The sequence below is a fragment of the Aquarana catesbeiana genome, linkage group LG11 (assembly GCF_042186555.1).
Source record: "Aquarana catesbeiana isolate 2022-GZ linkage group LG11, ASM4218655v1, whole genome shotgun sequence".
Lineage (NCBI taxonomy): Eukaryota > Metazoa > Chordata > Amphibia > Anura > Ranidae > Aquarana > Aquarana catesbeiana.
In genome coordinates this window covers 117,351,883-117,496,061 of record NC_133334.1, presented here as the reverse complement: position 1 = coordinate 117,496,061, position 144,179 = coordinate 117,351,883, and the positions used below count along the sequence as shown (strand labels likewise).

The window sequence follows — 144,179 nt, the reverse complement described above, 5'->3', positions numbered from 1 at the left end:
AACCCCTCTCTCGATATCTCACTCAAAAGGCCCCACTACATGGAATCAAAATAGGCACACAAGAACTTTGCACATCACTTTTTGCAGATGACATCCTTATTTTTTCCACAAACCCCTCCTGTGACATGTCCACCATTAAAACAATCTTTGAGGAATTTAGGCTCTGCTTGGGTCTCCGCATAAACTACAGCAAGAGTGAAATCCTCCCCATAGGCACTTTATCTGTTCCTCCCTGGGCTCATCACTCACCCTTCTCAGTAGCCAACTCCCACATAACATATCTAGGTATTAAGATAGGGAAACTGCCTTCATCTATTTACCACCTCAATTATCCCCACTGATAAAAAAATTACTCAAGAATTAGGTAACTACATGGATCTGCCTCTTTCGCTCCTGGGAAGATGTCACCTAGTAAAGATGGTCAGTTTTGCTCATTTATTATACCCTCTCCAAACGATCCCTTTGCTTCTGAAACACAAAGATACCTCCACCCTAAACAAAGCCATCTCCAAATTTCTATGGCACAACAAACGACCACGTATAGCCTATTTCTTCCCAGGCGCGAAGGAGGAATTAGTCTCCCAAATGTTAGAGCCTATAACCTTTCTTGCCTTTTGAGGATAGGTCTGGACTGGATATCGCAACTCTCTCGCTACTCCAATTATTCCCTGGAATCTTCAATGGTCCACCCCTACTCCTTGGTGGCCCTCCTTCACTGCAGGTGGAAATCTACTCCCCTACCCCTACAACACAATCTTCTCAGAGACACAGCCATAGCTTGGAGGGTAGTAAGAAAGGCACTAAAACTATCACCTTTTATGTCCAGGCATCTCCCGATTCAAGGAAACCCTAGCTTCTCACCGGGACTGGAATACAAGCACTTTTCTATATGGCAACAAAAAGGCCTAACAAATTTTTCCACCCTGTGCAATATGGAAACAGGTCGCCCTCTTAACTTCTCTGCCATCGCAGAAACCTTCTCCCTCCCTCAATCCCATGCTTTACATTACGCGCAATGCGTCAGTTTCATGAGGGTCACCTGCTACTACAAGGTGACTCTTATAAAATCTCAGACATATACAAACCGTTCAGCTGATCCCCAACGAGGTTTGAAGAGAAACTCAACTAAAGATACTACACCGCGCTTACATACCCTTTCTCTCAGATAAGAAGGTCAAAGGCGCAGCCAGCTGCCCCATATGTCGTCAGCCAAAACCTTCCCTTTCCCACCGGTTTTGGGCATGCCCCTCTATCTCCATCTTCTGGAATCAGGTCATCTCTTACATCTTCGATATAATGCTGTTAAAATTACCTAAAGACCCGCTTCTCCTCATCTTCGGATACTGGTACGACCGACTGTTACCGTGGTCCCCAAACACCCATCCTTGCTACAAAGACTGGGCCTTGATCAGTCTCTTATTAGTCAGAAGATTAATTCTGAAAAACTGGACCTCTTCTCACCGTCCACAGATCTCGCAACTTAAACGTGAGCTTCTGAATTTCACAAGGACAAACTTAACACCGACTTCAGACAAGAAAAATCCAACGCACGTTTCTACTCCAGATGGTGGGCTTTCATGCAATCGACCCTGTCACATGAGGAACTGTAAAATTTTGAAAATTTCTCATTCTCCTACTATGAGTCTCACACTATCACTCCAGAAAAAGCGGACACTTCTGACTTGAACCCCTCATATGTGGATCCAGAGGACTCAAACGTCATCCAACATACCCACCCTCTCCCACCTCCGTCTACTTCAACCAATTCTGTTTTGCATGAGTGCATACAACACGTGCCTGCATCCTAGCCCTAGAGGCTTTTCTTCTTAGATTTTATCTCTCTCTTCTCTGTGGACTACGTATTAGTGTTTGCCCCCCCCCCCCCTCCCCTTCTCTCCTCTTTCCCCCTTTTTGTTTGTACCACCAGTAGCTCCCTAGGGACCCTCAATATTGATCCATCCAGTTATGTCGACATGGTAATTGTATTTGAGACACCTGTTATTTCTACCCTAGTTACTTGTTTTCATCCATGTTTGTAAGTACCTAGACTACTGGCTTATACATAGTGTTTTGAGAAAATTGTATACCCACTATTGGGATTCCATGTAATGCCTTTTCTTTCAATAAAATCTATTGAAAAAAAAAAGTGGGGTATGCCTGTACAGTATACACAGAAGATAAAAATCAAAGGAGTACTATACAAGTACTGGGAACAAGCCAAGATATGCACATCATCAATGGGCTCCCATGACTATCCATAGGACATTACTATGACAAAAATGGAAGAAAAAAGACAAGGAAGAATCATATTCTCATTCAAATCTAGCACTTTACGTGACAAAACCCTGCACTGCATAATGTTTACTTTATCATAAAAAAACACCTTCCTAGTACAGGAAATTAAAATTTTAATCACTGTGGGAGAAGCTTAAAACAGCAACTGTGCCAAAAAAAAGAAAAGAAACAAAATGCCATTGTTACAGAATTACAGAATCCTGAAAGATTTTGTGTTATAAATAAACAGATTAAAATATAAAATAAACAGGAACAGTAAACAATTTCACTATGCTAACATTCTCACTATGCACTTCTTGATTTTATTAAACCCTTAATCACAATTTTAAGCAAGATCCAACTATATATATATATATATATATATATATATATATATATATATACAGTATCTCACAAAAGTGAGTACACCCCTCACATTTTTGTAAATATTTTATTATATCTTTTTATGTGACAGCACTGAAGAAATGATACTTTGCTACAATGTAAATTAGTGAGTGTACAGCTTGTATAACAGTGTAAATTTGCTGTCCCCTCAAAATAACTCATCGCACAGCCATTAATGTCTAAACCGGTGGCAACAAAAGTGAGTACACCTCTAAGTGAAAATTCCAAATTGAGCCCAGTGTGTCAATATTTTGTGTGGCCACCATTATTTTCCAGCACTGGCTTAACCCTCTTGGGCATGGAGTTCACCAGAGCTTCACAGGTTGCCACTGGAGTCCTCTTCCACTTCTCCATGACGACATCAAGGAGCTGGTGGATGTTAGAGACCTTGCGCTCCTCCACCTTCTGTTTGAGGATGCCCCACAGATGCTCAATAGGGTTTAGGTCTGGAGACATCCTTGGCTTGTCCATCACCTTTACCCTTAGCTTCTTTAGCAAGGCAGTGGTCATCTTGGAGGTGTGTTTGGAGTCGTTATCATGCTGGAATACTGCCCTGCGGCCATCTTTGAAGGGAGGGGATCATGCTCTGATTCAGTATGTCACAGTACATGTTGGCATTCATGGTTCCCTCAATGAACTGTAGCTCCCCAGTGCCGGCAGCACTCATGCAGCCCTAGAACAGGACACTCCCACCACCATGCTTGACTGTAGGCAAGACACACTTGTCTTTGTACTCCTCACCTGATTGCCACCACACACGCTTGACACCATCTGAACCAAGTAAGTTTATCTTGGGCTCATCAGACCACAGGACATGGTTCCAGTAATCCATGTCCTTAGTCTGCTCCTCTTCAGCAAACTGTTTGCGGGCTTTCTTGTGCATCATCTTTAGAAGAGGTTTCCTTCTGTAATGACAGCCATGCAGAACAATTTGATGCAGTGTGCGGTATAACGTTTGAGTACTGACAGGCAAATCTCCCACCCCTTCAACCCCTGCAGTAATGCTGGCAGCATCCTTTTGTCTATTTCCCAATGACAACCTCTGGATGTGCTGCTGAGCACATGCACTCAACGTCTTTGGTCGACCATGGCGAGGCCTGTTCTGAGTGGAACCTGTCCTATAAAACCGCTGTATGGTCTTGGCCACCGTGCTGCAGCTCAGTTTCAGGGTCTTGGCAACTTCTCATAGCCTAGGCCATCTTTACATCTTTATGTAGAGCAACAATTCTTTTTTTCAGATCCTCAGAGATTTCTTTGCCATGAGGTGCCATGTTGAACTTCCAGTGACCAGTATGAGAGAGTGAGAGCTATAACACCAAATTTAACACACCTGCCCCCCATTCACACCTGAGACTTTGTAACACTAATGCCCCATACACACGGTCGGAATTTCCGACAGAAAAAGTCCGATGGGAGCTTTTCATCGTATATTTCGACCGTGTGTATGCCCCATTGGACTTTTTACGTTGAAAATTCAGACAGACTTAGATAGAGAACATGTTCCATATTTTTCCGAGGGAACAAATTCCTATCGGGAAAACCACTCGTCTGTATGCTGTTCGGACGTAATAAAAATGACGCATGCTCTGAAGCAAGTACGAGACTTCGTACGTGTTGTACGTCACCGCGTTCTTGACGGTCAGAATTTGGTGTGACCGTGTGTATGCAAGACAGCTTGAGCGGAATTCTGTCGGAAAAACCTTCGGAGTTTATTCCGACGGCAAAACCGGTTGCGTGTACAGGGCATTACGAGTCACATGACGCCGGGGAGGGAAAATGGCTAATTGGCTAACATCCCCCTGATGAAGACACGTGACCCTGTGTCAAACACGTGTAGGGGAGGGGCCAGGACGGAGCACGGAGCCTTTCACTCCACTGAGATGCAATGCACAGCTTATCCCTCCTGACAGGCAAACTTTGAGGCAAACTTTGGAGACTGTTATCAGATTGGTGTACTCACGCACCTTACAAGTGCGAGTACCCTAATGTGGGGAGCTTTTATACTAATAAACAGTTATAAACGATATCACACTATCCAGTTTTTCTTTTCCTTTATTCCTAACTGTGGAGTTGCTGCTGAAAACTGTGTATCTGGATTCCATCACTGAGCCGTGGGATGGCTCATAAGCGTGTTTAGACTCAGTCTCACAGCTGAGTCGCACGCTCTGAGGTGAGCGGCTGTCCCCGGGGAGTCACTGGATGGCACTTGAGCATGGAATTCTGAGCACTAAGCACTAAGATTAATGCACGCACGTTGGATTTTTTATGAACTGTTTTTATGGACTTTATGTGCATTTTTTTCATAAATTGGACTTTAATAACCACGTATCACATCTTGGATTTGATATTCACACTCATTGTGTGGCACTTGGCACTTTGTTGTATTTTTGCACTTATCACTGCATTATATATTTTTTACACAGTAAATTTCAGATTATATAAATAATTTTTCATTCATTATATATACAATTAGTAGTTTAGTCATCGCTACTCTCATTCTAATGGTATGCAGCTAGTATATTATTTACACATTGCACCTAAAAATCACTTGTTTTTTTATAAATATTCTTTGTGCCTTGCTGTGTCTGGATAAGCTGCTTATGCGGTATTTTCAGTATACCTCATATGCATTAATTATCTCCAGATTGATATTTTCACCTTAGCACAGCGTATCTTTTGTATACAGGGAAAATGGCTAATTGGGCCCAATTTGGACATTTTCAAATAGGGGTGTACTCACTTTTGTTGCCAGTGGTTTAGACATTAATGGCTGTGTGCTGAGTTATTTTGAGGGAACAGCAAATTTACACTGTTATATAAGCTGTACACTCACTACTTTACATTGTAGCAAAGTGTCATTTCTTTAGTGTTGTCACATAAAAATATATAATAAAATATTTACAAAAATGTGAGGGGTGTACTCACTTTTGTGAGATACTGTATATATAGTACTTTACCAAGTCCCCTAGACATAAATGAGAAGGTAACCTTGCAGTAAAGGTTCAGTCCCAATGCATAGGGCGATTTTTAGGTTTCCTAGAATATAGCCGTAGGAAAACTAAGCTTCCTTAAAAAGAAAATGGAAATACACTGTGAAGGCCCTGTAAGCGTTTCTGGCTGCTTTATGCATGAAAGAAAGTGCAAAGCAGATAATGGTCATTTTAAAGAACTGGTTGCAAGATCAGTTTGTGCTAGGATTATGAAGTGTAGGGCAAAAGGCTGTAAAGCAGAGTTGTTACTCCAAAATGTTCTCCATGGAAATCCAGGATCTGACATTACCAGTGGAAAGAGAAGAGGAAATGATGAAGGTGGTATCTATCCAGCAAAGTGAAGCAGTAATGTCTTCAGTCAATTCTCTGGTGGCATTAAGGAGCATTGCCTCTCCACTCAAGGAAGCAACAGTAGACATACCAGCTGAGCAGGAGATAAAAAGAAAATCTGAGAAACTCTCCAGTTGTTATAAGCATATTAATTCAGGCCTCATTTAAAAATGTCCAGCAAAAGACTTCTTTCCATGGCACTTTCTTCAGTGAAAAAAACATTCAATTACAGCTTCTTCATTAGCTGTAATTAACTGTAATCACAAGGGACATATGGCATATGTGTGCCCATCCAGTACATAGCTGAAATATCCAGTTTGGGCATTACCATGGATTGGTGGGAGACGGCCTGATAATCAGGTGTCAGGTACATTATTAGTAAATAGACTTCATGTCAGACACATGATCACTAGTAAGCATCATAACATTGGGTCCTCAGAGCCTTCAACACTAAGGGCACTTTCACACTGGGACTATTTTTAGCGGTGCTTTACTGTCGTTTTAGCTGCGCTTTTCGGCTGCTAGCGGGGCACTTTTAACCCCCACTAGCGGCCGATGAAGGGGTTAATAGCGCCAGCAAAGTGCCGCTACCATAGAGCTTTGAAGGCGCTTCGGCGGAGCTGCCCATTGGTTCCAATGGGCAAGGGCGCTTTAGGAGTGGTGTATACACCGCTCCTAAAGCGTCCCAAAGATACTGCTTGCAGGACTTTTTTTAATGTCCTGCAAGCGCACCGCCCCAGTATGAAAGCACTCGGGTTTTCACGCTAGAGTGACAGGAGAGGCGCTTTACAGGCGCTATTTTTAGCACTAAATCACTTGTAAAGGGCCTCAGTATGAAAGTAGCCTTAAAAAGACGATGATGGGTGATATCCATATCCACTAACAACCTCTCTCTTTCACACTGAGAGGTAATTAGACTTTTTACAGGGTTAATTACAGCTTCATAGTTGGGGGGGAAAGAAAATCACCACTGTACCCAAAATATATCAGAGATAGTGGTGACCTGTTGCATATGGTATGGAGATGTCCAAAGTTATTTAGACATTGGCAATATGTTATCTCTACTATTTCACATGTCTTTCAGTTTCCTTTAGCGAATGACCCCATTGTTTGTTTAATGGGTGCCTTGGAGGTAGATGCACTTACGCCACATAGTCACACAGCAATACTGCGCCTATTATATATAGCCCGCAAGTTGATAGCTAGATGTTGGATATCTCCTCAGGTCCTGAGTGGAAAACAATGGGTGGAAACAGTCAACACGTTAATACGTGAAAAACTCACCTATCGACATAGAAATGTGGTTAAAATGTTTTATTCAATGTGACAGCCTTGGCTGGATATTCCTAGCCTGGCCCCACATCAGCTGGTGAAAGATAGGCTATTACAAATGTGAATCCGTTGAAGAGTGAGACAAAACTGAAAAATGTATGAGTGCATACTCATGCATTAGATATGTTCAGACCATGGTAATTAGGTTCAGTTTCTGTGTTTTCTCTCTGTTTTTCATTTATTATATGATATCTGCGGAAATCCGTTTACTGATCTAGTAACCACTGTAAGTGGGACGTAGCTGGAATGTGAAGTGCAATTTCGAGGTGTATGTATCATTACATTTATAATTGAATGACGGTAATTCCGCGCTTGGGAGGAAAGAGATAAGAGAGGACTGCTGCCCCCCTAAAAATGAAAGTCACCTAGGTGAAATCCAATATGCAAAAATGTTTTAAACAGGGGAATTGGCGCTGTCCGGCTATATGTGCATAAATGGTGATTCGTACAAGTGCAAAAAAACGAACAAACGTGTAAAAAAATTTTAAATAATTTAAATAAAACTATTATTAAAATGTGTGTGTACCCAATGTGTTGCAGGGGCTGGGGTATATCAAAGTGCAAACAATACACCCAGCAGGAGTAATGTAATAAAGTGCAACGTGCTCCTAAAATATATGTGTATGTGCCAATATCTCAATATATGCCAAATATCTGAATGTGTATAGGGGAATGTGCCCAAGGGTTGAGAAAGGGTAAAAAAACAGGGAATCCAGAATACAAATAGTTATGGCAATCAAAACAGTTTAGGCAATAAAAACACACAGTTTTAAAAATAAAAATAAGAATAATAAATAATCCCCAGCATATGTACATAAAAAATCAGAATAATGAAAGGTGAAAACAAATGTGTATAGAAAAAACAAAGAATTAAAGTGTCCGAAATCAAAGTCCTAAAGTGTATCCTTCTGGTGAAGAAAAACGTGGTCTCAGCATTAACTGATGATGTCCCCGTCCTTTACTGCACCCCCACTCGTGCTTACACTCACCGGACTGCCTAACCCCTGCAGGGGTAAAAGGCATGTGTAGAAAATCCTGCGATGGCGAATCCAGGAAGCAATCCTCCGTCCGGGGGTATTTTATCCTTCTCTTAGTACTAGGCTCAAGAATTATTTAATTTAGATGATAGTATTGGAAAAGAAGATGGTTGGTGGCAGAATTGTAATGGAGAAAACTCTACATATTGCGCGCCTTTAAGCACTTCTTCAAGAGCTTGCAATCTGAATACACTGTCATGCGACCCTCCATGGTGCCTTTTCAGCCATAAGGACCAGTAATTGTTCTCTGCTGTTTCTCTAAACCAGTCCTAATACAATCCTTTGTGACTTCAGATCACTTTAGAACTTTCTGTGGAGTAAGGTGTCAACAGCTGATGACAATTACTGGTCCTTATGGCTGAAAAGGCACCCACCGTGGAGGGTCGCATGACAGTGTATTCAGATTGCAAGCTCTTGAAGAAGTGCTTAAAGGCGCGCAATTTGTAGAGTTTTCTCCATTACAATTCTGCCACCAACCATCTTCTTTTCTAATACTATCATCTAAATTGAATAATTCTTGAGCCTAGTACTAAGAGAAGGATAAAATACCCCCGGACGGAGGATTGCTTCCTGGATTCGCCATCGCAGGATTTTCTACACATGCCTTTTACCCCTGCAGGGGTTAGGCAGTCCGGTGAGTGTAAGCACGAGTGGGGGTGCAGTAAAGGACGGGGACATCATCAGTTAATGCTGAGACCACGTTTTTCTTCACCAGAAGGATACACTTTAGGACTTTGATTTCGGACACTTTAATTCTTTGTTTTTTCTATACACATTTGTTTTCACCTTTCATTATTCGGATTTTTTATGCACATATGCTGGGGATTTATTTATTATTCTTATTTTTATTTTTAAAACTGTGTGTTTTTATTGCCTAAACTGTTTTGATTGCCATAACTATTTGTATTCTGGATTCCCTGTTTTTTTACCCTTTCTCAACCCTTGGGCACATTCCCCTATACACATTCAGATATTTGGCATATATTGAGATATTGGCACATACACATATATTTTAGGAGCACGTTGCACTTTATTACATTACTCCTGCTGGGTGTATTGTTTGCACTTTGATATACCCCAGCCCCTGCAACACATTGGGTACACGCACATTTTTAATAATAGTTTTATTTAAATTACTTTAAATTTTTTTACACGTTTGTTCGTTTTTTTGCACTTGTACGAATCACCATTTATGCACATATAGCCGGACAGCGCCAATTCCCCTGTTTAAAACATTATTACATTTATAATTATTTTCCTTGATGTACTGCATAATGCTGGTACGTTTCTGTGTTTTATCTACATCATCTCATCATACACTGTCGTAATTTGTTGCATATGTACTTAAAGCTGAGTTCCGCTGAATTGTTTTTTTTTTTAAAGTGAGCAGCTACAAATACTGCAGCTGCTGACTTTTAAAATATGAACACTTACCTGTCCAGGGCGCCTGTGATGTCGGCACCCGAAGCCGATCTGTCCCTCGGCTCTTGGGTGGAGGCCCTGCCATCTTTGGTAAGGGAATCAGAAAGTGAAGCCTTGCAGCTTCACAGCCTGGTTCCCTACTGCGCATGCGCGAGTCGTACTCATCCCTGCTGTCTTCTGGGACCTGTGTGTCTCTCAGAAGGCAGCGGGGGGTCAGAGGAGGCGCTGGACATGGCGTAGATATCCGCGGATACTGCGGCTATCTATGCCCAGAAGTGGGAGCAAATACCTGGATTAGACAGGTATCTGCTCCCCCCCGCCCCCTGAAAGGTGCCAAATGTGACACTGGAGGGGGGAGAATTCTGAAAAGTGGAAGTTTCATTTTTGGGTGGAACTCCGCTTTAAAATGTTTGTAGATTAGTGGTTTATCTCAATAAACTTTTTTTTTGATCCAAAAAAAAGGGGTAATTAGACTACGTGTTTTATGATTATCATTATGTCCTCTAAAAATGCGAAGTAGGGATGTCAGACTCAAGGAGTATGGTCCTGGTAAACTACTAGCACACTTCAGGTGGGAAATGAGCAATACAAGCCTGGCAACAAATTTTGTTATGCAGCCAAAGGCAGACTCTTCACTAGTTCAAACATATCCACCTGTATTTGATCAGTTTTTTTTATGGTACATTCACATTGATGATATATGAAGATGAAAAATCCCAGTGTGGCAATAGAAACTCTGGGTGGTACCATAAAAGCAGAACTGTAGTTTGTCTATTTCCTAAAGGATCCTCTGTATAAGGTGCATGACAAAGAATGCCTCTTGACCTATAGTCCTCTTACATTGTCTTGTCTACTTCCATCCATTGTCATTCCACCGCTCTGTGATCTCCAGTTCCATCCATACATTTGTCTCCTGCTATGAGCTGCAGGCAGTCATTTTGGGAGGGGCATCAATTTTATTGGAGACCAGTCCTGCAAAATTTGGCCAGCCATCTTGACTAAGGATTCTATAAATGGTCGGATCCTGCATCATCCGTTGTGCCTGCATCGTGGGAGTAAGTTAGGGACAGAGCCCCTGCTGGATAGGGAGAGAAAAAAAACAGCATTAAGGAGAGGTACCTGATGAGGGGGGAAAGAGTAGGTAGCTTCCCGGAACAGAAATATCTGTAGGGACTTTGCGGATCTCAGTGTTACTCCTATTTAATTTATTCATAAACAACCAGGAGGATGGGATAAACAGCTCAATCCCTGTATTTGCATACGATACTAAGCTATGCAGAGCAATAACTTCTCCGCAGGATCTGGAAACCTTGCAAGAAGATCTGAACAAATTAATGGGGTGGACAACTACATGGCAAATGAGGTTTAATGTAGAAAAATGTAAAATAATGCATTTGGGTGGCAAAAATATGATTGCAATCTACTCACTGGGGGGAGAAGCTCTGGAGGAATCTAGGATGGAAAAGGACCTGGGGGTCATAGTAGATGATTGGCATGCAATGCCAAGCTGCTGCAACAGAATATTGGCATGCATTAAAAAGGGGATTAACTCCAGAGATAAAATGATAATTCTCCCGCTCTACAAGACTCTGGTCCAGCTGCACCTGGAGTATGCCGTCTAGTTCTAGGCAGCAGTCCTCAGGAAGGATGTACTGGAACTGGAGAGAGTCCAGAGAAGGGCAACAAAGCTAATAAAGGGTCCGAAAGGATATTAGTTATGAGGAAAGGTTACGAGCACTGAACTTATTCTCTCTGGAGAAGAGACGCTTGAGAGGGGATTTGATTTCAATGTACAAATACCGTACTGGTGACCCCACAATAGGTATACAACTTTTCAGCAAAAAGGAATTTAATAAGACATTCACTAAAATTAGAAGAAAAGAGGTTTAACCTTAAACTGCGTAGAGGGTTCTTTACTGTAAGAGCGGTAAGGATGTGGAATTCTCTTCCACAGGCAGTGGTTTCAGGGGGGAGCATCGATAATTTAAAAAAACTATTAGATAAGTACCTGAACAACCACAACATACAGGGATATACAATGTAATACTGACATAAAATCACACACATGGGTTGGACTTGATGGACTTGTGTCTTTTTTCAACCTCACCTACTATGTAACTGTGTAACTCAGTAACTCTTCTGGCATCCTGTAACCTGTTAGTGTTTCATAACACTGCTGGAAATCTGCTTTTTGTATGAACATTACTTTATTTATCTGAAGAACTGTATACTCTACAACATACATAGTACCATTGCTATAACTGCCTTGTTTCTGCGTATTCAATTTCTACATCATTTAGCTAGTGTTCAAGTAAATCCTTGTGGGGATTCCTCTCAATCTTCGGGTACACTGATTAGGCCCCCCTACATACTTTCTTTCCCTCTGTGATATTTTTCCTTCTCTTTATCCTCACCTGGTCTCCTCTCATGTCATTCTCCTCTACTTCCATTCTTGCCTTTCTTCATTCTCATCTATCTCAGTTTATGCATGCTCTTGTTCCCTCTATGAACATTTTCTTCCACTTGCATCCTGGACTTATCAATTATATAACAAACACGTACAAAAAAAAGAATATTACACAAAATGACTGCTCTGCAGAAAACACACACACAACATTACTCCACACATGAATGGGCACACATCTGCTAGTGTGTTTTAAGGGAGTATTTATTTTCTTCAAATATTCCTCTACATGCAACTGCTCAAATGCGTGTTCAATATTTTGTAGCTTAGATTTACATTCAAAGATCCAGAGATTCTCCCTTTGTGATGTGTGAGCAGAAGGTAGCAATATTTTTTGCTATTATGGCCTTCTGCTTAGTGCTCACAAATCACGTATACAAGCAGCACACTATTAGCAGATGTAGAAAAAAAAAGTCTTTCAGGCTTATCAATCAAACTCTTCATAAAAAGTATATCTTTCAAAAGACTTGCCACTATTTGAGTATAAAATCGCTGATTGTTCCTGTGCCCTCTTATATGTGATTAATAAATGGAGCTACAGTGGGAACAGAAAGTATTCAGACCCCCTTCAATTTTTCACTCTTTGTTATATTGCAGCCATTTGCTAAAATCATTTAAGTTCATTTTTTTCCTCATTAATGTACACACAGCACCCCATATTGACAGAAAAACACAGAATTGTTGACATTTTTGCAGATTTAAAAAAGAAAGAAAAACTGAAATATCACATGGTCCTAAGTATTCAGACCCTTTGCTGTGACACTCATATATTTAACTCAGGTGCTGTCCATTTCTTCTGATCATCCTTGAGATGGTTCTACACCTTCATTTGAGTCCAGCTGTGTTTGATTATACTGATTGGACTTGATTAGGAAAGCCACACACCTGTCTATATAAGACCTTACAGATCACAGTGCATGTCAGAGCAAATGAGAATCATGAGGTCAAACAAAAAGCCAGAAGAGCTCAGAGACAGAATTGTGGCAAGGCACGGATCTGGCCAAGGTTACAAAAAAAATTCTGCTGCACTTAAGGTTCCTAAGAGCACAGTGGCCTCCATAATCCTTAAATGGAAAACGTTTAGGACGACCAGAACCCTTCCTAGAGCTGGCCGTCTAGCCAAACTGAGCTATCGGGGGAGAAGAGCCTTGGTGAGAGAGGTAAAGAAGAACCCAAAGATCACTGTGGCTGAGCTCCAGAGATGCAGTCGGGAGATGGGAGAAAGTTGTAGAAAGTCAACCATCACTGCAGCCCTCCACCATTTGGGGCTTTTTGGCAGAGTGGCCCGGAAGCCTCTCCTCAGTGCAAGACACATGATAGCCCGCATGGAGTTTTCTAAAAAACACCTGAAGGACTCCAAGATGGCGAGATATAAGATTCTTTGATCTGATGAGACCAAGATAGAACTTTTTGGCCTTAATTCTAAGCGGTATGTGTGGAGAAAACCAGGCACTGCTCATCACCTGTCCAATACAGTCCCAACAGTGAAGCATGGTGGTGGCAGCATCATGTGGTGGGGGTGTTTTCAGCTGCAGGGACAGGACGACTGGTTGCATTTGAGTGAAAGATGATTGCGGCCAAGCACAGGGATATCCTGGACGAAAACCTTCTCCAGAGTGCTCAGGACCTCAGACTGGGCCGAAGGTTTACCTTCCAACAAGACAATGACCGTAAGCACACAGCTAAAATAAAGAAGGAGTGGCTTCACAACAACTCCATGACTGTTCTTCAATGGCCCAGCCAGAGCCCTGACTTAAACCCAATTGAGCATCTCTGGAGAGACCTAAAAATGGCTGTCCACCAACGTTTACCATCCAACCTGACAGAACTGGAGAGGATCTGCAAGGCAGAATGGCAGAGGATCCCCAAATCCAGGTGTGAAAAACTTGCATCTTTCCCAAAAAGACTCATGGCTGTATTAGAGCAAAAGGGTGCTTCTACTAAATACTGAGCAAAGGGTCTGAATACTTAGGACCATGTGATATTTCAGTTTTTCTTTTTTAATAAATCTGCAAAAATGTCAACAATTCTGTGTTTTTCTGTCAATATGGGGTGCTGTGTGTACATTAATGAGGAAAAAAATGAATTTAAATGATTTTAGCAAATGGCTGCAATATAACAAAGACTGAAAAATTTAAGGGGGTCTGAATACTTTCCGTCCCCACTGTATACTCCATCTTTCCTTCTTTCTTTTCCATTAACCAAAACGGATATGTCTACATCACAAATTTCCTCCTACGGTTTCTTACTCACTTTTCGTTACATTTTATTTCTCAGAAATTCATTCTAAAATTGTAATACCAGTACAAACATTAGTTATTTCGGACAATCCAACTACGCTTACTTGAAACATTTCCTTTTATGTTGTGATTGCTGCCTGTCTACTGGCCATCTATTTCCATAACTTCCTATGGTACTTTGCTGTCTGCAAGCAGTGATTCCTGTACTGACTCCACCTCCTGAAATTCCTCCTTTCGGCACCTCTGTAGTTCAGAAGGCAGGCTCTGTGATCTGTGTGACACAGTAGTGCCTACTCACAGGGCATAGTGAATACATGACACAGAATTCCAGGAAGTAAATGTGTGGGAATCGTCACAAAGTGAGTTTACAAACTTCAAGATCATTCAGATTATAACGAGTAGACTAGAAATAATTGAAATACAATGTGGAAATTAATACAAAACAGTATCACAGACAGTACTTAGTACTAGCATCAATATACAGTATTCTACCTGGAAGCAGACAGTCTGATTTCCAGACTGGCCACTAATTTCAATGCATTGATGTTACATTCATTTTACCACCGAGCAATAGTATGAAGTCTATAAAATAAAAATGGGATGATGCCATTGGAGCCTTCACATTATGTTTTTAAAAATATGTATATTCCTTTTACTTTAGTACAAATGCTGGGATAGTGCCAAATGTACTTATTACAAAAAATACCTATTTACTTTTTTTTTTTTTAGTTTTCAATAGTTTTTATTCAAGTTTTCAATAATACAAAGTATAGATCATGGCATTGAATTTAACAGTCCATAGTTTTTGTATACTGAGTAACATGCGTTGCAATCACGGATAGTCCACCATTTCGTCAGCTGAGGCCGGATGATAATTTCTTTGTTATCTTACTTTATACATTTTAAATCCCGGTTGAGATGTTCCTAAACCTGTTATGTGGCCGAACACCCGTGTTGGGCTTCTCACTATAGGCTGTTCCCTTAAAACAATTTTATGATGTGGGCTACTATTTACTTATTTTTAGATAATATTATCCCAGATTGTGGATCATGAGATACGGTGCCTTGAAAAAGTATTCATATTCCTTGTTACAATCAAAAACGTAAATGTATTTTATTGGGATTTTATGTGATAGACCAACACAAAGCGGCACATAATTGTGAAGTGGAAGGAAAATGATAAATGGTTTTCAAAATGTTTTAGAAATAAGTATGTGGCGTGCATATGTACACTTTGTAGAACCACTTTTTGCTGTAATTACAGCTGCAAGTCTTTTTGGGTATGTCTCTACCAGCTTTGCACATCTACAGAATGAAATTTTTCCACATTCTTCTTTGCAAAATAGCTCTGTCAGATTGTATGGAGAGCATCTGTGAACAGCAATTTTCAACTCTTGCCACAGATTCTTAACTGGATTTAGGTCTGGACTTTGACTGGACCATTCTAACATGAATATGGTATGATTAATCCATACCAGTGTAGGGGTTGTTGTCCTGCTGGAAAATGAACCTTCGCCCCAGTCCCAAGTCTTTTGCAGACTCTTAACAGGTTTTCTTCTAAGATTGTACAACATTTGGCTCCTTCCATCTTCCCATCCAGGCAGGCCAGTCAGAGGGTGAGTGAGTGGGGGTCGGCAGGTGAGTGAGCGGGCGAGTCGGCGGGGGAGTGAGTGGGGGTCGGCAGGTGAGTGAGCGGGCAGGCGGGACAGTCAACGGTTGAGTGGGCAGGCGGGCCGGTCGGCAGGTGAGCGGAGGTGCTGGCCAGTTAGTGAGCCAGCGGGCGGGGGAGCAGAGAGATGACATCTTTCACCGCTCGCTCTGCATCACTGCAGTTCCGCCCTCACCATGCAGTCACGGGCAGCAGAGAGATTACATCATCTCTCTGCTGCCTTTCTTCACTCTGGCAAGTTACAATCTGCACCTTGTAACAGGCAAGTGACAATCAGCAACCTATGGCAAGTGACAATCAGCAATGTGTGGCAGGTGATGTGGCAAGTGACAATCAGTAACGAGTGGCAGGTGACATGGCAAGTGACAATCCACAACTTGTGTCAAGTAACAATCCACAACATGTGGCAGGTGACGTGGCAAGTGACAATCCGCAACGTGTGGCAAGTGACAAGCCACATTTGGTGGCAGGTGACGTGGCAAGTGACAATCCACAACTTGTGGCAAGTGACAATCCGCAACATGTGGCAGGTGACGTGGCAAGTGACAATCCGCAACATGTGGCAGGTGACATGGCAAGCGACAATCAGCAATGTGTGGCAAGTGACAATCCACAACTTGTGGCAGGTGACATGGCAAGTGACAATCAGTAACGTGTGGCAAGTGACAATCCGCATCTGGTGGCAGGTGATGTGACAAGTGACAATCCGCATCTGGTGGCAGGTAAGTGGTAAATGACAATCCGCATCTGGTGGCAGGCAAGTGACAATCCTCAACTTGTGGCAGGGAGGTGGCAAGTGACAATCCGCATCTGAAGGCAGGTCGACGTGGAAAGTGACACACTCGGGGCTCCCACTGATTCTGCATTATGGTGAGTTGAACCATTTCATTTTATATTACAATGTAATAATAGAAATAATACGTTTCAATCATCCTGACACCATACCAACCATGGTGCAGTAATGATGAAAGCGCCATTGCCCTGATAAATTGCCTGGAAAAAAATGTATTTTCTGGCAGTGCCCCTCCTGAGACTAGACTCTGGATCCGCTCCTGTGCAGTGTTAGTTTTCCACCACGCAGAGCGTTTTGCTTTGAGGCCAAAAAATTAAATTTTGGTCTCATCTGACCAGAGCATCTTCTTCCATATATTTGCTGTGTCCTCCACATGGCTTCATGCAAACTGCAAATGGGACTTCTTATGGCTTTCTTTCTACAATGGCTTTCTTCTTGCCACTCTTTCATAAAGGCCAGATTTGTGGAGTGCATGACTAATAGTTGTCCTGTGGACAGATTCTCCCACCTGAGCTATGGATCTCTGCAGCTCCTCCAGAGTTACCATGGGCCTCTTTGCCGCTTCTCTGATCAGTTTAGGTGGACGGTCATGTCTTGGTAGGTTTGCAGTTGTGCCATATTCTTTCCATTTTCAGATGATGGATTGAACAGTGCTCTGTGAGATGTTCAAAGCTTGGGATATTTTTTTCTAACCTAACCCTGCTTGAAACGTCTCCAAAAAGTATTCCTGATTTGTCTGGTGTGTTCCTTGGCCTTCATAATGCTGTTTGTAACCTCTGAGGGCTTCATAGAACAGCTGTATTTATACTGTGAATAAATTACACACAGGTGGACTCTATTTACCAATTAGGTGACTTCTGAAGGCAATTGGTTCCACTAGATTCTAGTTATGTGTATTAGAGTAAAGGGGGCTGAATAAAAATGCCACACTTTCCCCATATTTATTTGTAAAAAAAATCATCATCAATCATTTATCATTTTCATTCCACTTCACAATTATGTGCCACTTTGTGTTGGTCTAGCACATAAAATCCCAATAAAATACATTCACATTTTTGATTGTAACATGACAAAATGCGGAAAAGTTCAAGGGGTATGAATACTTTTTTGAAGGCACTGTAACTGATTGTATGCTTAATTTTTAGCAGTTTTTAAAAGTGAAGTTTGGAAATTTTTTTAGAAATCATACTTACCTAGGCGGATGCAGCATCAGTCCAATGCTGCATTTGTCCCCTGCAGACTCTAAAACTGAGAACTGAGCGATCAAACACCACTGATCACTCAGTTCCCAGTACTCCATGAGCAGACAGCTGGTGACTGTTAGTCACCTTCTCTCTGCCGTGCCCCCACACACTCACTGGAGCGCTGGGCTGTGGAGGCAGCGGCTCGCTGAGAGGCTGAGCCAGGTGTCGGTCCAGGCTCCTGGGTGGATCTCGACTATATGGTCACAATATTTCCCCAGCCTGGACCAGCTCTCTGAAAATGGTTTACAGGAGTGCAGAACAAACTGCACTCCTGTGATTCACAGGAGAAGTACAGCCAAATGTGTTTTGGCTGTACTTCTCCTGTAAGCTTTGTTTTACTGACCGTTTCTCACCATGTAAGTCAACAAACAATTAAATATGTTGCTCTCTATACTTATATCAGAGGTCCTTGTGATGATAAATTTATACCCTGATCCCAGATCTCTGTATGAATTAAAACAATTAAATTATGGAACAATAAACTCATAAAGATTTAAAAGGTGCATTGTTTCAAATGTTAAATTATTGTTATATGATGAGCCTTTTGCAAACATTTGTATGAAAAAAAACATATGTACACACTAACGACAACGTTTATTTTTGTATCCTTTTGGTCTGCTAAAAACACCATTTGAAATAGTTGTGTTACATCTTTCTAATAAGTACAAGCTTTAGTATCTGTTGATCCCTCCAGAAATCTTGTGAGTTGATAACATCCTGTGATCCCTGCCTCTGCTTACTGTTATCAGTCATTGTTCTCAAGTGAACTACAGACCACCTTCTCTCTTCTGTCATAGAGAAGAGAGTGTGTTATGTAGTCATAACAAACTCTCTGTCCTAGGTTGCAAGGCTGCTTCTCTATAGATGCAGTATAGCGATTGGACCATGCCGCCCCCATCCCAGTACAGGAAGTGTATTACTAACAGGATCACCAAGTGATAGTAAAGAGAAAAAAAATTAAAAAGGAAAACTAATACCGCCACCATATCTAAGGGCTAATAAGCTTCAATTTACTACATTTATTATATTTTTATTATTTGGTTTAGATACACTTTAACCTTCTGTCTCACGTATCGAGCAAAGTAAAGGACTAAGATATTTAAAGGATTATAAAATACATCTGCTAAATGGATAAACAATGTCCAGTACTTTCCACTTAAGTATGGTAGCCCTAAAATATCCCCTTTCGTTACGACTGATTTAGAGAAATAGTGGCTTGAGCAGCTTCTTAAATCCAGAGATTTGCCAAGGATTTTCTCTTGGCCACTTCCTTCCCTTATTAAGTAATATAGATAAATCCACTGTGATTAAATTTTCATTTTGGGATTTATAACTAGAAACTCAATAAAAAATAAATATATAAAAGCAGAATACAGCATTTATTTCATAATAAAGTAAATCTACAGCAAATTAAAACAGTGACCTGTTTTCCTGTAATTTAATAATGCTGGGTTTAACATATTTAAAAAGGCCATATATCAATATAGTAGGCAGGTTAGGCTCTTGTAAGCACTGGACCTCACAGTTTCCCTACCATGTTTAGTGTTGTCCAAGTCTCTGCGTTTAAATTCTTTCCTATGTGTCTGAAAGAAGATTCCAGCACTGCAAAGAAATCACAGCAAAAACAGTCAGGTCGGTCATGTTTAAAGCAGAAGTTATTCCCCCAAAAAATAAATAAATAAATTGGTGAACTGTGTATGTGGGTAATAACTGTAGTTTGCCAACTTCTGTTCTACTCTGGAAGGGATCTAGAAAACCTTATCTGCTCTACGTAAATGCAGGTATAGACTGCAAAGCAAAAGGCATGATGCTCAAGTTACTTCAGGGGAAGTAAATAGAAGCATTCCATTCACAGACCAAAGTAGCTTAGGTATGCCTATTCCCACCCCTGGAGATGCCTTCATGTGTGCTTAAAATGCACCTGTGTATGTGCACCTATTGTGAGACAATAGTGAAGTCTAAGGCCCCTTTCACACTGGGGCGGGGGCAGCGTTGGCTGTAAGCACCGCTATTATTAGCAGCGCTTTACTGTCGTTTTAGCGGCGGTATGTGGCCGAGAAAGGGTTAAAAACCACCGCAAAGCTCCTCTGCAGAGGCGCTTTGCCAGTGGTATAGCCGTGCTGCCCCACTGATTTCAATGGGCAGGAGCGGTGTATACACCGCTCCTTCACCGCTCCTTCACCGCTCCGAAGATGCTGCTAGCAGGACTGCTAGCACACCGTTCCAGTGTCTGTTTCGAGTCGATTTGTAGGCGCTATTTTTAGCGCAATAGCGACTGCAAACCGCCCCAGTGTGAAAGGGGTCTAGGAAATTTCAAACTGTGTGGGGAGAATGAGGGAGTCATGCCACTCTCCCTTTTCCAAAATGTCCAAGTCTGTAACAAAATCATTCAGATTTAAATTTCATGTCTGTGCTAAGCATTCATGGGACGTGACAACTCTGATGACATAAAGCCCAGCTTAACCGCTTTCCGACCAACCGCCGCAGTTATACTGCGGCAGGTTGGCTCCCCTGCGCGAACCGTCATAGCTATACGTCGGCTCACGGGGTCGGGATAGCAGGAGCGTGCCCGCTGCACAGCGGGGGTGCCGATGTTTGTGGCCAACAGTCGCGATGTCCGCCAGCCACGAGCGATCGTGAGCAGGAGACACAGAACAGGGACGAGTGTGTGTAAACACACACTTCCCTGTTCTGACAGGAGTGACAGATCGTGTGTTCCTATTAGCTAGGAACCACGATCCGTCACTTCCTCTAGTCAGTCCCCTCCGCCTTCAGTTAGAATCACCTCCCAGGGAACACAGTTAACCCCTTGATCACCCCCTAGTGTTAACCCCTTCACTGCCAGTGACATTTTTACAGTAATCAATGCATTTTTATAGCATTGATCGCTGTATTAATGCTAATGGTCCCAAAAATGTGTCAAACTTGTCCGATGTGTCCGCCATAATGTCGTAATCACGATAAAAATCGCGGATCGTCACCATTACTAGTAAAAAAAATAATAATAATAAAAATGCTATAAATCTATCCCCTATTTTGTAGACGATATAACTTTTGCGCAAACCAATGTACGCTTATTGCGATTTTTTTTACCAAAAATATGTAGAAGAATACATATCGGCCTAAACTGAGAAAAAATTAGCTTTTTTTAAAAAAAAAATGGGGATATTTATTATAGCAAAAAGTACAAAATATTGTGTTTGTTTTTTTCAAAATTGTCGCTCTTTTTTTGTTTATAGCGCAAAAAATAAAAACCGCAGAGGCAATCAAATACCACCAAAAGAAAGCTCTATTTGTAGGAAAAAAAGGACATCAATTTTGTTTGGGTACAAAATCACATGACTGCACAATTGTCAGTTAAAGCGACGCAGTGCCATATTGCAAAAAGTGCTCTGGTCAGGAAGGGGGTAAATTCTTCCGGGGCTGAAGTGGTTAAGAGACATTTGATATAACACAGACCAATTAAGAAAAATATGCAGAGATGTTGTAAAACTTTCACTAGCAGGGTCTGCAACAGACTCCAAACGAGGCCTGGTGTAAATGACCTGGCATAAATCGGCTTCTAAGCAATACACATCCGCAGGGCTGATTTTTGAACTAAAACTGAACTTTCATACCTCTCAAGCTTTCAATTCTGGTTCACATATGATAACTTCCCTGGCGATGCAGTTACATTGAAAAAAGTGGTTACACTAATGTATTGGAAGAGGTCAAGATCCAGACATGCACCGATCAGTGATGTCACTTTAAGGGGGCAGGAGTTGGTCGGAGCGGGCAGAGCTTTCTTTTTTTGGGGGGGTACGGCGGTGGCGGTGGCGGCAGCGTCTGGATTGATGATGGATCTACATCAGGAGTATTGTTTTTTTTTATTTTTAGTAAAAATGAATTGTTTGAGTGTTTTTATTTCTTTTTGACACTTTTTTGGTGAATGGGTAGGGGTACACCATACTCATTCACATGGGGGGGTGGGATCTGGGGGCCCCCTTGTTGAGGGGGACTTCCAGATTTCGATAAACCCCTGCCCACAGACCCCCACTACCACAGCTCAGGGTTGTCGGTTAGAGGCCCTTGTCCCCATCAACATGGGGTCAAGGTGCTTTGGCATGGCGGGGAGCCCCCACCCCTTTTCTGACCTGCCGGGCTGCATGCTCAGATAAGGGTCTGGTATGGATTGGGGGGGCCACACAATTTTCTTTTTTTAATTTTAGCGTGGGGTTCCCCTTAAAATCCCAAAAGGCCTGGTATGGATTGGGGGGACCCCCATGCCATTTTTTTAAAACATATTTGTATTGTCAGCCATGTTATTGTATTGCCGGAAATGTAATTGTCATATTTTTTTTCCTTTATAAATGTCAGCTTTACTGCAGTAGGTTCTATAGATGGTACAGATGTGCCACTTTACAGGCAGACTAAGGGGACCCCCCAGGCACTATATTTAAAGGAATTTTTCATTTTTATTGTTTCACTTTAAGCATCATTAAAATCACTGCTCCTTTAAAACGATCTTTTTTAAAAAGTTTATTTTACATTGGTACATGTTCCCCAGGGAAGTACCCGGGCCCCCATACCCTTTTTATGGCCTTCAAAATGGGGATTTTGATTTTTAAAATTCAGGTCCCATAGAGTTCAATGTGGTTCGCGGTTTGTGCCTGAACTTTTGCAATGTTCTGGCGAGAACCGAACTGGGGGAGTGTATATGTATAATAATGTCTATAGTGTTAATATAAATGTATAATGTAAAACAAAACATATCAGTCAAAACAAAACCAACATTCCTAATTTAAACAACTTGTATCCAAATGAAGTCTAGCAATTATGTAACAAAATAAAATCATTCAACGGTTCTCCAAAACTGCTTATCTTCTACTTTGTATCTTCACACCACCACTTCAGAAAATGCAAGCAAAACTGTGCACACAGCACCTGTGTAAAACTCACCAGAACATGTATGAGCTTACTGCATATTCCAGTTAAAAAGCGCTTTATTGTTCATAATCCTTTCCTATCCCAGTCTTATCCCAGTTTTATCCTTCAACGATAAACCCAACCTCAGATCATCTCATAAAATGTAAGAAAATATGGCTCAACATGGTGGTTTAGCATTAAAACCAATTTATCAAAATAAAAAAAAACTCTCCTATGCGCTCACATCATTTGGTGCACGTACGTGCACCATTGAAAGGTGATGTAGGAATCTGGTCTTCAAGTTGACTGGTATACGCTTAGAGAATAGGCCAGAAACGTGTCTACTTCACTTAAATAGAAGAGATCCCTTATGATCCACTTACTGGATGCAGCAAAAATCTGCATCCCTCAAAAATGGAAATGCCCAGATCCCCCCAACGGTGAGTAAGTGGATCGCTGTGGTGTATGAAATTGCCTAAATGGAACTTTTAATAGCAGCTATGAGGTGGAAAGAAGAGCGGTACCATAAAACATGGTATTATTGGCACGATTTCTAATACTGCAGTGACTACATCACCGGTGTGTCCTCTTCACTTCGTTAGCAAATTCAGCCAGAGATCAAACATAGAGATGTTATAATGGATGGTGTGGGGTTGTGGCGTGCTGGCCTCTCCTCCGGAGTCTGGCTGTACTACCACCCTCAGCTGTCAGCTAATTGCTAGCTCCTATCTCTCCACAGTGACTCACCTGTTGATGATATCATGCTCATCAGTCCTGCCTACTTAAGCCGTCCAGTCCAAATGATCTCTGCCTTTGCCTTGGTCGCATCTCTAGAGACGCTTTGCTATGTTCCTGTTAAAGACTTGCTTGGTTGACATTCCTTCAGGCTCCAGATCCTGCTTGCTGTTTTACTACGCTGTTCTCTGGCTCACTGACGTTTTGGCTTGTCTGACTATCCGTTCCGGTTCCTGAACTCTGGCTATGTTTTGACTACGGTTACTCTGTTTACCTTTTTTTATTATTATTAAACAAGTGTGATTTAACTGTACTTCTGTCTCAGTCTGATTCATTGTTTCTGACAGTAGGCGAAGGCCATGAATTCAGAAGTTGCAGTCAATCCACTTGTTGGTAATATTTTTTCCAGATTGGATGAGCAGGATCACCGCATGGATCAGTTTGCCATGGCATTACGAACGCCTCGAGTATTACCTCCATAAGAGGTATGTCTGGTTCCGCTCTGCTTCCCCAGCGATTTGGGGGCGATCCAGTCCAATGCAGGGGTTTTCTCAACCAGGTTGAGATATACTTTGAGATGCTGCCCCAGGTGTTTCCCACGGACAGAGGCAAAGTAGGTTTCGTGATATCTTTGCTTTCTGAGAGAGCCTTGGCCTGGGCCTGTCTCCTCTATGGGAGACACAAAAACCCGTTGTCTTGAGTTACCCTGAGTTTGTGGCTTCTTTTAAAAGGGTACTTGACTTTCCCGCATGCTCCGCTTCTGCTGCCAAGTGCCTCATGTCCATCAAACAGACTACGAGAACTGTTGCCAATTACGTCACTGTATTTTGTTCTCTGGCAGCAGAGGTTGCATGGAACAATGAGGCCCTCGTGGCTGCTTTTTCTCATGGTCTCTCAGACACCAAGGATGAGATAGCAGCCCGAGATATACCCACTGAGCTGGAAAAGTTGATCACGTTTGCCATCCTCATTGACTCCAGACTCAGAGAAAGACTCTCTTTATAGGAGCGCTTGCAGAAGCCTCCTGTATGTTTGTCTCCGAGCTTTGCAGTCCCACCGGTGCCTCCCTCACCTCCCATGCCTCCTGGTACTGAGTCGGTCAGTGAAGATGAACCCATGCACTTGGGCTTCACGCTTCTCTCTGTGGATGAGAGAACCTTTAGCAGGAGGGAGAGATTGTGCCTTTATTGTGGCCAGGCAGGTCACTTTTTGAAGTCTTGTCCTACCCATCCAGGGAACACCCGAACCTTGAGGTACTGTCACAGACAGACCTTAGGTGGCGTTGTTTCGTCCCCAGTTATCCTGAAGGATAAGCCCCTGGTTTTGATTACCCTTTCTTGGGCTGAGTCATCCATCAAGATACAGGCTCTAATCGACTCTGGGGCTGCAGGCCTGTTCATTGATGCTGCCTTTGTAATGACGCACTTGATTCTGCTACAGCTGCATGACACTCCACTTGCCATTGAGGCTCTTGACAGGAGACCTCTACAGCCTGCCCATGTGACTCATGAGACTGTTCCGTTGTCCATGGCCGTAGGGGCTTTTCACCATGAGATAATCCAATTCCAAGTTATTTCCTCACCTAAGTTTCCGCTGGTTATTGGTTATCCTTGGTTACAAAAGCACAACCCCTCTTTTGATTGGCTCCGTGCTGAGGTTCTCTCCTGGTCACCACGACGCAGTAAGGCATGTTTCCAGAAGGTAGCCAAGGTCATGTGCACCTCTTCAATCTCCTCCCTGCCGGAGGAGTCAAGCGATTTTAGCGATGTCTTTTGACAAAGGTCAAGCCAGTAGTTTACCTCCACACCAGTCGTATGATTGCGCAATTGACCTTCAACCTGGTGCCATACCCCCTCATGGCCAGGTTTATCCTTGTTGTTCTTGGAGGATAAGGCCATGGAGGAGTATGTTGCAGACACACTTTCTCAAGGTTTCATAAACAAATCCTCGTCTCCTGCTGGTGCTGGTTTCTTCTTTGTGAAGAAGAAGAATGGCGAACTGAGACCTTGTATTGATTATAGAGATCTCAATCGTTTCACAATTAGGAATGCCTATCCGATTCCGTTGATTACGGAGTCATTTGACCGCCTCAAGGGAGCAACGGTTTTCACAAAGCCTAATTTGAGAGGGGCATATAATCTTGTGAGGATTAAGGAGGGCGACGAGTGGAAAACTACATTTAATACCAGAAAAGGCGATTATGAGTACCTCGTAATGCCTTTTGGCCTTTGTAATGCCCCGGCAGTTTTCCAGGAATTTATTAACGATGTTCTCTGAGATTTGTTACAGTTATGCGTGGTGGTTTATCTCGATATCCTGGAGTTGGCGCCCTTCTGTCTCAACGTCCTACCTCTGAGAGCGCTATGTTAGCGATCATTTTAGCCCTGAAAGAATGGAGACATTTCCTCAAAAGGTACCACTGTGCTGGTTCTCATTCTTACTGACCATAAGAATCTCACATTCTTGTCTGAAGCTAAACACCTCTCTCTCGGAAGGGCGCGATGGGCTCTTTTCTTGTCTAGTTTCAATTACATTGTCTCATTTTTACCGGTACTAGGAATGTAAGGGCTGACGCTTTGTCACAACTAGGGATGAGCTTCGTGTTCGAGCCAAACCTATGTTCGACTCGAACATCGGCTGTTCGGTCGTTCATCGAATTCCGAACGTTATGGGCCGTTCGGCGCCAAATTCGTGTGGCGCGTCACGGCCCATAATTCACTGCAGCATCGCAGTGCATTGCTGGCTGATGATTGGCCAAGCATGCACTATGACCCGCATGTTTGGCCAATCACAGCGTCGTCGGTAGAGAGAGCTGTAATTGGCCAAAGCCAGGGTGGCTTTGGCCAATTATGGCTCAGGGGGTTTAGAACACGCCCCACACTATATAAGGCCGCCTACACGGCGGCCCTGTGTAGTGTGTGTTCCGGCGTTGAGATACATAGATAGACAGAGAGACAGTGTCATTTCATTTGAGTTAGCTAGATTAGGCAGGACAATCAGTGAGTTAGCTGCACTTACAGTGTATTGTGTATATATATGCATCCCATATATGCATCCCATTGCATATATATATATATATATATATATATATATATATATATATATACTGTATTCAGTTTAGCTAGATCCGTTCCTGTTATCTTCCTACTGACAGGCAGGCTTGTCTTGTTACAGTATTTACAGCTATCTGAAGAAAATTGCTGGTTTTCTTTTGATCCTATTAGTACCACAGTCAGGCAGCTAGACTATTTACAGTTAGTGTAGTGCGTCCTGCTCACAGTGTTCAGCTAAAACTACAAGTTAGTGTAGTGAGACCTCTGCACAGTGTTTAGCTAAAGCTACAAGTTAGTGTAGTACGTACTGCTCACAGTGTTCAGCTAAAACTACAAGTTAGTGTAGTGAGACCTCTGCACAGTGTTCATCTAAAGCTACAAGTTAGTGTAGTGCGTCCTGCTCACAGTGTTCAGCTAAAACTACAAGTTAGTGTAGTGAGACCTCTGCACAGTGTTCATCTAAAGCTACAAGTTAGTGTAGTGCGTCCTGCTCACAGTGTTCAGCTAAAACTACAAGTTAGTGTGGTGCGTCCTCCTCACAGTGTTCAGCTAAACCTGCAAGTTATTTTTTTGCGAGCTCTGCACAGTGTTCATCTAAAGCTACAAGTTAGTGTAGTGCGTCCTGCTCACAGTGTTCAGCTAAAACTACAAGTTAGTGTAGTGAGACCTCTGCACAGTGTTCATCTAAAGCTACAAGTTAGTGTAGTGCGTCCTGCTCACAGTGTTCAGCTAAAACTACAAGTTAGTGTGGTGCGTCCTCCTCACAGTGTTCAGCTAAACCTACAAGTTATTTTTTTGCGAGCTCTGCACAGTGTTCATCTAAAGCTACAAGTTAGTGTAGTGCATCCTGCTCACAGTGTTCAGCTAAAACTACAAGTTAGTGTAGTGAGACCTCTGCACAGTGTTCATCTAAAGCTACAAGTTAGTGTAGTGCGTCCTGCTCACAGTATTCAGCTAAAACTACAAGTTAGTGTAGTGAGACCTCTGCACCGTGTTCATCTAAAGCTACAAGTTAGTGTAGTGCGTCCTGCTCACAGTGTTCAGCTAAAACTACAAGTTAGTGTAGTGAGACCTCTGCACAGTGTTCATCTAAAGCTACAAGTTAGTGTAGTGCGTCCTGCTCACAGTGTTCAGCTAAAACTACAAGTTAGTGTAGTGAGACCTCTGCACCGTGTTCATCTAAAGCTACAAGTTAGTGTAGTGCGTCCTGCTCACAGTGTTCAGCTAAAACTACAAGTTAGTGTGGTGCGTCCTCCTCACAGTGTTCAGCTAAACCTACAAGTTATTTTTTTGCGAGCTCTGCACAGTGTTCATCTAAAGCTACAAGTTAGTGTAGTGCGTCCTTCTCATAGTGTTCAGCTAAAACTACAAGTTAGTGTAGTGAGACCTCTGCACAGTGTTCATCTAAAACTACAAGTTAGTGTAGTACGTTCTGCTCACAGTGTTCAGCTAAAACTACAAATTAGTGTAGTGAGACCTCTGCACCGTGTTCATCTAAAGCTACAAGTTAGTGTAGTGCGTCCTGCTCACAGTGTTCAGCTAAAACTAAAAGTTAGTGTGGTGCGTCCTCCTCACAGTGTTCAGCTAAACCTACAAGTTATTTTTTTGCAAGCTCTGCACAGTGTTCATCTAAAGCTACAAGTTAGTGTAGTGCGTCCTGCTCACAGTGTTCAGCTAAAACTACAAGTTAGTGTAGTGAGACCTCTGCACAGTGTTCATCTAAAGCTACAAGTTAGTGTAGTGCGTCCTGCTCACAGTGTTCAGCTAAAACTACAAGTTAGTGTGGTGCGTCCTCCTCACAGTGTTCAGCTAAACCTACAAGTTATTTTTTTGCGAGCTCTGCACAGTGTTCAGCTAAAGCTACCTGTAGAAGGTTGGTGGTGTTTTCCTGATCCTATCACTACCGCAGGCAGCTAAATAAGCTGCAAGTTATTTTTTTGCGAGCTCTGCACAGTGTTCAGCTATAGCTACCTGTAGAAGGTTGGTGGTGTTTTCCTGATCCTATCACTACCGCAGGCAGCTAAATAAGCTGCAAGTTATTTTTTGGCGAGCTCTGCACAGTGTTCACCTAAAGCTACCTGTAGAAGGTTGGTGGTGTTTTCCTGATCCCATCACTACCGCAGGCAGCTAAAAAAGCTACAAGTTCGTTTTTTGCGAGCTCTGCACAGTGTTCAGCTAAAGCTACCTGTAGAAGGTTGGTGGTGTTCTCATACTACAGGCAGGCAGTTGATTTTGCTAGCTGCAGTATCAGTACATATATATATATATATATATCCCAGCTTAGTGCAGCTACAGGCCATTAGTATGTCTGGAAGGCCAAGAAGGAGAGGCAGACAGTCACAAGCCAATAAAAGAGGGCAAGCAGGCTCTGTGTCTAGTGCTGGTCGTGGGGACGGTGCATCCTCATCAGCACGTGGCCGTGGGACACACTTGGCCTTTTTTCCGGCAGCTGGCCATGTTGAGCCGCAACATGCGGAAGACTTGGTCGAGTGGATGACCAAGCCGTCCTCATCCTCCTCATCCTCTCTCACCCATGCTCAGGGTACTTTGTCTGGCAAAGCAGCGGCTTCTTCCCTCGGCTCAATGTTATCAGTGACTCCTTCCCTAGCCCCACCATGTCCTCCTGAGGAGTCCCTCGAACTGTTTGACCACAGTGTTGGGTACATGCTCCAGGAGGATGCCCAGCGTTTGGAAGACTCTGATGATGATACTGAGCTCGATGAAGGCAGTAACGTGAGCACGGACAGAGGGGATGCCCAAGAAGGACAGCAATCTGGCAGTCATGCTCCCTCTGCTGCAGCAAACTGCCAGGTTTGCTCCAGTGATGAGGAGGGAGGGGATGATGAGGTCACTGACTCAACGTGGGTGCCTGATAGGAGAGAGGTGGAGGAGGAGGCGGCACATCACCAACGAGGCAGGATGCCCTCCAGGGGCCAGCCTAAGGGCAGCACACTGACTGCATCACACCCCAAAGCTCCACATGTGCAGGGCGCTGCAGTCTCTGCACGTTATTCAAAAAGTTCTTTGGTGTGGGCCTTTTTTGAGACGTGTGCATCAGATCGCACCGCTGCTATTTGCAACATATGTCTCAAGCGTATCTCGCGTGGCCAAAACATCTCCCGCTTGGGTACCACATGCTTGACCAGACATATGTTGACCTGCCATGCAGTTCGTTGGCAAGCGTATCTAAAAGACCCACACCAAAGAGCAAAGAGGACCTCTCCTTGCTCCTCATCAGCTGAGATCTCCAACCCCACTATACCTTCAGTCCTGTCTGAGACCTGCACTGAGAGGAATGAAGGTGTAGAATTAGGTGTGTCACAGCCAAGTACTTGTGGGCAATCTGCTTTTGGTACACCGACGTCAGATTGTACCAGGCAAATTTCCCTGCCCCAGCTGCTGCACCGCCGAAAGAATTTGCTCCCAGCCATCCACATGCCCAGCGGTTGAATGCTAGCTTGGCAAAATTGCTAGCACTTCAACTGCTGCCTTTTCAGTTGGTAGACTCTGCCCCCTTCCGTGAGTTTGTGGAATGTGCAGTTCCTCAGTGGCAGGTACCCAAACGCCACTTTTTCTCACGGAAGGCGATTCCGGCTCTCTACCGGCATGTGGAAGGCAATGTCCATGCCTCGCTGGACAGGGCGGTCAGCGGTAAGGTTCATATTACCGCTGACTCATGGTCCAGCAGGCATGGACAGGGACGTTACCTAAGTTTCACGGTGCATTGGGTGACTCTGCTGGCAGCTGGGAAGGATGCAGGACAAGGTGCAGTAGTGTTGGAGGTTGTTCCGTCACCACGCCTCCAAAATGCCACTACTAATGATTGTGACACACCTTTCTCCTCCACCCCCTCCTCTTCTTCTTCCTCCATGGCCTCTTCCTGTGCTTTGTCCTCGGAACCAGCGGTGCTCCGTAGCCGTTCAAGGGGCTACGCAAGTACGCAGGCCAAAAGATGCCATGCGGTGCTTGAGCTGGTGTGCTTGGGGGACAGGAGCCACACTGGGGCAGAGGTTCTGTCAGCTCTGCAGGGGCAGGTTCAGAGGTGGTTGACGTCATGCCAACTTAAGGCAGGAATGGTGGTTTGCGACAATGGCACCAACCTCCTCTCTGCCCTCCGACAGGGGCAAATGACCCATGTGCCCTGTTTGGCTCACATCCTTAACTTGGTGGTGCAGCGGTTCTTGGGCAGGTACCCGGGCTTACAGGATGTCCTGAGGCAGGCCAGGAAAGTCTGTGTGCATTTCCGCCGGTCATATAATGCCAGTGCTCGGCTGGCGGACCTCCAAAAGGAGTTTAACCTGCCCAAGAACCTCCTAATCTGTGACATGCCCACCAGGTGGAACTCAACGTTGGCCATGCTGCAGCGGCTGCACACGCAGCAGAGGGCCATTAATGAGTACCTGTGCGACTATGGCACCAGGACAGAGTCAGGGTAGCTTGTTTTTTTTCCCCACGCCAGTGGGCCATGATCAGGGGTGCATGCACTGTCCTGTCACCATTTGAGGAGGCCACGAGGATGGTGAGCATTGACAGTGCATGCATCAGTGACACTGTCCCCCTTGTCCACCTGTTGGAGCACACGCTGCGTGGAATAATGGACAGGGCACTTGAGGCAGAACAGAGGCAGGAAGAGGAGGACTTCCTTAGCTCTCAAGGCCCCCTTTATCCAGACAGTGTTCCTGCGTGCCCACCGATCACACAGGAAGAGGAGGAGGAGGAGGAGGAAGATTGTGTCAGTATGGAGGTGGAGCCTGGCACTCAGCATCAGCAGCAGTCTTTAAGGGATCAGTCCCAAGAAACACATGGACTTGTACGTGGCTGGGAGGAGGTGGCTGCGGACCATGTTGTCCTTAGTGACCCAGAGGACTCCGGACCGAATGCCTCAGCAAACCTACGCTGCATGGCCTCCCTGATCCTGCAAAGCCTGCGTAAGGCATCAAGGAGAAGGACCAATACTGGCTGGCAACCCTCCTTGATCCACGTTACAAGGGTAAGGTTGCGGACCTTATCTTGCCATCGCAGAGGGAGCAGAGGATGAAACATCTTCGGGAGGCCTTGCAGAAAGGTCTGTGCAACGCGTTCCCAGAGACTGGGAGGTTACAAACACCTGTTTCTGGACAACGTGTTGCTGAGGCTTCTGTCAGTCAAAGAAGGAGCAGTGGAGAAGGTGGCCGCCTGACCGATGCGTTCAGACAATTTTTTGGTCCGCAGCCCCAAGGTATGATCGGTTCCAGCAACCATCGCCAGCGTCTGTTTTACATGGTGCAGGAATACCTAGGGGCAAGATCTGACTTGGACACCTTTCCCACCGAAAATCCTCTGGGTTACTGGGTCTTGAGGATGGATCACTGGCCAGAGCTTGCAATTGAACTACTGGCCTGTCCTGCATCCAGCGTTCTTTCGGAACGCACATTCAGTGCTGCTGGAGGCTTTGTAACCGATCACAGGGTGCGTCTGTCCACCGACTCGGTCAATCGACTGACCTTCATAAAAATGAATCAGTCTTGGATCACCACCAGCTACCAAGCACCTGATGCTGATGTAACCGAATAATTTTTTTTTGAAATCTCAGATCCCTTCAAAGACTGCCTATGCTGATGCTGAGTGACTATCCTGAGTAATTACCCTCTTCCTCCTCAATGATCATGCTGATAGCTTGTAAGAGCATTTTTGGTTCTGGGCGCCACCACCAGTGCCTAAGGCCCAATTTTTCAGCCCCAGTTTAACAGGGGTGTGTAATTACAATTTTTGATGCAATACTATGCAGCAGGGCTCGTTTCTGCGTTCCAACTAGAGTATCTGTGAGGGGTTGCAGTGTTGTGGCACCAGCACCAGTGCCTAAGGCCTAATTTTTCAGCCCCTGTTTAACAGGGGCATGTAATTACAATTTTTGATGCAATACTTTGCAGCGGGGCTCGTTTCTGCGTTCCAACTAGAGTATCTGTGAGGGGTTGCAGTGTTGTGTCACCAGCACCAGTGCCTAAGGTCTAATTTTTCAGCCCCTGTTCAACAGGGGCATGTAATTACAATTCTTGATCTAATATTTCACAGCAGGGCCCTGTGAGGGCTTACAGTGTTGTGGCCACAACAACACCTAAGGCCCAAATTTCTGCTGAGTATATAGGGCAGGCCCCTACTTTCAAACATCTAACTTACAAACGACTCCTACTTGCAAACGGAAGTAGACAACAGGAAGTGAGATGAAATCTACCCCTAGGAAGGGAAATTCTCTCCTGTAAGAGTTAATATGGGAAAAATATTTCTCCTTTCCACTGATGCTTTCCAATCCTTGTTCCACAAAAAACCCCAAATTTTCAAAAAACATTTGTCATTGGGACAAAAAGTGAGGTGAAATCTTCTGAAGAGGAGGACAGACAGCAAAACAAATGTCACAGGGGTGATAACCCTTCCCTATGTTTTCCAAAAAGCTTAAAAAAGATTTTTTGGCTGGAGCTAAACACGTTAAAAATGTACCCGTTCAAAATTACAAACAGATTCTACTTAACAACAAACCTACAGTCCCTGTCTTGTTTGCACCGCCTGTATACTGCTGTTCAGAGTATATAGGGCCTGGTGGCCCCACACCTTTCCTTATTTTAATTTGGGTGCGGGGTTCCCCTTAATATCCATACAAGACCCAAAGGGCCTGGTAATGGACTGGGGGGTACCCATGCCGTTTGTCTCACTGATTTTCATCCATATTGCCAGGACCCGACATTACATTAAAGCCGCAAGCAGTTTTAAATGACTTTTTTTCCTTTAAAAATGACATTTTGTGCAAGGACTGTTCTAAGCACAGGAAACACGCGCCACTTTACAGGCATACTATAGACACCCCCCAGGTACGATATTTAAAGGAATATTTCACTTTTTTTTTTTTTACTTTAAGCATCATTAAAATCACTGCTCCCGAAAAAACGGACGTTTTTAAAAGTTTTTTTGCATTGATACATGTCCCCTGGGGCAGGACCCGGGTCCCCAAACCCTTTTTAGGACAATAACATGTAAATTAGCCTTTAAAATGAGCACTTTTGATTTCGAACGTTTGAGTCCCATAGACGTCAATGGGGTTCTAACGTTTGTGCAAATTTTCGGTCCGTTCGCAGGTTCTGGTGCGAACCGAACTAGGGGGTGTTCGGCTCATCCCTAGTCACGACAATTTTCCTCCACTTCCAAGATGGAGTCGGTTCTGAATGCTGTGATTCCTCCTGATCGTATTGTGGCATACGGTTCGCACCAGTCTCACTTCTCCTTTGGGTGACAAAATTGTTGCTGCTCAGGTCCATGCTCCTCCTGAGAAACCTTGTGACCGCTGCTTTGTCCCAGAGAGTCTCCATACTGCCGTGCTCTAGACTTACCATTCTCCCAAGGCTACTGGCCACCCTGGGAGGAATCAACTCTTTTGGGCCATTTCCTAACAATTCTGGTGGCCTAGTCTACGTGCTGATGTAACCGCCTTTATAGCTGCCTGTTCTGTGTGTGTAAGACTCCACGACACCTTCCAGTGGGCCTCCTACAACCCATACCCAATGGAGAGAGGCCCTGGACCCACCTGTCTATGGATTTCATTGTAGAGTTACCCAACTCCCAGGGCAACACTGTTATCATTATGGTGGTTGACCGGTTCTCAAAGATGTGTCATTGTATTCCACTTAAAAAGTTGCCCACTTCTAAGGAACTGGCTTCCATTTTTGCTCAGGAAATCTTTCACTTACATGGGCTACCCAAAGTGATTGTCTCGGACAGGGGTAGTCAGTTTGTGTCCCCGCTCTGGCGAGCCTTTTGTGTACAGTTGGGAATTCGGCTTGCTTTCTCCTCTGCGTATCACCTGCAGTCTAATGGGGCTGCAGAACGAGCCAATCAGTCCTTGGAGCAATTCCTATGTTGCTATATTTCTGACCATTATGGTCAGACCTCTTACCGTGGGTGGAGTTCGCTCACAATAGTGCCTTGAATTCTGCTTCCCAATTGTCCCTGCTTATGGTGAACTATGGTTTTCAACCTTCTATGTTGCCTGACTCATTTGTTCCACAGAGTATTCCTGTGTTAGAGGAACATCTCCATGGTTTTCGTTCCACTTGGGCACAAGTCCAGGAGGCTTTGTGACATGCTAATGATAGGTACAGACTCCATGCTGACCGCAGACGCCTGCCTGCGCCTTCCTACCATGTTGGGGACAGGGTCTGGCTGTCATCTCGCAACCTCCGACTTCGTGTTCCCTCTCTGAAGTTCGCACCTCAGTTTATTGGGCCTTTCCATATTCTTCGCAGGATTAACTCAGTGGCTTACGCATTAGACCTTCCTTCTAATATGCGTATCTCAAATGTATTTCATGTCTCCTTATTAAAACCTTTGATCTGCAACCGCTTTACCACCTTGGTGCCTCATCCTCACAATGTGCCATGAGGAGTATGAAGTACAGTCCATTGTTGACTCCTGAAGGTTCCATGGGAGCATACAGTACCTTGTGCATTGGAAAGGGTACGGTCTGGAGGAACGCTCTTGGGTCTCATCCTTGCACGTACATGCCCCTGTCTTCCTCTGTGATTTCCATGATGGGGAGGGGTCAATGAGGAGGGGGTACTGTTAGGGCTGGGCTCAGCCCTTCCTTCTCTGAGCTGGCTGCTCAGCTGTCGGCTAATTGCCAGCTCTTATCTCTCCACAGTGTCTCAACTGTTGATGATATCCTGCTCATCAGTCCTGCCTACTTAAGCCATACAATCCAGATGATCTCTGCCTTCGCCTTGGTCACATTTCTAGAGATGCTCTCCTGTGTTCCTGTTAAAGACTTGCTTGGCTGGCATTCCTTCTGGCTCCAGATCTGCTTGCTGTTCTACTACGCTGTTCTCTGGCTCCCTGACGTTTTGGCTTGTCTGACTATCCATTCCGGTTCCTGATCTCTGGCTCTGTTTTGACTACATTTACTCTGTTTTTTTATTTTATTTTTATTATTATTAAACAAGTGTGATTTGACTGTACTTCTGTCTCAGTCTGATTCATGGTTTCTGACAACAACTAACTTTTACACTTACATAGCAGGACACACTACTACTTGTGTGTCAGTTGGCAGTAGCCTGCTAGCACCTTGGACAACTATCATAGTGCTACCATGTTAACCTTTGCTGAATTTCCCTTTTTTGTTCTAGTCATTTCCATTTGTTATGACTTTGTTTTGAGAACACTGAAAAAGTACACAAGTAAGACTCTGCATAGGCAGTAACTTACTTTCATATTTTCACGGCATACATCAGTGATAGGATTTTGTATTACAGGAGTCTACCTTTGGTTCACCAGTCACCCTCCTATTACATACCAAATAAGCTTTATCTGTATTTACTATTATGTACCTTCCATATGCTGATTCATCCTACTCTGTAAGCAGTGTGATAACTGCTGTACCTCTGATATATAATATTACTTACTTTCTTTAAGATTTATTGTCTTGCTATAGTATGCAAGAAACATTTAACTTAAAAAAAAAAAAAAAAAAAAACCTGTGATGTGTATTCGATTCAGTGCTCTCTCTGGCAGTCATATGCCACTCAGTCCCCAGTCCCTGGGGATACACTAGTCCATGATGAATTTTCAGGTATATACTTAGGCTCCTTCCAACATGTTTCGTCACATGGGACTTTATCCTGGGGTGAGTGGTTGAGAGATGTGGCTCATGGCTGTAAGAGAGAGTGCTTCAGCAGGTTATATCGGATATACATTACGTTTCACTGGTGCAGGCTTGAACACCAGAAGATGTATGTGCATCAGAGGGTGTTTATGTATTCTTAATAAATTGGTTTTAGAGTTATGCCACCATGTGGAGCTATATTATCTTACATTACATGAGATGTTCTGAGGTTGTTTGTGGTTGGATAAAAATGGATTAGGAAAAAAAGGAATACTTTATGAAAGTGCTTTTTGACCTGAACCTGCAGTAACGTCATACATGTTCTGGAGAGTTTTAATTGATTACAGTTTGGTTTGCAGCTCTGACATGGTTAGTGTGAAGATACAAAGTACTAAGAAGATAAAAACAGATTCTGAGATTTGTTTTTTTTTATATGTTTAAGACTTAAAGGAGAAGTAGAGATGGGCCGAACACCCCCTGGTTCCCTTTGCACTAGAACAGCCGAACATTACAAAAAGTTTGGACCTGAACACCAAACCCCCATTGAAGTCTATAGGACCAGAACTTGAAAAATCAAAAGTCCCAATTTTGAAGGATTATATGCAAGTTATTGGCCATAAAAAGGGTATGGGGGCCCAGGTACTGCCCTGGGGGACATGTATCAATGCAAAAAGAATGTTTAAAAACAATTGTGATTTTAATGATGCTTAACCACTTCAGCCCCGGAAGATTTGGCTGCTCAATGACCAGAGCACCTTTTACAATTTGGCACTGCACTGATTTAACTGGTAATTGCGAGGTCATGCAAAGCTGTACCCAAACGAAATTTGAGGCCTTTTTTCCCACAGAGCTTTCTTTTGATGGTATTTGATTACCTCTGCGTTTTTTATTTTTTGCGATATAAACAGAAAAAGACAGAAAATTTGGAAGTAAAATGATATTTTCTACTTTTTGTTATAAAAAAAATCTATTAAACTCAATTTTAGTGATACATTTAGGCCAAAATGTATTCAGCCACATGTCTTCGGTAAAAAAAATGTCAATAAGCGTACATTTATTGGTTTGCTCAAAAGTTATAGCGTCTACAAACTAGGGAACATGTTCTGGAATTTATGCAGCTTTTAGTTTATGACTGCCTATCTAATTTCTTGAAGTTCTAAAATGACAGGCCAGTACAACCCCCCACCCCCCAAATGACCACATTTTGGAAAGTAGACACCCCAAGGAAATTGCTGAGAGGCATGTTGAGCCCATTGAATATTTTATCTTTTTGTCACAAGTTATTGAAAAATGACAAAAAATAAAATAAAAATTACACAAAGTTGTCAGTAAATGATATATTGCTCACACATGCCATGGTTATATGTGGAATTACACCCCAAAATACATTCTGCTGCTTCTCCTGAGTACGGGGATACTCGAAGGCCATAAAATGCCAAGATAGCACAAACCCACACCCTCCACCCCCCCCCCCCCCCCCCCCAAATGACCCCATTTTGGAAAGTAGACACCCCAAGCTTTTTTTTTTTTTTTTTTTTTTCTTTGCACAAAGTTGTCACTAAATGATATATTGCTCAAACATGCCATGGGCATATGTGAAATTACACCTCAAAACACATTCTGCTGCTTCTCCTGAGAACGGGGATACTACATGTGTGAGACTTTTTGGGAGCCTAGCCGTGTACAGGACCCCGAAAATTAATCCCCGCCTTCAGGCTTTCTAAGGGTGTAAAATGGTGATTTCACTTCCTCACTACCTATCACAGTTTCGGAGGTCATGAAATGTCAAGACAGCACAAAACCCCCCCAAATGACCCTATTTTGGAAAGAAGACACTTCAAGCTATTTTCTGAGAGGCATGTTGAGTCCATGAATATTTTATATTTCGCCACAAGTTTTGTGAATATTGTTTTGTTTTTGTTTTTTTACACACAGTTGTCACTAAATGATATATTGTTCAAACATGGCATGAGTATATGTGGAATTACACCCCAAAATACATTCTGCTGCTTCTCCTGAGTATGGGGATACCACATGTGTGGGACTTTTTGGCAGTCTAATCGCGTACAGGACCCCGAAAACCAATCACCGCCTTCAGGCTTTCTAAGGGCATAAATTTTTGATTTCACTCCTCACTGCCTGTCACAGTTTCGGAGGCCATGAAATGCCCAGATAGCACAACCCCCCCCCCCCCTTCCAAATGACCCCATTTTGGAAAGTAGACGCCCAAGCAATTTGCTGAGATGCATGTTGAGTATTTTGCAGATCTCGCTTTTTGTCACAAAGTTATGAAAATTGAAAAAAGAAAAAAATCTATTTTTCTTTTCTTTCTTCATTTTCAAAATCAAATGAGAGCTGCAAAATACTCACCATGCCTCTTAGCAAATACCTTGGGGTGTCTACTTTCCAAAATGGGGTCATTTGGGGGGGTTTGTCCTATCTGGACATTTCAGGGCCTCCGTAACTGTGATAGGTAGTGAGGAGTAAAATCACAATTTTACGCCTTTAGAAAGCCTGAAGGCGGTGCTTGGTTTTTGGGGTCCTGTACGCGGCTAGGCTCCCAAAAAGTCTCACACATGTGGTATCCCCATACTTAGGAGAAGCAGCAGAAAGTGGTTTGGGGTGAAATTCCACATATGCCCATGGCATGTTTGAGCAATATATCATTCAATGACAACTTTGTGCAAAAAAAAGTTTGGAGTTTTCCCGAAATTTACGTATCGTGGGAGCAAACGCTGTTGCTGTCAGAATAAACCCATGCTGCTTTTTAATTTTTTATGTGTTTTTTGGTTTTTGCTCTCTTATATAAACTGTAAAGGTTGTAGCGTCTACAAAATAGGGGGCAGTTTTATGGCATTTTTATTATTAATTTGCTCCAGCACTATTGTTATTCAATGTATAATTGTGTATCTCTCTCCCCTTTTTTTTACTAAACATCTTATGATTCAATTAATTAGAAGAATGTATTTTCTCTTAGATGTATAAGATTTATTTATTTATTTCAGGTACTTATATAGCGCCATCAATTTACGCAGCGCTTTACATATACATTGTACATTCACATCAGTCCCTACCCTCAAGGAGCTTACAATCTAAGGTCCCTAACTCACATTCATACATACATACTAGGGACAATTTAGACAGGATCCAATTAACCTACCAGCATGTCTTTGGAGTGTGGGAGGAAACCGGTCAATCCCTCCTGAGCAAACTTTTTTGCGAAACATGTAGAGGATTATACATTGGACCTACATCTTTGGAGGCCCCACTATTGTGTGGGGTTCCCTTTGTTCAAAGTCTATATTACTTTGCCTTTGTACGCAACCATATTTTGGGGTGAAATTCCACATATGCCCATGGCATGTTTGAGCAATATATCATTTAGTGACAACTTTGTGCAAAAAAAAGTTTGGAATTTTCCCGAAACTTGTGGCAAAATATAAAATATTCCATGGACTCAACATGCCTATCAGCAAATAGCTTGGGGTGACTACTTTCCAAAAAGGGGTAATTTGGGGGTGGGGGTTGAACTGTTCTGGCATTTTATGCACAACATTAGAAGCTTAAGTCACGTCACCCTCTCTTCTAACCACTTGAAGACAAAGCCCTTTCTGACACTTTTTGTTTACATGAAAAAATATTATTTTTTTGCTAGAAAATGATTTTGAACCCCCAAACATTATGTATTTTGTTAAAGCAAAAGGCCCTACAGATTAAAATGGTGGGTATTGCAATTTTTTTCACACAGTATTTGCGCAGCAAATGCACTAAAACACATTATATTGGCCAAATGTTTGATTAAATAAAAAAGATGATCGTATGCCAAGTACATGGATACCAAAAACGACATTGCTTTAAAATTGCGCACAAACGTGCAGTGGCAACAAACTACATACATTTTCGAAAGCCTTTACAATCCTTTACAGGTTACCACTTTAGATTTAGAGAGGAAGTCTACTGCTAAAATGACTGCCCTCGATCTGACCTTCACAGTGGTACCTCACATGCATGGTGCAATTGCGGTTTACATATGACACCAGACCGACACTTGCGTTCGCCTTTGCGCGTGAGCATGGGGGGACAGGGGTGCTTTTTTATTTTCATTATTTATTTTGCTTTTTTATTTTATTTTTAAACTGTTCCTTTCATTTTTTTAAATCATTTTTATTGTTATCTCATGTAAATATCCCCTATGATAGCAATAGGTAGTGACAGGTACTCTTTTTTGAAAAAAATGGGGTCTATTAGACCCTAGATCTCCTCTGCCCTCAAAGCATCTGACCACACCAAGATCGGTGTGATAAAATGCTTTCCCAATTTCCCACTGGCGCTGTTTATATCCAGCGAAACTTAAGTCATGAAATGCTCTTAGCTTTCGTTTTCTTAGGCCATAAAGATGATTGGAGCCATTCTGGTCTACGATCAGCGCTATGGTCAGCTGGCGGAACCACTGGCTGCATTCTCGGGTTCCATGTTGGAACAGGAGAGTCAGAGAAAATCATGGAAGACGGGGGGGGGGGCATTCCCTCCCACTGCTTGTAAAAGCAGTCTAGAGGCTAATTAGCAGCTAGGATTGCTTTTACATGACAACCGACCGCTTGCTGAAAAGAATACCAAGATGATACCTAAACCTGCAGGCATCATTCTGGTATAACCACTCATACCAGTACGTTGCTGGTCCTTAATGGGCATATAATGTAATGTAATGTTCTTTTTTCTGCATGAAAAAAAGAGATTGATTGGTGGGTAAGCCCATTAGAATACCGCCCTTCATCCACCCACTTCTAATGATGGGCATACATGCACCATTTTTTCTTTTAACTGTGGTGGTGAAATCACCTCCTACAGCACTGGAGTCGCTGATTTACGTATCGTGAGAGCAAACGCTGTTGCTGTCAAGATGGATAAATCAGTGCTGCAGCTAAATGGCGTACCTGAAAAGCAAACAATGGCAACGATAAAAAATTAACTCAATAAAACAACTTGGTTTTTTTAACGCAATCTGTGCCTAAAAAATATATGCCGAATCATGGTGGCAATCTACCCCTAATGTTAGGAGCAAATCGCTCCTCCACCCCTACCCCCATGCTTCGGCATATATCTTTTTTTTTAAACTATGGTGGTGAAATCACCTCCTACAGCGCTGGAGTCATGGCTTTACGTATCATGGGAGCAAACGCTGTTGCTGTCAGAATAAACCCATGCTGCTTTTTTATTTTTTATGTGTTTTTTGGTTTTTGCTCTCTTATATAAACTGTAAAGGTTATAGCGTCTACAAAATAGGGGACAGTTTTATGGCATTTTTATTATTAATTTTTTTTACTAGTAATGGCGGCGATCTGCAATTTTATATCGGAACTGCGACATTATGGCAGACACATCGGACACTTTTGACACATTTTTGGGACCATTGGCATTTATACAGCGATCAGTGCTATAAAAACACACTGATTACTGTAAAAATGTCACTGGCAGGGAAGGGGTTAACCACTAGGGGGCGATCAAGGGGTTAATTGTGTTCCCTCTCTGTGTTCTAACTGAAGGGGGGAGGGGACTGTCTAGGGGAGATGACAGATCGCTGTTCATACTGTGTATGAACAGACGATCAGTCTCTTCTCCTCTCAGAGCTTTGTATAGCACATAAGCATTCAGCAGAGCCAACTGAAATAAATATACAGACACTTTTTTGTAGCAGCGCCTGGCCTTACGGGCAAATAGGTACGGCGCCAACAACTGATCGTTGAGGTCCACCCCTCCCAGGTTAAGTTTGTATTCATGGAAACAGAGGGGTTTCTCCACAACACCAGTCGCCGTAGGAATTTGGACAGTCGTATCTGCGTGAAAGGAGGACAGAACGAAAACATTCCGTGTATCCCTCCACTTCACTGCTAACAAATTAATTACATTTCAAACAGGCTCTCCTGTTTGATACTGTTTGATAGACAAGTGGCCAGAAAACTTAATCAGGGACTCATCAACGCAGACAACTTGATCGGGAGTAAACATGGCTGCAAACTTTTGGTTGAAGTGGTTTACGAGGGGCCAAATTTTGTGGAGCCGATCATATCCAGGGTCACCCCGAGGATGTCAGAGTTCATTGTCATTGAAATGCATGAACCGCAAGATCTGCTCATATCGTGTCAAGGTCATGAAGGGAGAGAACACGGGCATATGGTGAATTGGGTCAGTGGACAAATATGATTGCAACTCACTTTTTTTAACTATGCCCATGAGGAGGGATAGGCCCAGGAAGGTCTTAAATTTGGAGAGCTTAATAGGTCTCCAATCTCTGGCAAGGGCCAACTGGGGATTAGCGGCGATGAATTGACCAGCATACAAATTGCTTTGGTTCACAACAGATCTATAGAGATCTTCCGTGAAAAACAGCGAATAAAAATGAAGTGACGTAAAATCGACTGTTTCCACCTAAATTCCGGGTTGGCCAGTGAAGGGGGGAAGTACGGATGCTTCAGAAGTGGTGGGCTCCCAATTCAGATTGGCAAATGCAGCAGGAAGGGCACTATGGGCTCAACGAGCCTGTCTTTCTCTTCTTGCTGGCTGCGGGACACTAGCTGTGCTAGCCACCTTACAAGCTTGAATTGCACTTATGGGACTCGCCACGTCACCAAGCGTTACTGCATGGATGTACGACCAGGATGTACTAGGCCACTGGTGCTTGCCAGTTCACCAGAATGAGCGGCACTAGTACTGGCTGTCTGCTCCATATGAGAACCCTGCGGTTCTTGCACCTCAACAGCAGAACGGGGTCGGGTACGCCTGACCTTGGCAGAGACCAGTACTCCGTCATCGGTTATCTGTCAGGGTGCTGCTGCTGTCTACTGGTTTGTATTCTGAGCAAGAATCGGACAGATGGGTGACTTCCTCTTCACTCTCATCTGTCAGGTTCAGAAATGTGTAGGCCTCTTCACTACTGTACCTTCGATTGGACATTTTGGCCTCTAAATTTACTGGTACACTAGAGACTCACAGGAAAAAAAGAGCACCTGACTGTCAGCGACTCTTCAAACGCTACCAAAAAAACTGTTAGGCTACATGCCCATGGATGTTTTAAAAAAACGAGCTGCAAAGCTAGTACCGACGCCAGGAAAAAAGCGGCATTAAAAAAACGTTTTTTTTTTCGCGTTTTGCATTGGCGTCAACACCCATTTAACCACTCTAGCTTTCAGCCGCGTTTCTCTGTGTCTATTCAAAATCAATGGTTCCCTATGGGAGCCCATTGATTTGAATAGAAGTCGGATCAAGATGATCCAACTTGCGGTGTGGCTTGTGTGCTGAGAATCTTGAAGGGGAACCCAGACAAAATTTTGCGAGACGTTCCCCCCAAGATCCATACCAGACTCTTATCCAGGAACACAGCCTGGCAGGTCAGGAAAGGGGGGGTACGAGCGAGCACCCCCCCCTTCCTGGACCATACCAGGCCACATGCCCTCATCATGGGGGGTGGGTGCTAAAAGAGCAGAAGCTAGCGGAGAAGGATCAGAGAAGAGCCGGAAAGGGGAGAAGACCCAGCAAAAGAGCAGAAGATAGCGGAGAAGGACCAGAGAGGGGAGAAGACCCAGCAAAAGAACAGAAGATAGCCGAGAAGACCTGGAGAAGAGCCAGAGCTGATTTAATAAAATACTTTAAAAATCTGTGTAGTGTGTTTATTTTTGACACTTTTTTTATTTAGGTGAACGGGTAGGGGTACAATGTACCCCATACTCATTCACCTAGAGTGGGGGGCCCCTTGTTAAAGGGGGCTTCCAGATCACGATAAGTCCCCACCCACAGACCATGACAACCACCGGGCAAGGGTTGTTTGCAAGAGGCCCTTGTCCTCATCAACAAAGGTGCTTTGGGGTGGGGGGTGCAGGGGCCCCCTTCTGCCCCAAAGCACCCACCCCCCATGTTGAGGGCATGTGGTCTGGTATGGTCCAGGGAGGGGTTGGCCCTTTTCCTGACCTGCCAGGCCGCATGCTTGGATAAGGGTCTGGTATGGATCTTGGGGGCAACCTCTGCAAAAAACTCTCAAAAAAGTGGCTGTAAACGTCCGTGGGCATGAGGCCTTAGCATTCGCAGGGATCATGCCTGGCTCCGCGAATGTTGCAGTTGTGTTTTGTAAGCGACAGTGATCGATTGATACTGCACTTGGGTGGGCTGGGCTGTGCAGAGGGGCTGAACGCAGGTATCTGGGGTGATCCTGCTAACGCTGCATTTTTGGGAACCCTAAACTATTGGGGACGCAAATATAGTTCTAAGATCAAAGATATCGATACGTTCAGACACTATACTACTAGGGGAGGTGTATGGTGCGTGCGTGTTAGCGCTACTGCCACTAATCTGACGCTGCCTGGGGCGACGCAGACCCTAACTGATATTACCCATTGGGTGATCAGGGGGTTAAACCTATATTTAGGTAATATACAGCGGGTGCCCTGATGCTATGAAAAAATAACTAACCAGAGTCGCCCGTGACACTAATACGGTGATCACTGGTGACAGGGAGTGATCAAGGGGTTAAACCTTTATTACGGGGAGTCCCTACACCTATCTGGGCCTACTACTAAGTACCCTAACACTGATTATTGTCACAAATGACACCAGTACAGTGACAGTACACCAGAAAGAAAAATATGAACACTGCACTGGGTAACACAGTGACAGGAAGTAAAGTGGTTAAATTGGGGGGTGACAAGTGTGCCTATGTGTACTGTGTCAGTGTAGTGTTGGTGCAACTTACTCTGAGATGTCTTTTCTCCTCTCTCTGGAACGAGTTCCACGAGGAGAGATGACATCACTTCCCCTGCCTGTGTTTACACTTACACAGGTAGGGGAAGGATTTAATTTGCCAGAACCGATCACCAGGTCCCGGCCAGAAATCATTGGCCTGGGCCTGGAGACTAATCGGTTCCGAAGTGAATCCAATCGTCGTGCGCATCTGACGTAAGCCAACGTCGCTTCGCCCAACCAAGCCAACCTGCCGCAGTACAACTGTGGCGGCTGGTTCGGAACTGGTTAAAGTGAAACAATTAAAATGAAAAATTCCTTTAAAGGCCAAGTTTTTTTTTCTTCTAAATTCCACCTTCCCTATGCATCAATATAGCATTCACATACTTTTTTTTGCAAAAATATCAAAGCTTTCCATAAAATCTACAGCCACGTACCTTACTGTCCTCCATCCATGATTCCAAACATATCTATTGCTTCTGTCTTACGTCCGTACAGACTGTAGGTCATGACACAGGAAGGAGTTGACCAGCTGATCTAATCATGTACTCACCCACTTCCAGCTGCACGTTTTTTTTTATGAAATGCAATCAATCAGTGATCACCCTTCTCACTAAATACATAATATATAATCAAATTGCAGTGTATGGCCATCTTTATACAAGTACATAGAAGGGAGTGGACAGAAACACTCAGTTGTCAAGCCCCGTTCAAATCTCTGTATAGCGGGAACTCTTTTTTTTTTGCGAAGTGGGGAGGTGTTTGGGAGCATTTTTACTCATCACACATAGCAGCCCACCCAACTGGCCCAAAGAAGCTTCAGAACATTTTTTTTTTAGAGCGGAGCTTGGTGCGTTTTTACTGCGATTTTTGGTGCAGCACATTTCTGAAATGCAAGGAAATGCACAGATGTGAATGGAGCCTCATTGTATGCGTTAACGCACCAATTTCACTTTCAGGACCCAATCACAACTAGCATACGTTTGGAATCATGAATGGAGGACAGTAAGGGACATGTCTGTAGATGTTATGGAAAGCTTTGATATTTTTGCAAAAAAACTACATGAATGCTATATTGGTACATAGGGGAGCTGGAATTTAAGGGAAAAAAAAGGTGAACTTAGCCTTTTAATATAGTGCCTGGGGGGGGGGGGGGGGTCCCCTTAGTCTACCTGTAAAGTGGCACATCGGTACAGTGTATAGAAACTGCTGCAGCAAAACTGACTAAAGAAAAAAAAATGCATTTAAATGTACTTCACGGCTGCAAGCTATTATCAGCACCCGGCAATACAAACATTTTTTTAAAAATACGGCATGGGGTCCCCCCCCCCAGTACATACCAGGACCTTTGGGACTGGTATGGATTTTAAGAGTAACCCCACACCAAATAAATAAATAAATAAAACCACATTGGTCCCCCCCCAAAATCCATACCAGACACTTATCCGAGCATGCAGCCCAGCAGGGCAGAAAAAGGGGGGGCAGGCAAGCTCCCCCCCCTCCTGAACAATATCAGGCCACATGCCCTCAACATGGGGAGTACTTTGGGGCAGGGGGCTCTGCCACCCCACGGTACTCTGTCCCCATGTTGATGGGGACAAAGGCCTCTTCCCGACAACCCCCGGGCTGTGGGCAGGGGGCTTATTGGAATCTAGAAACCCCCCAGGTCTCACCCCCCATGTGAATAAGTATAAAGTACATAGTATCCCCCAAAAAATGTTAAAAAGAAATAAAAACACAGTTTTTGACAATTCCTTTATTTCAAAATAAAAAAAGTCCCCCAATGTAGATCCATCGTCAATCGCGACGTCGACACCGCCGGACCCAAAAAAAGAAAAAGAAACTCCGTCTGCAAAGAAGGCTAACCGCCTACTGCATGCTCAGCCATTTGACAGTTCTTATATAGATAAGGGGTGGAGCCACCTGGCAGCACCGCCCCTTGTGACATTACCGACCCAGCATGCACCTTGTTAAAGGGGGCTTCTAGATTCCAAAAAGCCCCCTGCCCGCCACCATTAGGGTTGTTGGGAAGAGGCCCTTGTCCATATCAACAAAGCACCCCCCCATGTTGAGGGCATGTGGCCTGGTATGGTTCAGGAAGGGTTGTTCGCTTGTCCTCCCCCCTCCCCTTCCTAGCCTGCTGGGCTGTATGCTCGGATAAAGTCCTGGTATGAATTGGGGAGGGACCCCCACGTGGGTTTTTTATTAACATTTTTTTTATTGCCGGCAATTTAAATGTCAATTTTTTTTCCTCTTTAGTAATGTCAGTTTTGCTGCAGCAGGTTCTATACAGTGCCTTGTAAAAGTGTTCATACCCCTTAAAATTTTCCACATTTGGTCATGTTACAACCAAAAACGTAAATGTATTTTTTGGGGATTTTGTGTGATAGACCAACACAAAGTGTCGCATAGTTGTGAAGTGGAAGGAGAATAAATAGCTTTCAAATTTTTTTTACAAATAAATATCAGAAAAGTGTGGCGTGCATTTGTATTCAGCCCTCTTTACTTTGGTTCCACTAGATTTTAGTTAGGGGTATCAATTGCCTTCAGGAGTCACCTAATTAGTAAATAAAGTCCCCCTGTGTGTAATTTAATCTCTGTATAAATACAGCTGTTCTGTAACGCCATCAGAGGTTTGTTAGAGAACCTTAGTGAACAAACAGCATCTTGAAGGCCAAGGAACACACCGGATATGTCAAGAATAAAGTTGTGGAGAAGTTTAAAGCAGGGTTAGGTTATAATAAAAATATCCCAAGCTATGAACATCTCACGGAGCACTGTTACATCCATCATCCAAAAATGGAGAGTATGGCACAACTGCAAACCTACCAAGCCATGGCCGTCCACCTGAACTGACAGGCCGGGCAAGGAGAGCATTAATCAGAGAAGCAGCCAAGAGGCCTGTGGTAACTCTGGAGGAGCTGCAGAGATCTACAGCTCAGGTGAGAGAATCTGTCCACAGGACAACTATTGGTCATGCACTTCACAAATCTGGCCTTTGTGGAAGAGTGGCAAGAAGAAAGCCATTGTTAAAAGAAAGCCATAAGAAGTCTTGTTTGCAAGAAACCATGTAGGGGACATAGCAAACATGTGGAATAAGGCGCTCTGGTCAGAGGAGATCAAAATTGAACCTTTTGGCTTAAAAGCAAAACACTATGTGTGACGGAAAACTAACACTGCACATCAACCTGAACACATCATCCCGAGGTGAAACATGGTTGTGGCAGCATCATGTTCTGGGGATGCTTTGTTTCAGCAGGGACAGGGAAGCTGCTCAGAGTTGATGGGAAGATAGATGGAGCCAAATACAGGGCAATCTTAGAAGAAAACCTGTTAAGAGTCTGCAAAAGACTTAAGACTGGGGCGGAAGGCTTACCTTCCATCAGGACAACAACCCAAAACATACAGCGAGAGCTACAATGGAATGGTTTAGATCAATGCATATTCATGTGTTAGAATGGCCCAGTCAAAGTCCAGACCTAAATCCAATTGCGAATCTGTGGCAAAAATTGCTGTTCACAGATGCTCTCCTTCCAATCTGACAGAGCTTGAGCTATTTTGCAAAGAAGTGGCAAAAATGTCACTCTCTAGATAGAGACATCCCCAAAAAGACTTACAGCTGTAATTGCAGCGAAAGGGTGTTCTATAAAGTATTGACTCAGGGGGGCTGAATACAAATGTACGCCACACTTTTCACATATTTATTTGTAAAACATTTTGAAAACAACGTATTTTCCTTCCATTTCATGTTGGTCTATCACATAAAATCCCAATAACATACATCTACATGTTTGGTTGTAACAAAATGTGGAAAAATGCAAGGGGTATGAATAATTTAAGGCACTGTACATGGTACATAAAAAAAAAAAAAAAAAAAACGGCGTGGGGTCCTCCCGAAAATCCATACCAGACCCTTACCCGAGCATATAGCCTGGAAAGCTAGAAAAGGGCGGGGGGACGAGCAAGCGACCTCTCTTCTGAACCATACCAGGCCACATGTCCTCAACATATTGGGGAGTGCTTTGGGGCGGGAGGGCTCTGCCCTCCCACCCCAAAGCACCTTGTAGCCATGTTGATGAGGACTAGGACCTCTTCCCGACAACCCTGGGTGGTGGTTATGGGGGTCTGCTGGCAGGGGGCTTATCGGAATCTTGATGACACCGGTGCCAGACCAAAAAGAAGAAACGCTCCACCCACAATGAAGGCTGACCGCCTACTGCAGGCTCTGCCCTTTGACAGTTCTTATATAGGTAAGCGGCGGAGCTGCCTGGCGACATCACCTGGTGGCAGGACCCCCTTGTGACATCACCAACCCAGCATGCATCGGTTGGTGATGTCACAGGGGGGCGGTGCCACCAGGTGACATCGGCAAGTGGCCCTGACCCTTACCTATATAAGAACTATCAAACAGCGGAGCAGACAGATGGCGGTTGGCCTTCATTGCGGGAGGAGCATTTTATTTTTTCGGGTTGAACTTTCGGCGTGGCAGCGGGCATTGCAATTGATGATGGATAGATATTGGGGACATTGTTTTTTTTATTTTTAATAAAGCAATTGTCAAAAACGTTTTTTCTTATTGACACTTTTTTTGGTGAATGAGTAGGGGTACAAATGTACCCCATACTCATTCACATAGGGGTAGGGCTTGGAACTCGGAGCCCCCTTATAAAATGGGGGATTCCAGATTCCGATAAGCCCACTTCCTGCAGACCCCCATGATCTCAGCCCAGGAATGTCGGGAAGAGGTCTTTGACCCCATTAACACGGGGACAAGATGCTTTAGGGGGGAGGCGGAGCCCCCCCAAGCCCCTCCCCCCATGTTAAGAGCATGTGGCCTGGTATGGTTCAGGAGGGGGGTCCTCAATCATCCCCCCTTTCCTAGACTGCCAGGCTACATGTTCAGGTGAGGATCCGGTATAGATTTTGGGGGGACCCCACGCTGCATTTTTTTTTTTTTTTTTTTTTTTTTTTGGTGTGGGGCTCCCTTTTAAAATCTATACCAGACCCGAAGGGTCAAATTCTGGTGTTCACCGAATGAGCAAATAGGCAATGTTTAGGCCGAACCATTCGCCCAACTTTAAGGAGAAGTAAAAGGTTTTTTTTTGCCATACTTCTGTGGGTCATTTTTTTGTAGTTCATATTCCTGAACTTCTCTTTTAATTAGTATACAAGTTATAGTTTTTTATAAATATTAATAGTAAGACTATACAGCTTGTTACACATTAAAAATATTTTTTTTCACTCAATATTTGTGAAATCATCATTGCCATAATTTTTTTTTACTTCTTTGTAGTAGGTGCACTTACAAGTAGGTGCATAGCTGATTGAGCATATGCAAATAGAACAAGAAATTATGGGAATGGCGCAGTATTTTGGATTCATTTTTACAGAATGGCTAAAAGATGTAATTTCTGCTACAGTGGGCAATATCAACTTTTGATGCCGAAATGTATACTTTTTTCCATGGCAAACAATTACATCTATGTATATTTTCGCTGAAAAAAATGATCGAAAAGACAAAGTTTTATTGTATATCACCTTTATCTGAAGAGTAGGTTTTCTATTATCCATTTCCAGTCCAGGCCAATTCTGAAAAACCCTCATTACATGTGCAAAACATTTTTTGCTAGAAAACCCCCAAAAATATATATATTTTTTTTAAGCAGAGGCCCAGAGAATAAAATGGTGGGTGTTGCATATTTTTATGTCACATAGTATTTGCACAGAAGTTTTTTTGATGGTAATTTTTTGGGGGAAAAATATACTTTAATGAATTTTAATACACAAAGAAACAATACCCAATTTTTTGGTAAAAATAGAAGATGTTATGCCAAGTAAATAGATACCAAACCTGACAAGCTTTATAATTGCATCTGTACATAGAATAGTGCAAAATTACAGTACCTAAAAATCCCCATAGGTGACTTTAAAATCCTTTACAGGTATCCAGTTAAGGGTTACACAGAACTATTACTCTTATGTTCACAATAATACCTTGTGTAGTGTTATCACCTCCTACATATGCCTTTCCTGGCCGGTAATGGCCAACAAAGCCAAAGCTGGAAGTGACTAAATCATTGTCGCTTCTGGTTTCTGACGTCACACAGTGACTTAAGTCACTGTTAAGTTAAGTGCTTAAGTGAGCGTGGTAAAGGCGGTGGCGGTTGGGACCCCTTCCACTGCCTGTAAAAGTGATCCAGTAGCTCTTTAGCTGCTCAGATTACTTTTACCAGTTTTGGAATCGTCGGCTGAAAACACGGATACCTCAAACGCTGACCGAGATATCACCTTGTCGCTGGCGGGAAGCGGTTAAATTGAGAATGGGCACAGCTCTGGATTGAGGGCCAAAGAATCATTGTATAATAGTAAGATAACTGTTCCTCAAATGCTGCGGAGCACCAGAAACACAGCCTAAACACATTTCAGATCTGTGGGGAAAAAAAATGCAGAATACTGTGTTGGCCTTAATGCGAGACTCATCTATTAGTAAAGATAGTGAGTAAATGAAAAAGTAACCTGAAAAAGAAAAGCCATCAACTGTACAAGTTAAGCAAATATGAGGTGTAACAACAAATATCTTAACTTACTAAATACCTTTATATGTAATAATATAAATATAGAAAGCTTGAATCTTTTCTCATACTAAAAATCTTTGCAACCATTACCTATTAGGCAGTAAAAGGCTACTGGCTGTGCTTTCAAGATTGCCACTCAAACATAAAACATGTACACAAAGCTTTAACACAGAAATACTGCCCTGAAGCTGAGGCCCCTTTTTTTATATAAATGTAGCATTTTTATTTAGTGTTCAGAATGAAATGCAACAAAAAGTAAAATTACAGTATTTTCACAATAGATTCCCTTTCATTCCATGGCAATATTTGATGATTCTACTGTTCACTATGACACAAAGCACTTGTGCTAAAAGCCATCTCTTTTGGTGAACGCATGATGAAGTAACATTTGCCAACTAATTTAGTAAGATACAGCAAGGTAGAACAGGTAGGTATTGATGCCTAGCATTTCATGTGTTCTAGATAAGAAAGGAATCTGAGTACTAAAACCAACCATTATCCACTTCATTATCCTAAACCATACTGTATGTTATGATATGTAATCACAGAATTAAGGCCCAAATTACTCTTCTGCTTTAAGGGTCTATGCACACTGGCCTTAAAAAAAAACACCAGTTCCTTTTAGCAGAAAAATGTTCATATAGAGCATTTTTGTACACTTGGGTGTTTTTTTTTCTGCCAGAAAACTCTCAAAAGCGCAATCCAGAAGGTTTTTTTCTGCCTTCAAACACTGGGCTTAAATCATGCCTCTAAACCAGTGTTTTCCCAACCTTTTTCAGTCACGGCACCCTTTAGAATTCTGCAGGGTACACCAGTCTGAGGGCTCGTTCACACCAGGTTCGTCCGACCGCACTTTTTGTGCGTGTTCCCCTGTGCATCTTATTTTCTTTTTTTATGGGTTGCCCTATTTGCATGAAAAGAAAAAAAAAAAAAAAAAAAATCACATTGTACCAAAACCTGGAGTTTACAAGCCCTAAAGTGTGGTTTGTGAGGCAGAGTTTGTAAATTCTCTCCCCCCATAACCATTCTAGTAGCCCAACCTCCGTCTCCTAGCCCAAATTCCCCCTCTTAACACAAAATATGTTCTTCCTTCCTCTACAAATGCCCCCTCCTAACACAAAAGCTTTCATCCCACCACATCCCTCTCATAACTAAAGGAGTAGTGACACCAGCAAAGGAGAGAGCAGGTAGAAGCTGTCTCCTCCCTCAGCATAGGGAGGAGAGGGGATGACAACCAAACCACATACAGTCTGATCTGTGTGGGCTCTGCACATTTGACAGCTGCGTTGCAAATCTATTCTGGAGTGGATGAGTCTCTCATCTCTGAGGTGCCTCCACTTATTTGGATTTATGAGTCAGAAAGGATATTTTAGATGGCTCCAAGAGTAGGCAGCGTTTCTCTCTCCAGTATACACAGAGAGGAGCAAGCACAGCCCGGACCCCCTTTTTGTCGCTATCTATACTCCCATCAGCAATACAGAAAGCTATGCAGAGCGCCCAACCTGTCCTTAGCAACGATTATGTCATTGGTTGGCAGGACTCAGGCAGGTGGCCCGGACTGCATTCTGTATTGCCAGGTGGGAGTATAATTCGTGGCAGAGAGGAGGAAATAACTAGGAGGGGGAGGTCTGGGCTGTGCTCTCTCCTCTCTGTATAGGTTAGCACAGTGCAAGTTTTTTGTCCTTTTGCCGTGGAACCCTGCTTGAGAAACACTGCTCTAAACATTCTGATGTGCATGGACACATAGGAAAACACTGAGCTGCTTCTACAGGCAAGACTCCTGTAGAAGTGGTGTTTAAGCCCAGTGTGCATTGACCCTAAAAAGTATGTGCAATATAGCAAGAAAAATTATTTTTACTGAGAGAGTAAATGTACTATATACATCAATTTTTTTATTCCCTTAAAAGCGGTTCATAAAATGCAATGCATTTTTTATGCAACTTTGATGTTTTTCTATGCATTTTAACATGACCAAAATGCACAACATTTGCACTTTAAGAGTTATCTGTAAATGTTCCTAAAGTTCTTAAAAAGCAGAAGTGTGAGAGGGGTCTTCAGGCTGCTTAACCACACCCCTGTTGGGTCAGTATGTAAAAAAAATATATATATGTATAGTCTAGAAAAATAATGAATATCATCACATCTTCCAATGCTGACAGGATTAAAAACAAAAATCTGCAGATTTTTCAGACCCCAGAGAAGCAGCAAGTTTGGTTTTGTGAGGGGAAGTCTTTGGGAGGAGGCTAACAGCTTTATTATTGATCAACCTGCAGCAGAAAATTACATACAGCTATTTTCTCATGCTATACACACCAGTTTACCCTGAGAAGGAAGGAAAGGATGGTTAAAAACACTCTATGGAGGATATAAGCAATGCTAGTAAAATGATCATTTATTGTATTTGTTGGTCTATTCTAAGACTGGTTCTGTGTAAAGTATGTGCCAAGCTTTTACATCCACATCCAGCTACACTAGAGCTGAAATAAAGAGCTGTAAGCTACTGAAAAAGCTTGGTACATGGCACTCTTACACTACCTGAAGGGAGATCAAAGTAAAAGGCACAGAAGGTTCACCAAAATGTCATGGAGGTAGTGGCAGCAATACTGAAGAATCTTTACAGTGAATACTAAATAGAATCAGCAAAAGACCGCACATTTTATCTTCTCTTCGGTGTTCACTCTGACAATCATCTCTTTCACTGACGTTTTAGGTTAAAGAACTGAAGACATCCCTATACAGGTTGCCTAGACAATGGTTAATGAGCTTAGCAATTTTTAAGGACCATGATAAAAATGTTTATATAGAATTTCTGCCATACAAGAGATCAAAAGGTCCATTAATAAAGACAATGTGATATTAAAAGTGATTAGGATACTAAATCTTTACATGTTTTTAATGAATAAGAACTGCCAAATAACACATTGTTCATGCGTATGTGTGTATGTTCACGCATACGGGATAAAGAATAAAAGGGAAAAAACCCTCCCCCATAAGGTGTTCAGTAATCAATTCCATGGGGTCTTCTCTGCAGCCTGCGCTTTGTATTGATATTTATGGATCTGTCAGGAGTTTTGGTTCTGGTAAATAGAAGCCTTGTCCTTTAGCAGATCGAGACACAAATGACAACTCCAGCTTCCTAAAAGAACAGAGAAAAAAATCTTTAAAATATTTCTGACAATATAAAAAACACAAAGATAGCACACCATTAAGAATATACAATAAAAAAAATCATGCTTTCTGAATGCTTTTATCTTCTAGGTATCTTGACACCACCCATCCTCTATGTTCCGTGACTATGTTACAAAGTAAAATTTTCCACATTAAAAACAATCTATATTGGCCAGACGGTTCTCGTGTATTATTTGAGCTTATAATTATATTTAAGTTATTTATTAAATATAAACATGAAAAATAATATATTGGTTGTTCATTTAAAGAAAAAATCCTGCCATGATTGGAAAAACAGAAAAATTGCATATACTCACCCTCAGGAGGCTCAGCCATTGGTGGAGAGAGGCAATACATATGGTATCCACGGTCACAATCATCACAGAATAGCAACTGATCCTATTGAAAAGCAAAAAAACAAAAAAAACAAAAAAAAAAAAAAAAACTTGGTACAGAACATGTCTGAGGCAACATGAAATGCCAAGATGAACAGCCATAAAGTGGTAACTAAGTGATGCTCTTTAAGTGCAATAACCCATGTCATCCAGTCAAACTCTACCTTGTAATCCTATGAGTTTAGCAGAGTGAATCCTGATTGGTTACTATGGGTTTCTGCATTTATTAATCAGCATTCCTGTATTTAGAGGTGTTGTTGTTTGCTTAAATGCTTACATTAGGATTACTGTCTTCCTAGGAAAATATGGTCTGTTGGGCAGCTCTTTAAATATAAAGTTAGGGGTTCTCTCCCTCTCCTTACTTAACATGTTTTCCCAAGCTGAAAAAACTTCACAACATGTGGTTACAGTGTCACAGAGGCTAGTGACAACTCATAGCCTGCCATTGTTTCATCTCTTGAAAAAGCTAACTGCCTGCCTGGACTTGATACTAACGCTCTGGTTTTAATATTTAGAGACAGAGACTCAGAAAAAGTATGCAGATCAGTACCCCCTTCACTTGCTGCAGGCTTATTTAAAAATACTTAAGTCCTGAATTCAGCAACAGCCAGGAAACCAGTGTTTTCAAAATGTTAGTATTTGCAACTTATGGATTTTCTTCAGTACAGGTTTCCTTTATATTCAATGTTAAACATTTACTTACATCATTCTCAGATGTCCCACAGATGTTGCAGCATTTACACTCAATGCACTGCCAGCGGTAAGTCTTCACAGCAGCCATCATCACTGCAGTAAACTGCAAACAGGAAGGATGTCCTACGATCGCAAGAGAAACGGGGCTCAGACTATTCCAAATGATTGCAGACAGCTTTATTATGGTGTCACACTTTTAAAATGAAGTACACTATGATGTGGTCATATTACCAGATCTGGACTACATGTGATAAAATGAAATATGGTAATATACCTTGAAAAATTATGTAGGGATAGGTGTAATTTATTTTTAATAGGCGAGATTGTTCAGAACAGCAAAAGCTGAATTGGCATATTTTACTACCCTTTTTCAGGGTTTGGTGATCACAAAAGAAAACTAGATATACCAGTGGACTTGTATTATAGGATAGCCAGATTACTTGTTTTCTGTATAACATAGTCCATAAAACATAAATATAAACTGCTGCAGTCATTAAAAATAACCTGTTCTTTTTAAAATATGCGACTCTTCATTTTGATGCAAAGTATGTTTTACAACAATGAAACAAATGAACAGTGTTAAAAGCTCTTTCCACAGAAACAAAATGACATTTAAGGACACCCCTTCCAAATATGTCTGTTCTACATCAGTTTTTCTTTCAAATCCCTAATCCCTCCTAGCAATACCATCTGCTCCCTGCTATCCAGTTGAACTCTGATTACCATTACGTATACTTTTTCTTTGGCAAAATCCCTGCTCCCTCACCTCAATAATGACCTACAGGTTCCATATTTGATGGACAAATAAGTACAGTATCACCCAAAGTAAGTAGCTGCAGCAGTTGGAACACCAAACCTGAATGACTGTTTGTTTTGGGCTAGTAACTTCCAAGTAAAATAAGGTACAAATATTGGACCCGGTGCCAACACCTTCAATAACAATTCCTGTTAGCTTCCCTTTCTTCTTGGTTTCCAATTTTACTACTGATCAGGCACTACTTCTCCCAATGGCTGAAGGAGACAAATGTCATGTACAGCTGACAAAAGGGAAATCATGTACAACTTTACAATTTCAACTATGTAAATAAATAGCTCAAAAAAAAAACAAAAAACAAAAAACAAAAACAAAAAAAAAAAACAAACAACTGATAAATATTTCAAAAGGAAAAGGTTCTTTAATGGCAATACCTCAAAACTATTACCATGTGGATAGTTTCTTTGCTTATGAAATTTAGGCACTATTTCACCACAAACATGCAGGCCAATTAAAAAAAAATAAAATACAACAACCCTAGGCCAGCACTGGTTTCAGTTAAACCTGACACTTTCTGTAATAAGTAAATGTAGGGACACTAAAGGGCAGTAAAGACTGATCCATCTTTAGATATCTACTATCAATTAGGTGTACCCTTGACTAAATCCTTGTGTGGGTTTGTAAAACGTGGGCGACCCACAGACAAATTTAATCAAACAGTAAACAGGAGATGAATGAACGACAGGACAATCTGACCAGATTCAAAGTGTTCTGAACGCAGCAATTTCCATTGCATAAGTGGATCAATGCTGTATTCCATGTTGTCTGAAGAAACTGTTGTTACATGTTCTACAAATGAGTCACTAATTTGGCATTGTCATGTGGATGGTGTTAATGGAATAAGCCATAGTGATCTCTACATAGAAACCAAGTCTACCCCAGAAGTAGTATATTCTCCTTAGGTGTCAAGTCTTGTGAAGTGCACAAATATTCAAGTTTTGCTGCTTGTTAAAGCTGAACTTCAGCAATTATCTGTATTGCATACTTACATAGCTCCAGTCCAGTTTTGCACAATGTATATATGCATTACTCATACTAGAAGAGTGTAAGGGCAGCAACGTCAATCTCCACCTCGCCCAGTCAGAGAACACCTTGTATTCATTGAAAAAATACAAGGTATTCTATGTATGATGGTGGTGCCAATTGATTGACCCCCCTCTGGTCAGTGGGCTAACAAATCCTGAGCAGGACCCAAAAGATTGCAGCTATTTGCTGTAGTAGTGCCGACTACTACATCACTTTCCAGCTTTCCCAGAAGTCCATCAGATATGGATAATGCATACTTACATCATGTAAGCATGCATTATGCATAAATATGCAATCATGTACATCATGTAAGTAAGCACAAGTATGCAATGCAAATATAACCTGGAGTGCAGCTTTAACTCAAATTTTACATAAAACTGGATAACCATTTAAATATAATCAGCTTGTCTAACTGCAATCGTTAATTTTAAGAAACTAGGCCTGTTTCTTCATTAAAACACAATGCCATTATAGAATAATAGCCCATACATATGTAAAAAAGAGTGTGGCATTATTCTGAGAAATCAGAACATAAAACACCATCTGCAATTAAGCACTGCAGACCCAAGAAGTTGGTCACACAATCTGATTGTACAGTCTCTTTACAACCTTCTTAAAAGGTAAACTATAATGATTTTGTTGTGTTATTTCAGTTATTTTACTTTTTTTTTTTATACCATTTTATAGTTTTAAACTTTTTATTGTACAGGATAAAAGGTTTCCATAAGTACTGTGGGTAATCTAAAGAGATAGGAAAGCGGAACAGCATGCTTTGCAGTTATATTTGTCTGATAAAAATCTCTAGGATAGGTATGAGTGGTTGCTTTGAAGATTGTGTTCTGTAAAAAATGGGCTTCTTAGAACAACTGAAAAGTAGTCAATTGAATGATGTGAAAAGATGACTAGAGCTCAATCTGTTGGCTGAACATAAGATTACACAACAGCATGCAGCATTTTATATTTATCCAGTTACAAAAATGAACTGCACAATTTTTAGTCTAGACCACAAAGGAAAATCAAACCCATCAGTCCCTTTGAAATTTACCGTATTAACAATGTATTATATTGATATCCAAAATAAGGGACGTCCTTGCTCTAACCCAGTAGCTGGTAAATCTGTTACAGATTGTACAGTGTGAAGAGTGTGTGGCCAGCTTTATACCTAACCCACTTACCTGCTGCTAGGTCACAAACAGGAAAAAAAAAAAAAAAAAATTCAACAGATTTACCACCTTTTTTTTTTTACCATCATGGGATTATTAGTAATTAAGTTGTGTTCGATGTGCTGGCTTGTGGCACTTTGACTAAACTTCCTGCCCCCCTGCTCATCCTCACCTGTCTTCAATCCAGCGAGATGTCAGTGGTGCAACAGCTGCTTTTCAAATCTTCTGTGCTGGGCCCATGCAAGTGAACCAGCATCTGAAATTGCTTCTTATGAAATGTCCAATCTTCACTGAAACACAAAGTATGAGCTCTCCAAAGGACTGATCAGAGAGTGTGGCATACGTGTGGGCCAAGCACAGACTTTGGCGAGCCGCTGTGCGGGGCCACTGAGGCTGTACAGTCAATATTATGCTGAATTAGGGGACAGGAGTAAAAAACTGGTGGGTTGTAAACGATAATGTAGCAGAATTCTCAAATTACATGCAAAACCACATACCTAGCTTATGTCTAAAAGAGCTATTTACTTACAAATCCATAAACCGGCTGTCTCCATTTACAAAACATATCAACCAATGATCTATGGGTCTCTACTGGGTGGTTCAAGATCATGTTTCTTTATACGGCATTATCCAGAAGCTGTTCTACCTGGATCATGGCTGTAGCTGCAGCCATGATCCAGGTAGCAAAATTTTCTGTTGGCGATTTGCTTTTGTGTAAAAGTGATCTGCATGGCTCTAGAGTCACCCAATCACTAATAGGAGTGGAAGGGAGGGGCCCCCATCTCATCACCACCCCAGTGCCTATCCCTGGCTCTTCTGTTCCACCAGGAAGCCTGGGACCAATGAGGTCTGTCGCATTGGAGGAACTTCCGTTCCCCAATCTGTTCTGTGTCCTGAAAAACTGGAAGAGACAAGGAATCCATCACTTCTGGTTTACTAGCCATTACCAGCTAGTAAAGCAGCCGATCAACCAGTCTTTGGAGGGTCCAAAAGAACCCAGAACTCTCGATAAAGAGTAACTAAGTGAACGAGTTGAATAATAAAAAAAATAAATAAAAGGAAGCAGGGTAAAAAAATTAATTGAAATGAAATTAAAAAAAATGTAAAAAAAGCGCAAGCGCATCAGCCACCCCGTGCTCACGCGCAAATAGGTCCTGAATGCATCTGTAAATGATGGTCACACCTTACGTGAGGTATCTCAGTGAACAAAGCGAGAGCAATAATTGTAGCACCAGACCTCCTGTTCAACTGTAAACTAGTAACCTATAAATGCTTTTATTCATTCAGTATGGATAATTTAATTTACCGTAGTTTGTTGCTATTTCTTGGGTGTGTGCAATTTTAAAGCATGGCATGTTGGTTATCTATTTACTCAGCGTAACATTTTATAGTGTACCAGAAAAATTGGGTAATATATTTGCGTTTGGTAAAGCACTGCACAAATATTGTGTGACGTAACAAAGTGCAACAGCCACCATTTTATTCTCCATGGCCTTCGCTTTCAGAAAATATATGTTTGGGGGTTCTATGTAATTTTCTAGCAAAAAAAAAGAAAATTTCGATTTTTTACATCTTTGTAAGAAATGTCAGGATTTGCCAAAACGTCAAGTGGTTAAATAATAAATTTCATAGCCTTCCAATTCACGTTATAACTTCCCATTCTAGCTGAAAAGCAATGATAATGCTTTTTGTTTACAAGCATTCTATAACTCCAAGCAGCCCATGACAAAGAGACACCTCAAAGAAGACTGTAGCAAAATTCAATAATGTACCTTTACAAAAGGTATTTTAACCACTTCAGCCCCAATCCAATTCTGACACTTCTCACATATATGTACAAATCTACATTTGTTTTGCTAGACGATTACTTAGAACCCCCAAAGATTATTATTTTTTTTTTTTTTTAAGCAGAGGCCCTAGAGAATAAAATAGTGGGTGTTTAACTTTTTTATATCACAGTATTTGCACAGCATTTTTTTGGGAAAAACAAACTTTAGTGAATTATAATGCACAAAAACACAATATAAAATACCCAATTGTTTGGTAAAATATAAAAGATGATGTTACACTGAGTAAATAGATACCCAACATATCACACTCACAAACTGCACCTACTGATCAGTTTAGAGTTTTAAAGGGGGTCTGATGCTTGAGTTATTGCTCTCACTAGAACGTTCATGGTGATACCTCACGTGTGTGGGGCAATCAAAAAAAAAATTTTTTTAATTAATTTGAATTGTTTTTTTTCAGCACTTTTATTGCTATCACATGGGATGAACAGCATTCATTGTGATAGCATGAGCAGTGACAGGTCCTCTTTATGGGAGAGATCTGTGGTCTATTGGTCCCCAGATCTCACCTCTCCCATCCAAAGCATCATATCGAATCAAGATCAGTTTGTTCTGATGCTTGTACAAGCCGGTAATGGTTTGTTTACAGGACACCGAAACCGGATGTGACCAAAATCCTCGCCATTTCCAATTTCTGATGTCACACAGTGGGATGAATGACTCAGAAGAGCCCAGTAAGGCAGCAGTGGAGGGGGGACCCCCTTCCGCTGCCTGTAAAAGTAATCTAGTGGCTATTCAGACTCCTGGACTACTTTTACCAGCTTCAGAATCACAGGCCGAAAAAATGATCCTTCAGTCATCTCTGCAGCAGCAATCCCCCCAAACATTTAATAAAGTATGGTAAGTGGTGTGTTGCTGCTTAGTAAATCATTCAGAATTGTTCCACGTAATTTTATGCATCTCAGCCTACATAACCATGTAAACCCTGGTCCTAGGAAGTAACATACAGGTCATGTTTTCCACTTTCAGTAGAAGCAAATCCTTGTTTATTAATAATGGCTGATAATATGCACATTTTACACTTAATTCTGGGAAGAGAACATGAGTATTGCTGTTAAAAAGCACTGAACTGGCTCTCATTCATTATATGGCTTAATTAACTTTCCTGCTATAAGCAATGCAAATGCATTTGAAATGTGAAATGTAAAATATTCTCTACATTTAAACACTTATCATATGTATTGTGTATTTTTTTTTTTAGGGGCCAAGCTGTTGGAAATTCTGGGTTAATTTCTAATATATGCTATCGCTATCAACATTTGTTTGCATAGTCAGATTACTGTTGCTGAATTTCTCACCTTGCAAGCATTTGGTGATTAGAAATAATAGTTTTACATGTTTATATCATTTTATTGCACCACAAAATATTAAAATGTATAAATAACCATCTCCTGTACAATGATCAACTGTCTCTAACAAAATTAGGTGAACGCTAAAAAGGTAAGGGGCACGCACAATGCTCAGCGTCTTAGACAATCTGTTAATAACTTAAACTGCAGACAGTCTACACCACCCATTCTTCTTGGGCAGCAGGCAGTTGCTGCACAATGGAATTCTCACAGCTGAAGATGCTCATTGTATCACCCTCCTTTTTCCCCTGCCTCTCATACCAGAGCGACCGCAGTCTGAGCAAGACACCAGCTCTTCCGGCTGGCTTGTCTTCTTGTTGATCTTTGAATCTCCGAGGCAAAAGTCACAGTAATTGTTGGGTAATGCTAGACCATCTGGACCCTTTTTAGCTAAATGGGGGAAAAAAAAGAGAAGAAAAAAAATGGCATTAGATGGATATGCAGCTTTAGAAAGTAGTAACCGGGCACAGATTACAAGACCTAAAAATGTTATGCAAATAAGAACCCACAAACTGTGATCATTGGATTAGGGTGTGAATTGCTACTCTTGCAAAAAGCATTTCTCACATTCCTCTGCCTGTAAATCTGTCTAGCCTTTGAGTGTTCAAATATGAATATGACCCAGTGGGCAGGCAGAAAACTATGCAGAGAATCATAGTGGTTAGGAGTAGAATAAACGCACAGAAGCGACTCTTCTAACTTGAGCTTGGTTAGGATATACATTAGTCAACTTAACAATTTGCAGTTTTAACTACACAGAATTACAAACATTTTAAGTGCTTACATGAAGCAATTTTCCTTGCAATGTACCCCTGAACTTGCTCTAGTCAATCCTCTAGGACAGACCCCTCCCCCTTGTTGAATGTCTCTAGCCTTTTCTTTTCTGGGAGCATCCAATTACTCTCCCCTCCCCAGCAGCCAGTGGAGAAATGAAAAGGGATACTATGAAGTGTCACCTGAGTGACAGCTCTGAGTCTGATGGATGGCACTGCTGTCATACAAGGTAGAGATACCCTGCAGTCATGGGGCTTCTGGACTTTCATTCAAGTAACATTTTAACAGGTAAATAACATGTCTAAATACACTGATCAGCTATAACGTTATGATTACCCACCCAATATTGAGCAGGTCTCCCTTATGCCACCAACAGCCCTGACCTTTCCAGCAACGGATGCCACTAGACCTCTGAAGGTATACTGTGGTATCTGGCACCAAGCCATTAGTGGCAGATCCTTTAGGTCCTGTAAGTTGTAAGGTAGGGCCCCCATGGATAACACATCACATTTACTTGATTGGATTGAGATCTGGAGCATTTGGAGGCAAAGTCAACACGGCAAACTTGTTCTTGTGTTCCTCAAACCGTTTTTGAACTATTTCTGCAATGTGGCAGAGTGCATTATCTTGCTGAAAGAGGCCACTGCCATTAGGGAATACCGTTATCATAAAGGGGTATACTTGGTCACCAACAATGTTTAGGTAGGTGGTACGTGTCAAAGTTAAAGTCACATGAATGGCAGGACCCAAGGCTTCCCATTAAATCATTGCCCAAAAAAAGAACACTGCCCCTGTCAGTTTGCTTTCTTCCCATACCACATCTCTTTCCTGGGTAGATGACGCACATGCACCCTGCCATCCACATGATTTAAAAGAAAAGGAGATTCATCAGACCAGGCTACCTTCTTCCATTGCTCCATAGCTCAGTTCTAAAATGCCCAGTGTAGGTGCTTTTGTCTCTGGACATGAGCCAGTATGGGCACCCTGACCGGTCTGCGGCCACGTAGCCCCATACACAACAAACTGCAATACCCATTTTTTCTGCTTTCAACACTTCAGGGACAGGTTTACTTGCTGCCCAATACATCCCACCAACTTTTCAGATGCCATCGTAAAGAGAACATTATTTATGAAACCGGTTAGTCATCAAAGTTAGGACTGATAGGTGTTATGTGCATGCAAATATAATCTTATGGTCACAGGTTCATCTGGTGACAGGGCGATTTTAACCTTTTTACTGCCTCCGATGTATGTCAAATGTCAGTGGTAGCAGGATTTTTTTTATTCTCTTCTTCACACACTCTTGCACGGTGGGTATTATTATTATACAGGATTTATATAGTACCAACAGTTTACGCAGCGCTTTAAATTATAAAAGGGAGACAATACAGTTATAATACAACAAAATACAAGAGCATTAAGAGGGCCCTTCTCAGAAGAGCTTACAATCTAATAGGGTGGGGAAGGTGGTACAAGAGGTTGTAACTGTGCGGAATGAGCTGATGGAAGTGGTAAAAGATTAGTTGGAGACGTGATAGGTATTCCTGAAGAGATGAGTTTTCAGGGATCGCCTGAAGGTAGCAAGAGCAGGGGATAGCCGGATAGGTTGAGGTAACGAGTTCCAGAGGATGAGAGAAGCTTTGGAAAAATACTGGAGATGAGCATAGGAGGAGGAGATGAGAGAGTTTGAGAGAAGGGAGGTCTTGAGAAGAGCGGAGAGGACGATTTGGGTGATATTTGAGGCAAGATTGGCGATGTAGCTCGGGGCAGAGTTGTGAATGGCTTTGTATGTTGTGGTTAGGATTTTGAATTAAATTCGCTGGGTGATCGGGAGCCAGTGTAGGGATTGGAGGAGAGGGTTGGCAGACACTGAGCGATTGGTAAGGTGTATAAGTCTGGCAGCAGCATTCATGATAGACTGAAGAGGTAGGCCAACGAGAAGGGAGTTGCAATAGTCAAGGCGAGAGATAACAAGGGAGTGAATGAGGAGCTTGGTGGTTTTATTTGTTAAAAAGGGGTGAAGTTTAGAGATGTTACAGAGGTGAATTCTACAAGCATTTGACAACAATTGGACTTGAGGCTGAAAGGAGAAGTCAGAGTCTAGGATTACACCTAGTACCCTGGCGTGAGGGGAGGAACTAATAGTTGCATTGTTGATTTTGATGGAAAAGTCATGGAAGGGGGCACGGGCGGGGGGGATAATAATAGCTCAGTTTTAGAGAGATTTAGTTTAAGGAAGTGGTGCAACATCTATGCTGATATGTCAGTTAGTAATGTGAGAGGAGACTGAAGGAGTGAGGTGAGAAGCAGACAGACAGATTTGGATGTCATCGGAGTATAAGTGGTATTGGAAGCCGTGTGTAGTTATCAAGTGACCAGGGGGAAGAGGTGTAGATAGAGAAGAGAAGGGGTCCAAGAACAGAGCCTTGGGGGATCCCCACAGAAAGGGGCAATGGAGGGGGCGTGGCCTGGACATGGCGGTGTAGGGTCGTGTTCTCGGAGCTCCGAGCTTCCCCTGTTTTCCCCGACACACAGCCGACAACTACTGCCTTCTACAATGGCATGAGCACGGGACGACGGTACAGAACCCGATCCTCTGCCCGTATTGCCCGTCCTCGTAGCTCACAGGGCGATATCCAGCTGTATTTCCAGCAACCCCACCGAGGCTCCCCAGGCGCCACGCGTTCCAAGCCGCAACACACAGACCATGCCGGACAATGAGATGCCTCCTACCTCCTCCTGATCAAACCCGCTTTCAGGGACACCGGCGCTCTTCCACCCTGAACCGACAGAGGTGGCTGATCTGACCCCGGAGGGAGCTATAAATAGAGTGGATGACGATATCCAGGCGCTGCTGCAAGCTCTGCCTACGAGACAGGACATTGAGGCCCTGATACTTCGGGTGGAAGAGACATACCACCGGGTCATCCAGGGGGTGAAGACAGACATCACCGCGCTTACAGAAAGAGTGGACACAGGAGAGGCGGCGGTATCCTCCTTGGAGTGCCGAGTGGTGGCCCTGGAACGAGCCCGTGTCTCCCACCCAACACAGCGGTGGACCTCCACCTCTACTTAGAGGACCTGGAAGACAGAAGTCGCAGGAACAATTTGTGGCTGCGGGGCCTTCCAGAGGCGACAGGTACAGCGGACCTCCCGGCGCCGGTAGGTGCCATATTCCAGGCAATCCTGAAATCTGCCCCAGCTTACTGTTGAAATAGACAGGGTACATAGAGCCCTGGGGCCCAGATCTAACGATCCAGAGAGACCCAGGGATGTCATATGCCGCCTCCACAGTTACCCACAGGAGTCGATCCTTAGAGCGGCATGGAAGGCTGGTGAGACAGACTTTGACGGTGCCCCCATCAAGCTCTTATCCGACTTGTCCCTGGCAACGCTTCAGCGATGGGCCTGCCTACTTCCAGTTCTGGATTTGGCGAAAGACCGAGGCTGTACCTACAGATGGGGCTACCCACTGGTGGGGACGTTTGAGAGCATCAGCAACGTTCACACTTCGTACCCCTGTTCGTTTTCCTAGACACAGATCCTATACAGTTCCTGAACTGGCTTATGATCATCTCTCGCATGGGGCCTCCAGCTCATCAGCAGAGGCCCCGGCGGGGATCCCAAGGCCTTTCTGGTGACCGTCGACGGGAGTCTTGACTGAGGATCACACTGCTCCAGCCAATGTGAGGTATGCGACACCGGGACTGCTGGCGGACGTTCATAGCAGTCCCCGCCATCTACACTTAGCAGGAGAACTATTTTTATTTTTACTGCCTGCAATGGGAGTAACCCCCCGCCTTGGATCGCTCAAGATGGCGCTGAAACATAACTAAGCTGTGTTTGCCAAATGCAATACCTGCACACTGCCCGCCATGAGGACTTTGTGCCTTAATTCTTCCCTGCTGTAGCAGACCATCCCAAGATTTTCCATCAGATTTCTCCCCAAGGTCTTTGAGCCTTAATGTTTTTTCTACAGACTGCCTGTATGGAACTTTTGAATTATTCCTCCCAAGGTGTTTTGACCTTGTGTGTCGGTCCCACTCCCTGGTGCCTCTTCCCCGACACTCACCATCTCATATTCTATTTGAAAAGCATTCCCTGGAGATTACTCCAGATGTCTAATGTTTAACTGGGTTTTTTAAGCTGCCCTACTGCAGGCTATCTCAGGAGTGAGGGGTCTACCATCAGTTTATGTGTTTAAAAGTTCAGATCTCCAGGGGTGTCTGCCCATTGGTTTAACGGTTAAATTTGTGTGGGGACTATGTTTTCATAGCTCAGCTGGTTTGCCTCCCCGGGTCTTCTACGTTTCAGAGACTGGAGGAGGCAAACAACCAGACGATACTTGAGAGGGGCAACGGGTGACTCCCTGATCCCTTTAGGGTGTTGGGACTCCCTGGCCAGAAGGTGGATACCTATGGTCTGCTACCATTACAGCATTTACAGAGGCAGACATCTGAGACTGGCAGGATACATTTCACTGTAGCCTATACCGTACAAATGCCTGCTAATGTCTTCTTGCTGTTCCCCATACTTTACCATCCTCAAGCCATATTGATATTAATATTAATGTTATGTTGTAGTTATACATGTTGATTTATATGTTTCAGAAGTTTCGGCTCAAATGTATACATTACTTTTAGTAGTCGGGGTGGACAGGGACGTACGGGGCTCCACCTCCGGTGGCGTCTATCCACTCTTCCACATAGGACTGCGCTCATACCCCAGTTCCTTCACTGGTGAGCGTTATAGCAATAATTTGCTCCTACTCTTAGGGTATTAACACGTGTCTTTTCTTTACTCTCTTCTCTACTGCTTGCTTTTCCTACCTACTCTACTTTTATACTCCACTCCTTCCCATGGAGGTTCTGAATGCGATTTCGCTCAACGCTAGGGGCCTTAATACCCCAAAGAGGCAGATGCTCCTTCAAGACTTGCATCGCCTTAAATCAGATGTGGCCTTCATTCAGGAGACACATTTTAGAGACGACAAATTACCCTTACTTAAGAACCAGTCATTTCCGACAGTTTATCATGCTGTCAACCTGACGGCTAAGTCAAGGGGGGTTTCTATTCTCCTCAATGGTTGATTCTGGAGGTTGTTTTTTGTTCCTAAAGGGCATGATTGGCGGCGTCAAGGTCACACTGGCAAATCTTTATGCCCCTAACGATCAAGACATCTGAGTAGGACGTTGACTAGACTGTCTGACTTCACTGAAGGTCATTTGATTTTGGGGGGGGGGGGGGGGGGGCTGAATATATTCCCTTGATTCCAGCCGAGACACTTCCTCTGGTTTGTCCTCACTACCCCTCAGCTCAGTTCCCGCAAGCATGTTACCCAATCCCTACACAGAAGTCAATTAACGTATGGCGCCTCCTCCACCCTACAGAGAGATATCTCCTTCTATTCCACTCCCCATAAAGCCTACTCGCGCATTGACTACTTTTTAGTCCCCCATACCCAGTTACATGTGGGAAGTACCTCCTCCATAGGCTCCATCACTTGGTCGGACCATGCTCTGGTATTCATGACCTATGCCCTGAACGACTCCATGACCGACAAGACCAAACATTAAAGACTGAATGAAAGCCTTCTACAAGACAAAGATGTGCTTGCAGACATCATAAGGGAACTTGACTGTTATTTCAAAACACAACGATACCCCAGACTGTGACCCCGGCATCATTTGGGAAGCACACAAAGCGGTTATTCGCGGAGTGCTCATCTAGCACGGAGCTAGGCTCAAACGGAAACATACCGAACTGCTCACGACATTACTGGACAACCTAAAAGCCCTAGAGACCCGTCATAAAAGGACACCATCGCCGTCATTGGAGAAGGACCTCTTCATGGAACGCACACAAATAACAGATGTGTTACAATTCAAGGCCAAATCAACCTTACGTCATCACAAATGCCTCAACTATCGACAGAAGATAGGGGCATCCTAGAAGATCCCATTACCATAGAGGGAGGCCAGAAGGCTGTAGGAACCTCCAAACAAGGTAAAGCACCTGACCCAGGTAGTTTCACTGCACAATACTATAAGACCTTATTACCATCCCTCACCCCATACATGGTCAAGCTGTTCAATGCGCTAGTCTCTTCTGCAACATTTGTGACCGACACCCTACTAGCCCACATCTCGGCGATCCCTAAGGAGGGGAAAAACCTGGCTTCCTGTCGGAGTTACCGGCCGATCTCTTTGCTTAATCTGGATCTCAAATTTTTTACCAAAATTCTAGTAAACAGGATCCAACATCTTATCCCAAACCTCATACATCTAGATCAAGTAGTCTTTGTTACTACCACAAAATTGACGCAATTGTGTATTCCTCAATACTGATGCAGAGAAGGCCTTTGAGAGGGTGAAATGGAATTTTATGCTATCAGTTATGTTATCTGATGCTATCAGTTTATATTATCAGTTCTACGGTACACGGGCTTCGGCACCAAAATGCTCCAATGGATTTCCATGATTTACTCCCGACCGTCAGCTCAAGTTAGGGCCAACAGAGTTCTATAGGACCCTTTCAAAATCACCAATGGGATGCGACAGGGTTGTCCACTGTCGCCCCTCCTCTTCGCCCTGTCATTGGAACCGTTTCTCTCCACCGTCCGGCTCAACCTGGACATCACGGGCATTAAGATAGGCGACACTCAAAACAAAATCTCGGCCTATGCCGATGATATGTTATTGTTTCTCACAAACCCCCAGATTTCACTAACTTGCTGAAAGTTTGAGAGATATGGAAGCCCTTTCCTTTCCAATGGTTTTTATTGAAATCAAGTTTTGACAGATAACAGGGGTTTACATTGATACAGGTTTTGTGTCAACATTAATGCAACATTAGTGGGTCTCAAATTAGCACAAATGGATCATTATATAATTGTACTAAAACAAAAAGGTACTAACCCGTCCACTCCTGTCTATAAACAAACTAATGGCTCATGAGATTGCCCAGCACATACCATCGATAGAGCTGTTCACTGTATACCTAACGATAGTATTAATAACCTTTATAACATGTCAAGGCAATTCTGGTGTAATCCCAGAAGGCTTTGCATAAATAAAAAAAAAAAAAGTAATAGGGGAGGAGGGGAAGATAGTACAGTGAAATTCCCCATAGAGGGATTGGCCTGTGGTGGAATTATAATTCCCAACTCAGAGTTACAACAGAAAGCCTAGGTATTAAGTATGTGCTGGGCTTGATATGGAGCTCTTTCTAAGCTCCAAATTAACTTCTCCAAGTCCGAAACAATGGGGGTTAACCTCCCGCAAACGACTCTGGCTCATCTTCAGAGCAAACTTTAAATTGAAATGGAACCACAAAGCACTGACGTACTTAGGGAACACTGATCCCCTTCAATGTAGGCAGAATTTTCAAACTAAACTTTCCCCCGTTACTGAAAAGAGTCAAATTGCTGCTAGATAAATGGACCGCTGGATTGCATTCTTGGTTTGGCTGCAGCAACATTCTTAAAATGACTATCCTCCCCAAGTTTCTCTATCTCCTGCAGGCTTTGCCAAATCCATATCCTGTCTACATTGTTCAAGCAGGTCCAAACAGTAATCTTTGATTTTACATGGGCTCACAAACGTCCGCGACTGCAACGTAGCCAACTCTTGTTGCCCAAATGATACGGGGACTAGCAGTATCGGACATACGCAAGTACTATCAAGCGATACATCTAAGTAGGCTAATCGACTGGAACAGACACGCAGACCTAAAACTCTGGGTTGGTATTGAACAAGCCCAGTCCACTGTTCCTCTTAGTAGAGCACCTTGGTGTTTTGCCTTGCTCTGATAGGCCATACTGCAAGACTTTGTTCAACTCTGCTGACGCTTACTCCCATTTCGCCACCTTTATTCCCTATACTAGGGAATCCCTGTTTCCCACCAGAATTTCATGATGCTGCCTTCCGGAACCTAAACAACTTGGGCCTTGCACAAACCTCCCGATTCATACTTGCGGGGGCTTGGCTGACTATCTCGGCGTTAACCGACCCGACGGGTGACTTCCGCTTGGGATTTTGGAGCGCTCTCCAACTTGCTCACTTCTTCTAATTCTCCCGCCCCCAGGACACTTCGACAGGGCCCTCATAACTTTTGAAGAATTCTGTGTGGACTCGGGGGGATGCCCCAAACGCTTTCTGCCAACTATTGCTGATCACTCCTGCGGAACCCCATTCTTTGAGTTGCTTACGTGACTGGGAACAGGATCTAGGTAAAACATTCAGTGTACCGCAATGACAGCACATCCTTCACGTACAGATCCTCTGTATGAGAATACAGGAAACCAACTGTAAAACGCTCACCAGGTGGTATAGAACGCCGGTGAGACTGCATAAAATATTTCCCAAAACTACTGATCAATGCTGGAGATGTCACGGAGATAAGGGCACCATCCTCCATATTTTTTGGTCCTGCCCCAAACTAGAACACTTTTGGAAGGAGATTGGACATATTGCCTAAAAATTCACAGAAAGACCTATACCGAATGACCCGGCCTTCTTCCTTCTCCAAGCCTCCAATATCCCTGGGAAAGTATACAAAAAAATCCATCATACGCCCCCTCCTTGACGCCGCCGAAGCGTGCATTCCTCTTCGGTGGAAGTCCCCACAACCCCCGACAATAGGGATGTGGATGCATAAAATCAAAGAGGTGAGCAGACTGGAAGACTTCGTTCTTTCATCCCGGAACCAACAGGAGCGCTTCTCTAAGACCTGGGCACTATGGAATACTTTTATTTTTTCTGATGAGGGGAGAGCCCTCCTTGACTCTGACCCAACTGATTGAAGTCGCTCTGCCCACATGGGCCCTACTGGCTTCCTCTGGTGGCCCCCTGCGTTGTGCGAGTTCGCACGCGGCTCACCTTTGCATACACAAACCCCCCCTTTTCCATTTCCTCTTCCTACCCTTCTCCCCGCTTTCTTCCAACTCTCCTCTTTCTCTTTTCTTCTTACTTTGTTCTTCATTTCCTTTCTTTCTCTGTTTTTGGACCGTTGTTTACTAACTCCAAATTGTTTTTCTAAATGTTTAAAACTTAAAAACTGATCTGGACTGGTCCAAGACCCTATGTTTTGCAAAATGGACTAGCATTACGGTAATGATTCATCCAGAATGGACCCGGTTTAAAGTGACTACCAATTGTTTCCATGCGGAAACCAAGAGGGACAACCCAGGGTACAGCTTGACATACCGTGAATCAGACTTGTAGTGTGACATTTCCTGTAGCTTCTACTTGATGTAAGATATTATGCAACATACTGTATATCCAAGTGTTTGGCCTTGAACCATGTCCTTTGACTAAATAAAAATTAAAAAGAGAGAAGGAGACAGAGTTGTAGGAGACACTGAAGAAGTGCTGTGATAGATAGATAGGTAGAGAACCAGGATAGAGCAGAATCTCGGATGCCAAGGGAATGTAGTTTATTGAGAAGGGGCGGGTGGTCAACAGTATCAATGGCCACAGAGAAGTCAAGTAGTAGGAGTATGGAGTACTGGCTGTTGGTTTTAGCCGTTAGTAAATCGTTAGTTTTAGTAAGGCAGTTTCTGTGGAGTGCTGTGAGCGAAAGCCAGACTGCAAGGGGTCAAGAAGGTTATTTTCACTGAGGTAGGAGCTAAGACGGTTGTAGACTAAGCATTCTAGAAGTTTAGAGGTGAATGGGAGCAATGAGATGGGTCTTAAGTTGTTCGGGTTGGTGGGATCCAGTGAGGGCTTCACATGTTCCATTTGCTGATCTCCCCCAGCTGCAAGGAATGTGGAAGTGACATGTTTAATGTCACTTTTGGTTTTAGGTATCACTTTCCTGGCTGCTGTAGCCAGGGAAGAAGCTAATGAAGTGAGATCAATTGTAGGACAGATGAGACATCAGGGGTCTAAAAGACAATGTGATAAAACAAAAAGGTACACCCAAGCCCTCAAAACCCACATGCACGCATATACAAAATAAACACATGCGTCGGGGACACCGATGACCAAAAACCCTGATTGTGCTATTTATGTTCAATATCCATCATCGACGATCAACTCTATATGGATGACCTGTAGTGGCTGTTAAAGCATCACCTATGGAAAATTTGGGCTGCTGAAGTCTGTCACTGAGTCACAGGCATGTGCAGTTTTAAGGCGTGACATATTAGGTATTTACTCGGTGCAACCCATTTATATTTTACCAAAAATTGGGTAATATGTTGTGTTTGCATGCCCTAAAATTAGAAATGTGGGCTTACTTGTCATATTCAAGTACAGTACAGGGCACAGGCTTCATATTCAAAGACCCTAGGTTATAAGTGGTGACTGATTTTGAGGGCAAGCTACCAGTAAATTCTCCCCCCCCCCCCCCCCCCCCCTCTATTACACTGAGGCAGTTTTCAGGCACTTTACAGGTGGCATTTTTAGCGCTAAACCTGAAAACTGCCTCAGTGTAAAAGGGGTCTAAATCTCACAGTACAGGACACAAGCTTGATATTCTTACACACAGGGCTGTCCCCACGCAATGAATAAGAAGGGTGAGCAACAACAAGGCAAACAGAACTGTGCCATCAGGCCCAACAATAACAAAGGTCAACACACTCACAAACCTTGTGGCTGAAAGTTGCATCTGCAGAAGAGTGGACATCCACCTGGCAGAACTTTGAAAAGGAATGAACAGAAAACCAACTAGTGACCCTACCAAGCTGGGCAAAATTGGCTTAACGTTGGGATGCCCAGGAAACTCTTACTGATCTAGTAGAGCGAGCACACCTTAGTGCAGGAGATGCTTTGTCATTTTGGGGCAGTGGTTGACAACTTTCTTGAAATGGGGGCCTCAAGTGCAGCCCTACACATCAAAGGGCCATATATAAAATTCAGTGAGTATTCACTGTCAGACAGCAGACACAAAACAGGATATAGGCAAGGACTATGGGAATGATACAAGAGATCATCAGAGACTGTGGACATGCTAAGAGTGGTTAGACTGCGGACATACTGCCGTTCAAGAGACTGTAAACATGCTATAGCATTTGTTGGAGAGTTGTTGAAAACCTATTACATGAGACTTCTAGAAATCATTGCTTTAACAGAGCAGTATGGAAACACAGATTAGTGTCTGCAGGGACACAGAGAGCCGCAAGTTCAAAAAGGCCACGTTGCGCACCAGGGGTTTAGGGAGTAAGCTTTTGAGATAAGATGACTTACTTACCTAGCAATGGTGGATCTTGAAACAGGATGTCCTATGTCAGGTCTTGAGGGTGGGGTATTAGGGGAGTCCATCTTCCTGACAGAAGCTGTAGCTTTGAAGTAGATTGATGGCTCTGACCACATTCAGACAAAGCAATTTTCTTTTGATGCTTTGAAGCAAAGAGAACTTTGTCCATGTGAAGAATGAGTAAAGGCTCCTTACAAGAGAGTCGCTAACTCAAAAATGTGTTTGATAGACATGATGGCCAACAAGGCCTTGCAAGAGAGATCATTCAAGAGGAGTTCCCCAATGGGTTAAAAAGGGTGGTTCCTGCACAGCAGCGAACCAAATTTGAAGTCCAACGGAAGCGCAGGGTTCTGTAGGGATGGTTTGATTTAAGAAACAATTTGAATAAAAAGGTCTTTACAAAGGAAAACAAAGCCAGAGGTTTTTGGAAAAGAATGGACAAGGCTGAAACCCGCCCCTTAACCACACAGCTCCGGAAGGTTTTACCCCTTCCTGACCAGGCCTTTTGCGATACAGCACTGCGTTGCTTCAACTGAAAAGTGATGTCCTGTTTTTCCCCACAAATAGAGCTTTCTTTTGGTAGTATTTGATCACCTCTGTGGTTTTTATTTTTTGTGTGCTATAAACAAAAAAAAAAAAAACAAAAAACAAAGTATTTTTTACATTCTGCTATAAAACATACCCAATAAAAATTTTTAAAAATCTAATTTTTTCATCAATTTAGGCCATGTATACTGGTACATATTTTGGTAAAAAAAATCCCAATAAGTGTATATTGATTGGTTTGAGCAAAAGTTATAGCGTCTACAAAACTATGGGATATTTTTATCCCATTTTTTTATTGTTTTTACTATTCATGGCGGCATTTGGCAATTTTTAGCGGGACTGCCACATTGCGGCAGACAAATCTGACACTAAGGGCACTTTACCACCGACGCCCCTGCGCCTCAGTGCGAAAGCACCGCTAGTTTTAGCTGCGTTTTACCGTCGTTTTAGAGGTGCTTTTTGACCGCTAGCGGGGCGCTTTTAACCCCTGCTAGCGGCCGAATAAAGGGTTAAAATCACCTGAATAGCGCCACTGCAGCAGCACTTTGCAGGCGCTTCGGTGGTGCTGCCCATTGATTTTAATGGGCAGGGGTGCTATAGAAGCGGTGTTTGCACCGCACCTAAAGCGCCTCAAAGATGCTGCTTGCAGGCCTTTTTTTTTAACTTCCCGCAAGTGCACTGCTCCAGTGTGAAAGCCCTCGGGCTTTCGCGCTGGGGTGACAGGAGAGGCGCTATTTTTAGCGCTATAGCACCTGTAAAGCGCCTCAGTGTGAAAGTAGCCCAAGTGCCACTTTTTGGGAACCAGTGACACTAATACAGTCATCAGTGCTAAAAAAAAAAAAAAAAAAAAAAAAAAAAAAAAAAAAAAAAGAGCACTGTTACTATATAAATGACACTGGCAGCGAAGGGGTTAACACCAGGGGCAATCAAGGGGTTAAGGGTGCTCCTAGGGAATGCTTTCTAACTGTGGGGGGGAGTGTATGCACTGGATGAAAAGAGATCCGTGTTTCTGCTTACCAGAAACACAAGAGCTCTCTTTTAGTGCTAGTTCACACCAGACAGTTCCGTGCGCTTTTTTTCTGCACAAAATGCATGCACAGTGTTTTCCATGTATTCCAATGGCTCTAGTTCACACCATGCAGTCAGTTTACAGTCAGTTTCTGCACTGGAAACTGACCGGAAACTGACTGCATGGTGTGAACTAGAGCCATTGGAAAACACTGTGCATGCATTTTTGGTGCAGAAAAAAAGCGCACGGAACTGCATCTGGTGTGAACTGGCCCTTACTCCTTGAAAGAACAACAGTCTGCCTTGTTTACATAGGCAGCCTGCCATTCAGCCTTACCCTCTGGACGATCAGTGGGTCCCAGCGACCATCGCCGATTGGCTCCAGTTGTGTCCAATCACAGCGGGAGTGGCACTTGGGCCCCAGATCGCTTGCACAAATTCACATACAGGTACATGATTTTGCGCAGCCGGGCCGCCCTGTCGCAGTATATATATGTGGTAGGCGTTCCGGAAGCGGTTAAAGGGTACTAAAGGGCCAAGATCTGGTTCCAATTGAAGGAAAGCCAAGGCAAAGGATTTCCAGATATGATAGTAGATCTTTCTGGAAGTGACTTTCCTTTCTCTGTCCCTCAAGACCTGGGCTTCAGCAGCCATGCAATGAGAATCACTGGTTTCTTCTGTTGCTCTATCTTACGGAGCAATAAAGGCAGGATTTTCACTGGAGGAAAGTTATAAATTAGCCTGAAGTAAATCCAGGAAAGTGAGTGAAGGGAGTCTTAGCCACAGAGGTGACTGTTAAACTTGGAGACCAAGATGTCCACATCTGGAGTGCCCCAACCCTGACAAATCAGGCTGAAGATGTTGGTGTGAAGGGACTACTCCCATTACTTCAGAAGGTGATGACTGAAGTTATCCACCTTCCAATTGTCCACTTCTGGAATGTGGACAGCAGAGAGATCGGTGGACAGTGTTTCCCCATCCATGAGATGATCTGGCAGGTTTCCTTCAAGGCTGCATGACTCCTGGTACTCCCCTGGCAATTATTGTAGGCGACAGCTGCAAAATCGACTAACTGAACCCTAAATCGGGTGCTGCTGAAGAAGAGGGGTCAAGTGAAGCACAGCTATATGTCTGAGTTCCACGACAGAGCAAAATCTTTACCTAAATTTTGCTGTGGTTCCCTTGCACCTGGTTTCTGCCATTGCTATCAGTGAGGATATTTGAAATATAGGACTCACGAAGTAGCATGCAAGAAATGGAGTAAGCGTGTGCGAGGAGGAGTACACCGCAACCCAGGTGGTGACTGTAAAAGAAACTAGTTTAAATATAACTGAAGACAAAATATATATTTTTTTATTCTGCATAGAGTGGAGAGGGATTAGAACATTTGTCAGTTTTTATTGCTGCTTGTGTCTTCGTTATGGAGATTCACCCTATTTGTCCTGTTTACCATTATCACCAACTGCAAAAGGGAAGACAGGTTCTATGCTCATGTGCCCACATCCAATATTCTATAGACTCAACAAAATATGTGTAGCAAAGGACTTTAGGGCACGTTCATAAGATGTGCAAATACCAGATTCACAAAAATAAAAAATTGATTTTAGACAAGATAAAAAAAAAAAAACCTGCATATGCCAATGTCTATATATTAACACACAGACTTTACATATCCATGGTACATCCTTCTTACTGAAAGACAGAGAGGTCCACATGAGAAACACTTCAAATGCTTTTCTTCTTCAGTAGCACATGTGGACAAGATCACAGCCATGGTCTCCATAGTATACAGCGGAACCTCCTAAGATCCACAGCTACCCAAGAGAGAGCACAAGGGATGGCAAATATTACCACCAAAATCAGACAGGGAGTCCCACTTGTGAATGCCAAACGTGAAGTATAAAAAGGGGCATAAATCAATGTATATGAGGCTTCAGTCGTGTATACGTAGAGTCCATGGGTTTTCAATCAGAAGAGACACATATCCTGCATGCCAGACAACATCCACTATTATCATCAAAAGTGAAAATAAATCCCAAATTTGGATTGTAAACAGAACAGAAAGAGAGGGGAAATCATCCAATGGTGACACTAGTACTGTCACCATGGTTTCCCTAATTTTCTTGCAACTTCCCGAGAGGTGTTATAACCCTCCAGTATTCTATCTAAAAAATAAAAAAAAAAGTTTTGTCTTTAGTTCCAATTTAGGAGTGAGCTCTGTAATTAATAGGAGGGCCCATCACCTAAGGTCACTAGCAAAAAAAAATAACAGAGCTCCCAGAGTTGGGTAAAATTACTGGGGTGTCAACCAGGGGGCGTGTCCTTAAAAGCTTTGCCAGTGTCCAATCACCTGAAGCTACCAGCCTAAAACCTAAGGTCTATGAATATCAAGTTTGTGTCCTGTACTGTACAATTAAAATATTAACGTTCATGTATTTATTACTGAAGTTCTGCACTTGATAAACTGTTGTGCCAATACTGCATGACATAAAATTTAAAATATTGCCATTTTATTCTCCAGGGTCTCTGCTCTCAGGTTGTTTTGGGAGGTTTTAGGTCATTTCAGACCTAAAATTATTTTTTAAGCATGCAAAAAAATTCAAAAATTGCTCTGGACATGAAAGGGTTAAATGCAACTGGCGCACACATTTTTCTGTATACCTGGTTCCTTCATACCCAGCACTGCCACACCTAAAACTGGAAGGGAAAAAAAATATATGACAGCACTAGGAGCCAATCAGGCCCTACTAGAGTGCTAATAAGTGAAAAGTAAGAAAAGAAAAGTTAAGTGGAGGGAGGACTTCCTCAGTGTGCATCAGCCCTTTGTTTAATCAACATGCAGGGTCATTGACCATGCTGTGTTATGAAAATAATGTGGAAAAAAAAAATCTAATAAGGTCACTTGAATATGCTGTCTGACGGGGGGGGGGGGGGGGGGGGGGCGGTCGATCCCAAAATTAGCTGAATATAATAAATCTTTTGGAAAATAAAAAAGATGGGAAATGGAAAAGATGTCCAAACTCCCAGGGAGAAAGGGGTCACGCCACCCTAGTGTAGCAAAAGGTGGGCTTACCAGAAGCTTTTGACATAGGGGGAGCTAGGACGTACGACACACGAAATACCATGCATGCGCGGCCCTTTTGGGATATGGTAACGGAAGTTGGACTTTCATTTTAGTGCCACAGACATGCTTGATTGCTGCCTATGTTTAGAAGTGTAATACTTTTTCAATAAATGCTTTGAATGTTAATATGGGACTTCACTATGATCAGCTTCTTTGTTCCATCTTCATGTGTATGACGGGGGAGACTGCCAGGCTGGTCTAAATACCATGTATTTGGACAAACAATAATATTAAGAGGCTCCTTTTAAGGAATGAGTGACCAGGATTGGAGAAGGTTAACGGATGATTATTTCTGCCAAGGTGTGTTTTGACCACCTTATTGGGGTCAAAAGCTTCTGGTAAACCGCTCATTTGCTACACTAGGGTAGCGTGACCCCTTTCTCTTTGGGAGTTTGGACATCTTTTGCATTTCCCTTCTCTGGTGACACCTCTGCATCCATTTATAAACTATTTTTTTCCCCCTTTGGAGTCCATTCCATCTGCAACCACTCTTCATAGTTTTTGTGATAAGGACTATTACTGTTACATGTATTATTTAGTTCATACTTTATGCACAAGCACTTTAATGGATCCATCAATGCTGCTGCTTCGCCTGCCCATCGATGCAGCCTGCCCATGCCCACCAATGCAGCCTGCCCATGCCCACCAATGCAGCCTGCCCATGCCCACCAATGCAGCCTGCCTGTGCAGGGGAAGAGAGGAGAGGAAGAGGATTGCAGGCCGGATGATCAGAGCGCTGAGGAACATCACTGGAACAGCTTTCATTTCAAATGCTGTGTGTTTCCACCGCTCGTTGTCACATACAGCCCCGCCTCCTGGCCGGGGAACTTTGATACACGTCCCCGAACTGGACGGGTGATCTGTACATCAAAGTTCCAGGACCAGGAGGCGTGGTTGTATGTGACAGCGAGTGCAGGGAACACACAGCAATTGAAATGAAAGCTGTTACAGTGATGTTCCTTGCGCTCGGATCATCTGGCCGGCTCTCTTCCCCTCCGCGATCACTGGGAATAGGACTCCCATTCAATCCTCCTGCTCACCCCCCCCCCCCCCCCCCGCCCCAGGCAGCCCATCCTCGCCAGCCCTCATTTTCCACTTGCAGAATGCAAGTGGAAAATTTGAGGGCTGTCTTATGATACATAATTGGTCCAATTTTTTGCGCAAGCACTTTTATGGATTCCTTTGTCATTTGTTTCTGAGGGCATGTTTTTATTATATTTAATATTTTTTTGGTGCAGTCACACCGCTATTGAATCATTGTTAGACATCTCATGATGTATTGATTTAAAAGGTACACATCAGAAATGTATACATGAATAATCAAGCATACTTTCAAGATAACAAAACAATATGTTTGGATGAGTAGCAGTGCAGACAAACAACAAAAGTATATAAACAAATGACTTGAGATCAAAACTTACACTTCTGCTCCTCAGTTCTATGCATAATAGGGGTAGGTGGCTGGGAATCCTCCTTGTCCTCTGCTCCTGCACCCTCTTCATCAACCAAATGAGAATGTGCATAGTGATAGCTCAAACCAGGCCTGTTCTTGTATCTCTTTCCACAGACTGAGAGGGGAAAAAAGGAAGTAAAGTAAAAGAGAACGCAAAAAAAGAGTAAAACTGGTCAAAGACAACATTTAGAGCACATTAATAAAGCAAACAGGCAATGAAAAAGCTGAAACGCTAACAAAACATTTCTAATCATTTCAGCTAAAGAGGGGTTAACACGAAGTAGCAAAGCCTGGATGGGACTGGGAATGAGAGTGAGAGTGAGAATCACAGATTGCAAGCTTTTAACATATTAAAATCAATCCTTATGTATACTATACATTACTAAGAACAGACCACCCAGTGTGCACCTTAGCCATTACCGCTCATTTTTTCTTAGCTGGAAACTATAATTACACCCAAACAGATCAAAAATAGTAACTTAGTATATTCTATTTTCTTTAGGCTGTGAAGGACAACAATCACCTTTATTGTAAGCAATAAAGAATTGTTTTATGGCAGTAATTTCATTGCTGGGAGATTGTTAAGTGCCAGGCATATCAGGCATTAATGGGGATCTTCTCCCCATGCCCGCTGTCACAATTTGAAAACAGCGCAGCTTTGTGAGGCTCCGCCCACACAACCGCATTATTCACTCAGTTTCCTGAGTGAAAAGTACCACTTGTCATTCGCAATGAACTACGAGGACACTGGTGAGTGTCCTTGTAGTTCATTGATCTTCCTGCTCTTGTTTAACTGCCTGCCCCTATCAGAGAAGACAGCTATCCTGAGAGTCTGCAAAAGCCTGGCATTGCATCTGCAATCTGTTGATCGAGGGTGCAATGCTCTGCAGGCTCCTTGGGGGAAAAAAATGCACTTTTTTCTTAACTGTGCAATTTTTTTTTTTAAAAAAGGTAAACAGCCTTTAATGTGTAAAAATGCTAGAACTACAAACCAGATTACTAAAAGCTAAAACACCAAATTATGCATTTAGAATGAGAGAATTCTAAATGCCTTGCAGACTTCACAAGTAAGTCTACTTTCCAAAGAGTGCTTCAACTCTTTACATGCTACAAATATGGCAAATCGAGTCACAGTGGGTGGCTGGACATGCTGGCTCAAACCAAAAACTCCAATTTTTTTCCTTTTACATTACTTCATACATACACATGCATACCTGGGAGCACCAAGTTTGTATATTTATATCCACAGAGGCAAACGTGTGCCTTGAAACCAATTGAACCAGCTTTTTTAATGGCATAATAAACAGAGCTTTGACCAAAATTCATCAACATAGTGAGAAATGTCAAGCTTTTTCTTTGCTGATCAGAGATAGGAGGATAATCGCTTGATCCATGAAAAAAACAGTGAGGTCTATGACCATCTATAAACAGATCTTGGTCACTAATTAATTTAAAACTACTTAATTTAGAATAGAACTCCTGTGCTGGGAAAAAAAGTGATCTATATGACAAAAACAATTGTGTAGCATTACTATAACTCTGGCTTTTGATAATAAAGAATCTTTCACGCTAATGTCCTTTATATTTTTCTCTGGAGTCCGAGGCTACATAGGACTATAAGCCAACTTTTTTCTTTTCGTTTATTATTGACACCTTTGGTATTCTTTAGATTTTCTTTTTTTATACATTTATTTTCTAGATGCATCTGATGCTCAATTACAAACACTCCATAGCTTGACATTCAACCTGTAAACTTTGTTAACCTCTAAGTGGTTTCTTTTTCCATGTGTGTGACTCACAAGAAATTTACTCTGGGGATTGCTTTAGAAGTAAAACAAATAAGTTACTGGGGCAAGGACATGTTTGTGGAGGATGCCCGACAGGCAAGGGCAGATAAATGTGGAAAACAGAATAAGTAACACTGTAGATTTAAACTAAATACTATATACTGTAAATATAAAAACACACTATAAGGGCTCTTTCACACTGATCCATTTTGATGTGTTTGAAGTGGAAGAAAAATGCATGAAAAATATAACCCTTTAAAGTCTATGGAACACTTCACACCAGTGCGCCACGAGTGCAGTGTGTTTTTCAAAGTCCCACATGCTACATCTTTGGTGCACTTTCAAAAATGCACCAAGAACTGATCTCCCAATGATTTTAATAGAAAAAGCACCAAACTGCTGTTTTTTTTTTGGTGCTTTTTTTGAGTCACATGTCCACGTTTTTACAGCTGCATGATTGGAGTCAGGAGTCCAGAAAAACGCACACAAAAAAAAAACAAAAAAAAAAAAAACACATAAGCACTTTTACCGTGTTTTTTTTTTTCAGTGGAGCAGTGTGAAAGCAACCCTTAAGGCCCCTTTCACACTTATACAACTTCAAAGTCGCGCGATGTTACCGCAATTTCACGGCCGCGATTTGGAAGCAGTGCTACTTTGTACGACTTTGCCACATTTGCTGAAAAATCGGCGTGGGGGTCCCCCCAAAATCCATACCAGACCCTTATCCGAGCACGCAGCCCGGCCGATCAAGAACGGGGGTGGGGACGAGCGAGCGCCCCCCCCCCCCCCCCCCCCCTGGACCGTATGCCCTCAACATGGGGGGGTGGGTGCTTTGGGGCATGGGGGCGCCCTGCGGACCCCCCCACCCCAAGGCACCTTGTCCCCATGTTGATGAGGACAAGGGCCTCTTCCCGACAACCCTGGCCGTTGGTTGTCGGGGTCTGCGGGTGGGGGGCTTATCGGAATCCGGGAGCCCCCTTTAATAAGGGGGCCCCCAGATCCCGGCCCCCCACCCTATGTGAACGAGTATGGGGTACATGGTACCCCTACCCATTCACCTAGGGAAAAAAGTGTCAATAAGAAACAGAGTACACAGGTTTTAAAGTAATTTATTAGGCAGCTCCGGGGTCTTCTTCCGACTTTGGGGGTCTCTCCGGCGTCTTCTCCCAGTGTCCGCATCTTCTGCCGGCTCCACCGCTATCTTATGCCGCTCTTTTGTCAGCGGTGGCTCGGACTTCTGGATAGTCTTCTTCCCTCTTCTCTTCCAGAGATGTTGACACAACGCTCTCTCCAGCTGCACTGGTCTCTGAACGCTCCGCAACGGACTTATATAGGCGGTGACCCCGCCCCCTTATGCCGTCACAGTCCCTGGGCATGCTGGGACCTCATAAGGGGGCGGGGTCAACGCCTATATAAGTCCATTGCGGAGCGTTCAGAGACCATTCCAGCTGGAGAGAGCGTCGTGTCAACATCTCTGGAAGAAAAGAGGAAGGCAGAAGTCCGGGCCACCGCTAGCAATTGAGCTGCAGAAGATAGCGGAGGAGCCGGCAGAAGATCAGGACACCGGGAGGAGACGCCGGAGAGACCCCCGAAGTCGGAAGAGGACCCCCGAAGTCGGAAGAAGACCCGGAGCTGCCTAATAAATTACTTTAAAAACCTGTGTACTGTTTTTTTTAATTGACACCTTTTTCCCTAGGTGAATGGGTAGGGGTACCATGTACCCCATACTCACATAGGGTGGGGGGCCCCCTTATTAAAGGGGGCTCCGGGATTCAGATAAGCCCCCCGCCCGCAGACCCCGACAACCAACGGCCAGGGTTGTTGTCCTCATCAACACGGGGACAAGTTGCTTTGGGGTGGGGGGGCCCCGCAGGGTGCCCCCCATGCCCCAAAGCACCCACCCCTCATGTTGAGGGCATGCAGCCTGGTACGGTCCGGGGGGGGGGGGGCACTCACTCGTCCCCACCCCCATTCCTGACCGGCTGGGCTGCGTGCTCGGATAAGGGTCTGGTATGGATTTTGGGGGGGACCCCACGCCGATTTTTTGGCGTAGGGGGTTCCCCTTTGATCCATACCAGACCTAAGGGCCTGGTATGCTCCTGGGGGGAACCCACGCCGTTTTTTTCATTTAAAACTTGGCGCGGCGTTCCCCCTCAGGATTCATACCAGACAGCTGTCAGCCCTGCCTGTCGCTCATCGCGAAAGGAAAAAAAGTTTTCCTTTCCCGATCAGCGAGCCAGGCTTGTGCTTACAAAGTCGTACCAAAATCGTGTCTATATTATTCAGGCACGATTTGCATGCTACTTGAGGGTTTAACATTGAGGTCTATGGAGTACAACTCGCATAGAAGTTGGACCAAAGTAGTGCAGGGACTACTTTCAAGTCGGTACGACTTAAAGTTGTGCCAATATGAATGGTAGTCATTGAAAATCATGGAGAATGACTTGTCATACGATTTTGCAGTACAAAATTGTGGGACAAGTCGTATAAGTGTGAAAGGGGCCTGACAAAGGTTGTTTTCAAAATAACAGTTATTTTGAAAACATATAAAAAGCAACAGAAGTACTAGGAAAAAAGTAAGCATTATGGTTTAAAAACACTAAAGTGCAGAAATTCATTACTGTACATTTGAACATAACATACATGGGACTTGATGCTTTGATGCAAAAGGGTTACTTTACTGTATTGTGTAATTCTATTTCCTGAAAATAGGAGGTTTGAACCATTAAAATCTTTGTAAAGTCCATTGAGGGACACAGGATTCCATGATATACTGTCAGGCTTTATTGTTTCCTATTAAATATTGGACACTGGCACAAGAAGTCATATACTGTTGGGACATCCAAAAGCCATTACACTGAAAGGTGGGCAACACTAAAGAAAATGCTAACAGGCCTACAGAAAAAACTGGGGACTACCTGCACCACAAAGCCACCTGAAGGACCTTATGCCAAAAGCTGGCAATTAGATGAGGCCTAAACTTCAAGAGAGCAAGTTTTTCCTGAAAGAAGCAGTGGCTGCGAGATAAACCCTCAAAGCCTGAGCTACATCCTGGCAATGTAGGGAGATCTTTCTATTGAACTGGTTCCAGACAGAGGGACAGAAGAATGATGTCCTAAAAGTTCTGGACCTCGACACTACCTTACCCGCACGCAAGACCAGAAAAGAAAAAGAGAATAAGGTTCTAAGCTCAGACACTATCCTTGCAAAGGTGATAGAATCAAGAAAAGCAACCTTGTGAAGTGTGGAAAGGGGAATATCCCTAACAGGTTCAAAGTGTGGTTTCTGAAGTGCAGAGAGTTCCAAAATCAGATCCCACTACACGCAAGACACCCCAAGCAATCTCTGAAATAAGATAAGAGTAGAGACCTGACTCTTAACAGTGCTGAGGGCCAAATCCTGATCCAGAACCATTTGTTAAAAAAAAAACAAAAAAAACAAAGATTTGCCTTGGTGGAAATTCACTCACCTTACACCAAAGTATGCTTTCCATGTGTGATGATCAACTTTGCAGGAAGTAGACTTTCTAGCTCTTAGCAGCGTAGAAAAAAAATTATTCAAAAAATGCCTCTATCCCTCAGAATCTATACTTCAACAGTCTTGCTGTTAAAGCCAACAACCATGAAGCAGAATGGTAAATAGATCCATGAGATAGAAGATCTTGTCGATCTAGAAGAGCCCATCCGTGGAGCATCTGCTGGGAGTTTTATCCATTAGGAGTACCAGACACATCTGGAACTTTGAGGATCACTGAAATGCCTTCCTTGATCCTGCAAAGCAAATGTGGAAGGAGTTTTAAGGTGAGGAAAGGCACAGATAAGTGTACACTGATCCCACTGAGTCACCAGAGCATCCACTAGATCAGGGATATGCAATTAGCGGACCTCTAGCTGTTGCAGAACTACAAGTCCCATGAGGCATAGCAAGACTCTGACAGCCACAAGCATGACACCCAGAGGCAGAGGCATGATAGGACTTGTAGTTTTGCAACAGCTGGAGGTCCGCTAATTGCATACCCCTGCACTAGACGATCCCTGTAGCTAGAGACAAACCTGTGCAGTTTGTTAAACTTGGAGGCAAGGAGGTCCACATGTGGTGTCCCCTACCTGTGAGACAGGTCTGAACACCTTGAAGTACAGAGACCAGTTCTACAAGTGCCAATTGCCACACATTTGGGATGTAAATAGCTGACAGATTGATAACAAGGTTCCAGGACAGGATATGCTCTAGCCCTCTTTGCCATGGTGAGACTTCTCCCATCCTTGTTGATGGTTGATATATGCCACTACTGTGGCATTGTCCAACTAAATTCAGCTAGTATGACCCTCCAGCTGGGAGGTCCAGAGCTGCAGGCAAAAACAAAAATTGACTCAAGTTCCAGGATGTTGATCAGGAGACAAGATTTCTCCAAAGTTCCCTGCATTGGCAAGGGGCCCTGGATTCTTCCTTGGCCCAATAGGCTGATTTTCATAATGAGAATCTTCCAAAATATACGAAGAAAAAAAAACAAAAAAACACTGGCATGAGCTGTGTCTAGAACTAAACCTAGGTATTCCAAGTGATGAGTCTGTTCCAGCATAGATTTCTGAAGAATCAGGATGCACACAAACCTCTGCAAGGTCAGGGCTATATTGCCCATCAGAAACTATTCAGTTTTCTCAGCAGACGTTCGTCTAGCTATACCACAACAGGAGTGTAAGACCTGGTGGATTCAATGCAGAATTTCTGGGCCTGAATGGCGACTTTCAGGGCTGAAGATCCAAGATAAGGCGGATGCCCCTGTTCAGCTTGGAGACTGCCAATTGGTGCACTGACATTGGCAGGTTGAAAGCAATGAATAAGGGAGAGGGCTAACAGCAAAACACTAGCTTGTTGCCCCTGGAAACTACCTCCTGCTCCCAAGCATCTCAGACCCCACCCCCCAAATGAGAAAGTGGGGGCACACCCTAGTGTCGAAAACAAATTAACTGAGGGCTTTGGAGGCCTTGGAATTACAAGGTTTATGGGCATACGGGTGCTGGACATGGGTCTGGAATTGGAGATTGAGGAGTAATGAAAAGGACTTCTCTTAACCTTCAGTGAAGGGTGATTCTTCCCAGATTGAGCCTTAGGATTCTTTGGCTGAGGAAAATGGAGTACTCTTGCCATCTGCTGCATCCTTGATGAGAGCATCCAAGGCAGACTCAACGAGGTACTATCCCTCAAAGGCTATGTGAAACAAGTGCTTTTTTAATATCGGCTCAACGTTCCAACACTTCAGTTAGGGAACATGAGAAAGGACTCTGTCTAACACTCAAATGGGAAATAGATGAGAGACCTGCAACCACCTTGTCCATGCTGTAGCTCAAACCTGCAGGCATGAGTGTTTAATGTTCTTTGACCAAAGGATCAATTGCCATGGTAATCAAGTCCCTTCTAATAACCTTAGACCAGTCAGGATTTGGATATCGAGGTCACAGCTAAAACCAATTGCAGTGCAAGACCTGCCGGGGAGAACAGAGCTCTAGAATGGACCTCTAGTAGTTGTTGATGGGGTCCTTAAAGACAGGTGCATCCTCCACTGGGATGGTAGACAGGATACTGCTAAATCCATAGGAGGTGCAGCCCACTTTTAAAAAAAGTCCCCCTGAAACAGTAAAGGATGCTTGGGAGGTACAAACATCTTGTCACTACATTTTAAGTCTTTATTAAAGACGACTGAACAGCAGGTTAACTAGAAAGATTTTAGCAGTCTTAGGAGCTATAAAGAATCCTAGCCTGGGGACTGCACTATTGGTGGCTACAGGCTGATCCTCAAGTTTTAAAGTGGTGTGTATTATACATAATCTGAGTTTAGAGTGATGGCAGAACATTGTAACTTCTCAAAAGGCAGGTTCACCCCATCAAGGACTGGAGAGATTCAGCATAATAAAACTGAGGGATGCTGAGAGTGGGAGTGGTTGTTCTTGGCTGGCCTACATTTTTTTTCCCCAGTGTCCAATTCTCCAGTAGGCAGCAGTGTAACTAGAGAGTAAATGACTTCCTGTGTCCCAAAATGGATACGAAAAAGAAACACTAAATTTCCCAAGTTATTATGATGCACCATGATACTTTACAAAAAAGCCTGCAGCATAAAATACAAAGTGATTTTCACACTATTAGCAGAGCTGTTCTAAATGAAGACATTTGATGGCTTTGTTAGGATTTATCCTCTCTGAACATTTCTGAAAAGCTTTTGACAAATGTTTTACTCCTTGAAAAGGTGCTTAAAGTTATTATGGCTCTGTAAAAGTAGCACAAAAGGGAGAATGGCACAATTACTAAAAAAAAATCTGACTAATGAATAAAACAAACCAATGTTTAAAGTGGACCTAGCATGAGGTTTATTTTTTCATGCTAAATGATGCAGAACACTTAGTTACTTATTAGCTCTTGCTGAGATCACAGTACTCCTCGACAATACCTTCAGATACTTTTATCAGAAGGACAGACTTTCTAGGCATCATCCAGTGTCAGCATCTGCTTCCTGGACTGAGATGCTGCTTTTTAATGATAAAATGCAACTTTATAGGAAAACTGTAATGTTGCTGTATATTGTGACATGTCACGAATTGATTCATACAGAATTGTAAACTAGCTTCAAGGTCCACTTTAAGATGGAATATGCCATTTTATCATGTGATGTAGCATTCACAAGATATAACTGAAAGCTACCATCAAATGACATGATCCTACTACACACACAGTAACCATGTGCATATTATACAGAACCAGTGCGCCAGGCAAGAAGGAGATTAATATATTAATTAAATGGGGGCATGATGGACAGATGGCACAAGTTTACAGACACCACATTAATGGCCGCTGGCATGGTTGAAAGAAGACAAAACATGCTAAGCTTCAGCGCCAGGAACACGGGCAAAGTTGGGAAAATGGCAAACTAGTGCCACAAGCGAGCAAGTTCAACTACCTCTTTCGGAGAATTTCGAAGTTTGCTTTAGTTTGTAACTGTCTGAAACGAAGAAAGAAAGAAATAGAGACAGAAGTGAGTAGACTACCTAAACAAAGAGCAGTGAGAGCAAGTGCAGCAAAAAGATGTTTGACTGTAGAAAGTCCACCAAGGAGTTTTAAAGGGAAGCTGCATTCCAAAACTAATGAAGACGAGGGAGCACCAAGGATACAAGGGTGCAACAAGAGCAGGAGCTTAACTCAAACCACCTTCCAAGAAACTCCTTTAGGTATATTAGAATTATCCAAATGATTGTGAAGCAATAACACATATGCAAGCACATTTTTATAAAACCAAACACTCGGCACTTACACATTTTGTGGACACTAGTTTTTATAATTGGGTATACAGGGATACAAAAGTTAGGTAGAGTAAATTATTTAAATAAAATACAAAAAAAGGAAGTAGATAAGGTGAAGTGGTAAAGCAATACTGAAATACCATGCACACTATACAATGAAGAATTTTAGAAATGCATAGCTAGACAGCAGCACAGCCGTTAATAGCTCACAAGACTGCCAGGAAAACAAGTACTTTTGGCTCTTAGCAGATAACACAACAGTCTTTCGTTGGTATATTAAACAGATCGGGGGGAGCCAAATTAATTGTTAGGGTTAACATACACTTAAGTATAGCTAAAGCCAAAACTTTTGAGTTTTTTTTTGTATTTTTATTATTTTCAAAAGAATAGGGAGTGGTAAAAAGTCTATTAGGTTTTTTTTTCCTTTATGCCATCTTTATCCCAATTGGGGAGATTAATAAAGTAATATGCCCACTTAGTCTTCACTGAACACATGTACTCATTGGAAGATTTCCTCTCTATTCCCATTGTTATGACAACTCAAAGTCTTAAAGAGGAACTCCAGGATCCTGCTGCCTTTGCATTTCCAGATCCTTCACCCTAGGCTCTATTAATCACTAAAAAGTGTTAATAAAAATTACTCACTTTATATGCAACAGCCAATTTTCTGTCATTTTCTGTTATGTCATCATGTCCCTCAGAACTCTGTTACTTCTGGGCCCCCCCGGAAGGAGGACTTTCTGATGTCTGAACGTCACATCCATGCAGGGAAACCGCACTACATTTCCCGCAATGCCTAGGGAAATGGAGGTTGCAGGTGTGTAGGTGTGGGTGTGGGTGTGGGTGTGTGTGTGTGTGTGTGTGTGTGTGTGTCAGGCCTGTCATTGGAAGATGCATCAGCAGTAGGCAGTTCAGATCACTTCAGCGAGCAGGGCTGCAGTCACATCCCCGCTTGCTAAAACAGAACTACAGAGGGAAAGTTACAAGATTGGTGGCTGGGACAATAAAGGACATAGCAGTCACCGGTCTTACAAAGCGGAATCACAGGGAATGAAGCCTGTGATTCAAAAACAATGCACATTCATTTTCTCTTCGCTTAAAGACTCAGGAAAGAAATGAAGTACATATCTGCTTAAGGTAGGAAAGCACGAGCAATAACAGGTAAAAAAGTTTCTGCCTGAAGCTGAGCTTTAAATGTACCTGATCCTTCAGTCTTGGCAATTTTGGTCACTAGGAGTAAAAAAAAAAAAATAAAAAAAAAAAAAAAAAAGAAGACTAAAATTTCCCTAACTGGGACACAGACAACAATAAAGACCTGACGGGGATCCCCTCACCACACTGTACAAACTAAAAAAAAAAAAAAAAAAAAAAAAGTATTGGCTTTAGATACACTCATTCCTAAATGCTAATTCTTAAGCGCAGTAACCAACAATCAGAGATTGTCTTGCACTGACCTGACTAACAAAGTACATTTTATTTCTGCTCTTTAGAATTAGCACTTAAAAACCCAAATTACTAAGACTATACGTTTACCTTTTTTAAGAAATTAGCAGTACCGAACAGTACACAAAAAATTACAATACATTTGTTCTTTACATTTAGCCCTCCCAATCAAAACATGCTCCTCATAGTCTTTACTTAATTATTTTACTCATCTTTACAATAAGGGTACCACCGCAGATACTAGGACATTAAACTCTTGCAACATTTCCAATACCTTCACTAGCATTTGCTCTGCTCTCTACTAAAAGACTACAGCAGTGACCACCCATGAATGTTCCTGCATTTGGCAATTGCGTTATTAAACTAAATACATATTCATTCTGAAATCTTGAGTGGAAGCTTCCAGCTCTCTTGGGGACTGCTGCAACAAAACCTTTGAACCCCAGTTCACAGCTCTACCCATCAACTAAAATGAGGCCTAGAAAATGTCACTGTTCTTACTGGATACTCCATGTATTATAAATGCAGAAAACACAGAAGCAGAACTGATTGGGTAATGACTACAAATACCTCTGACTGTCAAGATTGTTTTTTTTTCCCTTTTCATTTAATGATTGTGGTTCCTCTTTTAGCAACTTCCTTTTTACATACCTTGGACAATGCCTTGGACAACCGTGGACCATGCCTGCAGAATGTGTGTAGGTATGGCCAACCTGTAGTCCTTACCAGGGGCAACATGTGACAGAGTGAAAAAGTAGCATCAGAGTTAAAAGACAGCTGTCATGCCATGACACAAAGTGCCTGAATAATAGCCTTCATTGAAGAATCACAAGGCATTATTTTGATAAACTATGCCCATTTAACAAATAACTTTTAAAATTACATAAATATGTTAAAGTTTATATAAGATTTTAATAAGTGGGCTTAGATCTACTTTAACATTTATAGACCTTTGTCTGTGTCAAGATAAATGTGGCCAAAACAATTTTTTGAATGCAAAACATGATCAAGAGAGCATCAAAGCTGGAAACAAAATACCACAAACTGGTAGAAAAACAAATGTTTATCTTTATCTATAGTTTTCAAGAGTGTTAGACTGATGCCACTTCAAGGTGATCATGCAATTTGTTCCTTATAAAGAAACTGTAAAGTGAATAAGCTTATCCAACTTCTTGATCTGACAGATTTGTGACAGTTTGCCCCACAGCCAACAGGCTGGAAAATTAGGAAGCCATATGGCTTTGGACAGATAAGCAGTCCTGAATAGCTGAAAAACCTGAAAAAGTTAATAAAAACTGGTTACACTGGCACAAAACTGACAGATCTATATGGAGGAAGAAGCTTGTATTATGAATAGCCATGTCTGCCACCATAAGGTGTTCTTCAAAAGAACGTACTACAATGTACACCCATGCAAGTGGCGTGTTTGCTCGCACGAAAATGCACAGATGTTTGTGCATCCCCGTGCAGGCAGGCCAATGCATGTCAAATGGCACACTGCAGAGACACAGCTGTGGCTCTCACTTTGACAGCCGTGCGCATGCTCACGGTCTGTATTTAGGGCCATGCACCCACATGGCTGTCAAACTGAAAGCAGTGGCTGTGTCTGTGCAGCCGCTATATCCCAACTTACATGAATGGACCTTCCTGCATGGGGGTGCATAAACATCTGTGCCTCCCCATGTGAGCAAACATGGCACTTGCATGGGTGTTACACTGTATTATGTCCTTTTTAAACAAGGCTGTATGGTGCTATACTAATCCTGCATCCCCCCTCTACTTTTGAAAGAGAAAGTTGAATAAAATACAAAAAAAAAAAAACAGCATAAAAAAGGGAACAACAACAAAATAAATAGGTGAACAAACCACACCTTTTCTAAACAAACATTGCAGCTAACTATACTCCACTCCAGTAGGGCCATCAAGGATAAGGGTCATACCCATCTATAAATTTATGTGGGTTGAGAAACAAAGATTTTATTATATTGCTAGCATTCTCATTTTACAAATGCCAATATTTAGTAGGAGACTATTTAGTAACTTAGATTCCAAAAAACAAATGGTTATGAGAAAATGACATATAAATGCTTATTTATGTTTGGCAATTTGCAGCCTCCTTACGGTTCAATGTGACAGATTTTCATACAGCTGCATGCTATAGCACAGATGGTGCCCTGAGTTTCGCAGCTGTTATATGTATCTCATTGGTTTCTGGATGTTTGGGCACAGATAGCAGTTCCTATTTCACACTGTAAGCCTCTGCCACACAACAGAGGTGTGCATATAATACAAAGCAATTGTGAGAAGCAAAGTATTAAACTAAAATCTCCAAAATTCCATGTACAACACAATGTACCAAATATCATATAGCAGCGATATTAAATGGATAGAACAATATCATACCATGTTGTTAGCTTTTGCATCCACAATAACTAGCCGCAAAATGAGTAAAACATTTCCCTAGTAACAAGGCCATTTTTAGATTCATTCAGAGGTAAAAAAAAAAAAAAAAAAACAAGGCGATAATTTGGGCAGCTACATTCATAAATTTCCCCTTAGCACTGCTATAGAATAACTTGCCCCTGACCTTTTTCTAATTGTGAGTCTGTTTTCAGTGAAATGTTCATTTTGAGAAAAATCTTATCTCCAGTGCTAATTTTCTTGCAGACCTGTGCAAAGCTGCCCCAGTTTACAGTCATGATTACAAGCCTAGTGGTTGCAACTAAACATAACTATCAAATAGTATGTTAACTGACAGACAGCCTGTTTAAATGTGTCCCTAATTTGCTTGATGAATGTCCCCCATTGTATGCTGAAGTGCGGCAAAATACTGCCAGTATCACGCATCTACAGGGGGCATTGGGTGGCAATGGCAATCCAACTGATGAGATCATTGCCCAATAGTGGCTAGATCAAGTGACTCATCTCGTGTCTATGTTCCACTTAAATTGATAGTATAATGGTCCGAATTATTTCCACAACTTTTGTCCACTAAATATTACATGCATGAGGCTGTATTCACTTACTGCAATGCAGAGCAGCTAGAGCGATTCACCGCTCTGTGTTACTGGCTGCGGTAGGGGGAGCGTGATGTGCGAATTAGCGCATCACACAGCTCCCTTTTTAACCACTTAAGGACCGCCTAACGCCGATTTACGTCGGCAAGGCGGCACGGGCAGGCAAAATCACGTACATGTACGTGATTTGCCTCTCGCGGGTGGGGGGTCCGATCGGACCCCCCCCCGGTGCCCGAAGCGGTCCCGTTCTGTTCCCCGGCGATCCGAGATGAGGGGGAGGCCATCCGTTCGTGGCCCCCCCCTCGCGATCGCCGCCGGCCAATGGGAACACTCCTTTGCTGCTGTATGCTAAACAGCAGCAAAGGAAATGATGTCATCTCCCCTCGGCTCGGTATTTTCCGTTCCAGCGCCGAGGGGAGAAGACATCAATGTGAGTGCACAACACACTACACACACAGTAGAACATGCCAGGCATACAAAACACCCCGATCCCCCCCCCCGATCGCCCCCCGATCCCCCCCCAATCACCCCCCCCCCCCCCCTGTCACAAACTGACACCAGCAGGTTTTTTTTTTTTTTTTTTTTTTTTTTTTCTGATTACTGCATAGTGTCAGTTTGTGACAGTTGCAGTGTTGGGACAGTGAGTACTACCCCCCTTTAGGTCTAGGGTACCCCCCTAACCCCCCCTAATAAAGTTTTAACCCCTTGATCACCCCCTGTCACCAGTGTTGCTAAGCGATCATTTTTCTGATCGCTGTATTAGTGTCGCTGGTGACGCTAGTTAGTGAGGTAAATATTTAGGTTCGCCGTCAGCGTTTTATAGTGACAGGGACCCCCATATACTACCTAATAAATGTTTTAACCCCTTGATTGCCCCCTAGTTAACCCTTTCACCACTGATCACCGTATAACCGTTACGGGTGACGCAGGTTAGTTCGTTTATTTTTTATAGTGTCAGGGCACCCGCCGTTTATTACCTAATAAAGGTTTAGCCCCCTGATCGCCCGGCGGTGATATGCGTCGCCCCAGGCAGCGTCAGATTAGCGCCAGTACCGCTAACACCCACGCACGCAGCATGCGCCTCCCTTAGTGGTATAGTATCTGATCGGATCAATATCTGATCTGATCAGATCTATACTAGCGTCCCCAGCAGTTTAGGGTTCCCAAAAACACAGTGTTAGCGGGATCAGCCCAGATACCCGCTAGCACCTGCGTTTTGCCCCTCCGCCCAGCCCACCCAAGTGCAGTATCGATCGATCACTGTCACTTACAAAACACTAAACGCATAACTGCAGCGTTCGCAGAGTCAGGCCTGATCCCTGCGATCGCTAACAGTTTTTTTGGTAGCATTTTGGTGAACTGGCAAGCAAGCACCAGGCAGCGTCAGGTTAGCGCCAGTACCGCTAACACCCACGCACGCACCGTACACCTCCCTTAGTGGTATAGTATCTGATCGGATCAATATCTGATCCGATCAGATCTATACTAGCGTCCCCAGCAGTTTAGGGTTCCCAAAAACGCAGTGTTAGCGGGATCAGCCCAGATACCTGCTAGCACCTGCGTTGTGCCCCTCCGCCCGGCCCAGCCCACCCAAGTGCAGTATCGATCGATCACTGACACTTACAAGGCACTAAACGCATAACTGCAGCGTTCGCAGAGTCAGGCCTGATCCCTGCGATCGCTAACAGTTTTTTTGGTAGCATTTTGGTGAACTAGCAAGCACCGGCCCCAGGCAGCGTCAGGTTAGCTCCAGTACCGCTAACACCCACGCACGCAGCATACGCCTCCTTTAGTGGTATAGTATCTGAACGGATCAATATCTGATCCGATCAGATCAGATCTATACTAGCGTCCCCAGCAGTTTAGGGTTCCCAAAAACGCAGTGTTAGCGGGATCAACCCAGATACCTGCTAGCACCTGCGTTTTGCCCCTCCGCCCGGCCCAGTCCAGCCCACCCAAGTGCAGTATCGATCGATCACTGTCACTTACAAAACACTAAACGCATAACTGCAGCGTTCGCAGAGTCAGGCCTGATCCCTGCGATCGCTAACAGTTTTTTTGGAAGCTTTTTATTGAACTGGCAAGCACCAGCGGCCTAGTACACCCCGGTCGTAGTCAAACCAGCACTGCAGTAACACTTGGTGACGTGGCGAGTCCCATAAGTGCAGTTCAAGCTAGTGAGGTGGCAAGCACAAGTAGTGTCCCGCTGCCACCAAAGAGACAAACACAGGCCCGTCGTGCCCATAGTGCCCTTCCTGCTGCATTCGCCAATCCTAATTGGGAACCCACCACTTCTGCAGCGCCCGTACTTCCCCCATTCACATCCCCCAACGAAATGCAGTCGGCTGCATGAGAGGCATTTTTATGTGCTCCCGAGTACCCCTACCCAACGAACCCCCCCCAAAAAGATGTTGTGTCTGCAGCAAACGCGGATATAGGCGTGACACCCGCTATTATTGTCCCTTCTGTCCTGACAATCCTGGTCTTTGCATTGGTGAATGTTTTGAACGCTACCATACACTAGTTGAGTATTAGCGTAGGGTACAGCATTGCACAGACTAGGCACACTTTCACAGGGTCTCCCAAGATGCCATCGCATTTTGAGAGACCCGAACCTGGAACCGGTTACAGTTATAAAAGTTAGTTACAAAAAAAGTGTAAAAAAAAAAAAAATATATATAAAATAAAAAAAAATAGTTGTCGTTTTATTGTTCTCTCTCTCTATTCTCTCTCTCTATTGTTCTGCTCTTTTTTTACTGTATTCTATTCTGCAGTGTTTTATTGTTATTGTTATTGTTATTATGTTTTATCATGTTTGTTTTTCAGGTATGTAATTATTTATACTTTATTGTTTACTGTGCTTTATTGTTAACCATTTTTTTGTCTTCAGGTACGCCATTCACAACTTTGAGTGGTTATACCAGAATGATGCCTGCAGGTTTAGGTATCATCTTGGTATCATTCTTTTCAGCCAGCGGTCGGCTTTCATGTAAAAGCAATCCTAGCGGCTAATTAGCCTCTAGACTGCCTTTACAAGCCGTGGGAGGGAATGCCCCCCCCCCCCACCGTCTTCCGTGTTTTTCTCTGGCTCTCCTGTCTCAACAGGGAACCTGAGAATGCAGCCGGTGATTCAGCCAGCTGACCATAGAGCTGATCAGAGACAAGAGTGGCTCCAAACATCTCTATGGCCTAAGAAACCGGAAGCTACGAGCATTTTATGACTTAGATTTCGCCGGATGTAAATAGCGCCATTGGGAAATTGGGGAAGCATTTTATCACACCGATCTTGGTGTGGTCAGATGCTTTGAGGGCAGAGGAGAGATCTAGGGTCTAATAGACCCCAATTTTTTCAAAAAAGAGTACCTGTCACTACCTATTGCTATCATAGGGGATATTTACATTCCCCGAGATAACAATAAAAATGATTTAAAAAAAAAAAAAATGAAAGGAACAGTTTAAAAATAAGATAAAAAAGCAAAAAAATAATAAAGAAAAAAAAAAAAAAAAAAAAAAGCACCCCTGTCGCCCCCTGCTCTTGCGCTAAGGCGAACGCAAGCGGCGGTCTGTCGTCAAACGTAAACAGCAATTGCACCATGCATGTGAGGTATCGCCGCGAAGGTCAGATCGAGGGCAGTAATTTTTGCAGTAGACCTCCTCTGTAGATCTAAAGTGGTAACCTGTAAAGGCTTTTAAAGGCTTTTAAAAATGTATTTATTTTGTTGCCACTGCACGTTTGTGCGCAATTGTAAAGCATGTCATGTTTGGTATCCATGTACTCGGTCTAAGATCATCTTTTTTACTTCATCAAACATTTGGGCAATATAGTGTGTTTTAGTGCATTAAAATTTAAAAAAGTGTGTTTTTTCCCCAAAAAATGCGTTTGAAAAATCGCTGCGCAAATACTGTGTGAAAAAAAAAAATGAGACACCCACCATTTTAATCTGTAGGGCATTTGCTTTAAAAAAATATATAATGTTTGGGGGTTCAAAGTAATTTTCTTGCAAAAAAAAAAAAACTTTTTCATGTAAAAAATAAGTGTCAGAAAGGGCTTTGTCTTCAAGTGGTTAGAAGAGTGGGTGATGTGTGACATACGCTTCTAAATGTTGTGCATAAAATGCCAGGACAGTTCAAAACCCCCCCAAATGACCCCATTTTGGAAAGTAGACACCCCAAGCTATTTGCTGAGAGGCATGTCGAGTCCATGGAATATTTTATATTGCGACACAAGTTGCGGGAAAGAGACAAATTTTTTTTTTTTTTTTTTTTTTTTTGCACAAAGTTGTCACTAAATGATATATTGCTCAAACATGCCATGGGAATATGTGAAATTACACCCCAAAATACATTCTGCTGCTTCTCCTGAGTACGGGGATACCACATGTGTGAGACTTTTTGGGAGCCTAGCCGTGTACGGGACCCCGAAAACCAAGCACCGCCTTCAGGCTTTCTAAGGGGCGTGAATTTTTGATTTCACTCTTCACTGCCTATCACAGTTTCGGAGGCCATGGAATGCCCAGGTGGCACAAAACCCCCCCAAATGACCCCATTTTGGAAAGTAGACACCCCAAGCTATTTGCTGAGAGGTATAGTGAGTATTTTGCAGACCTCACTTTTTGTCACAAAGTTTTGAAATTTGAAAAAAGAAAAAAAAAAAAAGTTTTTTCTTGTCTTTCTTCATTTTCAAAAACAAATGAGAGCTGCAAAATACTCACCATGCCTCTCAGCAAATAGCTTGGGGTGTCTACTTTCCAAAATGGGGTCATTTGGGGGGGGTTTGTGCCACCTGGGCATTCCATGGCCTCCGAAACGGTGTTAGGCAGTGAAGAGTAAAATCAAAAATTCACGCCCTTAAAAACGCTGAAGGCGGTGATTGGTTTTCGGGGCCCCGTACGCGGCTAGGCTCCCAAAAAGTCCCACACATGTGGTATCCCCATACTCAGGAGAAGCAGCTAAATGTATTTTGGGGTGCAATTCCACATAGGCCCATGGCCTGTGTGAGCAATATATCATTTAGTGACAACTTTGTGCAAAAAAAAAAAAAAAAAAAAAAAAAAGTGTCACTTTCCCGCAACTTGTGTCAAAATATAAAATATTCCATGGACTCAATATGCCTCTCAGCAAATAGCTTGGGGTGTCTACTTTCCAAAATGGGGTCATTTGGGGGGGGGTTGTGCCACCTGGGCATTCCATGGCCTCCGAAACTGTGATAGGCAGTGAAGAGTGAAATCAAAAAGTTACACCCTTAGAAATCCTGAAGGCGGTGATTGGTTTTCGGGGTCCCATACGCGGCTAGGCTCCCAAAAAGTCCCACACATGTGGTATCCCCGTACTCAGGAGAAGTAGCTGAATATATTTTGGGGTGCAATTCCACATAGGCCCATGGCCTGTGTGAGCAATATATCATTTAGTGACAACTTTTTGTAAATATTTTTTTTTTTTTTTTTTTTTGTCATTATTCAATCACTTGGGACAAAAAAAATAAATATTCAATGGGTTCAACATGCCTATCAGCAATTTCCTTGGGGTGTCTACTTTCCAAAATGGGGTCATTTGGGGGGGTTTTGTACTGCCCTGCCATTTTAGCACCTCAAGAAATGACATAGGCAGTCATAAACTAAAAGCTGTGTAAATTCCAGAAAATGTACCCTAGTTTGTAGACGCTATAACTTTTGCGCAAACCAATAAATATACGCTTATTGACATTTTTTTTACCAAAGACATGTGGCCGAATACATTTTGGCCTAAATGTATGACTAAAATTGAGTTTATTGGATTTTTTTTATAACAAAAAGTAGAAAATATCATTTTTTTTCAAAATTTTCGGTCTTTTTCCGTTTATAGCGCAAAAAATAAAAACTGCAGAAGTGATCAAATACCATCAAAAGAAAGCTCTATTTGTGGGAAGAAAAGGACGCAAATTTCGTTTGGGTACAGCATTGCATAACCGCGCAATTAGCAGTTAAAGCGACGCAGTGCCAAATTGGAAAAAGACCTCTGGTCCTTAGGCAGCATAATGGTCCGGGGCTCAAGTGGTTAAAAAAATAAATAAACTTTATGTGAAGCATACAACACGTACACTTTATTCACTGCAATGTAGGGCAGTGGGATGCGCTGCGCTGCCTTATATTGCAGTGCGGTTCAGCATGATGCACTGCAATAAAATGTATATGTCTGCACTAGGCTGGGTTGAAGTGTGAATGGGACACATAGAAAACAAATTGCAAAACATCAGTCACCACATGTAGGGTGAATTAGCCATAAGGAAAAATAATTAGCACTGTACTTCTTGAAAAACAAACATTTGAATGGCAGACATAAGATACCCATATATCAGTAGATGATTGCGTTAAGCAGCTAAATCGTAATATATTGGCCATCGACACAGTCAAGTCTGAAAAAAAAACCAGCTGGTGGATGCCGGAGCCAAACATATGAACCATTAAACAACCAGCAAGCTGTACAAGAATACTGGCTGGCAGTGGGTTGCAGTTTTTGGCATATTTATTGCCAAATTAGGCCTAAAACTATTTAATATGTTTACAGTGACAGCACAGTGTAGAAACACTTTTTTTGGATAAACAGCAAGATTGAACATTAGAGCACGACAACAATCACTGAGATTAAATGTTTTCCTATTAATTAATAGGTTGATCTATCTTTAAACTAAATTGACATAAAAAGCACAGCGAATTGTCAATTTTCATTTAATTTAACAAAATCAATTAAGGAACTTGAGCACAAAGGCATTAGTCATTTGATTGCTTCCTAAGATAAATGATTCATAGAACATACAACATTAACAGATCCCCAGAGAGCCTATTTCATTGTTACAAAATAGGCCACTGGCATTTATAGAACAGGAAGCATGCTGGAAAACATTTTGTTAAAGGAACACACACCTATCAACAAGTGCTTACATAAAACAAGTTCCTTTACTACAAAGAAAACATGCATGGCACAGGGATGCAAAACATATTTCCCTAGGTAATTGTATCGCATCAGATATTCACATTTCGATAAAAAAAAAAAAAAAGAAAAAAAGGTTGCTTATTTTTTAAAGCCTCCAAAAAACTGTCGTCATCACAGGAATAGAGAAATTAAGCAGAAAAGGAAATAATTTCACCCTAAGGCCCCTTTCACACTGGGGCGGGAGGTGCATCGGCGGTAAAACGCCATTTTAGCGGCGGTATTCAGCCGCTAGCGGGGCGGTTTTACCCCCCACTAGCGGCCGAGAAAGGCTTAAAAACCATAGCCGCGGTGCCCCATTGATTTCAATGGGAAGGAGCGGTATACACACTCACTCCTTCACCTCTCCAAATATGCTGCTAGCAGGACTTTGAACTTCCTGCCAGCGCACCGCTCCAGTTTGAAAGCCCGAGGGCTTTCACACTGGAGACACAGCAGCGGCTGTTTCAGGTCGGTTTGCAGGCGCTATTTTTAGCGCAATTGCGCCAGCAAAACGACCCAGTGTGAAAGGGGTCAAACAATTTTGGCTGCTCTCCTGTTCATTCAATAATCACAATGGCTATTGCTAGGAAATCACATCATGCTCTAACCCATTTTATGTGTATGCTAAAAGTGCCACTAAAGGCAAAATAGGATTTTTAATACAGCTTACCTGTAAAATCCCTTTCTTGGCATACATCACGGTACACAGAGCAGCCATAGTAATTACTATGTGGGTTATACGCCACATATAGGTGAATTGACACTGGCACACCCAAAGACAGGAAGTCCCCCTCTATATAACCCCTCCCCATACAGGAAGTACCTCAGTTTTGTAGCAGAACAATGTATATGCCAGCAAGAGGGGAGGGACCTCTGTGTCCCGTGATGTACTCCAAGAAAAGGATTTTACATGTAAGCTGTATTAAAAATCCTATTTTCTTCATTATACATCACGGGACACAGAGCAGCCATAGGAATTACTATGTGGCATGTCCCAAAGCAATGCCCTTGAGGGGAGGGAGACACATATCAAAGTAGGCCGCCATCAGACATGAGGACTTATACTGCTGCCTGCAGTACACTGCGCCCAAAAGTGGTATCCTCCTGCTGCCTTACATCGCGGCCTTGCAAATCTGAGCCATAGAGGCCTGGTGACGCACTGCCCATGACGCACTCACTGCCCTGGTAGAGAGAGCCCTAATTTAAAAAGGTGGAACCCTTCTTTTCAATCCATAAGCCTGAATTATAACCCGACTAATCCACTGAGAAATAGTCGATTTTGACGCTGCTTGCCTTTCCCTGGGCCTTTTTGGCAGCACAAACAAAGCATCAGTCTTCCGTATCTGATCTGTCACCTTCAGATAGATCCTGACAGCTCTCACCACATCAAGAGAATGCAACAATTTTTCTTCTGCAGAGTGAGGTTCTGGGAAAAAAGAAGGCAGGGAGACATCTTGGTTCAAGTGAAAACTGGACACCACCTTAGGCAAAAAGGTTGGGTGAGGACGCAACACCACCTTGTCTTTATGAATAAGTATGGCTCTTTACAGGAAAAATCTGCCAATTCTGACACTCTCCTTGCCAAAGTTACTGCCACCAAGAAAGCCAACTTCCTTGTCAAAAAGGATCAAGGGAATATGGTGCAAAGGCTCAAAGGGTAGTCTTCGCAAGACCGATAAAACTAGATTAAAATCCCACGGGCACAAAGGCCGCCTGACTGGCGGAGTTATATGAGTTACCCCTTGTATTTAGGCCCGGATCAAAAAATGTGAAGCAAGCGGTCTTTGAAAAAATACTGACAAGGTCGAGATCTGATACTTAAGGCTAGCTTAATTTCTACCCCCAATTGTAAGAAGGCAAGAATCCTTCCTATGACATACTTTTGAGGATGCTATCTTTCGGGTTCACACCAGGAAACAGGACCTCCAGATGCCAAAATAAATGGCCCTAGAAGCCTAGAAGTCACCACTGAGCCCGAAATCCCCAGATCCTTTAAAATTCGGGCTTCAATAGCCAAACTGTTAAATTTGGTGATTGTAAGGCAGGATGGAACACCGGTCCTTGCGAAAGTAAGTCTGGATGGGATGAAAGAGTCCATGGTTTCCCTACTGCCCACCTTATGATCTCTGCATACCAGGATGTTCTGGGCCACGTCGGGGCTACCAGCATCACCGGCTTCTCTTCCCTCTTTGATCCTGCGTAGAAGCCACAGTAGCAGCTGAACTTGGGGGGGCCGCATAAATCAGTGAAAACTGATCCCAAGGAGTCACTAGTGCATCAGTCCCGAATGTGAGCAGATCCCTTGTCCTTGACACAAAGCTGTCCAACTTCTTGTTGAACTTGGACGCCAATAGATCTATGTCCGGGGTACCCCACTTTTGGCATATGGATGAAAAAAAAAATCTTGGGATGCAGGGACCATTCCCCCGGGGACAATTGTTGGTGACTCAAGAAGTCTGCCTGCCAATTTTCCACTCCTGGAATGAAGACTGCTGACAGAAAAGGCACATGCTTCTCTACCCATGTCAGAATATGGTTCACCTGACTCCCGGTACCCCCTTGGTGGTTGATGTAAGCCAGAGCTGTGGCATTGTCGGATTGTATCCTGACAGGACAACCCTGCAACCTGAAAGTCCAGGATATTAGAGCTAGACGCGCTGCCCAAATCCTTAGAATGTTGATGGGCAAGGTTCTTTCGGTCTCTGACCACTTCCCCTGGACAGTGGCCTCCTCCAGAACCGCTCCCCAGCCCAAGAGGCTGGCATCCGTCGTTACTACCTTCCAGGCTACTGGAAAAATGCAAATTTCTGGCCATCACACACCAATTGAGACTCTAGCACACCTTTGGGGACAGATACATTGGATAGTCCAAGCCTTGCATCCTCTTGTTCCAAGCCAACAGAATACCGTTTTGCAACAGTCTCGAATGAAATTGGGCATAGGGAATAGCTTCTAACGAAGCCACCATTTTCCCTAGCAACCTCAAGCAAAGGCGACTGGAGGAATCCTTTCCCTTGACCACACGGGACCAGATCTCTTATAATAGCTCTGACTTTCGTCTGCGGCAAAAAGACCTTTTCTTGGACTGTGTCTATGACCAGACCCAAGTATTCTAGCCTTCTTACTGGCCGTAAGGCTGACTTCTCTAGGCTGAGAATCCAACCCAGGTGCCCCAAATATTGACCGTGCTGGACACACTGTAGTCTAGCTGTGTACCCGACTAAGCAGCAGGTCGTCTAGGTATGCCATTACTGATATACCCTGGACCCTTAATCTTGCTAATACCGGGGCCAAAATCTTTGTTAACACCCGGGGGCGGTGGCTAACCTGAAGGACAAGGCCACAAAACTGAAAATGGAGCTGTTCCACCTCGAATCGCAGAAATTTCTGGTGCGCGGGGTAGATTGGCACATGCAGATATGCATCTTTGATGTCCATCGATGCTAGAAAATCTCCTCTCCTCATAGAGGACGCAACTGACCGGATTGACTCCATGCGAAAGGAGCAGGTGGTTAAGAATTGATTTAGATCTTTGAGATCTAGAATGGGTCCGACATCTCCATTCGGTTTTGGCACCGTGAAGAGATTTGAATTAAAAACCCATGCCCTGCTCCTCTGTTGGAATTTCTGTAATCACACCTTGTGATGTCAAAAGGCCCAGTGCCTGGAATAACAACCTTTTTAACAGGTCTCTGGGAACATTCGATCTTAGAAACGGAAATGGTGGAAATTCCTGAAACTCTAGCTTGTAGCCTAGAGATACTGTGGAGATGACCCATCTGTCCTGGATCTCTTCCTGCCAGGCTCCTGAAAACTGCAGAAGCCTTCCCCCCCCCCCCCCCCCCGAGCGAATGGGAGCGCCCCTTCATAAGGAGGCCTTAGGACTCTGTTTTGTATTCTTCTGCCCTTGTGCTTGGCCTTGAGGCTTACCTCTCGAACCTGACGGCAGAGGCCATCGAAACTGCCTGGAGGCTGCAGCAATTGGTGCTGGGGAAGAAGAAAGTTTAAATGAAGGACGTCTACTCCTTCTTTTAACCAGTAAAAGGGCACTCTTACTACCCGAAATTTTTTGGATATACTTATCCAAGTTGTCTCCGAACAACTGTTCCCCATGAAAAGGAAAAGTTGCCAATAGCTTTTTGCATGGAAACTCAGCTGACCAATGCTTCAACCAGAGAATTCTGCGCATATGCACAGATAAGAGGGACACCTGTTGAATAGAATCTTTAAAAGGTGTCCACCGCAAAACATAAGGCCCTTGGCAGCTCCGCCAACTTGCGGGCTGCTTCACCTTGGGCAGGGACACTTTTAATGACTTGCTTGAACTGGTCTTAAGGGTTGGCAAACCCCTATCGCTGCTACTGCAGGCTGTACTGCTGACCCAGCTATAAATGAAGAGGCTTTACGTAAAGACTCCAGCTTCTTGTCGGCTGGATCTTTAAAAACCTGGACATTGTCTACTGGCCAAGTTAGACTCCTATTTACAGAGAAATTAGCAGCATCCACTGCTGGCAAACTCCACTTTTTAGTGAATTTTTCCTGGATTGGGTAAAGAAGAGAAAATCTCCCAGGAGGGAGAAAATGCCTATCTAGGTGATCCCAGTCTGCATATATTAGTTGCTCCAGCAGTGGTGTAAAGGGAAGGCATGTGGGCCCTCTGAAGGCCTCAAAGACCCCAAAGAAGAAAAGGGGGCCTCAGCCACCTCCGCTGGGGGGGCAACTTATATGCCGAACGGACCAATCCTGTAAGGGATTGGACCAGCAGTTTTTTGGGATTGCAAGACTGAAAAGGGCTCCTCTGAGATTGAGCCCTCAGAAGAGTCATCATCTGTCTGCCCTTCTTCTCGGTCACCCAATGGCACCTCAATGTTATCTCTTCCCATTCCTGTTACAAAACTGGAAGGTCAGGAGGGGGAGAAGGGGACCTTACGTGTTTTTTCCTGGATTGGGAGACAGACGCGATCATGTTGGCTATCTTTCCCTCCAACCCAGCTAATGCTGAAGCCAAATCGTCTTGGTGACGTATGCAGAGGCTGAAATGTTGGATGTAGCCACTATGCCCGACAGCCTCAATGGCTCAGACTGGCCAGTTGCCCCTGGCCTTTCAGGGGAGGATAGTACTGTGGAAGCGTGACTAGGATCCTCAGACCCTGACAGCGGTGCCCTTGCGCTCCTCCCTGTTGTATTTCCCCCACCTTTCTTTCGGGAAGACATAGTCCTAAGCACAAAATGCAGAGGTACTCACAATATGCATCCACTGCTGTGCTGTAGTCGAGCAAAACAATGCCGCTATCACTGCTCAACCTAATGCCCAGTAGGCATGCCTTTAAATGCCCTTGTCCATACCTATACAGTGCTTACATGCCCCAGTACACCCTGTGTCCCTCTGTCAGCCACCAGACTCATTACAGAGTCACAAACTTTATAGCCAACTGAGCCTGCACCGTGCTATGTGCATGCTCGCCCTCCATGTGCACGCCAGCCAAATCCCCAGCGTCCTACGGTGGCCTTAGAACTGACCTCCGCGTGGATGAGGCAGTCCCGTTATCGGCACAGCTCAGGGGGAGAGGGGCTGTGTTCCCATGGGGTGATAACGGTCGCCCTCGCTCCTGTCATCGGAACCAGCCTTTGGGGGGAGAGCTGCGTGCCATGGGCTAGGAGGCGGGCGGACCCAAGGCCTCGGCAGACCAGGGTGAGGGGTAATGCTCTGTCCAAAGGAGCGATGCTAGACACAGAAAACATGAAACGTAAACACCAGGCATGTTACAATACACCCTCTAGTGGTGAAAAACAGGCAAGGGTTTGCTTCAAATCCTTGAAGTGAACCAAAAGTGTTCCTTTCCCAGGTTCTTTGCTTTTTTTTTTTTAACAAAAAAAAAAAAACAAAAAAAAAAAACTTACCATTCCCGCCGCAGGATACTGCTGGCATGACAGCCAGACCCAATCATCACCCATCACGGCAGGCAAGGTATTTGAACAGACCTTCAAGGACCAGGTCCCCCTTGCATATTGGGGTCCACACCCTTGGACCTGTACAGCACCCTGCCAGGACAACCTTTGGTTTAGTCATGTATCCAAGGGCCTGGATTCCAGGGTTCAGCCCTCTAAAGAGGAGCATTACAGGCAAAACCTTGCTTCTTTTTCGAGGCTCGGGTACCATCCATTTTGGCCTTGCCATTTTGAATGGATCCGACTGCATAGCCCCTTGATCCTGGCAAGCATTTCTCCAATGGGGCTATCCATATTATAGAACTTCAATCCACCATGACCATCACCTTGAGACACTGGCGAAAAAAACTGAGGTACTTCATGTATGGGAGGGGTTATATAGAGGGGGACTTCCTGTCTTTGGGTGTGCCAGTGTCCATTCACCTATAGGTGGCGTATAACCCACATAGTAATTACTATGGCTGCTCTGTGTCCCGTGATGTACGATAAAGAAAGGTGTTTTTTTTTTTAGCTTTAGATAGAGTGGAGAGGGATTAGAACACTTATCGGGCTTTATTGCTGTCTGTGCCTCCGATTCACCCTATTTGTCCTGTTTACTGTTATTGAAAGTGAATGTAAAAGAAAATCCCAAATTTTGGCTTAACATTAGAACAGTAATAGAGGGGAAATCTTCCAGTGAGGATGCTAGTTCTGGTGACACCCCAGGATTAACTCACTTTGGAGGGATTTTCTCACTTTCCATTTTGGCTATAGGACAGGAAGTGAAAAGAACTATCCTCGATGGGATACAGATGGCAAAAAACTGGCAGGAGTTATAACCCTCTCTTACTGTATCCAAAAAAAGAAAAAGAAAAAAGGTTTTGCCTTTAGCGACACTAAGAACAATGACACGTGTTTAAGACACTTTTACGCCTGGTTCACACCTATGCATTTTTTTGTGCATTTTCAGTTTTGAAGAAACACACTACAGTCCATTTAACATGGTTCCCGATGGGTCATGTTCAAATCTGTGCATTTTATGGAAAGGGCCAAGGATTTTTTTTCTGGTTCAAAACCAGATAGACTTCAATGGATCAAAAATGTGTATTGAGAAATGCAAAATGCACCTAGAATATGCAAACTGCAACCTGCATAAAAAAATTGCATGAATCGTTAAAAAATTTTTTAAATGATCCGATTAGAGCAAAATGAAATCTGTTTGCTGTGAGCTATTACACGTTAAATGTTAATTTACTCTATGGACTACTTTACTGAATAAGCCTATATAAAATTGTACAACTGTTAAAGTGACTGTTTCCTTTCCATGTCTAAAGAGATCTTCTGTAGTGGCAAAAATGAGCATGATTACGTCCGTCATGTTCCAATTGTCCTGCATGTTTTATTAAGTCATGTTATTACTAAACCATCCAAATTAGGTCAAGTCAAATTAACGAGAAAGAAAAGTCCACAACAAGACCTATTGAGAAATCATACTACTTGTATAGAAAGATGAATTTGCATGAATACAACACAGTTTAACTTTAAAGTTTTAAACACTGTAGCAATACTATATTTAATGGGTTAATAAAAGACAACTATTCTGTAAGATGCAGTATTTCAGTACTAATCTTCATATTGACAAAGACTAAAAAAAAAAAAAAAAAAAAAAGGGGTGGGGAGAGAGAGAAAAGTATACCAAATAGTACTATGACTCTGATACAACCCTTTAAGAAAAAAGCCAGATAAAGAAAAGATTTACATGCCCAGTAAAAAAAAAAAAAAAATTAAAAAGTATCCAGTAAAAGGAACAAGATGATGGTATCTGAAACACAGATCAAACAGTGAACTATACCACAGGGCAAGTGAACGTAAAAAAATTAAATAGAATCATCAGGAAGTTGACTCACTGTCACAGGCGTATGGCTTGTCCCTGTCATCCAGTGCAGCTGCATCCAGCTTCTTCCTGGCACCACCTAAACCTTTTCCCTGGAAAAAAAAAAAAACAAAAAAAACAAAACAAAACAAAACAAAAAAAAAAACCTTCTTTTAAAAATTTAAGAGGAAAGAATAGCTAAAACATGGGGCATATCAATGTAAAAAATAGTGCCAAGGGAAAACATACGTATTGATAAGGATTTTATAAGTAAACAAAATGTTGTACACAAACTCCATATTAATATTTTGTCTTAACTGTTCAGATGTAATCTCAACGTGCAGTTTTCCTTGTAAACCATCAGAATTAGACTTTAGGCCCAAAAACAAATTAAAAATAGAGTTTCCCTAAACATCTCTGACCTCCAAGCTATCCCTAAAGCAAACCAGACGATGGAAATTTTAAAGGCCGGTTTCCTTGATGCGTTTGGTTATTTTTGGGATTGTAGGTGATTTGTCTTGAATTTGCCATGTATTTGGCCATTATAGTAATTGAATGACTTTCTCCAAATACATAACCCTGAAGCCTCAGATGAATCCTTACACTTGCTGTTTTTTGGGAAAGTTTAACCACTTCCGGACCGCCCAACGCCGGTATACATCGGCTGTTTGAAGAGGAATATCGTTGTTATGGCAGCAGCTAGCTGCCATAACCCCGGTATCCTCTTCAGTGAGCAGTCTGGTTTAAGATAGAGTGGTCTCTTCGGCGGATTTGCAGCGAGATCACTTCTATCGGCAGCGTGAGAGGTGCCCACCCGCCGCGCTCCGCTGCCCTTCACCACTTACCGGAGATGTCGGCAGCGGTGGAGGCAATCAGCTCTTCACCCTTGCTGGGCATATAGACGAGCGAGGGGAAGATGCCACCGGTCTTCATAACAATGCAGGGCGGAAGCAACATCAAAATGTCACTTCCGCCCACAGCTCTTAAAGGGCTTTTTTTTTTTTTTTTTAAATGACAATTTTTTTTTTTTTATTGCATTTTAGTCTAAGTATGAGATCTGAGGTCCCGTCATGCTTTTTTTTTATTACAAGGGATGTTTACATTACTTGTAATCGGAATAAAAGGTGACACTTTTTTTTTTTTTTTTTAAACTGTGTAAAAAAATTTTAAAAAAAAGGTAAACTAAAAAATTTTTTAAACGCGCCCCCTCCCCACAAGCTCGCATGCAGAAGCAGATGCAAACGCATATGTGAGTAGCAGCCGCATATGAAAACAGGGTTCAAACCACACATGTGAGAGGTATTGCCGTGATCGGTAGAGTGAGAGCAATAATTCTAGCCCTAGACCTCCTCTGTAACAAAAAACATGCAACCTGTAGAATTTTTTAAACGTCGTCTATGGAGATTTTTAAGGGTAAAAGTTTGTCGCAATTCCACGAGCGGGAGCAATTTTGAAGCATAACACGCTGGGTATCAATTTACTCAGTGTAAAATTATCTTTCACAATATAAAAAAAAAAAAAAAAAGAAGAAGTGTATTTTTCCAAAAAAAAGTGCCCTTGTAAGACCACTGCGCAAATACGGTGTGACAAAGTATTGCAACGACTGCCATTTTATTCTTTAGGGTGTTAGAAAAAAAATGTATAATGTTTGGGGGTTCTAAGTAATTTTCTAGCAAAAAAAAAAACACTTTTTTTTAAAGTGGTTGTATACCCGCTGGGTTTTTTTTTTTTTTCTACACCTGCAAGGGAAAAGGCTGTGAGTGGCCGGAGCCGCGATGTCGCCACTCCCGCGCATGCACGCGGGAGACTTCTGTCCGGCAAGCTCCGGAGTTTGCCGGGCTGTCAGACGAGAATCCCCTGTGCGCATGCACCGCTGCAGTCAGCGGCTCATTGCGAGGGGAATATCTCCTAAACCGTACAGGTTTAGGAGATATTTTTTTTACCTACAGGTAAGCCTTATTATAGGCTTACCTGTAGGTAAAAGTAAAAAAAAAAAAAGTTATACAACCGCTTTAACTTGTAAACAACAAATCTCAGAAAGGGGCTTGGTCCTTAAGTGGTTAATGATGTTTACAGTTAAAAACAATAAAGCATTACAAACTGGTTCCCGATCAGCGCTCTCAGCCAATGGCCAGAGTGTTCTGGCAGGGGGGCCGTCCCCCCTGTCAGAACACAATAGCACAGCAGAAAAGATTAATGTACTAACATTGGATTGTTAGTACAGCAGCTCCAACCGGAGCTTTAAGTTTTTTTCCATTCAAACTTGTGTTGTGTACTAGGCTTAACACTAGATGACTATCAGCAATCATAACAGAAATGGGAGGAGCAGCATTGTAAGCCTTTATCAGTTAAGACTCAGAGAGTACTCATCAGTAAGCTGCTGCTGTTTTACTATCCATTTACAGGCTTGATTTAACTGTATTGCTTTGACATCCATGAAAGTAAACCCTCAAAACCTGGCTATGGTGTACTGCAAGCGTGTCTGGATTCAAAAACAAGGTCAATAAAGAAAAAAAAAAAAATCAAAGAAAATGTACATCTAATGTAATAACAGTGTTGAAATTAGAATATGCATTCAACGTTTACTAGATTTTCCAGAGAAGCTATACTTATTTTATAGCAGAACTCACCTCCGAATTCTGCCGTAGTTTTTCATACTAGAATAAATCAAATTATGGTTAAAATAAGGAATAATGCTGGTGACTCTTACTTTGGCTTTACCCTTCCCACGTCTTTTTGGAGTATCTTCTTCATAATCTTCATCATCCAAATCATCCAAAAAATCCTCCGGCTCCAGAATTCGCTATTGGATGCAAAAAAACAAAACAAAAAAAAAAACACATAAATAATGTAACACCGACAGCCAAATCACCAAGATTCCATCTGCTACATAAGAAAGTAATAAACCCAGAAAAATGTAACATATTGCAGCCAACCAATCTTTAAAAATGTGGCAGATGCATTTGCTTTGTTTTTTTATGCTTTTTTCTTTATTTGTACCTTGGTGAGTAGGCCAATAACACATTTCCAACTTGGGATGTCTCCATTCCATTAAACGATCAATAGAGACACCTTTAGACAGCAGTATTGTAAGCCTGTGGAGAGGGTTAAGTTAGGTGCACTAGCGGATTTAGATGGATTTTAATAACTAAAGAGGAACTAATGTCTAAAAAAACAAAATTACAAGCAGGCAGACTCTTCACTGCATCACAGACATGCAATATCACTTTTGCGATAACAAAGAAACCTTACCTGCCTGCTCTCAGCCTTCTGTAGGATGTACACTGTGCAGCTCGGTTTATGTTATCAGCATGGCATCTGTGCCAGGATGAACAACTACCATGCATGCATGGGAGTTAGATCATCCCACACGGGCCAATCAAGATGGCAGAAGACAACACCTGGATGAAGTAAGGAAGCTGCTGGCGTTGCACCAGATATAAGTATTGTAGACTTAGTTACACTTTAAAGCCCAACTCCTGGAAACACTTTTTAAGCCGTTATGCCAACAGTTTCTTTCCTCTTGGGATAAAGGTTTCAGGCCGGGTTCACACAACAGACAGCTGCCAGGGCACTTTACCACTCCAGCAGCTGTCTGTTGCTGGCTGCATTAGGGGGCAGTGTGGTTAGCGATTTAGCACATCACTGCTCTTTTTTTGTACAAACTTTATTTGAAGTATACAAACCATGCACTTTATTCATGAAACTGTGCACAGTGCCATGCAGTTTTGTACAGCGCACTACGATAAAACGTAGCATGTCTGCATTTTATTGAAGCACACTGCAGCGTGGCCCTAGGCTGCGTTGCAGTGTGAATGGGAAACATAGGAAACAATTGCTTCCTGAGTGTCCTTACAGTGCCAGACATTTTACAATGCAATAAAATGTCTATCACACACGCAGTGTGAATCAGCCCTTACATAAGTAAATAAAAGTTGACCATTGCAGGCACCCTTGCCAGAGTTAAAGCAGCAGAGCTACAGCCGCAAATACTAATCTCCTCTCAAACTATCAGATATCCTCAAGGTCCCTCAGCTATGCCAACAGCTTCTCCTTGGCTTCTTTTGGGGGCTGGAATTCAGCCTTCTTGATTTGCAGGCATGAGATGATGTAATTCAGGCACAGGAGTTGGTCATCACGCCACGCTAGCATGGTGCTGAGAATGTAAGCCAAGCTGCACATGTGCAGCTCAGTGTACCTTGTACGGAGGGATGAAAGCAGGCAAGTATTTTATTGTAGTAAAGACATAGCACACCAGCACACAAAATATTTTAAAATTTGACTTCAAGTGGAACTTTACCCATAACCATGATAAAAAATAATATTTTTTTAGCAAGAAACATACATTCCACATTAATAATTAAGCTACCAAAATCAGTGTGTGCTGTAAATTGCCTGAAGCTTAGAGGACCTGAACAGCAGTAAATCTTTAGGCTGAAGTGATCTAGCAGGACTTAATTTTCTGACAGATCGCTTAAGCACTTGACGACCGCCTCACGCCGATTTACGTCGGCAAGGTGGCACGGACAGGCAAAATCACGTACATATACGTCCGATCGGACCCCCCCCCCCCGATGCCCGAGGCGGTTGTCTTTTGTCCCCCGGCGATCGGAGGTGAGGGGGAGGCCATCCGTTCGTGGCCCCCCCCCTCGCGATCGCCGCCGGCCAATGAGAACATTCCTTTGCTGCTGTATGCTAAACAGCAGCAAAGGAAATGATGTCATCTCTCCTCGGCTCGGTAATTTCCGTTCCGGCCCGAAGAGAGAAGACAGGTATGTGAGTGCACAACACACACACACACACACACAGTAGAACATGCCAGGCACACAAAACACCCCGATCCCCCCCCCCGATCGCCCCCCGATCCCCCCGTCACAAACTGACACCAGCAGTTTTTTTTTTTTTTTTCTGATTACTGCATTGGTGTCAGTTTGTGACAGTTACAGTGTTGGGACAGTTAGTATTACCCCCCTTTAGGTCTAGGATACCCCCCTAACCCCCCCTAATAAAGTTTTAACCCCTTGATCACCCCGTCACCAGTGTCGCTAAGCGATCATTTTTCTGATCGCTGTATTAGTGTCGCTGGTGACGCTAGTTAGTGAGGTAAATATTTAGGTTCGCCGTCAGCATTTTATAGCGACAGGGACCCCCATATACTATCTAATAAATGTTTTAACCCCTTGATTGCCCCCTAGTTAACCCTTTCACCACTGATCACCGTATAACTGTTACGGGTGACGCTGGTTAGTTTGTTTATTTTTTATAGTGTCAGTGTGTCAGTGTCACCCGCCGTTTATTACCGAATAAAGGTTTAGCCCCCTGATCGCCCGGCGGTGATATGCGTCGCCCCAGGCAGCGTCAGATTAGCGCCAGTACCGCTAACACCCACGCACGCACCGTACACCTCCCTTAGTGGTATAGTATCTGAACGGATCAATATCTGATCCGATCAGATCTATACTGGCGTCCCCAGCAGTTTAGGGTTCCCAAAAACGCAGTGTTAGCGGGATCAGCCCAGATACCTGCTAGCACCTGCATTTTGCCCCTCCGCCTGGCCCAGCCCACCCAAGTGCAGTATCGATCGATCACTGTCACTTACAAAACACTTAACGCATAACTGCAGCGTTCGCAGAGTCAGGCCTGATCCCTGCGATCGCTAACAGTTTTTTTGGTAGCTTTTTATTGAACTGTCAAGCACCAGCAGCCTAGTACACCCCGGTTGTAGTCAAACCAGCACTGCAGTAACACTTGGTGACGTGGCGAGTCCCATAAGTGCAGTTCAAGCTGGTGAGGTGGCAAGCACAAGTAGTGTCCCGCTGCCACCAAGAAGACAAACACAGGCCCGTCGTGCCCATAATGCCCTTCCTGCTGCATTCGCCAATCCTAATTGGGAACCCACCACTTCTGCAGCTCCCGTACTTCCCCCATTCACATCCCCAACCAAATGCAGTCGGCTGCATGAGAGGCATTTTCTTTATGTCCTCCCGAGTACCCCTACCCAACGAACCCCCCCAAAAAAGATGTTGTGTCTGCAGCAAGCGCGGATATAGGCGTGACACCCGCTATTATTGTCCCTCCTGTCCTAACAATCCTGGTCTTTGCATTGGTGAATGTTTTGAACACTACCATTCATTAGTTGAGTATTAGCGTAGGGTACAGCATTGCACAGACTAGGCACACTTTCACAGGGTCTCCCAAGATGCCATCGCATTTTGAGAGACCCGAACCTGGAACCGGTTACCGTTATAAAAGTTAGTTACAAAAAAAGTGTAAAAAAAAAAAAAAAAAAAAAAATATATATAAAATTAAAAAAAATAGTTGTCGTTTTATTGTTCTCTCTCTATCTCTATTCTCGCTCTCTTGTTCTGCTCTTTTTTACTGTATTCTATTCTGCAATGTTTTATTGTTATTATGTTTTATCATGTTTGCTTTTCAGGTATGCAATTTTTTATACTTTACCGTTTACTGTGCTTTATTGTTAACCATTTTTTTGTCTTCAGGTACGCCATTCACGACTTTGAATGGTTATACCAGAATGATGCCTGCAGGTTTAGGTATCATCTTGGTATCATTCTTTTCAGCCAGCGGTCGGCTTTCATGTAAAAGCAATCCTAGTGGCTAATTAGCCTCTAGACTGCTTTTACAAGCCGTGGGAGGGAATGCCCCCCCCCCCACCGTCTTCCGTGTTTTTCTCTGGCTCTCCTGTCTCAACAGGGAACCTGAGAATGCAGCCGGTGATTCAGCCAGCTGACCATAGAGCTGATCAGAGACCAGAGTGGCTCCAAACATCTCTATGGCCTAAGAAACCGGAAGCTACGAGCATTTTATGACTTAGATTTCGCCGGATGTAAATAGCGCCATTGGGAAATTGGGGAAGCATTTTATCACACCGATCTTGGTGTCATCAGATGCTTTGAGGGCAGAGGAGAGATCTAGGGTCTAATAGACCCCAATTTTTTCAAAAAAAGAGTACCTGTCACTACCTATTGCTATCATAGGGGATATTTACATTCCCCGAGATAACAATAAAAATGATTAAAAAAAAAAAAAAATGAAAGGAACAGTTTAAAAATAAGATAAAAAAGCAAAAAAATAATAAAGAAAAAAAAAAAAAAAAAAGCACCCCTGTCGTCCCCTGCTCTCGCGCTAAGGCGAACGCAAACGGCGGTCTGTCGTCAAACGTAAACAGCAATTGCACCATGCATGTGAGGTATCGCCGCGAAGGTCAGATCGAGGGCAGTAATTTTTGCAGTAGACCTCCTCTGTAAATCTAAAGTGGTAACCTGTAAAGGCTTTTAAAAATGCATTTATTTTGTTGCCACTGCACGTTTGTGCGCAATTTTAAAGCATGTCATGTTTGGTATCCATGTACTCGGCCTAAGATCATCTTTTTTATTTCAGCAAACATTTGGGCAATATAGTGTGTTTTAGTGCATTAAAATTTAAAAAAGTGTGTTTTTTCCCCAAAAAATGCGTTTGAAAAATCGCTGCGCAAATACTGTGTGAAAAAAAAAAAAAATGAAAAACACCGACCATTTTAATCTTTAGGGCATTTGCTTTAAAAAAAATATATAATGTTTGGGGGTTCAAAGTAATTTTTTTGCAAAAAAAAAATAACTTTTTCATGTAAACAATGAGTGTCAGAAAGGGCTTTGTCTTCAAGTGGTTAGAAGAGTTGGTGATGTGTGACATAAGCTTCTAAATGTTGTGCATAAAATGCCAGGACAGTTCAAAACCCCCCCAAATGACCCCATTTTGGAAAGTAGACACCCCAAGCTATTTGCTGAGAGGCATGTCGAGTCCATGGAATATTTTATATTGTGACACAAGTTGCGGGAAAGAGACAAATTTTTTTTTTTTTTTGCACAAAGTTGTCACTAAATGATATATTGCTCAAACATGCCATGGGAATATGTGAAATTACACCCCAAAATAAATTCTGCTGCTTCTCCTGAGTACGGGGATACCACATGTGTGAGACTTTTTGGGAGCCTAGCCGCGTACGGGACCCCGAAAACCAAGCACCGCCTTCAGGCTTTCTAAGGGCGTGAATTTTTGATTTCACTCTTCACTGCCTATCACAGTTTCGGAGGCCATGGAAAGCCCAGGTGGCACAAAACCCCCCCAAATGACCCCATTTTGGAAAGTAGACACCCAAAGCTATTTGCTGAGAGGTATAGTGAGTATTTTGCAGACCTCACTTTTTGTCACAAAGTTTTGAAAATTGAAAAATTTTCGGTCTTTTTCCGTTTATAGCGCAAAAAATAAAAACTGCAGAGGTGATCAAATACCATCAAAAGAAAGCTCTATTTGTGGGAAGAAAAGGACGCAAATTTCGTTTGGGTACAGCATTGCATGACCGCGCAATTAGCAGTTAAAGCGACGCAGTGCCAAATTGGAAAAAGACCTCTGGTCCTTAGGCAGCATAATGGTCCGGGGCTGAAGTGGTTAAATACACCCCTGGAAAATCTATGTCTTTTAGAAGAGCCTTCTGTACACTGGGTATCAGAGGTATATAGAATACTAATAGATCCCCCCGAAGACTTTGTCCCAAGATTCCTTTTGAAATAGGAAAGAGATTTAGACATCACACTTTCTAAGGAGCAACAGAGCTATATTTTACACTTTGATCATTATTCCTCAACAGCCAGCAAATACCAAGAGTTACGTTACAAAATTCTTACGAGGTGGTACAAAGTTCCATCACTATTACAAAAAACGTATCCAGAGGGGACGAATAAATGCTGGCGGTGTGGAGAGTCAGAGGGTAACATGCTCCATACCTTTTGGTCATGTCGGAAGTTAGTAGATTTCTGGTCTAAAGTGCGAGACACCGTAAGACAACAGAGTACGACTTGGGGTCCGACCCAGGAAGATATCTTCTCCATCTTTCGGACCTCTCAAAGCGCAGATATCGGAACTCTCTGGTGGCCCATCGTTTGAATGCGGCAAAGGCCTGTATCCCAGCCGTTTGAAAGCAAGAATCACCCCCCTCGATCTTGCTATGGTTTAAAAAAATAGCTGATATATACGCCATGGAAAAAGGCATTGCAGGGCAAGGTGGAGAAATTTAATAAAAAATGGAATTCATGGTCTCTTCTGGTCTGTACCAGGGAATACGGATGTGCGCTTGGAGAGCGGGAGGGGTCTTAGGGAGAGGGGAGAGAGAGTGAGAGAATTTAAATAACCCTATAGGAAAGTTTTTTTTTTTTTTTTTTTTTATTTGCTCTCCTTGGTAAATAGCATTTGTGAAATGAGTGGGGGGGGGTATGTATGTGTGTGTATATATATATATATATATATATATATATATATATGGATGGATGGATGTATATGTGTGTTTTTACGTGAATGTAGAATGGATATATTAGAGAGAGGAAGGGAATTTGTGTGTTTTTCACTATCTCTTGTTTTGTTCCATTTGATAATAAGTCATATATATCTACTGAAAACTGAATCATAATGTGCAAGCAGCAATTATGTCATTTGTTTAGATGTATAAAAAATGTATTTTCTGTTTTTGGAAAAAAAATATAGAATTTAAAAAAAAAAAAAATTCTGACTAAAAATCCATTTTGGATTCGGCTTTAAAGTGGAACATTAGTCAGAAAATTAAGTCCTGCTAGACCACTTCAGGTTGGCCCCTTTTGCAGGAATAGCTATGTATAGCAATAAAAAAAAAGTGTCTATACTGTTTAAAATCCAATAATACACTGACTCACACTGCTCTGTACCGGCTTAGTTGCTCTCCATTTTTAGGCACTGCCAAGTCTGTAGGGCCCAACTGCTCACAGCCTAAAAATGGGATTAAAGCGGAGTTCCACCTACAAAAAATAAATAAATTAAAAGTCAGCAGCTACAAATACTGCAGCTGCTGACTTTTAAAATAAGGACACTTGCCTGTCCTGGGAGCCCGCGATGTCCTCATCCGACCCACCCCTCGGCTCCTGGGTGGAGGTGCCGGCATCTTCAGTAAGGGAATCAGGAAATGAACCTTGCAGCTTCACAGCCTGGTTCCCTACTGCGCATGTCGCACTGTGCGTTCTGCGTGGTCCCTGCAGTCTTCTGGGACCTGTGTGTCTCCCAGAAGTGTTAGTCAAGTATCTGCTCCTCAGGGGCGGACTGACCATTTGGGAACTCGGGCACTGCCCGAGGGCCCCATGCCACTAAGGGGCCCCATCAGGGTTGCCAGCCTCAATAAAACCAGAGACAGTATGTAAAAATTTGTGTTTTTTAAAAAAAATCCCAAGATTATAGCTGCCCCGCCTCTACAGTACCTTTTCAGTGTGTTTATTCTGTGTGTGTATATTATGTGTCTGTGTGTATACTGTATGTGTGTGTATATACTGTGTGGCCCCATAATCTACTACCTGGGGGGCACCATAATCTTCTCCTATTGCCCGGGGGCCCCATGAGTTGTCAGTCTGCCCCTGCTGCTCCCCCCTCCCCCTGAAAGGTGCCAAATGTGACATCGGTGGAGGGGAGGAATCCAAACAGCGGAAGCAAGAGGAAACTGGAACAATGCTGGAAGTAATTTACAGCACACACTAATTTTTGGAGCAGAAACATTAATGTGTAATGTAAGTTCTTTGCTAAAGAACATTATTTTTTATTAAGTTTTTATGGGTAAAGTTCCACTTTAACTGTTTGTCGACCAGCCGCCGCAGTTCTACTGCGGCAGAATGGCATGGCTGGGCAAAAGGACGTCATCTTACGTCGCTTTTCCTTTTGGCCACTAGGGGCGCATGCCCGCAGCACGTGCCCGGAGCCGATGTGAGTGCCCAGCGGGCGTGATGACCGCCGGGCACCCGCGATCACTGGTGACAGAGCGAGAACCGGGATCTGTGTGTGCAAACACACAAATCCGGTTCTTTCAGGGGAGTAGAGACAGATTGTGTGTTCATACCAAGTATGAACACCGATCTCTCTCTCCTCCTAGACAGCCCCATCCCCTTAACAGTTAGATTACAGTGAGGGAACACAGTTAACCCCTTGATCACTCCCTAGTGTTAACCCCTTCCCTGCCAGTGACATTTATACAATAATCAGTGCATTTTTATAGCTGTATAAATTGTCAATGGTCCCAAAAATGTGTCAAAAGTTTCCAATTTGTCCGCCTTAATATTTCAGTCCTGATAAGAAATTTTATATATATATATATATATATATATATATATATATATATATATATATATATATATATATATATAAAAAACACATGGAACGATGCTTGATGCCAAAAAGTGTCCTTTTACTGAAAAGTTAATCCATTGAATATTTCAAAATACAAGCAAGCCACTGTACAGTTCCGAGCACAAATCGCTCTTCGTCAGGCTCACACACAGCCTGAAAAGCCTGACGAAGAGCGATTTGTGCTCGGAACTGTACAGTGGCTTGCTTGTATTTTGAAATATTCAATGGATTAACTTTTCAGTAAAAGGACACTTTTTGGCATCAAGCATCGTTCCATGTGTTTTTTCTATCATTTATGGTGGAGTTTTGGGAGTCCACCTTGACGGTGCCTTGATTGAACAAGGATATCAAGATAAGAGGGTAACCCACCTGATGTTCATTTATATATATATATATATATATATATATATATATATATATATATATATATATATATATATATATATCGCAAAAAACCTATCCCCTATTTTGTAGACGCTTTGCGCAAACAAACCAATCAATATACGCTTATTGCCATTTTTATTACCAAAAATATGTAGAAGAATACATGTCGGCCTAAACTGAGGAAAAAATTGGCTTTTTTTTTTTTTTAAATTGGGGATATTATGGAAAAAAGTACAAAATATTGTGTTTTTTTTTCAAAATTGTCGCACTTTTTTTGTTTATAGCTCAAAAAATAAAAAATGCAGAGATGATCAAATACCACTAAAAGAAAGCTCTATTTGTGGGGAAAAAAAGAACGTCAAACTTGTTTGGGTACAATGTCGCACGACCGCGCAACTGTCAGTTAAAGCGACGCAGTGTCGTATCGCAAAATATGGCCTGGTCATTGAGCAGCCAAATCTTACGAAGCTGAAGTGGTTTGTCTTAACCCACTGAAACTTTTGATCTGTTGAAGTTGCACAATAAAAGACTTACTGGCTGCATTATCAGGTGAAAATAAAGGGGAAAAGGAAAAAAAAAATAAAAGTAAGAAATGGCAAGCTACAATATATAGAATTTTTTGTTTATGGAATCAATATGGCTTTAAACTTGTATGCAAGCCATGTGAACAGCAAACTTTTTAAAGGCATTTGCAGAGCTTTCAGCAAGCTTTGTTTAAGCTTTTAAGGTACCATTTAGCTCCAGTTTAGGAATGTTGAACACAGATTAGAGAGATTTCACTTTAAAAACAAGCTTCTTTCCCTTACACCTTCCTTCCCGCCTGGCCTACAGCAGATTAATGGCCAGGCGAGACTTTCCTCCTTCTGATTGGATGTCATATGACGATCACTCAGAAGGCACCATGCAGCAGCGTGATATGTCACCGACTGTATCCACTGGACACAACCGATAACTAATCACTATACCAGCCCGCTGCCAGTGTCATGTGATCGCTGTGACCAATAACACGACAGTTGTAAACAATGGATGGCTTCCTTTCATGCCATCCATTGTATACAATCAGATTGCTAGCTATGATTGGCCACAGTGATCACATGGTACAGACAGGGCCAAATCACAGCCCGTCTGTACCATGTAATTAGCTTTGACCAATCAGAGCTAACCACAACAAAAAGACACAATCAGTTTCATTCAGTAAAAATGGTTGCTTATTTCAATGAATTTGATTGGTATAAGTGATTATAATTTGAAAAAAAAAATTCTAACCCACTTCCCCAAAGTAGTTAGTGTTACTATGGTAACAATGTATTGCTCTGGTCACAGTGTGAAAAAAAAAAAATGAAAAAAAAAAAAATTTATTATTTTTCTTACATACTGTCACCAGTTAGTGTCCCTAATCACCGCCACACCAGTTATGATAACTCTGTACTGCACTGGTGACATTATTTATTTGCAAAACATTATAACAGAAACAAAGAAAACACTTTATTTTATTTTGGTGTTGTTTATTAAAGTGGATCTTCATTCATTTTTTTCAACTTTCCATCTATTAAATCTTCTGCCCTTGTTTTAACTTTGGATAGTAAAACATTTTTTTTCTGCCAGTAAATACCTTATACAGCTCGCTTCCTGTTTCCTGTCTGGTAAAAAGCCTAGGCTTATGACATCATGCACAGCTCTCTCTCTTGTGGAAGAGGGGGGGGGATGAGTCATAAGAAGCCCAATAAGAGTTGCAGAGCTGGAGGTGTGCCTCTGTGTAAACCAGAAAGTGAACAGGCAGCAGCTTCAGCTGCCCACAGTTAAGATGATTGCAGCCAGACTTAGTGGAGGGAGATTTATGCAGCATATTTGGTAAGTACAGAACAGTATATATAAAATATTATGCAAAGTGGTTGGAGGGAAGCTTCAGAATGGCAAAGATGTTTTTTATTACAAATTATTTCAGCAGACTGCAGTTCCTCTTTAAGCAAAAAAAAAAATAAAAAAAAAAAAACCCATTGGTGATTAAATACCACCAAAAGAAAGCTATATTTGTGTGAAATAAAATTATAATTTTTTATGGGTACAGTGTTGCATGACCGCACAATTGTCAAAGTGTGACAGTGGTTATTAGCCTGAGCAGGAAGGGGGTAAAAGTGCCAGATATTGGTTAAAGTCTACTGAAACCTGCTAGCAGCTTGTTTAAAGGGATAATCAATACTCCCACTAAGATCTGCATTTTGCATTTCCAAACAGAAGCTGAAGGGTGCTTTAAAGGCTTTAAAGAAAGCTGCTCAAAGCATACCAAAACCTTTTCAAAAGCTTGGTAAAAGCTTCATAAAAGCTTGCACTTTTCACTGCTGTTCTACAAGCTAAGCCCAAGTGAACTAAGTCTAAATGCAAAAAAAAAAAAAACACTGAGCATTAAGGGCACTTTTTGAACATGGAGAGTAAACATAACAAAAATAACTGCAGTTCTATATAGTGTAAACTAGCACATTATCCTATTTAAATTAAGATTCAAGGTATTTTCTAAACGTTTTACATGTTGGCACTGGAAAGTATTTGCTATTACATACTTGTTCCTGGCCAACATAGTACAGCATTCATTTCAGCCCAGACTCCTATCTGAAGCAGAGAGAAAAAAAATGTTCAAACAGATGCTATGCTTACTGGAAAGTGACTAGAGTCTCAAATGAGCACGTGATTCCCCATAGGGCTTCAACAAGATTAAATCATCAGTGGGTAGTCATGAAAATAACAAGCTGTATGTTATGACTGATGAACTTATAAATGTTACTTCACTTTACAAAAGGAAATATACTTTGTAAATGCTGGTATCAATAACCTACATTAAAAACACACTTAATCTGATTACTACAAATAAAATCCTACAGAAATGCCTCAATTCTCTTTGTAAAACAGAAAACTTCACTGCCAATGATTAAGTTTGTCTCATGAGAAATAGGAAGAAAAATGTATAATGAAAAGCATTATAAATACATGAGCACAGTAAAGCATGTATGTCATTCTAGTGTAGATAGGATATACTCCCTGACATCGGGAACATTCACAGGTTTAAACTAAACACCAAAAAAACCTCATTCAGCCATTATTTTAATGTGCTTCCCAGAAAGCAGCAAAGGAATTCTTATCCTGTATCTTCTATTGGGAAATCAGGCCACCCCAAAAACAGATATTTAGTTTCAAGGTCTGCACATGTAGTCCATATTAAAGAGGAGCTTCACCAAGTTATGGCTCTGTGTCAGGTGGTCCAATCTGGTCAAAATGATTTTGAAGCCCCAGCTTCTCTACCATCTGCATAACTCCCGGATGGTTATCCTGCTAAAAAATTTTTGTGTGGTCAACACTATTTTCCAGTCCCTGTTGTGGAAAGGAGGTAATTCTAGAATTAGACTAGAACAACTACAGAAGCCAAAGTATAGGGGAGGGCTGGCTCTCCCGAAACCCTGGCTCTATTACATTGCGTCTCAACTTCAACACTTAGGAGGCCTAGCAAGGACGACAGCCTCTGAGGATGGAACTCATGACTCCACGCTGTCTGTAATGTTGCAGTTTAGTGGGACCAATACCTTAGCTTAGGGTCTAGAGGCGTAGCTTTTATCTAAACCAAATAAACAGTATCCAACTTACAGGCTTATACACAAAATACGTGCGAAAGATAAACTACAAAAGGTTATGGGTTACACAAGGTACAGTCCTATTTGGGATAACCAAACCTACCCGAATTGGTCAAGTTACAGCATGCGTCTAGGTGGCAAGGGTATGGGGGGACGCATATGAAACATATCATGACTAATGGCCATATAATCTCCTTTGCACAATTGCAGTCTAGATATGGCATTCCCTCGAATATGTTGTTCTATTAATTGCAATTGAAACACGCAGTGAATGCTCAGCAGTCTCTGGGGACCTCTGAGATGTCATCGACCCCGATCTTTGGAATTATGCAGCAGTCCCATTCTACCAAGGGCTTTATATCCAACTGCTATGCTCCTGGGGGTATATCTGGAGAAATTCCCTAGCTCTGCATGTGAAAGGTGGGAGAGGGACTTGGGCAATATCCCGGGAGATCAATGGGAGGAGGCAGTGCGGGGGTGCTCTCTTAACATCTCAAAGAGACTGTCACAATTACATTCTATTGAGGGTCCATCGTACCTCCGCTCAGGCTACATTCCATGGGCATGTGTAAAATAAACTGTAGCGCTAAAAACACATATATTAGTAGTAAATGTAAAGTTCAAAGTGCATATATGCGTAGTGTCCCAAGAAATAAAAACAAATATGTAATCCAAGGGAACAAAAGTCCACAGTGGAAAAGAATAATCCGTGTGAATAATCTTGTCTGCTTCCCAACCGTCAGCTTGTATATCATCAACTTAAGCGAATAGACATTCCATGGGCGTACGCCCTGACCACATATGTGCTAGATGTAACAGGGTTGTAGGGGACTTAATACACTTGCTATGGAGGTGCCCAACGCTTCATCACTACTGGAATGCTGTGGTTACTACGGTGAACTCTGCATTTCAGATCTCCATAGACATGGATCCTAAGTTTTATACCAAGTTTGCTTGATGCTATAATAGCAGATAGGTATGTTCAAGAGGCCGCATCCAGAGCATTGTTTCAGGCTTGCAGGCTCACGTGACTTCATTGGACTTCCAGTACTCCCTTTTCGCCTCAAATGTGGCTTGCACAGATGGGCACAACATTGAGGTTAGAAAAGCTGATATATCAGCATAGGGGCAGCTTTTCCAAATTGGAGAAGGTATGAGGTAGGTGGTTGGCTTCAGCCCCAGCTGATTTAGTAATTGACAGGTTAATGATGTGAAATTTATAACAAAAATGGATATGTTTAATTTAGCCGATAATGTTATAGCTGGAATTGGCATGCCCAAGCTTAATGCTCGTCTACCTGCTTTTATATGGTGGCCCTAGTGTCCCGGTTGTGCATAACCCTAGAAACAGCTCTAAAGGGCGCTTAATGCATTCCCATGATGTGCACTACAATACTGGTAAGCTGATTTGATATCTGATGTGAACTACATGTACATTTAATTTCTGGCTGTACAAATTTGTGACATCTCAAACCCTCGCTCGATTAAAAAAAAAAAAAAAAAAAAGGGGGGAGGAGCTTCCCTTCTCCCTGCTGGAGATTTAGGATTCATATTAAAACAGGAGATGGCAGGATATACTGTACACAAAAGCTGGTGGGAACACTCAAGAAAAAAGTTAGGAAATATGGCAAAGAGGTCTCGCTTTTAGAGTATGCAGGACTTTTCAGCAACTTTACACATCTGCAAGTATAAAGTTTGACATGTCACAGAATTAAGCACCAGGATTAAAAAGTTCCACATTTCATTATTAAAATGACATTAAGCCCCTGTTCACACCGGTGCGACTTGTCATGCAATTTGAGAGATCATAGTGGCATGTCAAGTTGTTCAAATGTAGTTGTTCAAATCGATGCAACGCCGACTTTGAAAATGTTTCTGCACTATTTTTGGCGATTTCATTTGCGACTTGACATCTGTGCATGAAGCTGCACAGATGTCTGCAAGCCACACATGAAAATCGCACTGACCGACGGCTTTAAAATCGCGTGGAAGTAGTGCGATTTCAACGCTACATTCAGTGTGAACCAGGGCTATAGGTTCATAGAATGCATGAAGGTAAAAAACCTTGAGCATTTAAGACCATATTAACCACTTACCACCCGGCCTATAGCAGAATGACAGCCAGGAAGTGGTGCAGTTATCCTGACTGGGCGCGAGTAGAGGAGAGCCAATCGGATGCTCTCCTGAGAGGGGAGGTCTGCACTGAGTGATTTAATCAGAAAATATATAGTGTAGCGCTATGCGTAAAAATGATAAAGTATGAAAACAAAAAAATTAGGCTCGAGCCATCTCTCAATGGCCAGCAAGAAATACTTCAAATTTAAATAAAGAGTGACTCAAATACAAAAAGTGCGCTATATGTTACAAAATGACATGTAAAATATAATAATTACAATACACCAGTGAAGTGTGAAGACGAGACCAAATTATAAATGGATAAAAAATCAACCAAAAAAGTCCATAAATATTTAGAAAATGTGTTCCTGATGAAAATCAAAAACCACCACCAACAGTTTCTGAGGGTTAACTGGTGAAGACAAAAATGGAAAGCTTCTGGTAGGTGAAAGGGTAAAACACCAAATGAAATGAGACGTCTGAGTATATGACAGGACCATCACCACAGCATCTGAGGAGGCTTACCGGAAGCAGGGGACTTGGAAAGACATACGTCTTACAAGTCTCAAAAAGCTTGTTTAGCCGCCAGGGCTGGCAAGATGAATCATCAGGTAGCCACAACTTCAAATAGGGGGGGGAAGGGAAGATCTGTCACAGCTAGATGGGAAGGAGAGTCTGCGTCACATGGTGGGTATACATTAACCTGTGCCAACGGGAAGTTGTAGAGCAAAGTCAAGCTGGAAGTCAATGCGACTTTCAGCTTGACTTTGCTCTACAACTTCCCGGCAACCAGTACTCTATACCACAGAGCGAGCACAGGATCCGGATCCACCTCTGGTCTCTCCTCCCAGGTCCCACGTTGGCACAGGTTAATGTATACCCACCATGTGACGCAGACTCTCCTTCCCATCTAGCTGTGACAGATCTTCCCTTCCCCCCTATTTGAAGTTGTGGATACCTGATGATTCATCTTGCCAGCCCTGGCGGCTAAACAAGCTTTTTGAGACTTGTAAGACGTATGTCTTTCCAAGTCCCCTGCTTCCGGTAAGCCTCCTCAGATGCTGTGGTGATGGTCCTGTCATATACTCAGACGTCTCATTTCATTTGGTGTTTTACCTTTTCACCTACCAGAAGCTTTCCATTTTTGTCTTCACCAGTTAACCCTCAGAGACTGTTGGTGGTGGTTTTTGATTTTCATCAGGAACACATTTTCTAAATATTTATGGACTTTTTTGGTTTATTTTTTATCCATTTATAATTTGGTCTCGTCTTCACACTTCACTGGTGTATTGTAATTATTATATTTTACATGTCATTTTGTAACATATAGCGCACTTTTTGTATTTGAGTCACTCTTTATTTAAATTTGAAGTATTTCTTGCTGGCCATTGAGAGATGGCTCGAGCCTAATTTTTTGTTTTCATACTTTATCATTTTTACGCATAGCGCTACACTATATATTTTCTGATTAATTTACTTCTACCTATGTCTTAGAGGTGTGTTAGCCGCTTATTGTGTAACTATCTTTCTAACACCATTGGAGCAGCGCTGTACTTATTCCCCATTGATTCCTGCACTGAGTGATTAACAGTGCAGCCCCTCCAAGGATGCCCACCCAGGACCAACAGGGATGCCCGCCAATGATGCCCACCCATGACCACCAGGTATGCCAATCAGTGCCCAAAAATGCCAATCATTGCCCATCATAAATGCCTGCCAGTGTCTCCCCATCAGTGTCGCTCATCACTGCCACCCATCAGTGTCGCCTATCACTGCCACCCATCAGTGCCCCCCATCACTGCCACCCAGTGTCCATCAGTGAGGGAAAAAACGTACTTTACAAAATTTTATAACAGAAACATAGAAAAAAGTTAGCTTTTTTCAAAATTTTCGGTCTTTGTTTGCAAACAATCAAAAATCACCAAAAGAAAGCTCTATGTGTTGGAAAAAAAATGATAAAAATTTTGTTTGGGTACAGCGTTACATGACCGCACAATTGTCATTTAACTGCTTGCTGCCCGCCCACCCTCAAATGATGACGGGGTGGTGCAGCTCTCATTCTGGGACGTCGTCATGTGAAGGCATCCCAGAACGGCCGCTCTAGCACGCAGCATGGCGATCATGGCCGCGCTGTGTTGCTAGGACATAGCGCGACCCCGATATCTGTAAAGAGCCGCGTCCATGGCTCTTTAACCATGTGATTGGCTGTGTCCAATCACAGCCGGTCACATGTAAACAAGGAAGTGCCAGTAATCGGCTCTCCTTGCCATACAGAGTGAGAGGAGAGCCGATCAGCGGCATCTCCTCACAGGGGGACATGTAGGAATGTAATCAGGGCACTGATCATCAGTGCCCTGATTACAATAGTGCAATACACTGTCACCAATCAGTGCCCACTAGTGGCAGCAATCAGTGCCCACCACTGCCCACAAGTGCCACCAATCAGTGACCAATAGCGATGCCAGTCAGTGCTGGCAATCAGTGCCGCCCATCAGTGCCACCCATCAATGCCCACCAGTGCCGCCCATCAGTGCCCACCAGTGCGGTATATTAGTGCCTCCTCATCAGTTCCACCCAATCAGTGCCCATAAGTGCCACCTCATCAATGCCCACCAGTTCAGCCTATCAGTGCCCATCAGTGCCACCTCATCAGCGCACATCAGTGAGGGCGAAAAATTACTTATTTACAAAATTTACTGACAGAAAAAAAGTAAAAAATTTTTTTTTACATTTTTGGTCTTTTTTTTTTTTTGGTCATGGAGTGATAACAGCTTCTATTTCTGGATTCCCAGGGTGGCACGGATGGCTCCCAAGAGATCCTCCACCTCCTTCAGGGAAGGCACGTAGTGAGAGGGTCTATAGGACTCACCGTCCAACCCCTCTACCTCTGACTCCACCTGGGAGCCTGAAGAAGTGCTAACTGGCTCCTTTACCTCACCTTGAAAAGAAGGATTTCCTCACCGGGTCTTGCCATCCTTTGATGGCTTCCACCCAAGCTTCCAGGACCGGGAACACCCTTTTAAAACAGCATACTGATTCCACCTATGGTTTGAGTGCTGCTAGTCCGGAGTGCCAGCCACTAAGCCACTGCTGATACAATGTTTAGGATTTTTTCAGGGAGGGTAGTAAAGCCGAAGCTTTTTCCATGGAGCTTGGCAAACTGGTGATGAGCGGCCAGGAGGGTGGTGGGCTTGCAAATTCAAGCTGGTGACCCCTCTTTACAATCCCCAAAAGAAAGTGATTGGAGGAGACCACTACCAGCTATGGGAGGAAAGCCCCGAATCTTCCGGACCGTTCGAGAGGACGAACCCCCTATTTTGCCCTGCCTTTCTGACCCCAAGACCTCTTTGGAACATCGGCCTTTGGGGCCCTGAATTCTTTCTGAGGGCGAGACTTATTGCTTTGGTTTTTTTAAATCAAATTTTTTTTTATTATTAGACATTACATACAAATAACCACATTTAAATTATAGGGATAAACAGTCGTCCCCCCTCCCCCCAAAAAAAAAAAAAAAAAAAAGAAAATACATTCGATTACATAAATTATATCAGATTAATCCATACAGTATCAAAATAGAAAAACACACAAAAAACAAACCTTGCATTTCTTGGACTAAAATAAACAAAACATAATATTACATAGAGACATAGATACATTTTACTTGTCTAATTGTTCACCCCGATATCAAGCATCAGACTATGGCAACCTCCTCTATGCAGCATCAAATTATCTCTCTTACATACTCATTTCTTCTCTTCTACTCCCTCTCCCCCACCTCTGCTCTTTTCTTCCATCTATCTCCTCTGCCTTCACTCCTCTCCACTGGGTAGACCATCATATAGTTGATCACTAGTTTCTATCCAACACGACCATATTTTTTCAAACCTTTGGGGTGTACCTCTGCTTGTATGTTAATTTTTCTCTTTTATAGTTAAGTTTCTCACCCCATTGTTTATGGTTTGGAGGATCAACAGATGACCATTTTTGTAAAATAACTTTACGTGCTAAATATAAGGATCTTATCCACATAGTATGCATCTCTAATGGTAACGCTCCATCAGGGATTATTCCCAATAATGCAAGTTTCCCTGTTATCTCAGTGGAGCATAATAAATTTAGAGTTATAAATATTTTTTCCCCAGGAACGACGAAGATTTGGACAACACCAAAGCATGTGGATAAAAGTTCCATTAAATAGGGAGCACCGAGGACATAGTGGTGTTATATATTTTCCCCAAGCATAGAGTTTTTGTGGGATATAATGAGCCCTATGTAAAATAAAGAGCTGAGATAGCCTTTGGGAGGGCTAGAGGGATGTCTTGGGTAGTGTTTCCAGGGCCCGTGTCCAGTTCTCCTCATCTAGATCCTCTATGTCTCTTTGCCAACAAACAAAACTATTTGTTTTCCAGTATTCTCTATTGTTTGTCAATTAGAATAAAAGGTCTCCTATTAATCCTCGTTTCATGCAGGCTACCGAAAATCCCTTTATAATATTTTAGAATATTTATACTGTAAATGGAGTTTTGGATTTGTAATGCATGGCCTAATTGGAGGTATCGATAGAAGTTATTGTTCGTTAACTGATAGCGATCTTTTAAATGTATGAAAAGTAAAACAATTCCTTCATGTAACTGATACAAAAAATAGTATACCTTTTTTTTCCATCCTAAAAATTCCGGAAGTCTATTAATTTCATAAAAGGTAGTAGTTATCCCATATAAGCATGTTTCATATAGCCCTTATGCTGAGTAATAGTTTGCACTGCTTCCCATACCCTATGAACTAAAAAGTGGGGAATTTACTTGTATTAAAAAAGTGGCGAGCTACTATTAATTGAACTAAAGGGTACTTTTTTGAACTGGGACATTATCTTCTGTGTGGGGTCCTACATGTCCACTACCTCCCAGCCGTGCTGCAATTGTATAGTCTTGCGTTAGGTATCGCAATTCCCCCCTTATCTATTGCCTGTTGTAATGTTTCAAATCTAATTCTAGGTTTTCCACCCTTCCACACAAAATCCCTAAAAACGAGTCAATAGTCCTGAATAATTTTGTAACGTCAACCATATGAGACTTATTCCTTGCTTGCTTCCCAGTACTACACCAGACGAGAAAGGACTCTCACCCATCCGATCTAAACAGTTCCAGACCAGGACCTAACCAAAACAAGCCCTCTGTGAGAATCCCGCAGAGCTTAGCCTTGGACGCACTGTACTACTGCCAAGCTTTAACTGAGATGACTAGGGCTGAGGATCTGGTACACATATGCAGTGAATCAGTCGAGGCATCTGCACTATATGCCAACCCCCCCCCCCCCCCCCCACCCGGAAGAGCATGGGAAAGGACGACAAGATTGTCTCCATCCCTGCCCCTATGTGCGCCCCAAGGTAGAGTCCCAGGTGGCCTTCAAGAGCGGATCCATCTTCTTGTCCATGGGATCTCTCCCAGGTAAGGTCTGTATGCCTGGAAACCTGACAGGAGGCTGTGTCTAGTCTGGGTACCCTACCGACTGACGGACAGTCCTCTGTGAAAAAGAAAACCTAGGCTTCAGGGCCCTTGAAAGAAAGGGTTTCTTCCCCATATCTTGCCAATATTTGATGGCTTCCACCAGACCTTCCTGGGCCAGGAACAACTTCTGTTCCCCCAGGCCCCGATACATCTGGTCATGGAGCGATAGCTGCCTCTTCTCCTGGATTCCCAGGGTGGTACGGATGTCTCCCAAGAGATCCTCCACCCCCTCGAGGGAAAGCTTGTAGTGAGAGAGTCTAGAGGGCTCACCACCCAACCCCTCTCCCTATGACTCCACCTGGGAGCCTGTAGAAGTGCTAACTGGCTTCTCCTCAGCTTCTCACTGGTGCACCACCAAGGCCCCTCCATTAGCGGAGAATAAGAGCAGCAGGCAGATGCAATACTCTGCTGAGCTGGTGGGAGGGCCAGCCTGGGGCTGAACCCAACTGAAAAAAGGGGCATGCTGGGGATTGTAGCTCCTCAGGCTTACCACACAGAGCATGCTGGGCATTGCAGTTCCTCAGGCTCACCGCACAGAGGGCATACTGGGCATTGCAGTTCCTCGCAGTTCCCTAGGCTCACTGCACAGAGGGCATGCTGGGCACTGCAGTTCCTCAGGCTTACTGTACAAAGGCCATGCTGGGCATTGCAGTCTTCCAGCTTACTTTTAAAACCAAATGAAAGGCCATACTCCTAAGCAGAGTGTCACCAGGAGTGTCCCTAAGACCAAACACCACCAAGGTCCCAGTACCATCTCCCAACCACTCGACCAACAGAGGGGTCTAGACCCATGGAGCCATCGGGGGAAAGGGAATACCCACCCCAGGGTTCCTCTCACCTTAGTGGCTGGTGCTGGCATTACCAGGAGTAGTCTGGGCCGCCTCTGCCCCGGACATCTCCCGCTGAGGATCACGGTAGTCCCGCCTTCCTGAGCCGCTCGCTGACATTTAAAACATTTACAAAATCACACCAGCCAGAGCCTGTCCCTCTCTCATAAGCCCCGGCCCGGCAGAAGTGCTCGCCCCCACCGGACATGACGTCACTACGCCCTCCGGTCCGGCCTCAAGCTCCCTCACTGGCCACACAGAACGCGCGGAGGAGTGGTGCAACCCTGACGATGCCACCCTGGAGAATGAGAGCAGGGCTCTCGAAGCTTCTTCCCCCCCTCAGGAGAAGATGGGGTGGCTAAGCGGCGGACCCAACAGTACCTTCGTCAAGGCTCCGCCAACCGAAAAAATAGAGAGATAGGGAGAGCCCACAGTAAAAACCGGCTTCAACTTTCCCAGTTGATCAGCCCTGGTTCCCAGCGATGTCTTTCCGCCAGAGGAAACACCGAAACAGAGGGTCCAGTGGGGCTTAAATCTTGCAGCTAAGGTGGTGTTACCTGTGAAGGGAGGAGCCAAGGTCTCAAGGGTGGCTATCCTGAAAGACGTTTAGGTAAAAATCTCACTGATGAAGTCTCTAGGGGCGATAAAACACTAATTTGACTGAATGCTTTTCACCCAAAAATAAAATAAAATTGGTTTTGGTGGTATTGATCCTTTTGACCCAAAACCATGTGATATGTAAGTTTGCCATCCTTTTTGTTTATCAAATATGTATGTGTATATACAGAAGTAAGGAGTACTATGCCAAGTTACCTATAGCGTGAAAAGGTTCACATATACAGAAAATACGCAAGTAAGTCCCGAATTTAAACAGGAATTGCTTTATCTGCATTCAGACCTTATATCTGAAAACAGTAAACAAAAAATTCTAATCTTAAGGATGACCTCATTGTTTCCTCCCCACAGGCAATGTGTCAGCGCCCTGACTTTACCGTAATAATCCCGCTAGCTACAGAACGCTGCTTCATGCCTGTACCTTCCGTGCTCGGCCAGCAACAGACGGGAACTCTGAAAGACTGTCATCATCACGAGGGTCAGGGACAATTCTCTTCTCAATGGGCTCTGCTCGCAGGAGAGCTTCTAAGCTGCTGCCATCTTGTGGAATCAGTCCTTCTTTCTTCAGAATCTGTTCTGAGTCAGCTGAAATAAAAAAAAATTAAAAACACAAAATGTAGACAGTCTTTTCTGTACTCCAATCAGTCTAATTCAGCTCTCATTTTTTACTGGAGGCTAAAATGGCATGCTGCAAACCTGAAGCTATAGAAGTTAAAAGGTTTCATTGTAACGTAAAACAGTTGACTTTATAAACACCTTTTCCAGGCCACATAACAGTCTCAGTGTACACCTTGAAAAATTCAACAGAAGCAGCATGACACTCTGCCAGGGAGATCTGGCCACTAAATACTCACAGATGACAAAACTTGTGAGCAATTTCTCATTCCAGTATTGTAAAAAATAAAATCATTTTTTGTGACCTGATCCATTTAGCCTGGGTTTACACCTATGCGAATTGAATGTGGGTTACCCCACATCCAATTTGCATAGCAGGAGAATGTGACCAGCTCTCTATGGAGTCGGTTCACATATCTCTGGGGCGGCTGCGGAGCGCACTGCACTTTGGCTCTGTTTCAGGGCCAAATTCAGGCACAGAGTCAGCCCACATTCATCCCTGAACCGGAGAATGGGGATGCCCAGCATTCCCGTTTGAACCGACCCTAAAACACAAAACCCTAAAAGACCCCCTAATATGACATGACAAGTTTAAGCAGCAGGATTTTCCTGTGAATTTTCCTTTTAGAATAGACAGCTTTCTTTTTGTTCAAACTGTACATTATTGCCCTGCTGCCCATCCTGTATATGTGTGTCAGAATTTCTCATCTCTATGCTCATTGCAGGTTAGTGACTGGTGGAGGAACTAGCCAATGCATCACTGTGGGGAACTAACAATTAGAATAAATCGTAAGTAATGGCAGTCACCATGATTCTCCCATGGCAGTGTATTTGAAAACTGTGCAATAAAAAGCACATGTATGAGACATTCTTTGAGTCAAAAGCACCAAGAGGTTACTTAAAGTGGAATCAGTTGAAAAAGGCCCATCAGCTGGTGAGTAGGATTCCTACTGCCATAAAGCATACAATGGTGCGCAAGAAATCTTAGAAGCCAAATGGCTAATATAGCTAAAGAAATTATAGCTGGGCCTAATTATTTTTGACCATTTCTAATATCAATGGAAGCTCACTGCTGGCTTTCAGATTAGAATGATTGCCTCCTGAATAGTACACGAATTTATCCATCACTGGTGTATGGTTACAAGAAGGATTCCACTTTCCTCCAATGAGTAGAAATCTTCATTAAAGCCAAAGTTCAACTTTTAGGAAAAAATAATGAGTGCACATATATTTGCAGGGAAAAAAAAAGTGTATTTTTTTTCAGCACAAGCCTGCAAAGCATTGCACCTGTGATCAGTGGATTTATGGTGCAATGTAAGGCTCCTGCAGACAAACCTTACAGTTTTCAACCTACACCTCTGTGCAAGCTATCAGTCTGAAAGCTGTAGGGTTTGTAAATGAATATGAACTACAAGGACGCTTAAATGCGCCATTGCAGTCCATTGAGAACTACAAGCCATCTGATGCTTCGGCAGATGGTACTGTGAATGAATAACACAGCTGTGCAAGTGGACCTCCGCACAGCCATGCTGTTTTTAAAATGCGACAATAGCTTTGACAAGTAAAACTTAGCCACATATACAGTATATTTCATCTATGTAATAGCCTGTGTGCTTGGAGCTCTGCTTTAGAACATCTACATGAAAATTAGCTATACAACTTCTGATAGCCACACAAACTACATCTACAAACTTACAAGTCTATGGGAATGCCAAACCTGCTTGAAGCAGGCCAAAGGAAGGTAACCTGCAGGTCAAATGGAACAGAATTTTGAATGACCTTAGAAGTGTCAGACCGATGCTACGGACATATCCCAAAGTATGAAAACAGACATTACCTGGTTTCAGAGAAGGGAATGTAAGTCTTGGGTCCTCAGGAGGGTGTGCCCTCCGCCTCTTGCGCCACCGACGAGATGGATACGTATAAAGCTGCCCAGGAGCTGTACCTTTATTACAATAGAGCACGATAACATTAAATTACCCATTTCATGATTGGACACACTCACACAACCTTTTTTATTTTGGCAAGTCTGCTGGTTTAATACAAACTAACTTATTATAGCCCCTCCTATTAAAACTAAGCATTCATTTCAAGAGACAGATACAATTTTTAATTTACAGCAAACCTTGTAACTATTTTTATTTTTCTGGCTTTAGTTTGGAACATTTAGGAAAAAAGGAGAATGACTAATTCCTGTGACTGGTTTGGAAATCGACTGAATCAGATCATAGAGAAACTGATTCAGCTCTCCAATGCATCATCAGGATTTCTATACCAACCATATATAGAAATCCTATTCCCATCTTATGGCTGCAAAGTAATATAAAGTGTACATTGTGAATGCTGTATATCAAGTTCTAAGACCTAAACGCAGAATCCACTAATGAAGTCAGCATGTACCCAGAAGAGCCCTTATAAGAAAAACACACTGATTGGCAGGACATTGTGACCCATGTTCAGTTCAGTGTTTTCGAAGAATGCTTCTCTGAGCCCTGCTGTGTAAGGAGCCATGCTGTCCAATACAATTCCCCTAGGCAAGTTCCAGGAATAGTGGTAAATGTACTTTTGACAATCAAGTGCTGTGAGACACAAGCCTCTGGACAAATTACACATCAAATACTGGGTGCGATGTGCTCATTAGTAGGTAACCGGATTGGCTCTCAGCTGGTTAATTTACCTCAAAATGTTTTTTTTTTTTTGCAATATCATACCTGGACCTCTGTGCCTTTTCTCCATCCATATATAACAGTTGCTCTGAGCCACCCCAGTTTGGGAATCCAAGAAAGGCATTCGGACGCTGCGTTCTGCACACAAACGTGCATTGTAATTGTGGCATTGCTCCATGGCATCTCTGTAATACTGTTCACCAATGCTGCATTTAAAACAATAATTTATATATATAGATATATAGATATATTAGTATACAATGGTATAACTTACAACAGTGGGAGGCTGCTCTGTGCAGAACTAACAAACTGACAAGTTATCTTTCTCTCTTAGCCCTATCCTCCATTCAGTGTGCGTCTTGCACTGCAATACAACTGATTGTCACCTTCTATGGACTGTCTCTCCTTCCGTCTGAGCTCTGCTATACTGGGTCTGCAAGAGGCTGCTACCAAGTCAAATTCAGGTACTTATACTCCTTGCAATAAAAAATACATTTGATGTAATGATTACAGAATGACATTATTTCTGTGTAGTTTAGATTGAGGCTGGGTTCACACTGGTACGACACGACTGTCATCCTACTTTGCCCTGCAACATCGGTCCTACTTTGGTCCTACTTCTATTGGCTTGAATGAACAAGATAAGATTTTGCTCCAACTTTGAGATAGTATGACTTGTCTTTTGACCAATCAAAAAATCCCAGTGTGACAAATTCCTTTTATTGCTGCTGTAATCACCATGTCGGATGTCACATGTCGGATGGTTATGACAGGGATCCTACTTTGATCCAAATTCAATGATATTCAATGGGCTGAAGCAGGATCAAAGTCAGACCAAAGTAGTGCAGGGAACATTTTCAAAGTCGGAGCAGTTAAGATGGCTCTCATAGGGAAACATTGATTTTCACATGTCATGCGACATGAGCTCCTAATGTCAGAGTGTTTGTCGTACCAGTGTGAACCCGACCTCACCCAGAGTTCAGACTGAGCTCAGGTTCACACATGTGTGGCTGCTGGTTGGTGCCTGGGGTCCGATGCATTCCTGTACAAAGGTTAAGGCGCGATTCAGTTCTTAATTTTAGCCTGAATTCGCACTTAAACCAGACCCAAAGATGTACCGGACCCTTTTTCAAATACGGACCGCTGCCACCCCGGACATGTGTGAACTGGCTCCATTTACAGCCAGTCACACTTGCCTGTCATGCTAATTGGATGTGGGGACACCCTCATCCAATTACTATATGTGTGAACCCAGCCTTAAAGCATATCTTAACTCAAAAACAAAAATGTAGTATACTGCAGCTTACCAGTCCTAAAACATGAGTTCTGAATTAGTTCTCAATTTTCCAGTTAACAGTATTTTCAGCAGGTACAAAAAAAATACCTGTTGATCTAGGGAAAAAAAATGCAGTGTAACTGGCAAACTCTCCTGTGTTTCTTGTGTAAACTACTAGCATCATCAATCTACCATGTCATGGGAATAAACAAAGCCAGCAAGGTTTTAAGTCCAGCCTGAGTGACAAATCAGGCTAATTCCATAAATACAGCGGAGAAATAAGCATAGCCTTAAAGGGACAGGAACTGTATTGTTTGTAGTATTACCAGGTGAAATGAAGAAAAAGCCTGAAAAAAAGAAAATGATTGCAGCCACAACATCTAAGGACTGTTAAATTGCAAACTGCAATATATCATGTTTTTTGTTTATACAAGCTCCTGAACAACCCTCAGATAGCATCTAAACATGAATAAACTGCCCCCTTCTGTAGATAAGTAGAAAGCATTTAACTGTATTTTTCCAGAACCTGCTGAAACACTTAACTTACCAACTGACATTAGTTAAATAAGCTTTAATTCCCTGTTCACATAGGTGTGATGTGGGAAAACTGCAAATCCACTGTGGGATTCAGCATCGCACCTGACTCACGAACAGCTGGGAGTGTCAATAGAAAAGTATCGACACCCCCAAATCAGTTCGCATATCGCAGTGCAAACTGTCAGTTCAGAAATGAATCAGATCGCAGGGGTGTGAACACCCCTGCGATCATATTCTGGTGCAGACCAAAAAAAGGGTCCTGTGCGAGTTTGGTCCGAATCCAGCCATACTATTTGTATGGCTAAAACCGCATGGCACATGTGATTTGCACTGCAGTGTGGCGAGAATCACATGCGATATCGCTTCACTGGTGTGAACAGGGACTAAGGGCTCTTTCCCACTGAGCCCCTCTGCTCTATTCAGCGGGGAACCTGTGATAGATTCCCTGCAGAATCGGAGTAGAAAAGGATGAATGTCAGTTTTTTTTTTTGTTTTTTTTTTACATCCGTGCCTATTCCTGTAGGCCTGGTAGACCCGTGATAGCTTTGTGGATGGATACAAACTTGTGTCTGTTTACATCAGTCTACTCACAGCACTGGGATGGGATAGGTACTGGAAATGCATTCTATGCATTAGGATAAAAAACCTTCTGTGTGCAGCAGCCTCCCCATCACCCCCTAATACTTACCTGAGCCCCATCTCTCTCCAGCAATGTCCTCGGGTGCCTCAGCCATCCGCGACTCTCCTCCTGATTGGCTCCCACTGCTGTCAATCAAAATAAGTCATCCAATCAGGAGAGAGAGGCAGCGGGGACAAATGAGGGCTTCGTGTCTGAATGGACACAGGGAGCTGTGACTCGGCTTGGGTGCCCCCATAGCAAGCCGCTTGCTGTGAGGGCATTCGACAGGAGGGAGGGGCCAGGAGAGCCAAAGAGGGACCCAAGAAGAGAGCAGGATCTGGGCTGCATTGTGCAAATCCACTGCTCAGAGCAGGAAAGCATAATATGTTTGTTGTTTTAAGAGAAAAAAAGATTTTACAATCACTTTTAAGTGAAAAAGTCTTGGGTTTTTTTGTTAAAAATAACAATCATGTCATACTTGCCTGCTCTGTGCAATGGTTTTGCACAGAGCAGCCCAGATCCTCCTCTTGTCGGGTCCCTCTTCGGTGCTCCTGGCTCCTCCCTTCTGCTGAGTGCCCCCACAGCAAGCGGCTTGCTATGGTGGCACCCAAGCTGAGTCACAGCTCCCTGTGTCCATTCAGACATGGAGCCATGGCCCAGCTCCACCCCCTTTCTCTCCTCATTGGCTGACTGACTTTGATTGACAGCAGCTTTCTCAGCCAATGAGGAGGGGAGTCCTGGACAGCCGAGTCTCTTGTGCAACATTGCTGATTCTAAATAGACCTCAGGTAAGTATTAGAGGGGCTGCTGCACACAGAAAGCTTTTTATCCTAATGCATTAAGATAAAAAAACCTTCTGCCTTTAAAACCACTTTAATGCACAGTACGTCATTAAGGTAAAAAAAAATGTGGGGAGCAGCTCAGTGTAACCGTGGGTTTGGAGTGGGTTAACTGTGTTTTCCTATAGACTTATATTAGGCTCTGCGGTTTCGGTGCACTTTCTGAAAGTGCACCAAAGCTCCTGCATCTTTGGTACGCTTTCAGAAAGCACACCAAAACAGCAGGACCTAATAGAAGTCAATGGGAAAGCAAAGCTAACCGAGCCAACTCGTCAAAATCTCCAATTATGTCAATTCCAGTGACTGTTCAGCAAGCAGTATTTGCAGATTTCGATGACTTGCCTGTTTTCACAGAACACTGGCATCGTATACACTACAGTACACGACGAGTTGGCTGTTTTGACAGAACACCAGCTAAGGAGTTAAAAAATTAAAGCTGTTGCCGCCTCAGAGGCGGCCATATTGTTGGTTACTAGCGGGCAGACTAACAATGTCCAATCATTATATTGCGTACTGTAGTGCAACGCTCTTCCCAACAGGTCATGTTTTCAGGCCTTCCATTATTTTGTACAGGTGGTTTGATCAGTTTCACTGCCTTAGTAATTACCACAACGGTTTCATCTGGGGGGAAATCCTGAACACATGACCTGTTGGGGGTACTTGAGAAACATTGCCATAGTGTATACGCTGCCGGTGTTCTGCGAAAACAGCCACTGCGTCAAAAATCTGTAATTAGTGCTGCTGGACAGTCACCGGAAGTGACGTAATTGGAGATTTGGACGAGTTGGCTCTTTTTTACAAAAGAACACCGGCACCGGGTAAAGTGCGCTGCTCCCCTAGTGCGGACAAACTGCACCAAATCAGCCTTTGCATCCACTTTAAAGTAAAACAAAAATAGTAACTTTTCACAATGTAGGGTTATTGCGGATTACTATATGTACTTTTAGCAATAAAAATAGAAATCAGTGCGTAGAGGTAAAAGTAAATTCTTTTGACAAATCTAATGAATGGTCTACGAGCAGCCTGTTAATAAACATATAGCAGGACTGAGTGCTGGTACATAACAGGAGTGAGTGGAGTTGTTATCTAGATGTGGCAGCACAGACCGGCCATTGATAGAAAGGTAAACAATAGGTAGCCTGGGATCAGGCAGCTTCCTCTCCCCGGAGTGTCTCAGACACAAGTGATCGCTGCCTGTGAACAGTAAACATTGTTATCTTTATGTATAATGCTTTGCTACATAACAATCACAATGCACCAATCACAGCCCCGGGTGAGGTGTGTATGGAGGGCCCATAGTACCGGTCACATGACTGCTGTGTCAGGGCTACCAATGCTAGGGATACATGAGGGGGCGCCGCTATTCTCTGCCTATGGATAACAAGCTGGGCCTTGTAGTTCTACAAGGAGGTACAGCATGTCCCAGCCTGCCTCACAACTACACACTCTCCACTCCCTCTATGTCAGCACCCTCTCTGAGGAGAAGCCCTGCCTTCCCGCCCGAGAACAACCGCCTCTCTCTTCCCTTAACTCCGCCACCTTCCCACTTCACTTTCTCCCATTTCCTTCACTTACATCTTTTCTACTGCCGCCGCCATCTTCTCAGTCTCTCCCGCGACACAAGCACTCTAACAAGGCGCCTGCGCACATGGAGCATGACCTCACTCGTACACATGCGCGGTGCCGCTGAGTCGCACGCGCTACGTTAGGGCCGTGGAGCTGCTTTCCCACGGCGCATGCGCCGCAAGAGGCTTAGCTTATTGTGGAAGCTTTCTGCTGCTTACGGAGCGTTACTGCGAGCTGCTGGGTGAATTTGTTTTGCCTGATACGAGCCTTCTTCCCCTAGTTGGCTTTTATTATTATAATATTAATAAATAAGCTTTGATTTCGTATATTTTCACAGCAGTAGCTTCATTGAAGTGTATAAATTTGCTTTACATAAAAAATGTGAACTAACACCAAATACTCATCTTTCCTCCTCCTGGTCCTCACTGTGCCTACCTCCAGCGATGCCCAACTCTCAGAAATACCTCCCCCCACCACCACCACCACCGATGCACCAGCATCAACGGTACAATTCTTCAGCATTTTCAGGGCAAACCAGATTGATTCTAATTGGTCAGCACCATCAATGTAACCAGCAGTGGCAGCCCGTAATGCAGGGTGCAAGTACGCCGCCCCCCTATACATGTGTCCAGCCCCTAATCTACGTGCAGGGTCCGGACGCACGGATTCCAATGCGTTTTTTTTTTTGAAGCACGTGATTAGAGCCTGAGGCTCTAATAGGCTTAAAAAATGGGTGCGCTCGGGGTGCAGAGCACTGCGCCCCAAGCTCACCCAGATGTGTGACAATAGCTAATGAATATACACTGATTCTCCTCTCGGCCAATCAGGAAGCGGGTCCTGAGTCCTGTTTCCCGATTGGTCGAAAGGGGAAACGAGCCCATTGGCCTAGGAGGTTGGGGACGGCATGGCGACGAGCTCCTGCTGCTCTGTCCTTGGAGGATGTGTACATCATGGCCAAGAGTCTGGGCTCCGAGCTGCAGAGCCTCACTGAGCAGTACGGCCCAGAGTCTGTGCTGGAGAGTTTTGTGGCCCCCCCGGGAGAGTGTAGCTGTACAGAGGAGGAGCTGCTGATCAGAGCCGTACACACCACTGGGACCGGCGATATGTAGTCCTGGAGTTAATTCCAGGTTCCCAGGCTCCGGCTCTGTGATTGGCCAGAGCCGCGATGACGTCTCTCCCACACATGTGTGCAGGAGCTGCTGGTAAGGGCACAGCAGCTGAAGAAACAGCACGAGCGAACCGTTTCTTCAGTGCGTATGTGCCAATGAAGTCGGCACATGCGGATACAGTGAATATCTCCTAAACTATGCAAGTTTAGGAAAAATTCACAGAACCTACAGGTAAGCCTTATTATAGGCTTACCTGTAGGTAAAAGTGTTTGTACAGGGTTTACAACCACTTCAAAGCCCTTCCTGCTGCCCGATCTAAAAGAATGACCTGTGTCACGGAACGTCCCTCACTCCACTTGAGTGCTTCCGTCATATACCACTTCCTCCCAGTCTGTATACAGATATCAGATATTCCAACCTCTCTGAGCACAAAACAAGGCGACACTTGCTTGTTGCTAACATGAACTCACTTTATTTAGAATCAAAATTACAAGACTTTATATGCCGTTGGAACCTCCTCTAACAATACAACTGTAACCTAATTAACATGAGCTAATTATCTAATCCTTTATACAGCCTAGGTGATGGAGACATGACCTTTCGCCCAGACTTGTGGTCACCGAGCTTCACACAGTTAATTAACACAAACAACAATGGGTGAAAAGACTCTTAGAGCCACACTAGACTTATTTACAATAAACACATTATAGCAGAATTGATGACATTAGCATTTAACAGTACGAGTCCCAACGGTATAAATCAGTCACCATTCTAATATGGCATATAAAGGGTTCCCAGAGTCTGTGTGTTTTGGGGGGACATGGAGCTGAATCCAAAGTAACACCAACCCCAGGGTCCCCAGGCATACAGCTCACAGAGAGCACCATTCCCCCAAATGCTAGGGCCCATAATCGGTGGGCAAGAGGCTTGCGTTCAGTCCACTCAAATAGCCTCTGTCCAGGGTGAGTCTGTCACAACGTGTTTCCTGTGTTCCCAGGCAGGTGAGTACTTGGGCTGGCTGTCACAGTTATTAGGAGCCTTCTGTACCCAGGACCGATGCTAGACTATTTTGTGCCCTAGGCAAGACCAGCTACTTGCACCCCCCACCACCAAAAAAAACCCAAAATGCTGCCAATACAGCCTGTGCAGAGATGTTTCTTAACTCCTTGCTGAGGTTAAAGTGGAAGTCCAGTCAAAAATGAAAATTTTTCTATTAATTATATGTAAAATATTGTTTAGAGACAATTGGACAGACTGAGCGGACTTTACTGGTACCAGAGAAGGACAATCACTACATAATAAAACTAAATCTCTTTATTATAAAAAAAAAATACAAAAAATTCATTGATTAAAAAGTTTGTACAATCTATAAAAACAAGAAAAATAGAGATCACATCAGTTTGACCCCTTAGTAGATATCATAATAGGTCTCTGTTACTACTAGGTCAAAGAGGTTGACATTTCGCTTTTATGCCTCCTCAGGACCTTATTTCATTGACTATAGACAGAGCTCAAGTACAAAAGAGAAAAGAGGGGAATGTCATATTGTTGATCAGATGAAGAGTGCAGCATGACCTAGTAGTAACAGAGACCTATTATGATATCTACTAAGGGGTCAAACTGATGAGAGCTCTATTTTTCTTGTTTTTATAGAATGTACAGACATTTTCTAATCAATTAATTTTTTGTAATAAAGAGATTTAGTTTTATTATGTAGTGATTGTCTTTCTCTGGTACCAGTAAAGTTCGCTCAGTCTGTCCAATTTTCTCTAAACAATCTTTATATGGATGAGGTCCCCCCACAGCCGATACATTCTATATAAATATATAAAATATCTTTATCTTTGACATTATTCATTTTCTGTATAGCGGTTTGTGTTGATTGTAAAGTAATCAAAGCCAGACAATCAGCTTCTTCCTGTTCTTCAGGGACAGCTTTACTTCCTTATTTCTGAATTCTGCATGGGGGCCTCTCACTTCCTGAAAACATTTTCCTTCTCTTTTACACACCCCACCCCTATCCCTTC

The 144,179-nt window shown here is 43.1% G+C and overlaps 1 protein-coding gene across 2 annotated transcripts; it reads right to left on the bottom strand.

Annotated features, from left to right (window-relative positions):
- Window positions 1-54,683: 54,683 nt before the first annotated feature.
- Window positions 54,684-141,199, bottom strand: DPF2 (double PHD fingers 2). 2 transcript variants are annotated; one of them, XM_073604939.1, is made up of 12 exons: window positions 141,053-141,199; window positions 136,252-136,412; window positions 135,378-135,485; window positions 133,347-133,510; window positions 111,375-111,467; window positions 108,699-108,777; window positions 89,116-89,157; window positions 80,348-80,494; window positions 62,537-62,665; window positions 56,084-56,196; window positions 55,303-55,384; window positions 54,684-54,953 (listed from the first exon to the last, which is right to left on the bottom strand). In XM_073604939.1, exons 1-12 carry the CDS (start codon window positions 141,073-141,075, stop codon window positions 54,880-54,882), a joined length of 1,215 nt encoding a protein of 404 aa, XP_073461040.1. In that variant the 5' UTR covers window positions 141,076-141,199; the 3' UTR covers window positions 54,684-54,879. The 2 variants fall into 2 exon arrangements, with proteins under 2 accessions (XP_073461040.1, XP_073461041.1); XM_073604940.1 differs by lacking the exon at window positions 89,116-89,157.
- Window positions 141,200-144,179: the final 2,980 nt, after the last annotated feature.

What these genes read in the sequence shown, in the direction of transcription:
- DPF2 (XM_073604939.1), bottom strand. Translation starts at nt 141,075, where the DNA reads ATGGCGGCGGCAGTAGAAAAGAT. An exon ending in TTGCTGGCCGAGCACGGAAG is followed by an intron (nt 111,468 to 133,346) that starts GTACAGGCATGA and finishes TGCATCCAATAG; the next exon opens with CGAATTCTGGAGCCGGAGGA. An exon ending in GTGGGACATCTGAGAATGAT is followed by an intron (nt 55,385 to 56,083) that starts GTAAGTAAATGT and finishes GCTTTTCAATAG; the next exon opens with GATCAGTTGCTATTCTGTGA.